The sequence below is a fragment of the Schistocerca piceifrons genome, chromosome 5 (assembly GCF_021461385.2).
Source record: "Schistocerca piceifrons isolate TAMUIC-IGC-003096 chromosome 5, iqSchPice1.1, whole genome shotgun sequence".
Classification (NCBI taxonomy): Eukaryota; Metazoa; Arthropoda; class Insecta; order Orthoptera; family Acrididae; genus Schistocerca; species Schistocerca piceifrons.
Window position 1 is genome coordinate 505,127,707 of NC_060142.1, and position 132,732 is coordinate 505,260,438.

General features: G+C 40.0%; 1 protein-coding gene across 1 annotated transcript; it reads left to right on the forward strand.

The window, feature by feature from the left end:
- The first annotated feature begins 18,897 nt into the window (after positions 1-18,897).
- Positions 18,898-106,501, forward strand: LOC124798366 (SPRY domain-containing SOCS box protein 3). The gene is made up of 4 exons (XM_047261735.1): positions 18,898-19,004; positions 69,295-69,430; positions 90,054-90,323; positions 105,619-106,501. The coding sequence occupies exons 2-4, from the start codon at positions 69,332-69,334 to the stop codon at positions 105,973-105,975; spliced, it is 726 nt and encodes a 241-aa protein (XP_047117691.1). The 5' UTR covers positions 18,898-19,004; positions 69,295-69,331; the 3' UTR covers positions 105,976-106,501.
- The last annotated feature ends 26,231 nt before the right edge of the window (positions 106,502-132,732 follow it).

Consider the following 132,732-nt stretch of genomic DNA (forward strand, 5'->3'; position numbering starts at 1 on the left):
CTTAAATTTTACCATTTACAAATTTCGGTTGAGTAGAACCAGAAAGTAATGATTTTTGAAAAATACTATTAATGTCAAATGATTATAAATATGGCTATTTTTTAGAAGTTGATTTACAATTTCCGAAAGAATTGATTTACATAAAGATTTACCATTAGGACGAACAAAATTATTAACAACTTTAAATAATAAAGAAAAATACTTTTTTCATTATAGAAGTGTTGAACAATGTTTTAATCTTGGAATAGAACTGAAGAAAAATCATAGAACCATATCATTTGAACAATCAGATTTTTTGCAGAAATTCATTCATTTTAATACAAAAAGCAGAAAGAAGCCAGTTAAAGATTTTATAAAAGATTTCTACAACTTAATGAATAACTCAGTATTAGTAGAAGCAATGGAAAATATTACAAATAGACCTAATGTTACAATTTCAATAGATCCAAGAAAAGATACAAATTATATTTCAAAATCAAATTATGAATATACTACTGTATTTCCAGAAAATATAGTAGCAATTCATATGAAGAAAATGTCCAAAATCATATCTGAGAGGAAAGCATGCCAGGTTGTCTTGCTGTGGGCGGGGGGGGGGGGGGCGGTTTCGAAACCAGCTGTGTTGGAGTTTTCTCTGCTCAGGGACTATTTATTTATCTCATCTTCATCATCAATTCATCCTCATCCACACACAAGTCGCCGAAGTGGCATCACCTCAAAAGACTTACACCAGGACGAAGCCCTCACCATTCACATGAAGAAAATAAAAATAGCGTCCAGTAAACCAATATGTTTTAAAATAAGTATATTTAGAAAACAAAAATGTATGACTTTTCACAACAATGTTATCAAACCAAAACATGGTGACAACATTAATTTATGTTTTTGGATACTGATTCTTTCACTCATGCTGTATAAACTAAAGTTTTGAAATCGGTGATTGATTACTTTGACACAAGTGATTTTCCCGAAAATAAATATTTATGGAATCATGCAAGAAAATCAGAAATATTTACAAAAAAGGAAATATGAAAATTTTGGAGGAAATATGTTAGAATACATTAGTTTAAGATCGAAAAGGTATGCTTATAAAGTTGGTGATAAACAAGAGAAATAATCTAAAAATTTAAAATCTCTTTTGAAAAGCGAAATTACTTTCGATGATGATAAAAAATATGTAACTGCTAAAATAAAACAATACAGCAAAATAAATTTGAATAAATCATTTAAACATAGATTGTATACACTTGATTGTAATAAAATGTCAGAGTCTTGATGATGGTAATAATGTTGTATTACAAGATGGAATTAATACATTACCATATGGTAATTATAAATGAAATCAAAATAAAATAAAAGATTATAAGAACGACTTCTTATGGGGATTAAACAGGTGAACAGAAGATTAAATAAAATAAGGAATTAATTATTTTTTTAATATTCTTTCATGATATTGTAATTTTTATGTCTTTCCAAATTTAGTTTATGAACAAACATTCAACTTTTAGAGAGTGCCTTTCGTTAGCTTTTGATCAATTAAAGCTATTTACTCATATTTAGAATGATCACAGTTATGAATATATGTAGAAGAATTTTGAATTTTCTCTCAACATTTTTCACAAATATATGTTTTAATATGCCAATTTCAAAGATGTTCTTTTTGTTTCTGTTTTCTACAATCTTCACACATGATTTTGAAGGAATATATTTTTTTATTTTAATTTCTTAAATGAATTTCTATTTCTTGATAGCACAATCGAAAAATCAAATTATTTTCACTTTCCTTTTTTAACTAAAACATTTTTGGAAACAAGCAATATAAAAATATATAAATTTTTATACATAAATGGAATCGCTTGTGGATCAATAGTATAACGAACTTATATATAATGACAATCTAGTTTTAATAATCATTTATGAAAAAATAATCTTCGATTTTATACAAATCAAGTTGCTGATATCTTAGGATATGAAAGAACTAGGAATGTAATTAAAGAACATGTTAAACCAAAATATTGTAACACATACAGAAATTTTAATAGAATTAAATTCATGCTAATTCAAGATATTCATTTTCACACGAAATTTATTTATGGACCTGATTTATGTTCATTAATTACGAAATCCTAAATGCCTTTTATAGAAAATTTTCCAGATTGGATTTATGAGGAAGTTGTACCAGCAATTTGAAAACATGGTGAACATAAAATGAAAGAGAAAAGAACCTCCTTGGAAAATTTAGATGTCAAATTGCAACAGAATGTTATCAGAGAAGGGGAGGGGGAAATGGACGACAGAAGAAAAATTAAAATGGCGCTGTATGTGTCTGAATACGTAAACGAAAACACCTGTTGTGCACACAACCCATTAAGTTGATATAAAGCTCTCCTGCAAGCTCCTGTAAAGTATGGAAGGTAGGAGACGAGTTACTGGCAGAAGTAAAGCAGTCAGGACAGGGCGTGCATCATGCTTCGGTAGCTCAGATGGTAGAGCACTTGCACACGAAAGGCAAAGGTACCGAGTTCGAGTCTCAGACCCGCACACAGTTTTAATGTGCCAGGAAGATTCATTTTTACGTTTTTAATCTTTAACTGGAATAGCTCAAGCAATTTTGAAAGAAATGTTTACAACAATAAGTATTTAATTCCTATACTTATTTTAAAATTTTATCTTAATTTTCCATAATCCATTTCAACAAAATAAGATTACCATAATCATCTGTTCCCAATAAATTACACTTTTTCTATTAAAATGTTTTCTCATTGGTTTATGTAATTCATTAACGATTTTTTGTGGGATATTTAGATGTTTGCCTTTAAAAGTTTCAGTAATTTTTTTGCACTTCAAACTGAAAATGTGATTTTCAGTCTTCATTTAAATAGGATATAAAATAATCGAATTATTACAACAAATACAATTATCTTTGCAACAAGTGGAACAGTTTTAGCAGACACTTTTAATGCTACAGTTAGAAAATTTGATTTGTGCACTATTTTTATTGCAGTGATTTCAGTAGATATTTTGTTAAACATCTGTTATTATTTTCACCACCACTATCAATTTTTTTAAAATATAAAATTGTATTCTTGAAATCGTTCATTTTTTGTTCAGCTCCAGTGATAAAAGTAAATTCAGTTACTTGTCTATCACCTACTTTATAATTAATTTTTTTTGACTCAAGTATGGAATTAAATCTATTTCTGAAATAATTTTTTCAATTTTCTTTTTTGTGATGTACACTCCTGGAAATGGAAAAAAGAACATATTGACACCGGTGTGTCAGACCCACCATACTTGCTCTGGACACTGCGAGAGGGCTGTACAAGCAATGATCACACGCACGGCACAGTGGACACACCAGGAACCGCGGTGTTGGCCGTCGAATGGCGCTAGCTGCGCAGCATTTGTGCACCGCCGCCGTCGGTGTCAGCCAGTTTGCCGTGGCATACGGAGCTCCATCGCAGTCTTTAACACTGGTAGCATGCCGCGACAGCGTGGACGTGAACCGTATGTGCAGTTGACGGACTTTGAGCGAGGGCGTATAGTGAGCATGCGGGAGGCCGGGTGGACGTACCGCCGAATCGCTCAACACGTGGGGCGTGAGGTCTCCACAGTACATCGATGTTGTCGCCAGTGGTCGGCGGAAGGTGCACGTGCCCGTCGACCTGGGACCGGACCGCAGCGACGCACGGATGCACGCCAAGACCGTAGGATCCTACGCAGTGCCGTAGGGGACCGCACCGCCACTTCCCAGCAAATTAGGGACACTGTTGCTCCTGGGGTATCGGCGAGGACCATTCGCAACCGTCTCCATGAAGCTGGGCTACGGTCCCGCACACCGTTAGGCCGTCGTCCGCTCACGCCCCAACATCGTGCAGCCCGCCTCCAGTGGTGTCGCGACAGGCGTGAATGGAGGGACGAATGGAGACGTGTCGTCTTCAGCGATGAGAGTCGCTTCTGCCTTGGTGCCAATGATGGTCGTATGCGTGTTTGGCGCCGAGCAGGTGAGCGCCACAATCAGGACTGCATACGACCGAGGCACACAGGGCCAACACCCGGCATCATGGTGTGGGGAGCGATCTCCTACACTGGCCGTACACCACTGGTGATCGTCGAGGGGACACTGAATAGTGCACGGTACATCCAAACCGTCATCGAACCCATCGTTCTACCATTCCTAGACCGGCAAGGGAACTTGCTGTTCCAACAGGACAATGCACGTCCGCATGTATCCCGTGCCACCCAACGTGCTCTAGAAGGGGTAAGTCAACTACCCTGGCCAGCAAGATCTCCGGATCTGTCCCCCATTGAGCATGTTTGGGACTGGATGAAGCGTCGTCTCACGCGGTCTGCACGTCCAGCACGAACGCTGGTCCAACTGAGGCGCCAGGTGGAAATGGCATGGCAAGCCGTTCCACAGGACTACATCCAGCATCTCTACGATCGTCTCCATGGGAGAATAGCAGCCTGCATTGCTGCGAAAGGTGGATATACACTGTACTAGTGCCGACATTGTGCATGCTCTGTTGCCTGTGTCTATGTGCCTGTGGTTCTGTCAGTGTGATCATGTGATGTATCTGACCCCAGGAATGTGTCAATAAAGTTTCCCCTTCCTGGGACAATGAATTCACGGTGTTCTTATTTCAATTTCCAGGAGTGTATTTACTTAGTTCTTGTATTACAATTATAACAATTCAGCTGTGTTAAAATACTTGTATATTCACGTTTTGTAACAAGATTTGATACCTAATACTGTAAATAACCCTTGTTCACTACATCTTTTGTATCAATTGGATTATTTACATTCATAATTCTACTACATTTGAAACCTATATGACCTCTAGTTACTTAAAAAGTAATATTTGATTCGTTCTGAAATTGTTTAATTATTTTTAACTCTACTTATAATTTGATATTTTTTATTGTAAATTTTTAGGTTTAAATTTTTGATAATCTTTAGGTTCAAATGTTTGAAAATCTTTCATTGTTTCTATATCGTCATTTAGTTTCTTTTCAAAAATTTCCATTTAGTAAAATTGAGATATCGTTTACCTTATAATTGATGCTTAATAGTATTAAAACAAATAAACGAAAATGACTCAAAATTATTTCATCAAAGTTCTGTACTCTTTCAATATTGTACAAAAATGATTTTTTCCTAAATAGTTAATTAATTGTTAACACGTATTTTCTCCACATGAATCAAAAACAGATGTTATGTCTTTACCTTTAGAATAAGAATTCCAATGAGAATCAACATGATCAGAAGTATATAAATTTACTATACCACATCCTAAATTTTTTTGTTTGATTAGGTAAATATCAGCCACAAAACAACAAGAAAATATTTAGTCTTTTATTAGTTTAACTAACTCTCTTATGTTAAAATTAGATAAAGGGTTATTTAATTTTGCGATTATTTTTTAAAAATTTTTTCCACTTCCTTTCTTTTCCATTTCTAAATTGTCTTTTTTTTATTCTTCTTATTCTTTATCACCTTTTTATTTTTTATAACTGCATTTATAATTTCAGCAGAGCTACCAGCAAATGAACCAGTAGTGGCTAAATATGGCAATACAATGGTAATAATAATGGTATAATCACACCTTCATGTTTTGTTCCCTTTCTGTTGTTAAATATTCAATAATCATTGTCACAACAGGAATAGCTAAAGTAACAACAAAATTTCCTCCAGTTTTTTTATATTTCTTTCTTTTTTGAGCATCAGTTAAATGGCTCAATAGCCTAATTTAATTTAATAGATTTTTGTTTAGTTTGACAAGTATAATCAGTTGAAAACATATTCATTTATACAGACTAAAAATTGATAAAAAATTTCTTATAAACCACATACACTTTATTCAACATCTAAACCCTTTCCTAATATTCGTTTTCCATTCATTATTTCGCTAACTGCAGTTGCAGCAATGTTTTCTCCTAATGAAGAATCACATGCATAGTTTCTTTATTTTAGAAGTAATTGAATTTTTTATCTGCTTTATGTCTTTTTCCAAAATCTTAATTATCTCTTTAAGCAATTTCATGTTTATTAGATTCTTCATTTAATAAATTTATTTATCACCTCTAGTAATCTTGTTTCTAATTTTCTTTGGGGACCACGAAATTTATAACCAGGTAAATGGTAATGTCCTAATTAAAGTATTAAGTAATCCTTTTCCATATTTCTCACTTTTGTAAAAATGTGTGTGGTAATTATTCAAAAATCCGTTCTTAAGGGATTCCTTTTGGATGAGTAATAAAAAAAATCGCTAAATTTTTTTAGTTAACATTTGCGTTTTTCCAACTTTTTCATTATGATAATTCATCCAAACCTATTCGATTGGTCTTACTAAATACTTTTTAAGTAAACCTTCACCAACTTTTTCAAGTGAATCACTCAGATTTTTTTTCTGGAAAAATAGGAAAACATTGTTCCAAAGTTAATTTTGTCAAATTAATATTTTGATTTCCTTCAAATGATTTTATTTTATTTTGATAACTTTCATTATATACAGCATTGGAATCGAATAAAATTCTTGCATAATTTTCTAAATGGAGAGACTCACATTCTGTTCCTAAATCAGCCACTGTCAATTGTTTTCCAGTTAAAAGTCTCATTAATCCACCTGTTCCTTCACATTCTTTTTCACCAATTTTTTATTTATCACCATCCAATTCTACTGGCAATTTACAATAATTTTAAATGATCCAAAAGGCTTTTAACCATCAACATTGTCTTCACTATTATTGACAAGTTAAGATTATATTAAGCATACTAAAATTTATTTATTTACTTCTAGGGTGTATTTCACAAATATTTATTATGACTAAATAATAGGATAATCGTCATTTATAATTTTATGTTTAACATTTATGTTTATCATTCATGTTCAACATTTCATGTTTTTATGTTTTTGTTTGAGTTTATGTTCAAAGATTTACTGTTTAATGTTTAAGAAATTCATAATCTTTTTACTATATTTACCTTCATTAATGTTTCTTGTCATATCTATCATAATTAAACCAAGGTTATCACTGTTCCACCATTTAGTCCATATTTATAAAAATTCATTAAACTTTAAATCTCCACCAACAAATTCAAAATAACTATGATTTAAATTTGTATCATTTTGTCTAAACATATTTTAAAAATTAAAATTATCTCTATGTAATTTTTCTAATTTTGATTATGTAACACTTAAATAAAAACAATATACTACCTTATATCAACCTCTACTAAAAACCTTCTCTAACTACATCTTCATTTTTAGTATGAAATCATCAACTGAATTATCGACATTTTCAACTAATAGAATTTTCATCATTATTTTTTTAATAAAAGTGATAATTTTTTCTTTAAGTTTATCTTCAACTTTTTAAATTCTTTATACAAATCGTTGATACTTTGACTAACCTAACTTTTTAGAATAAATATACAAATGATTAGTTTTTCCAATTTAACCATCCTGCAGCTAAAAGAAAAACATCAATCATTAATATTGTTTTTCCACAACCTCTTGGTCTAACATCGCAAATCAGATAGAAAATGGTAAAAGTTTAACATGTTTATTTGTGATTTTTTTCCTGGAATTCTTATTTTTGGTTCCAGGTCTATCATTTGTTTACCTAAAATTCTATTGATATAAATGGGTAGATTACTTCAGTTGATTGCTAATTCGTTTGTTCTGAAAAACGATTAACTGTTCCAATAAGTGAAAGTTATAAAAGTGTTTCACTTCATTTTTTATTCAACTTTTGTATATCCAGATATTACATTGATAAATAGTAAACTTTGTTGTGTGGGAGAAATAATAGAAATTCAAGTTGGTCAGTAGAGTTTAAAAATTTACAAAAAATTTATCCATCGAAAATCTAAATATTCATATTAGGGCAGATAAAATTTTCAACAGAATTGTTATCAAAAGTGATGTTAAATTATTTATAGATACAGAAGACAGTCTTGCTTAAGTTTCATGATATAATAATCAAATTATTGTATCTAAAAATGTTACTGAAGGTGTTCTGAAAATTCCATTTGAATTAATGAATTTAAATTTTGATTTCATTGATGGAGTGTTCATTATGCATATTGATCATTTCCACAGAGAGACTAATATTATTGTTTCATTTAAGTGTATGTCTGAATTTGTTGGTACAATAATTTATGAACCAAATCATCTTATAAAACTTACAGTTTTTCATAACAGTCAGAACTTAGAAATAACTATAACTTATGAAAATGATATTTTGTCTGATTCTAATTGTGCTTATGGAATAGTTGTTTAGAAATGAATAAATCAATTTTGTCCTTAATAAATCATGAAAGAAACTAAAAGTTATCAATTTTACCCATTTCTTGTAAATGAGAAAACTAAAAATAATTTTAATCGTCATAACAAGGGAACAGAAACAAATATTATTAATGGTGATGGTTCGTTTCATCCTAAATGTTCACAACTTCATATGATTTTTGATGTTATTCACACATTGGAACTGATTTTTCTGCACACAATAGTAAATCGTTTATTAAACTAATCGAAGATTATGTTTTAAAATTCTTTGATGTTATTATAATTTAAAAAATTTTAAATGGAAGTTTCTTTTTTTTTCTTCATCAACTCTTATTCGATTTACTGCTTACATATTGAATAAATTAAATATAGAAGGACATATTCTTAACAATGAAAAATTTATAACGAAAAAATTAAGTACTTTATCCTTCAGAATTATTTTGTGGATTTTGAAAAATTACATAGAAATTACGTCTGAAGGAGATTAAACCGTAATTTTTACTTGGAGTTCAAGAAAAGGCGAAGAAGATTGTATTCTTCACTGAACAACCGAAGATGACAGTTCCACACATCAAAAAAGGTAAAATTTTTGTAAAAAGTATGGATATTCGTGTCCCTGTTGTTAAATATGAACCAGCATCTTCACTTGAAGTAGTACAAGAAATACTTAAAAACTCTAAAATTTCAATTACTTTCTTTTTGAACACCAAACATTTGAATTTGCTGTATCACAGAGATAAAGAAGTATTGAATTAGATATTAGGCCTATTAATTATTATAATTCTACTGAATTTGATATCCCTTCTTTATTTTTGTTGATTTCCAAACTAATAGAAAAATAGTCAGTTGAATGATTCTTCTATATTCGAACATGTAAAATTACAAAATATCTATGTCAACAATGGAAGAAAGAAAGTTTTTCCTCAAGAATTATGGAATCGTGACCTACCAAATAACTTCTTGAAACTTATTTTTTTTGCAGGTTTTAAAAGATAAGCTTAATTAAATAATGATCTCAATGTAAGTCAACTCAATTTTATTCAAAATTCCCCTATTTGTGTAATGAATATAAGTAGAAGAATGGATGTTGTAACTACTAAAAAAACAACCATGAAGTTATGTGCATTCTTTAATGAAAATATTCTGAATTGTACAATTGCATATATTATTATATATGGTAATAAGAATTTTCTTTGAAAATATTTTCAGAAACCTAAAGAAGATAAAAACTGAAAACTTTAGGTTTTCAAAAATTAAAATGATCTGCAAACATTTGAAAAAGTTTTAATTTTTGATTCCTTAAATTTTTTGTACACGAATAAACTCAGAACAAAATGAATGTGAATGGTAGCACTGAAAATCCATTAGGTGAACTTAATAATTATAGTAATGGTTGTCTATAAGTGTTCACTAAATTATCAGAACATACAAAACATAAATCTTCTGTCATCTGAAATTTTACCAAGTAAAGATTTATCGAGGTAAAAAACAAAATGCATGTCATACAATACATATTATTGAATTTTAATAAATTTTAATTTTTTTCTATTTTTACATTGAATTAACAATTTCCTTTAAAATAATTTTCTGTTTTTTTTAAATAGTTCAACTTTACAGATCATTTTGAAATGAAAATTTCGTTTTTGTAGGTTTAGATAATTTTTTTGGTTAGAAAATACTGCAAAACGATAATGTTGCTTTATAACCTGAAATTCTTAATCAAAAATGCTCTTTGGACCAGCACTCTCATCAATAAACTACTGAAGTACAGTGTCAAATGCCTACTGGAGGTCTAGAAATAGTGTATCAATTTGTAATCCCTTGTCAGTGGCACTGAATACTTCGTGTGGGTGAAGAGCTAGTTGTACTTCGAAAGAACTATGTTTTCCAAATCTGTGTTGATCGTGTGTCAATAGAACATTCTCTTCAAGGCAGTTCATGATGTTCAGACACAATTTATGGTTCCAAAATCCTGCTGAATAACGACATCAATGATATGGGCCAATAATTTAGCGGATCACTCCTATTGCCTTTCTTGTATACTGGTGTGAGCTGTGCAACTTCCCAGTCTTTGGCTACAGATCTTTTGTCAAGTGTGTGGTTGTATATGACTGTTAGGTATGGAGCTATTACATCAGCATAATCTGAAAGGCACCTAATTGGTATACAGTTTGGACTGGAAGACTTGGTTTTATTAAGTGATTTAAGTTGCTTCACTACTCTGAGAATATCTACTTGTAAGTTACTCATGTTGGCTGCTGTTCTTGATTCGAATTGTGGAGTATTTACTTTGTCTTCTTTGGTGAACGAATTTTGAAAGGCTGTGTTTAGTAACTCTGCTTTAGCAGCACTGTCATTGACAGTATTTCCATTGTCATCGCGCACAGATGGCACTATTGGTGCTTTTCTGCTAGTATACTTTACATATGACCAGAATGCCTTTGGAATTGCTGCCAGGTTTCAAGTCAATTTCGAGCTAATCTTGGGGATTTGGATTCATTTAAATTTGACATGCCTTTTTGTTGCTCTGCAACAGTATACTGACTCGTTTTGTGTACCAAAGGGGATCAGCACCATCATTTGTTAATTTATTTGCTGTAAATCACTCAGTTGCTCTCGATACTATTTGTTTGAATCCAAGCCACATCTGGTCAATACTCACACTGTTAATTTGGAAGGAGTGAAGATGGCATCAAACAAATTTTTACCTGCTTATTTGAATACATATATTTTTCGTTTATTTTTTGAGGATTTGGGAGTTATGGTATTCAGTCTCGCTATGACAACCCTGTGTTCACTAATCCCTGTATCCATTTTGATGTTCGTTATTAGCTAAAGATCATTTTTTTCCTAACAAGTCAAGTCTGCTTTCACAACCATTCACTATTCGAGTGATCTCATGAACTAACTTCTCGAAATAATTTCCAGAGGCTATGTTTAGCACAATTTCGAATCATGTTTTTTTTATATCTCCCGATTTAAAGACGTATTTTCGCCAATGTGTTGTTGTTGTAGTTGTTGTTGTGATGGTCTTCAGTCCGAAGACTAGTTTGATGCAGCTCTCCATGCAACTCTATCCCGTGCAAGCCTCTTCAGCTCCAATTAACTACTGCAACCTACAGCTTTCTGAATCCGCTTAGTGTATTCATCTCTTGATCTCCCTCTGTGATTTTTACCCCCCATGCTTCCCTCCAGTACTATATTGGTGATTCTGTGATGTCTCAGAATTTGTCCTACCAACTGATCCTTTCTTCTAATCAGGTTGTGCCACAAATTTCTTTTCTCCTCAGTTCTATTCAGTACCAGCTCAATAGTTGCATGATCTACCCATCTAACATTCAGCATTCTTCTGTAGCTCCAAATTTCAAAAGCTTCTATTCTTTTTTTATCTAAACTTTTCATCATCCCTATTTCACTTCCATACGTGGCTACATTCCACACAAATACTTTCATAAAGATTTCCTGACACTTAAATCTCTACTGGATGTTAACAAATTTCTCTTCTTCAGAAAAGCTTTTCAAAAATGGTTCAAATGGCTCTGAGCACTATGGCACTTAACTTCTGAGGTCATCAGTCCCCTAGAACTTAGAACTACTTAAACCTAACTAACCTAAGGACATCACACACATCAAGGGCTGAGGCAGGATTCCAACCTGCAACCATAGTGGTCACACAGTTCCAGATTGTAGCGCCTAGAACCACTCGGCCACTCCGGCCAACAAATGTTTTTCTTTCCATCGCTAGTCTACATTTTATATCTTGTCTACTTCTACTGTCATCAGTTATTTTGCTGCCCAAACTCATGACTACTTTAAGTGTCTCATTTCCTAATCTAATTTCCTCAGCATCACCTGATTTAATTTCACTACATACCATTATCCTTGTTTTGCTTTTGTTGATGTTCACCTTATATCCTCCCTTCAGCAAACCTCAAAGTTTTTTATTCCTTCTCCCTGGACTTTAATCCTGACTCCAAATTTTTCTTTTGTTTCCTTTACTGCTTGTTTAGTATAAAGATTGAATAACATCAGGGAGAGACTACAACCCTGTGTCACTCCCTTCCGAACCACTGTCTCCCTTTCATGCCCCTTGACTCTTATAACTGCCATCTGCTTTCTGTACAAGTTGTAAATAGCCTTTCACTCCATGTATTTTACCCTTGCTACCCTCAGATTTTCAAAGAGTGTGTTCCAGTCAACATTGTCAAAAGCTTTATCTAGTTTAGAAATGCTATAAACATAGGTTGCCCTTTCCTTAAGCTATCTTCTATAAGAAGTCAGTAGGGCCTGCATTGCCTCCCACGTTCCTATATTTCTTTGGAATCCAATCTGATCTTTCCCAAGGTCGACTTCAACCAGTTTTTCCATTCTTCTGTAAAGAATTCATGTTAGTATTTTGCAACAGTGACTTATTAAATGGATAGTTCGGTAATTTTTACACCTGTCAGCGCCTGCTTTCTTTGGAATTGGAATTATTATATTCTTCTTGAAGTCTGAGGGTATTTCGCCGGTCTCATACATCTTCCTCACCAAATGGAAGAGTTTTATCATGGCTGCCTGTCTCAAAGCTATCAGTAGTTCTAACGGAATGTTGTGTACTCCTAAGACCTTGTTTCAACTGAGGCCTTACACTGCTCTGCCAAATTCTTCACACAGGATCATCTCTCCCATCTCATCTTCATCTACATCCCCTTCCATTTCCGTAATATTGCCCACAAGTACATGTCTCTTCTATAGACCCTCTATATACTCCTTCCACCTTTCAGCTTTCCCTTCTTTGCTTAAGACTGGTTTTCGATCTGAGCTGTTAATATTCATACAAGTGGTTCTCTTTTCTCCAATGGTCTCTTTAATTTTCCTGTAGGCAGCATCTATCGTGCCCCTAGTGTTATATGCTTATAAATCCCTATATTTGTCCTTTAGGAATTCCTTCTTAACCATTTTGCGCTCCCTGTCAATCTTATTTTTTTACACATTTGTTTTCCCTTTCACCACTTATTTTACTGCATTTTCATATTTTCTCCTTTCATCAATTAAATTCGGTATCTCTAATGTTACCCAAGAATTTCTATTAGCTCTCGTCTTTTTACCTACTTGATCCTCTGCAGCCTTCACTATTTCATCTCTCAAAGCTAACATTCTTCTCCTACTTTATCCTTTTCCCCTGTTCATTCCCTAATGCTCCCTCTGACACTCTCTAAAACCTCTGGTTCTTTCAGTTTATCCAGGTCCCATCTCCTTAAATTTCTACCTTTTTGCAGTCTCTTCAGTTTTAACCTGCAGTTCATAAGCAATAAATTGTGGTCAGAGTTCACATCTGCCCCTGGAAAGAACTTACAATTTAAAATGTGGTTCCAAAATCTCTGTCTTCTCATTATGTAATCAATCTGAAACCATCGAGGTCTCCAGGTCTCTTCCAAGTGTACAACCTTGTTCTGTGATTCTTAAACCAAGTGTTAGCTCTGATTAAATTATGCTGTGTGCAAAATCCTACCAGGCAGCTTTATCTGTCATTCCTCTCCCTCAATCCATATTCACCTAGTATTTTTCCTTTTTTTCTTGCTATCGAATTTCAGTCTCCTATGCCTATTAAATTTTCGTCTCCCTTCACTATCTTAATAATTTCTTTTATCTCATTATACATTTATTCAATCTCTTCATCATCTGCGGGGCTGTTTGTATAAACTTGTACTACTGTGGTGGTGTGGGCTTCATGTGTAATTTGGCTAAAATAATGCATTAACTATGCTGTTCATAGTAGCTTATGCGCATTTCTATTCTGTTACTCATTATTAAGTCTACTCCTGCATTACCCCTATTTCATTTTTTATTTATAACCCTGTATTCATCTGCCCAGAAGTCCTGTTCCTTCTGCCACTGAACTTCACTAAATCCCACTATACCTAACTTTAACATATCCATTTCCCTTTTTAAATTTTCTAACCTAGTGATTAAGGAATCTGACATTCCACACTCCAATCTGTAGAACACCAGTTTCGTTTCTCCTGTTAGCGAGATCCTCGAGAGTAGTTCCCACTCACAGATACGAATGGGGGACTATTTTACCTCCAGAATATTTTAGCCAAGAGGATGCAATCATCATTTAACCATATAGAAGAGCTGCATGCCCTCAGGAAAAATTATGGATGTAGTTTCGTCTTGCTTTCATCTGTTCACAGTATCAGTACAGCAAGGCCATTTTGGTTGATGTTACAAGGCCAGATCATTCAATCATCCAGACTGTTGCCCTTGCAACTATTAAAAAGACCGCAGCCCCTCTTCAGGAACCACACGTTTGTCTGACCTCTCAACAGATACCCCATTGTGGTTGCACCTATGGTACATTTATCGGTATTGCCGAGCGTTGCAAGCCTCCCCACCAATGGCTAAGTCCATGGTTCATGGGGGTTCCGCCTACGGATCGAGGGTAAATTGAAGTTATGACCAACTATATTTGTATAAGTCAGATAAGTGTTTGAAATTAGACTCAAGTTTTCTTTGAAACTTTCAGCAATTGTATCATCTGAGTTGGGGCGTCGGTAAATGGTTCCAGTTATTATTTTACTCTGGTTGCCAAGAATGACCTCTATCTATACTAACTCACAGGAACTATATTTCAATTTCGCTACAAAATAAACTACTTCCAACACCAACAAACCAACCACCGCCAGCTGTGTTTAGCCTATTCTTTCTGAACACCGTTAGGCCCTTCGCAAAAATTTCGGCTGATTGTATCTCTGGCTTCAGCCAGCTTTCAGTGCCTATAACGATTTGAACATCAGTGCTTTCTATTAGCACTTGCAGCTCTGGTACTTTCCCAATGCAGCTATGACAGTTTACAGCTGGTTCCTGGATCTAAATTCTTCCTGTGTTCGACCTGCAAGCATTGAGACTGAAGTTCTTTTTGTGTTTCTCTGATACCCTCTAATCTAGAAAACAGCCCAGTCCACGCCACACAGCCCCTGCTGCCCATGCAGCCTCCTGTGTGTAGTGGACTCCTGACCTATTTAACAGAGCCCGAAACCCCACAACCCTACGGCGCAAATCGAGGAATCTGCAGGCTACACGGTCGCAGAACTGCCTGAGCCTCTGATACAGACCCTCCACTTGGCTCTGTACCAGAGGTCCACAATAGGTCCTGTGATTTATATAGCAAATGGTGCCCTTTGCATTCAGCCGGCAAGCAAGACTGGCAGCCTTTACCACTTCTAATAGCCACTTGAAACCAGAGGGAATCTCTTCTGATCCAAAGCGACACCCATCATTGGTACCAGTGTGAGCCACCACTTCCAGTTGGCTGTATCCTGTGCTCTTCATGGCATCCAGAAGGACCTGTCCCATCTCTGAAATGACTCCAACCATTATGCACATGGAGTGCACATTGGCTTTCTTCCCCTCCTTGGCAGCCATGTTTCTAAGGGGCCCCACAACACGTATAACATTGGCGCTCCCAACTACCTTCAATCACACCCTCTTTGACTGCCCGGATTTTGCAGGCTGAGAGATTTCCTCTGAAATAAGACAAACGACTGGAATTGGCTCAGGGAAAGTGACAGCCACAGACAGCACCTGGAACCTGTTTTTCAGACTAACCAGGGAAGCCTTATGTTCTGCTCCCGGGGAAGTCTTTCGCCACGTGCAAGGCCCCAAGCCGACCTCTCACTCGACCATGAGTGAGAAGTCAACCTCAGTACGAGCAGTAACTTGACTAGGGCTGAGAGTGAAATGTCACCAATTCAGCTCACATCCAGGCACACGGCAATCACAGTCCCTATCCACACTAAACACCGTGGAGAACTACACTAAACAGACAAACAAAGGACTATCGACATGCGATACGGAACTCTACTGTAGACACTGTCGAAAACGCAAAAACTGTGTCTAATAAGTTAGATTAGGAAGCCGAGATTCAGAAATTATACTTCGAAAGCACTCAGGTGGGACTAAATAATTCGCTGCTGATTAGGAGCTTGTAATATATCACAAAATTAATTTTACTTTCCGACCCAAACGAAAACGTGAGAAATGTATGTATTAAATATTAAATTAATACACAGAAATTTAAGAAACTAAACTACCAAAGCACACAGATGGAAATATATAATTCGCTCCTGGTCAGGAACTCGTAAAATGTCACAAAATCTTTTACTTGCCGGTCGCGCGGTTCCGGACTGTAGCGCCTAGAACCGCTCGGCCACCACGGCCGGCCATTGTGACTTAGCTCATTATGTTTTCAAAATCGTTCAAATGGCTCTGAGCATTATGGGACTTAATATCTATGGTCATCAGTCCCCTAGAACTTAGAACTACTTAAACCTAACTAACCTAAGGACAGCACACAACACCCAGTCACCGCGAGGCAGAGAAAATCCCTGACCCCGCCGGGAATCGAACCTGGGAACCCGCATCATGTTTTCCACTTTCACCATGTGCGATATAAATCTTCGATATGATGCCTCTTGAAACATCAAATACTTCTGTTCCCTTGGTAGCAGAAGCACCCACCATAAGAGCACGAACAAACTGACCACGTTCCAATTCATTTAATTTCGACGCACACTGAGGTGACAAAAGTCATGGGATACCTCCTAATATCGTCTCGAAGTCCCTTTTGCCCGGTGAAGTGCAGCAGCTCGACATGGCGTGGACTCAACAAGTCGTTGGAGGCTCCCTGCAGAAATACTGAGCCATGCTGTCTCTATAGCCGACTATAATTGGGAAAGTGTTGCCAATGTAAGATTTTGTGCATGAACAGACCTCTAGATTATGTCCCATAAATGTTCGATGGGATTCATGTTGGGCGATCTGGGCGGCCAAACCATTCGCCCGAATTGTCCAGAATGTTCTTCAAACCAATCGTGAACAATTGTGGCCCGATGATGTGGTACATGTCATCCATAAAAACATGGGAATATGACCTCCAGGAATGCCTGTAAGTGGCCTCCAACCTTCGAACATCCAGAAGATCCAGTCCACTCTGTGTAAACACAGCCCACACCATTATGGAGCCACCACCAGCTTGCATAGTGCTTCTTGACAACTTGAGTCCATGGCTTTATGGGGTCTGCGCCACACTCGAACCCTACCATCAGCTCTTACACACTGAAATCAGGACTCTTGTGACCAGGCCCCGGTTTTCCAGTCGTTTAGGGTCCAACCGATACGGTCACGAGCCTAGGAAAGGCGCTGGAGGCGATGTCGGAATGTTATCAAAGTCAATTGTGTCAGTCGTTTGCTGTCATAGCCCATTAAGGCCAAATTTCACCACACCGTCTTAGTGGATACGTTCATCGTACAGCTTAGACTGGTTTCTGCATTTATTTCACGCCGTGTTGCTTGTCTGTTAGCACTGACAACTTTATGCAAATGCCATAGCTCTCGGTCGTTAACTGAAGGCCGTCGGCCATTGTGTTGTCTGTGGTGAGAGGTAATGCCTGAAATTTGATATTCTTGGCAAGCTCTTGACTCTGTGGATTTCGGAATATTGGATTCCCTAACGATTTTCGAAAGAGAACGTTCCACATGTAGGTAGCTCCAGCTACCTTTCCGCGTTCAAAAGTCGGCCGCTGTGGCCGAGCGGTTGTAGGCGCTTCAGTCCGGAACCGCGCTGCTGCTATGATCGCAGGTTCGAATCCTGCTTCGGGCATGGATGCGTGTGATGTCCTTAGGTTAATTAGGTTTAAGTAGTTCTAAGTTTAGGGGACTGATGGCCTCGGATGTTACCGTAAATCCCGTAGTGCTTAGAGCCATTTGAACCATTTGAATCCGCGTCCAAAGTCTGTTAATTCCCGTCTTGCAGCCTGAATCACATCGGGAATCTTTTCATGCAAATGACCTGAGCACAAAAGACCGCTACTCCAATGCATTGCCGTTTTATACCTTGTGTACGCCATACTACCGCCACCTGTACGTGGGCATATCGCTACTCCGTGTCTTTTGTCAACTAAGTGTAATCCACTCACAGCTACACAGAAGACTATTCTGACGGCGACTGACACTTGCAACGTGTTGCGTAGGTGCAGGAGGAGGAAGAGGAGATTAGTGTTTAACGTTCCGTCGACGTCGAAGTCATTAGCGACGGAGCACAAGCTCGGATTAGGGAAGGATAGGGAAGGAAGTCGGCCGCGCCCTTTCAGAGGAACCATCCCGGCATTTGCCTGGAGAGATTTAGGGAAATCACGGATAACCTAAATGAGGATGACCAGACACGGGTTTGAACAGTTTACATCCCGAGTGCGAGCCTAGTGTGCTAACCACTGCGCCACGTCGCTCGGTCTTAGGTGCCGTTCGTGGTCAAATACAACAGCGCCACAGACAGGCTTAGCTAGCATCTGCATTTATTTTCTAGCATGCATTTCTCGCAGTGTTTCCATATTTTTGTCCATCCTCTGCATGTGTGCGACAGAGCGAGAAAGAGCGCGGGCACAGTGGAGTTAGTAAAGTGGGGCGAGCAGGGGCGCGTTTCCCCTGAGGCCGACAGTGTAGTACGGCAGTAGTACACACGCCCGCGCCCGCGCCCGCCCTGTCGAGAACAGTATCGATCGCGGTCGGCAGGCACCGCGCAGGCCCAGTAGCGACCGCGGCCCAGCTCGCCAGTCGATATTGAGCGTCCAGGCGTGCGGCGGTAGTGATGTGGGCACGCGCTGCACGCGCAAGGTTGCAGCGTTACCGCCGTCGCCACCGCCGAATTCGTCCCGTCAACTGCGCCACAAGGTGAGTAAGCACTGGGCCACCCCGCGCTTCCCTGCTTGTCACTGTCCACTAAGCGTCCGAGACTGCCTAGCTGCCGAAACATAGTAGTACTTGCAGCTAGACCCTGCGCGCCTGGAATACGCCAGCTTTTGTCACTTACATGTAACCCTTATCTTGAGGCGTAGGGCTGACGGTTTGGTGACAGATATGTTCTGCTACTAAGTACAACACACCCTACATATACACTTCGGCAAAGAAGCCCGGCTTCAGCACCTCGGAAAACGAATGGCGTCTTTGTTGTACAAGCAGACGCCCGGTCAAAAAGCTAAAGAAACCGTGTACGGATCCCGCGACAAAATAGACCCAAACTGCAAAGCGGAAAAAGTCAAACAGACTACTCAACGAAAACTTGATAAACCTTACTCAAATGCCAACTGTGTTTGTCAGCGACAATAGTACAGCGTGCAATTTTGTCATATAATGACATGGTTGGATACTGTGACTGTTATTTGAAGACAAATGTTGATGGTGTTGGGACAGCAACCAGCCACAAATATACTTTCAGTTCCTTTATTCAAAGGGAAGTTACCGGTTTCGAATCGTTATGACTCATCTTCAGACGGTTTACATGCTTTCCTTACAACATGTGGTGTGTTTTTTTACAGATTAATGCTGTAAGGATGTAACCCGTCTGAAGATGAATCATACCGATTCGAAGCCGGTAACAGTACCCTTTGAATAAAGGAATTAAAAGTAAATTTTTGGCTGGTTGCTGTCCCAACACCATCAATAATAGTACAGCGTGTTATGACATTGTATAATTATTGAAAGTGCGTGGTTGGTAATAATTCTAGTGGCACGAATGAGGTCTTTGAGGGTTTCCCACTGCTAGAAAGTTTTCGAACTACAGCTTGATCTGTCATCTGTGATACTGAAAGTACTTTCACAGCATTATTACCTTTATTTTCACTATTGAAGGAGCATGGCACAACATAGTACAGTAGGGTTTAAGACTGTTGGTGATTGAAAAGGTGCCGTGATTTCACCGAGACAGTACATTACTTGAATGTCTAATTTTCTCCTCATTTTTGACTTCATGAATAATCTGCCAGTAGCATAAGTATATATACGTGTACACTTCAGAATGAACAATTGGTTGAAATCAGCCAATAAAGGCGAATGAAGCATATTGTTCAAATAATAAACGGCCTTAGAGGAACTATGAATTATCTTAATCATTGTTTGATGGCTGTAGACCTAAGCAGTTGCTCCGATTCGGTCGCAAAAAAATAGCCTATCGCCCTCCATTAATTATGCTACGTCCTGCAGATGTACTCGTTAAACAAATTTATGTGGTCAATAATCCGACTTTCTTTCTTACATTCCATGTGTGTGTGGCACAGCGCGCGCTCTTCCTGGCTCTTGGAACATTAACAATATGAACCACACCGATAAAGAACATCAGTTGCACATTTTACCTAATTTTGTACTGCTTGCGATTTTTTTATATCTTACATATAAGCGAATATTATTTACTAACTCTGCAATAGCGCCATTTTATTCCAGAACTCTCCCGTGTACATGCTGGGAATTAAATTTCTGTTTGGGTTTATTGCCTTGCTTTTGCAGCGATGCCAGTGACGTCATGCCCACGTTAATGGAGTGCAACAGCTGCCAATTTGTCATCATTTTCCTTTCACAAAAACCGTGTGTTGTTCTGCTCGCAAACTTTACATTTAAGTCATCTTCACAGTGTTACGTGCAACTGTTTACATCACAATATCTGTTTGTTTCATAGAAAGAATAATAAATTACGATAGGTTCGTCCATCGTTATAACCATCACGACTCCTTGTCCAAATTACTTGTTTGCTGGATAAAAATATGATATTAGACGTGTTTCTGTGATGAATTACAGGACTGCATTCAGATGTATTTCAAAAAAAATCAGAAGATTTTGTCTTTTGTCTTCAGTGACGTCATGCCCACGTTAGTGGAGTGCAACAGCTGCCAGTTTGTCAGTACTTTCCTTCCACGGAGACCGTGTGTTGTTCTGCTTTCATACTTTACGTCATCTTCACAGTGCTTAGCGCTATTGTCGTCTTCACAATATCTGGTTGTTTCACAGAAAGAATAATTACTATAGATTCGACCATCGTTACAACCATTACGGCACCCTAACCAGATTACTTGTTTGCTGGATAAATATGTGTTGTTAAAGGTTCACTTTTGCAAAAAAAATGGCTCAAATGGCTTTGAGCACTATGGGACTCAACTGCTGAGGTCATTAGTCCCCTATAACTTAGAACTAGTTAAACCTAACTAACCTAAGGACATCACAAACATCCATGCCCGAGGCAGGATTCGAACCTGCGACCGTAGCGGTCTTGCAGTTCCAGACTACAGCGCCTTTAACCGCACGGCCACTCTGGCCGGCTCGCTTTTGCAAAATACAATCATTTGTACTTTTGTTTTAAGCTCCAAATGTGTTTTGATGTATCTGCCTCAACCTCAGTGCGTGCACTTTATTTATTGATTGCCATGTTTAGTGTTTCTGAGGTGAACAGCAGGACTGCCTCCAGATTTATTTGAAAAATTTACAACACATCATCTGCTAACGATCTTTGATGCTGTTTTGCAAGCGAAATAGCATGCTGTCGGTTAATTGTGTGGTCTCCTTCGTGTTCATTGTTTACTGAGTGTGTGTGTGTTGTGGAGTAGAAAAAAGAAAACACAGAAAGGAATCGACGCTTTCTGGCAGAGTAAACCTGTGTGCTGGACCGAGGCTGGAACTAGGGACCTTTACCTTTGACAGGTAAGTGCTATACCGACTGAGCCACCCAAGCACGATTCACGACCCATAGCTGTAATTCTGCCAGTACCGCTTCTACTACCTTCCTAACTTCACAGAAGCTCTCCTGCAGAATTCAGGCTGTAGGGACAGGTCGTGAGTCATGCTTGGATAGCTCAGTCAGTAAAACACTTGCCCACGAAAGGCAATGGTCCAAGTTCGAGTTTCGGTCTAGCACACAGATTTAATGTGCCCAGAAGTTTCATGTCAGCACACATTCCGCTTTCGAGTTAAAATTTCATTCTGGAAACGGTAAAGAATCATTCTCAGACAAAAAACAAAGAACAGTAATATTATTTACGGATTTCTCATTTTCAAATAGACATAGCCAACAAATAACTTTCCCAGGTAGCACACTAGAACCGCAGACAAATTAAACACAGTCACAATGAACTGCGTCAAGTGAGAACTTCAACTGGGGACGAACAGATGTGAAGCAATGTTTGTGGCATAAAGCAGTTCAGATGATTGTGGTATGAAAAGGCGTTTTGGTGCTATGTGAATGGTCTATGACTATACATAGGAACAGAAAACAGTCTATTCAATTCTGACAATGTAGCTTATACTGTATAATCATCAACAATAATACACCATGGGGTTAGTGAGATATGGAACAACTTATGCATATGTACCTGCTAATTTTGATTATTAAGGTGTCAGATTTTTGTTTTACTCTGATACTTTCGTTCATTAATGCCGTATGAAAAAACTTTCAAGGGAAATTCTACAATAGCATGCAAAATATTCGATGCTCCAAAAGGCGTTGTAAGGACTAAAATTGATGTCCATCCTGGTGTCTAGTATATGTAAGGGTTGAAACGGTGCTAGGTATCACTCACCCCACTCCTCCCAGCCATAATTTCACCTGACTCATGTACAAAAAGGAGCAAAGTTATCAGTTACAGAAATATATGACCATCTCCCATATGAATTAAAGGTGTTGTCAGACAAGGAAAACAGTTTAAAAAACTACAATCATTTCTGTTTGACAACTTATATATAATACATGAATTTCTGAATAGATCATATCTATGTGTGGTTAATCTAAATTTATTAAATTGATCATTGAATAAGATAAAAGCTAAATATTGTCTCACTATATTTTCGCAAGAAAGTGTGTATAGTTTGTAAACCTTTTGACACATTCCACATTATAGCCACCAGTTTTTTTTTCAGTTATTTCCAGGCAAGCATCGACCAATAGTTGCTAAACCATGGGACTCATAATGGGGAAGAGCCATTTTTAAATTGTAATATCCTTTAGGGTTTTTTTCCCTTTTTTTACAGCTCTGATGCATTCCATTGCCTATCACAGGCAAGTTCACAGTTTTGGCTTGTGATCATGTCTTCTCTTAAATGAGTTAATTCGTCTTTCTTATCGTCCCAGTTTCCTTAATCTAATTTTCCCAGGCTGCTCAAATTTTAATGTATTAGATTTTTAATACTTTGGCAGTTTAGTTCTCACTTATATTGAGCCATTAATCTTACTTTTATTTCCATTACGTTCATTATCTCTTTGGAATTCCTGTTGTTTATCCCCACATTATCCATCTGATTTTTTTTATCATGATTTCAGTTGAATTTTCTTCATTTTGGTACTTTTTTAAATTTTACTAACTTTACTTTTACATATTTTTGACAGCGATCTATGAACCTTTATCTGTTTATATTTGTTCTTGCATTATGGGATAGCTGTCAACACTTCTTATGAAAGTCTTTCCGTTACCAATTTGGGCGTTACATCTTCCAATAAAATTTTTATGTTTTTCTCTGATATTTCACATAACCTTTTTTCCAATCATTCCCAAAATTTTTGTACTTTCTCTAGTTTGTTCTCGTTATACTGATTACTTAGTGTATGTGTATTAGTTGTATTGCACATCTTACTTCTGTTGCACACTGACAGATATAAACTTTCTGGACACAATGAAAAATTCATTAACTGAGTCTAGTATTGATATGTTAATTGTAAATATAGTTCCTGTGTGTAACAGTTTCTGTCAGTTTCTTTCCTAGTTTCCCTTTGACGATTCTGTAATTATCCTAAAGCAGTATTTATTTATGTGGTAATCTGGCATCTTATAATGAAAAAGTTTTTACTTTATGAATACAGCATCTGTGTTAATTAACTGGGGTTACCATCAGATATCAGTGTTTGTATGTTGTACATTCCAAGACAGAATTTCATTTGGGCTTGGAATTTTTGTTACGGTTTACAACATGCTCTAACTCGCATTAATTATTCGTGATTGCCATCAATTATCACAGTTAGTATATTATTATTTCAAGCCGGAATTTCATTTGGATTTGAATTTTGTGGTAGGGCTTACAAGCTCCCGCCCCCTTCATCCATGCATTTGTATATTGGTATGGACTTCCATCACTTGTTGTGATGATAGATTCGCCTTGCAGTCTATTTGACAACTTGTCCGATTACTTTGAAAAAACACACATCAAAAAAAGGTTTGCATCACTCCAGTTCCCAGAACTGCTGAAGATAGACGTTGACTGTGGACGTTGTATCACAGACACAGTCAGTTTGACTGCTCAGAGATGTCACTAAACCCACCCAAAGATGTAAACAACCATGCATGAGCAGTGCAGCCAACAACCGATCAGTTCCAGTCATTCCACCAGGAAGGACATACACGGCTCGTGTTGTCTGTAGTTCAATCATGCCTAGGCAGTCAATATAGCGGTTCGATCGCGTCTGCATTGTTACTTTGTGCCAGGAAGGGATCTCGACAAGGGAAGTGTCCAGGCGTCTTGGAGTGAACCAAAGCGATGTTGTTTTGACATGGAGGAGATACAGAGACAAAGGAACTGCCGATGACATGCCTCGCTTAGGCCGCCCAAGGACTACTACTGCAGTGGATGACCGCTAAGTATCGAGTATGGCTCGGAGGAGCCCTGACAGCAATACCACCATGATAAATAATGCTTCTCGTGCAGCCACAGGACGTCTTGTTACGACTCAAACTGTAAACAATAGGCTGCATGATCAGTAACTTCACTCCGAACGTCCATGGCGACGTCCATCTTTGCAACCACAACACCATGCAGCGCGGTACAGGTGAACCCAACAACATGCTGAATGGACCGCTCAGGATTGGCATCACGTTCTCTTCACTGATGAGTGTTGCATATACCTTCAACCGGACAATCGTCGGAGACGTGTTCAGAGGCAATGCAATCAGGCTGACCGCCTTAGACACACTGTACAGCGAGTGCAGCAAGGTGGAGACTCTCTGATGTTTTGCGGTGACATTATGTGCTGCCGATGTACGCCGCTGGTGGTCATGGAAGGCGCTGTAATGGATTTATGATACGTGAATTCCATCCTCCGACTGATAGTGCAAACATATTGGCGAGGCATTCGTCTTCATGGACGACAATCGTGCACATCTTGTGAATGACTTCCTTCAGGATAACGACATCGCTCGACTAGAGTGGCCAGCATGTTCTCCAGACATGAACCCCATTGAACATGCCTGGGATTGACTGAAAAGAGGTTTTTATGGACAATGTGACCCACCAACTACTCTGAGGGATCTACGCCGAATCGCAGTTGAGGACAGTCTGGACCAACAGTGCCTTGATGAACTTGTGGATAGTATGCCACGACGAACACATGCATGAATTAATGCAGGAGGACGTGCTAATGGGTATTAGAGGTACCACTGTGTACAGAAATCTGGACCACCACCTCTAAAGGACTCGCTGTATGGTGGTACAACATGCAATGTGTGGTTTCCATGAGAAATAAAAAGGGCTGAAATGATGTTTATGTTGATCTCTATTCCAGTTTTCTGTAGAGGTTCCAGAACACTCGGAATCTAGGTGATGGAAAACTTTTTTTTGGTGTGTGTAGTTTGTTAGGAAACAGTTGAAGCGCCTTATCAGGTTAGAATAAGGTCGTGGTGTCCATGTCTCCACAGCATCAGGTGCCACTTACATCTGACACAGACACCGTTGAACACCACCACTACTGTGTGACACAGACATGACCAACAATTGCCAGTTACTGATCTACACTGGGTATTTTATTTTCTCAGAATATGTTGTATGTGCTGATCATTCCACAGTTCACAACCCAGGGAGGCTCACATTGGGATATGGGCAACTCAACAAGTGTCTATTCTGTGTCATTTATTTAATTTTACCATAGAAGTTCTTTGAGAAACCCGCATTTATAGCATTTATAGATGATGAAGAAGCTTTTGCCAAGACTGACTGAAATACGCTCTTTGAAATTCTAAAGGTATTATGCACAGAATACAGGGAGCTAAACGTTATCTGTAATTTTTTGTGGTAATGTAATTCTATTAGAAATGACAAAGTACTTTGAAGAATAATTGAAGGGAATGGATAGTGTCTTCAAAAGAGGTAATAAGATAAAATAAAAGAAAAACAGGAGAGATGGGTGATACTTAGTGAATTAGATTCGAGAATGATAAGCTGAAAGCAGCAGAAGAGTTTTGCTATTTGCACAGCATAATAACGGATGATGTCAGAAGTAATGACGATGTAAACGTAGTCTGACAATAGGAAGAAACATTTCTCTGAAAAAGAGAAATATGTCAACACTGGGTGGAAGCTTTCTGAATAGGACATTAGAGAAGAATAATGAAGATTTGGTAGGCAGATGGAGGGCTACTTTGATGCAGGGTGGATTGTAGTGAGGTTGCAGGCTGATGGCAGCTCATATAAACAACGTCAAAGTCAAATATTTTGTTAATCTCATACGACTCACAGTATGGTAATGCGGTGGCCATGCCACCTCTCTGCACTTGGTCAGAATGGTGTGTGGTGTATGTTGCCAGCTAGCCGACGGCCATTGGGCTGTACTGTTTGCACGCATGAATGCTGACACCAGGAGCTCGCTTAGCGGCATGTGCTCCAGTGAGGATTAGCAGCCAGCCACGGTGGCCGTGCGGTTCTAGGCGCTACAGTCCGGAACCGCGGGACTGCTACGGTCACAGGTTCGAATCCTGCCTCGGGCATGGATGTGTGTGATGTCCTTAGGTTAGTTAGGTTTAACTAGTTCTAAGTTCTAGGGGACTGATGACCTAAGATGTTAAGTCCCATAGTGCTCAGAGCCATTTGAGGATTAGCATGTCTGCTCACAGATAGTGCCAGCAATACAGAAAACTACCAGAATGCTTGCAGGGGATGACAGCCTCTGGCGCTTGATCTCGCCTCTACCAAGGTATGTGTACCAGTGTGGGAGCATGAGTGGTTGCACTGCCCCAGCCGGCCAAAGTGGCCGAGCGGTTCTAGGCACTTCAGTCTGGAACCGCGCGACCGCTACAGTCGCAGGTTCGAATCCTGCCTCGGGCATTGATGTGTGTGATGTCCTTACGTTAGTTAGGTTTAAGTAGTTCTAAGTTCTAGGGGACTGATGACCTCAGAAGTTAAGTCCCATAGTGCTCAGAGCCATTTGAACCATTTTTTTTGTACTGCCCCAGTGTCAGGCAGGAGTGTGGCTGCTGCTGGAGTGAGAAGATGATGTGGTGGTGGAAGCATTGACTCATGGTAGCTGCTTGCTATTCCGTATTGTTCCAGCACCTGGTGTAGCCCTCTTATCATAGTAGGTGTTGCCAGACTGCTGATGCCTCTACTAGAATTGATGATTATTCAGACTGGCTAGCAGCCCACTTGTTGTCCTGACACGGTGGTTCCAGCTACATTCAGAACAACAAATCCGTGGCCCGATGATGTAGAAACTGCTTGGTTATACCTGCAAGAGGACTGTCTTACTGCTCCATTGTCAGGATTGTGGTCCTTGACCTAGTCTGCCTCATAATGCGTTAACAGCCCAGTTGCTCCAACTGGTATGCCAGCTGCCTATGGATCCTTCAGTTGCTGTGGCTGAGCTGCTAGTATCTCCAGTAATGCCCAAGAAATAGTGGCGTCACTACACATACTAGACTAGCATGGAGAGCTACATCAAACCACTCTTGGAACTAATGGCTACGACTACATCAACAAGAATAAGAACAGCATGATGGTTTTTCCATTTACTTCAATTATAACTAAAATGCAACCATCTAATAGCACCCAAGCTCACATATCAAAGTGTTTTGACACAGTGCTTCAACTGAAAATGCGAAATAGCAATGATGCTCTTTGAAAAAAAGTATTGAAATATGTTACTTGAAACTCTGCATTTTAGGATAGGATTAGTAACACAGGTAGGTAAGCTCAAAGAAGAATACTGCAGTCGTTGTTGATTGTATCAGTAAGCCTGAGAATGTTTCGAAAATGCTTATAAGTTACTACCTCATACATATATCTCCTGAAATAAAAGTGGCCATAAAATTAGACAAAGGAGAGCTAACATGGATGCTTACAGACAGCTGTTATTTTTGCACACCATTCGCCAATTGAAAAGGTAAGCGGGGAAGTAATAAGGGCGCAAAAGATACCTACCTCCACACTTTGTAAAGTGGTGTGGTTCCGGTTTAAACTGATTAACTGATTGAAACTTATCGATAGTGCAGAATACATGACCTGCCATAAATAAATAGTTACACCAATAAAAATAAATTTTTAATGTAACACATTTTAACTCAGACTAAAAACTATAAAATAATTTCTCCTAGCTCCACACAGCTTCATAAACCCATACAGACAATTCTGAAAATTTGTGAGTGTGAATTTTTAATATCTATGAAAATACTTGTAAGATTTATAATGCAAAACGTGAGGTGTATGCAACAGATAGTAGGCAGGATATGAACTGTTTACGTGTCACTTATGCATCGCATGTGTCCAACAGTTTTTTTGTTACAAATCTTATTTGTATTGTCACGCCTATCAAAACTTCACCATTTCAGATTTCCAGAATATAGTGTCACTAATCTGTATGGGGCTGGAAGAAATTATTTATACTTTTTTGCCCAATTTAGAAACTATTATTAAAAAATTATTTTACTTAAATAAATATGTTCTGTTTTTAGACTTGTTTTATTGTGCAAACTATTGTAATCAGAATATGAAAAGGACTGGGAGTGAGAAAAATAAGCAGTAGGGACTGATCCACTGGCCAGGGGCCGTCAACATTGGTCAGCTGAGTATAAACAGGAGAACAGCAGAAAGAGAAAAAAGGACAACAGAAATGGCATGGGAATAACCAAGTTCAAGCAAGTAATCCAAGAGCAAAATCCTAAGGGGTAGGGAAGTCTGAGACCAAACCACTAGTGTGTAATGTGAACGATACGAGAGTGTAGCAAATACACAACTGAAGTCAAAGGCATGTTGCAGCTACCTTTATACGAGTACATAGTGCAGTCTTGAGCATCTATTGGCAAGGTGATCTTGCGGTGCTGCGAGGCCAGTGTTGCAGAGGCGATAGTAGCCCTTGCAGATGTAGCAGTGCCATCTAGCAGCCGTCATCGAGTTGTATGCAAACTGCCTGGAACACAATCTAATACCACCTGCTCAACTCTCTGGTCCTGCACGGCAACCAATATGTCAGGTATTACCAACACTTTTCACACTCTTATGAGAGCTATGTGAATCAGACAGACAAGCGAGCGAGTTAGTACTGCATGTCACCCAATTCTGAGCTATGTTTGAAATTTCTGGTCTCTAGTTCATCAGGAGCTGATTTAAAATCAATTGCAAAATTCGTATCGAGTAGACAGACAGACAAGAAAGTGACCTAATAAAAAATGTTAAAAATAAAGCAATTCCAGACAAACAATTTGTCCGCAGCTCGTGGTCGTGCGGTAGCGTTCTCGCTTCCCACGCCCGGGTTCCCAGGTTCAATTCCCGGCGGGGTCAGGGATTTTCTCTGCCTCGTGATGACTGGGTGTTGTGTGCTGTCCTTAGGTTAGTTAGGTTTAAGTAGTTCTAAGTTCTAGGGGACTGATGACCATAGATGTTAAGTCCCATAGTGCTCAGAGCCTTTTGAACAAACAATTTATTATAATTTTAAATTTAAGCAAAGCTGTCCTCTACAAGAATGTTGATTTGATCTCCACAGCGCTTTACTATTATTGGAGGTGGCAAGCCCTTGCCTTCCTCTCGCCTCTAAACTGACTTCCTCAGTCAGTTATAGGGAGAACTACTGTATAACGTGGACTATCCAGTGCAATTTGGGATTTTTCACGTTTATAAATCCTTTCCAGAGGTGAAGAAGCGATAAGTGACAGAAAAACATGCTTGGGAAATTCTATTGACATAAGCGACTTTGCCAAAGGGCAGATATTTGTTCGCAGCTCGTTGTCTTGCGGTAGCGTTCTCGCTTCCCGTGCACGGGGTCCAGGGTTCGATTCCCAGCGGGGTCACGGGTTCGATTCCTGGCGGGATCAGGGACTTTCTCTGCCTCGAAATGACTGAGTGTTGTTGTGTCGTCTTCTTCATCATCATTCATCCCTATTACGGTCGGAGGAAGGCAATGGAAAACCACCTTCGCTAGGACCTTGCCTAGTCGGCGGTGCGGGTTTCCCGCATCGTCCCCTACGCTCCTCGGAGTATGGGACCTCATCATCAGATATTTATGGCCCAGCGTCTGGGAACGAGTTTTACGGACACCCATGAAGCTGGTTGTTTGTTCGTGTCGTAGTGTCGCGAGCAACCATGGAAAATAGTTGTAGGGCAGTGTTCTACGAGAAGGTGACAAGTTACTGGACACCCACTCCTCATGAAGAAAAGTGAAAGTGGAAGCTTGTCCGCTCTGTAATGTAGAACAGGCGGCGATCCATCGCAGATATGACGACAGAGACAGTGCTGGTGGATGTACTATTTTGGGGAACACCGTTCAGCGTACAGTGTTGAAGATGAGGTTGTACAACAGACACCTCCTGCGTGTTCCCATCATAGCCCAATGAAATCTTCAATTACGTTGGCAGTAAGCACAGGGTCGTCGAGATTTGGTCGTGGATCAATCTAAACATGTGGCCTGTTTGGATGAAACACACTTCTTTTCACATCTGGTCGGTGGTCGTGCCATCATTAAGGCGAATAGTTGCTCGAACCATGCACCTCGCGACTAACGCAGGCCTGTGGGGGCAGTATTATGCTGTTGGGGACTTTCAACTTGGTTTCCGTGAAACCTGTGGTAATAATCGGAGGCACCAAGACACGTGAACAGTATTGCAGATTCATGTTTGATGTCTTCCCCGAAGGCGACTGCGTCGTGTAGCGGGATAACTGTCCGTGTCACAAAGCCATAATCGCGCTACAGTGGTTTGAGTTGCATAATAGTGTCACGTTGACGTCTTGGCTACCAATTCGCTTAATCAACCCCTGGCGGAACACACCTGAGAGCTATCGGGCGCTAGCTCGCTTCAAAACCTGGACGCAATAGAAAAAAGGACATAAAATTCTACAAAACTGTGTTCTTTTTATATTTTTGGGGTCACTGATTACGAATCCGATGTGGGAATTACAAAATTCAAAACGGCGGATCCGAGTTGGCGATTCCAGTAAAACCTCGAGTGCAAAGTGTTTTGCGGTCGCTGATAACGAATTAGAAGTCGAAATTGCCGTATTGAAATGTTTGTATTCCATATTTTACATTTTTCAATCGAAATTGTAGTCACATTCGTTGCTTGCGTCATTATCGCTGTAAGAAGGGTCGCTGTCGGGTTGTTCAAAAATGGCTCTAAGTACTATGGGACTTAACTTCTGAGGTCATCAGTCCCCTAGAACTTAGAAGTACTTAAACCTAACTAACCTAAGGACATCACACACATCCATGCCCGAGGCAGGATTCGAACCTGCGACCGTAGCGGTCGCGCGGTTCCAGACTGTAGCGCCTAGAACCGCTCGGCCACACCGGCGGAAAGGAACCCCTTCCTTTTGAACCTTCGGAAGGCCATATAACCTAGGGGGAACAGCACTATTGGTGTTAAGACCCTTGATAGTGTCTTGCGACAAACTACTTTTCTTCAGGAGGCTGTTGGTCTTTCTCTCAACACTTTTTGTGGGGTCAGCATCGATTCTGCGATAAATCAGATAGTAAACGTTGCATGCTACCTCACCTGCGAATTCGTAGTCTCACTATCGATAGCTCTGACTTTGGTCATCTTTGGTGGCACTAGTGATCAGTGTGTGTGTTATCTTTCTTGCATCAGTCCCAGACCCGAGGTTTCAAATTTGGCGGGTTGTTCACCGGGAGATTGTTCGAAAAGCAGATCTGCTACCTCAGGTGGCATCTGTTAATCTTCTTCAATTGTCATCATAAGTGAGTCCGAAGATGCCAAAGCCTATGGAATACATCATGCATCATTTTCTCAAGGGAATATTTAAATTTTCTCGGAAATGTTGAATATCCTTATTCGGAGCCTCATGCGCATTTTCAGGTAGCCGACCAATCGGCAATGGAGCAGCTGCGATTTTGGCATGTCCTTACATCAAAACAATGGGGATGATATCGGCACCAGACACTATCGCAAAATATTACTCACTAGGTTAGCGCCCGATGCTTGGCTCACGTACACTATATGGCGTGCAGAGATTTTTGTTTGTTTTGCTTTTATTCAATCGAATTTTTATGTTGTTCACGAATTGCAACGCTTTTTAAGCTTTTCACGCTAATTAAGACCATATAAACATGGTCTTTTCCTAATGTACTTCTGACCCAAAAGCGATTCTGATAGCTGGAGTAGAAAGTTTTTGTTAACCATGCCCTTTTGCGTTCTTGTGGAGATACTTCCATAGTAACAAAGTATTACTTTATATCTAACCAAGAAGTGAAACGCCAATTTCCATAAATTTAACTTTAAAATTTTTTAATGTAACGAAATATTTTCTTAAAAAATTTCATCCCCAATTTCACTCCCTTAGTGGTTGAATTTCCAGAAACATTGATACACGTATTTATCTTATTTGTAACCTAGAAGTCAAATACCACTCGTCATAGATGTAGCCTTATAAATCCTTTAATAGCTCTTTAGTAATTACGTATTTTTTTAAAAAATTTAACAACATTGTACCACCTTTGTGGCTGAATTTCCAAAAAAGCTGAAACACGCATTTCTATTGTTTTCAGACTGAGAAACCAAATACCAGTTTTCGTAGTTCTAGCTTCAAAAAGCGTTTAATAGCGACATACTTTCAAAACTCCTTTCATCCCAAATTTCACCCCCTTAGGAGTAGAATTCCTGACAATCCCTTCTTAAACGATGCCTGCAGTATAAGACTGACACCCTCTCCAAGCTTCAGGATTCTATCCTTAGCGGTCTGGGCTCGGCGATGATAACTCAGTGAATCAGTGTGACCCTTCAGCCTTAGAGGCTGAATTTCCAAAAACAGTGAAACACGTATTTTCTTCATCTATAACCGAGAAGCCAAACACCAATTTTCAAAGATTTAGCTTTAAAAATGCCATCACAATGAAATATTTTCATAAAGCGTTCCACCCCCTTAGGGGCTGAATTTCCAAAAACAGTGACATGCGTATGATTTATTTGTAACATTGAAGTCAGACACAAAATTTCATAGATTTAGCTTCAAAAATGCTTGCAAAATGAAATATTTTCATCCCCGTTTCACACCCATATGAGGTTGAATTTCCAAAAACAGTGAAAGACGTATTTTTTATTTCTGTGAAGCTAGATTTAAAATTTTCACAGATTAAGCTTTAAAAATGCTAACATAATAAAATGTTTTTTATAGAAAGTCTCATCGCCTATTTCACCCCCTTAGAAGTTCAGTTTCCAAAAACAATGAAACACGTGTATCTTTATTTGTAACCGAGAAGTCAAATGCCAATTTTAACACACGTAGCTTTAAAAATGCGTTATTAGTTCTTTAATAGCGACATATTTTCAAAAAAGCTTTCGCTCTCTGTTTCATCCCCATAGGGTTAAATTTCTAAAATTGCTGGAACACGTATTTCTTTCTTTATGACCGAGAAACCAAATACCAATTTTCGTTGATGTAAGTTCAGAAGTGCCTTAATCGCGACATTTTTCATAAAAACACTTCATCCCCTATTTTATCTCCTTAGGGCTGGAATTTCGAAAAAATCCTTGTTAAACGATGCCTATGGTATGACGCCAACGATGTAAGATCCACACCTTCTCGAAATTTCAAATTTCTGTCCTTCGTCTTTTGGGCTGGGCGATGATGGGTCAGTCAGCACATTGCCTTTTATATACAGAGACTGTTGCACAATAACTGTACTTCCTTGTCAAAAGTATCCCAAAGTAGCTGATCGGTACGAGTCGCTTACGAACGTCAGTTGTCAGAACTGGAAGACAGACAATAAAAGATCCTGAAGAGGATTGTAGGCAGCAACACGTCTCCCAACAGCATTCATGTCGAAATAAGGAGCTTCCATTTTGCAATTCTACGTCTATATCTACACTGTCCATTGGATGATTGAGGGTTTTCTTTTATCGGTAGCGATTTTATGTCCTATTTCATTCCTGTGTTTAGATAGGGAAATATGAGCTTGTGTATGCCTCTGTATGCACCCTGTTCTCCCTTATCTTGTTCCCATGATCCACGCGTGAGACACATGATAGTGCCACCTGAACTGTCGCAGAGCATTCGCTGATATTCGGTTCTCAAAATGTACCCAACATGGCTTTTTGAGAAAACAATCGCATTTCTTCAAAAGATTCTCATTTAACTTCCACTTACATACGTGCTATGCCGAATTGTTACGACCTTAGCAACGCTTCTCAGAATTCTTTCGATATCTCTTCTCATGCCTACTTAATGAGAAATTCAAACGCTGGAGTGATACTATAGAACATGTCGTACTAGAATCATGTGCGCGATTTCCGCTGCAGATGCACCATACCATCCCAGAATCCTTCCAATAAACCTGAATCTGCCATTCGCCGTCCCAACTACAGATTTTAAGTGTTTGTTTAATAAATTTTTGCTTTTAAGATGATGTGAGTAAATGTTTTAAAGTTTTTTATAAAGAAATTCTTAGTTAAAAAGCTGACAGAACTGAATATGGTATTACTGAACCATGTAACATGGTTGGGAAGTGAATGTCTGAAGCAAATAAGACACTTGCGGAGGCTGATACGCCGGCTGTAATAGGTGTAAGTGCACATATTTCTATTGGTTACCAAGGGCGGTGCACTGAACAGCGTCATTTGCAGACTGATAATTATACCTGTTACGAGTCGAATGTTTTTAGGCTGGTTAGTACCTCGAAGTAGGTGTGGCAAGAGCAAGTCATTAATGCTTATTTTCACTCTGGGCAGCAGATCTAGTGTTGAAGCATGGATGCAAAACGAATAATCTATACTGACAGTTGCAGTCCACTTAGTGGTGCAGTTATGATCATGCAGGAAACATCAGGAGTCGTGTCTGTGGGAAGACTGTTCGATGCAGAGATAAAACACTGATGTGTGACGTATTAAGGTACTAAATAAAAATATATGCACTTATTACACTCAGTATGTGCTGAAGCTGAGTGAGATGACGCAGTCATATGACACTGGAGTCATATTACTGATGACAACAGATCAAATCTACGTTAGGCCATCCAGATTTAGATTTAGCGTCATATCCCTAAATGGCTTCACGCAAATGCCGAAATGGTTCCTTTGAGATGGCATGGCCGATTTCCTTCTGCATCCTTCTCCTACCTGAACCTGTACTACAATGACCTCATCATCGACGGGTTCAAAATGGTTCAAATGGCTCTGAGCACTATGGTACTTAACTGCTGTGGTCATCAGTCCCCCAGAACTTAGAACTACTTAAACCTAACTAACCTAAGGACATCACACACATCCATGCCCGAGGCAGGATTGGAACCTGCGACCGTAGCGGTCACGCGGCTCCAGACTGTAGCGCCTAGAACCGCACGGCCACTCAGGCCGGCCATCGACAGGACGTTAAACCCTACAATTACATCCATACCCTGCAAAAAGCCGTGAAGTGCATGGCAGACGGTACTTCCCGTTATACCAATTATTAGTGTTTCTTCTTATTTACATGTGGAGTGCGGGAAGAATGAGTTTTTAAATGTCTCTGTGCAGCCTGTAATTAATCTAGCCCTCACGATCTCTACGGAAGCGGTATGTACGGGCTTGTAATACATTTCTAGAGTCGCCACTTACTTCTGGTTCTTCAAACTTAGTAAGTAGTCTTTCTCAAGATAGTCTGCTTCTAACTTCCAAGTGTCCTCCAATTCAGTTCTTCAGGATCTCTGTGACACTCTCCCACAGGTCAAACAAACCTGTGGTCATTCGAACTGCCATCCTCTGTGTATATTCAACGTCACTGGTTAGTCCTGTTTGGTTCATGTCTCACGCATTTGAGCATTATTCTAGAACTGGTCGCATGAGTGATTTGTAAGCAATGTCCTTTATAGACTAATTGCATCTCCCAGTGTTCTACCAATAAACCAAAGTCTGCCACCTACTTTACCCACGAGTGAGTCTACGTGATCATTCCATTTTATGTACTTACGAAGTATACCCATATATTCGTATGAGTTGACAGCTTCCAACTGTGACTTGTTAATACTGCAGGCATAGGATACTACGTTTTTTCGTTTTATGAAGTGCACAGTTTTTTCATTTTTGAATATTTAAAGCACAGTCTTTCTTTGCACCACTCGAAATCTTAACGAGATCTGACGTGAATATTTGATCATATTTTTTCAGACAGTAGTTCATTACAGATAACTGCATCGATTGCGAAATGTCTGAGGTTACTATTAATAATGTCTGCAAGCTCATTAACATATAATATGAACAGAAAGGGTCCGTACAACCTCCCTGGGCACAACCGAAGTAGCTTTTGCATTCGTCGATGACTCTCCATCCAGCATAACATGCTACGTCCTCGCTGCCAAAAAATCCTCAATCCAGTGACAAATCTCCCTTCACAAGTTATGCTATCGAATTTTTTATAATAAGCGTAGATGTGGTACTGAGTGAAATCATCCTTCTTTCTTCTATGTGGTTAGTTAAGAGGACGAGCTCTCAATCTCTAAGGCAGTGGTTGTCAAACTTTTTTGTTCAAGAGCCAGTACTTACATTGTGGGACAGCATCTCGGGCCGTATGTGTACCGTTCTTATCTTTAATTGGTAACCCACATAAATCAGCATGTAATGAGCCCCCAATAGAATAGCGATAGTAACGGCGCGAGAAGTTGCTCGCCGGCTCCCGAGTACCGATCGTTAATAATCGGCACCATTCGGAACACTTCGTTTGGGCTATGATCAGCTTCAGATTGTTGCCAACCTCAGCGAACTAACAGTTGTAGCGCTTTGGTTGCGTGGTCAAGTGTTGTTGGTTTTACTATGTGTGCAAATTACTTTGATTATCAGTAGCATTTGTAATTATATGTAAATGCGCCAGTGAATACGGGGCACTATCACAAAAGTTTGATAAGCGATTTAAATTTCATTTGTATTCTACTCATTGCGTTATATTACAACAGACTTCATTAATTTAATGATCCTAACTACAAATAATTCCACGTGTGAAGATGGCTGTCTCTGAAATGCGCATTCACCAATCCACGTTACTTCCGTGTCAAAATTATCCCACAGCAGTTGATCGATACGAGTCGCGTACGACCGTGAGTTGTCAGTACTGGAAGACAGACAATGAGACGTCTCCCCTCTCAAATCCTCTAACCCCGCAGAGTCCGCGTTACTTGCCTCACTGCCACTGACATAAGCGGCCAACTTTACTTACTCCACGGCGAATTCACCAACATTAATTAAAAATGAGAACAACAGAAAATATTACTGTCCATATTCTTGTTTGTTTCCGAGAAGGAAAATTATAATCTTACGAAGCTTGCAAGAACTCTCCACTCTTACTAAACCTCCAGAAATGTCTCAGTTTATATAGTGAGTCCGTAAGTGGTGGTATAAGGGGCGTACAGAATAACTGGCCACGCTTTCCCTCCCGAATTTTGCGATAATTAAGCCAGTCCGTCCTTGAACTGACTTAATGAGCCGCCGCAATGGAATTCTTCCTACCCGTTTCCTGGAGATGCTCTCATAGTTTTATGTTTCCGTATAGAGCCGTTGCAGCGCCGTCGGATTCTGAAAGTGCAATACTACTGTGTATATTTTAGGTAACGAAGCGGGAAGAAGTTTTTTGTGCAAATGATTCTCACACAGGAAGCCGTCATGATGCGTTTATTTAAGAAACACCGTAAAATGAAACTGTTCATGCTGATTACAAGCTAACTATTAACGGTACGAGAGCATGGTTTACCGCATGACTGGATCGAAAGGCATCCAATCGACGGCTGCCGACTATGGCGCACCGTCTAACTTTAGCGTACAGTCGGTATAGTTCGTACAAGATCGTACATCTTCGTTTATGCCGGAGTTATTCATTTATTTGTTACTATCAACGTTTCCTGGCATTGTAAAATTACTGAAAGATAGTATTTATGACCCATAGATGCGTCCTAATGTCTGATTGGCAAAACGTAACTTTTGTTAGCAAATGTTTATTAATAGCAATTACTTAATTCGCGCCACAATAAATATAATTGCCTATGTATCTTTTTGATGACGTCACGAGCGATTTCTGCATCGGTACCTCGTCTCACTGGCTCTGAAAGCTACAGATGGTCAACCGCCTCTGCTAGCGAGCTTGGCAATCTACCTGTCGTTCCTCATTCCACGCATACTGCAGCGGTCATACATCCACTTCACGTACGTGAAACAGCAGAATTGGAAATAAAGTAAAATCGCTCTTCTCTGCAAATAAGGGGTACCTTAGAAGCTCTTAACGTTAGTCGAAGTTTTTGGATTCGGCTGTAAGTACTAGATGCGTATTATTGGAAAATACGGCTTAGAACCGAAGGCCATTCGAATACGTGATTCGAACTGCATACGGCCCACGGGTCCCAGTTTGACGGCCACTGCTCTGACTCGATAACGCTTGGCCTATGTACACTAACCGAGCGAGGTGGCTCAGTGGTTAGCTCGCGTTCCGGAGGACACTATTTCAAATCCCCAACCGGCCACCAAGATTTAGGTTTTCCGTGATTTCCCTCAGTAGGTTCAGGCAAATGCCTGGTCCCTTTGAAAAGTTCACGCCCGATTCCTTCCTTATCCTTCAGTAATCCGAGCTTGTGCTCCGTCTCTAACTACCATGCTATTGACCGGAAGTTAAACTCGTCCCTCCCTTCTGTACATACACGAAATGTTTCAGCACATTGTTTACTAGTAGTGACACTGTACGTTGCAGTATTTTGTATTGAAGTAGCTAGATAAAATTATTTCGTACTATTTCTTATTCCTGTGTATTCAAATCTCAAGATGACCAGTCTGACTGAAACTGCTCACATGTGAAGAGTTGAAAGTAACTGTGTCTAGCAGTAAAATTGTTGAAGCCAAACTCTGTTATCTTCTTCACGTAGACGACGCATGTAGAGTACCTATATGGGCAGCAAGTGGGCTACAGCTCCACTGGATTCCATGTTGCGATTTCGTATATCACTGCTACAGGAACAACACACTCCATGACCTCAGGGTAGGGCAATGTTGCGTAAAGTATAGGGCCACCTGTCCGAGTCTCGCCTTAGGCACGAGTGTGGATTTAAATTGTGACGCTGTCATGTTTCAGTCCTCACTAGCTGCTAAAACGGTAACGGGAATGGTGATATACAGGATGATTTTGCTAAATTGGGACGAACTGCAGCAAACGACATCTGAGAAGATAAGGAGCAAACAAAGTCATATGGACATATGGCCGGGAAAGCTGAAGTTAGAGATCTTTGACGGTGATCACTGTCTGAGCACTGGGCAGATGGCCCACTAGCAGGTGGTAATCCAGACGACCGCGAGGAACATTCTCCGCATCTGCCACTATATGTACCATTTACAACACGCCCGGGCCTTATTACCTATGGGCCTGCCTCCGTGGCGATAATTTTGTGGCTGGTGCTGTGATTTTTGTTGTCCAGCCTATTCACAGATGAATATTCTTTTACGAGGAGCGGTCTCGTCAACGTTTTAATTGTAAAAAATCGCTCGAAAACAGCGGAAGGAATCACTCTTGAGCAGCTCTTCATGAGCCACGCATTTTTGTAATCAATGTTAATCGACGCTCGAAATGGTGTAAAGAGCGATACCTGTGGACTGTGGATCCCTGGAAACAAGTGATTTGGAGTGATGCATTACGCTATACCCTGTGACGATCCGAAGGAAATGTTTTTTTTGGGTTTGGCGAGTGCCTGGAGAATGTTACCTACCACGATGTGTAGTGCGAACAGCGAAGTATGGTGGGTGTGGTGTAACTGCATGAAAGTGTTTTTCGTGGTTAAAGTGTGACCCCTTACTGCACTTAAAAAAAAAAACACTAAATGCAGAGGATGTGAATACATTTTACAGCATTGTGGACTGCGTACAGTAGAGGATCAGTTCGGAAACGATGATTGTTTGTATCAGTCAGTCAGTACACCATGTCATAAATAAACATGTATGAGGAAATGGTTTATGGATCATAAGAATCCCGCCCAGTTCTCGACCTGAACCCTACAGAATACCTTTGAGATGAAGAGACGTCGACTTCGCTCAGAGCCCAGGGTACGACATCAATATCTTCTCTGGTTTCGGGTTTCAAGGAAGAATGGATTGCCATTCCTTCACAGACATTCGGAAACCTCATTGAAAGAGTCCCCAGCAGAGTTCGAGCCGTGATAAACGCGAAGGGTGGGCACTCAATATCCACTAACAGGTGTGCAGATACTTTTCACCAGATAGTGCAGTGACAAGATTACTTCCAAGACACAGAGAATCCGTATGACGGAAACAAGTTGAAGAAAATGTTATAGAAAGACAAGAGGAGCTTTCGAAGATGAAATGGGAGAATTTGACTGGCTTCTGAAAGACTTAAGTCGAAGTAAGGCTGCTGGAGTAGACGACATCCATCAGAATCATGAGAGCCTTAGCAGAGCCAGCCGTTCCAAAACTATTTCACATTCTATGAAAGATATATCAGGCTGGCGAAATATCCTCAGACTTCAAGAAGAATATAGCAGAATGCAATTTGCACTCTAAAGCGGAGCGTATGCTGATATGAAACTTCCTGGCAGATTAAAACTGTGTGCCGAACCGAGGCTCGAACTCGGGACCTTTGCCTTTCGCGGTCAAGTGCTCTACCAGTTTTTTTAATGTTATTTTGTTCGTTATTTTCCGTTGCATTTGTTCGGGGAGGACGTCCCACGAAACCCGGTCAAGATCATCGCCGATCCATACACTCAGTTTTTTTATTACAGTGGGCAGCTGACCCTCTGACCGAACACGCTGAGCTAACCGTGCCGGCATTATACTATATCGAACACCCCAACTCGGTTCCGCAAGAATTACGTCAACCTTCTTCCAAGGATTCCCACTTAAATTTCCCTAGAATTTCTGTTACACTTTCGTACGGGCTACATCGACCAGTTAAAATCCTCGTTGCGTGTCTCTGGATTCCTTGTTATGTCTATTTGACAAGGATTCCACACACTGGAACAGTACCCCAGAATTGGTCACTCTGGTGTCTTCCGGATGTTTCCCTTTACAAATGTACAGCCTTTCCCAGAACCCTTCCAACAAATCTAAGTCTTCCATTTTCCTTCCCTACTTGTGTAATTTCAGAGGTGGAGCAAACGAAATGGAACTTGGCGATTGAGAGGGTATGTGATGCTATTGCTATGATTACAAAATCGAATCAAATTTACAAAGAACTTGGCAGTATGAGCCCACTCATTGGTATGACGTCACATACCCTCTGTCATGGATGCATGCACTGATACAGTATTGAAGGGTGTCATAACCGTTGTTTCTTCTGAGTCCATCTGGCCCACAACTTTTGTAACTGGTCCTTGATATTCTTGATACTGGCACTGTGACGGAGTTGGCATCCGAGATGATCCCACACATTTTCTACTGGCGACAGATTTTGGGATCTTGCTGGCCACGGCAGTATCTCAACATCACGCAGACAGTTCACAGAGACTCGTGCCGGATGTGGAGGAATATTGTCCTGTTGAAAAATGGCACCACAATACTGTGACATGAGAGATAACACATGAGATCAGAAAGTGTTCTTGACGTACCATAATGCCGTCAGAGTTTCTTCAATCCCATCTATAACCTGAAGTCATATCTGATGAATCCGTACTCTATGACACCGTGAGTTACACCGCCGTGCCTGAATGTGACCTCTCACCACGTCGCCGCCATACTCGCCGACAGTGGTCATCCGAGGTAGTGCAGAACTGTAATTCATCATTGAACACAATGCGACGCCATTCATCAATAGCCCATGCCTCCTGGTCATTGCACCACTCCAAATGCAGCCCACACTCGATTCGCATACGGAAGGACGACCGTTCAAACCCGCGTCCGGCCATCCTGATTTAGGTTTTCCGTGATTTCCCTAAATCGCTTCAGGAAAATGCCGGGATGATTCCTTTGAAAGGGCACAGCTAACTTGCTTCCCCACCCTTCCCTAATCCGATGGGACCAACGACCTCGCTGTTTGGTCCACTCCCCCAAACCAACCAACCAAACGGCAGCCGTTTGTATTGTGATGTTAACGACAGTCCACACGTGGGTCGGCAATTGCCTAGGCCAACTGGTGTGGGATGAGACGGAATGTTGCAGTGAGGCATCACTTGTTCTCGGCTGGAAGGCACAAACGTGAAAAGTTTCCGATGTGCTTGGTGCACCATACAGCGATTATCTCTTGTGTTGGTCAGGCGTGGACGACCTGAGGCTTGAGGACGAGTATGCCTGCGTTTACGTTCCCATACAGTCCAACATGGAGCCACTATTACATCTGAATGCCTCACAAATCTGTATGTTGTGCGATTCAAACAGCCGGCCAAATGGGCACCCACCATGGGTCACCAAACTCTCAGGTTTTAATAACGTTTTCTCATACGAGTACACGGTGTATTCGTGTCCTTCACAGTGATCATTCAAAATCTAACGCTATTCATGCCCTTTATATTCCCTACCAGGGCTGGTAGCAACACTAAACACGTACAACATTAATCAGCTCTTGTGGCTCTTTTACCTGTCGCAGAGAACTACAACTCTAATACACTGAAGAGCCAAAGAATCTGGTGCACCTGCCTAATATCGTGCGGGGCCACCGCGACGTGGCATGGACTCGACTAAGTAGTGCTGAAGGGAACAGACACCAAGAACCCTGCAGGGCTGTCCATAAATCCATAAGAGTTCAAGGGGGTGGAGAACTCTCCCGAGCAGCATCCTAGATATTCTCAATAATGTTCATGTCTGGCGAGTTTGGTGGACAGCGGAAGTGTTTAAACTCAGAAGAGTGTTCCTGGAGCCACTCTGTAGCAATTCTGGACGTGTGAGGCGTCGCATTGTCCTGCTGGAATTTCCAAGTCCGTCGGAATGCATAATGGTCATGAATGGATGCCGGTGATCAGACAGGATGCTTACGTACAACAGACCTGTCAGAGTCGTATTTAGACATATCAGGGGTCCCATATCACATGCAGGGTCCATGGATTCATGAGGTTGTCTCCATACCCGTACACGTCCATCCGCTCGATACAATATGAAACGAGACTCGTCCTATCAGACAACATGTTTCCAGTCATCAACTGTCCAATGTCGGTGCTGATGGACCCAGGCGTGAAGCTTTGTGTCATGCAGTCATCAATGGTATACGAGTGGGCCTTCGGCTCTGAAAGCCCTATCGATAATGTTTCGTTGAATGATTCGTACACTGACACTTCTTGATGCCCCAGCATTAAAATCTCCAGCAATTTGCGAAAGGGTTGCACTTCTGTCTCGTTGAACGATTCTCTTCAATCGTCATTGTTCCCGTTCTTGCAGGATCTTTCTCCAGCCGCAGCGATGTCGGAGATTTGATGTTTTACCAGATTCCTGATATTCACGGTACACTCTTGAAATGATCGTATGGGAAAATTGCCACTTCATCGCTACTTCGAATCCGCTGTGTCCCATCGCTCGTGCGCCGACTATAACGCCACGTTCAAACTCACGTAAATCTTGATAACCTACCATTTTAGCAGCAGTAAGCGGTCTAACAACTGCGCCAGACACTTGTCTTATTTAGGCGTTGCCGACAGCAGCACCGTATTTTTCCTGTTAACGTATCTCTGTATTTGAAGATGCATGCATATACCAGTTTCTTTCGCGCTTCAGTGTAGTTTACATACCCACGCACGGTGTGTACATGTACGAAGTTACATTGACATCCGAGCATTACTGAAGCTTACAGTATGAAAGCTGTTAGCATTCAGTGTTCTCGACCCATCAGCCTTTTTGAGCAATGCCGTTTCAGTTTCATTCAGAAATGTTAAGACTATGATTTGTTCTGAGCCTAGTTACGTTATCGTAATGAACAGGGACAGGTTCCAAAGAGCAGCACGTTTTAAAACGCCTCGTCCTGCAGGTGAGTTGCAACAGGAGGGGCCGACCCATGCCCTGCGAAAATACGCGAGCACGTTATTGATTTCTGTCACCGTTGCCATGTTCTCCGCTCGTCGAGCCAGGACATATCATTAATTTCTATATGATGGCTACGCTGTCAGCCCTCCTGCGTATTCCTCAACCTTTGTTGCTTGTTGTTATTGTTGCTGTTGTCGTCCTCAGTCCGAAGATTGGTTCGATGAAGCTCATACGTAAGTCTTTTCAAATCTGTATCTACACTGCACCCTACATTCACTTCTACTTGCTTACTGTAGTCGTTTTACGTCTAAAGTTTTTATCCCCATGCTTCCATCCAGTACCAAATAACTGTTTCTTTATATCTTCATATGTACCCTATCATCTTATCTCTTCATTTAGCCACCATGTGCTATAAGCTCTTTTACCCCTAACTCGATTAAGGACGTCTTTATTATATATCCAATCTAGCTATCTAAGCTTTCGCATTCTTTTGTAGAACCAAATTTTAAAAGCTACACTTAAATTTATTGGCGATGTTAACATGTTACCGTTTTTTCAACACAACCTCTCTTTCAATAGCCACTGTACATTTTATGTTCTTCTTACGTCTGCCATCATCAACTATTTTGACGCCCGAGTAGCAAAAGTCAACTACAAATTTCAGCGTCTCATCTCCTAATCATAATTCATTCAGTACCATGTAATTCGATCACACTCCTTTATCGTTGTTTTACTTTCATAGACGTTTATCTTAGAATCCCTCTTTTAGACACTATCCTTTCCATTCAACCGATCTTCGTTTTTCGTCTTGAGGGAGAGACAGTGTCACTGGCAAACTTGCTAGTTTTTATTTCTTCTTCCCAATCTTTAATTCCATTTTCAGATTCATCCTTAGTTTCCTATACTGCTCGTTCTACGTTCAAATCGAATAACGGGGGTGGAGGTATACTACAACTCTACAAAACCTCACTCCTCTCTCCATTACTGACCCTGTTTTATGTCCGAGTCTCAGAACTGCTGTTTGGTTTCTGAATAAGTTGTAAATAGCCCTTCGCTCTGTTTTATCCTTGCTATCTTTGTGAGTTCAAATTACTGTCAGCAAAGTCAAAGATTTCTCTGAGGTGCTATAAACGTACGTTTGCCTTTCTTCAGCTTTTCTTCCAACATAAGTTGTGGTGTCAGCGTTGCCTCGCATATTCCTACATTTTTCCAGAACGAAGACTGATATTTCTCGAGGTCGGGCTCTACCAGTTTTTATTTTATTTTGCGTGTAATTCGTGTTAGTATTTTGCAACCTTGATTCATTAAACTGATAGTTCGCTAATATTCGCATCTGTCAACACCGCCTTCGTTAGAAACACAATTATTAGATTTTTCTTGTAGTGTGAGGGTATTTCCCCTGCTTCATATATCTTCTATACTGGCTGGAACTTTTTTGTCATCCCTGGTTCTCCCAAGGATCTCAGTAGTTCTTCTCCAAGTGCCTTGTTGCGTCCTAAGTCTTACACAACTCTGTCAAAATTTTGCCCGTTTCATTTGCTACATTTTTATTTTCTCCTTACTAACAATAGTAATGACGGAAAACATGCAGCATAAAAATGTAATTATTTTTTCCTACTCCTAATCGGCAAGAAACTGGGAAACTGTTGGACACGGCCTATCAGTTTTTCAGCGGAATGGTTAAAGGAGACCGCACCACTACTCTCCAAATGAAAGAGACGTTTTAATTTCCAAGGCTTGGGAGCGATCATAATTCCAGTTAAAGAGGATGGAAATCTTTCTACAGTGCAGAAAATTTAGTTATTCATTTGGTTTTAGAAGTATAAATACAATACGGAAAGCTGCCGTCAAATCGAAGGTTGGTCTGAACCATTACAGTGTTTTACTAGGCATGGTGTGTGCCGTCCTCCGACCTTTAAACTGACTTTCGCAGCTTTGGTATTGGGTGATCTGCATCTTAACGTGGACTCCGACCCACACTGCAACTTTGCATGTTTCTCATGAACAAATCATTACCAGAGGTGAAAGAAACAACAAGTGATTAAAAAAAAACATTCTAGGACTGAATGCGAACCTAACAGCGAACCTCGGCATCTGTGTTCTGCCACTGTACCACAAAAGCCACGTATATTATGCATTACAAAGTAAAGAGTTTGGTGGCCAGCGGAAGTGTTTAAACTCAGAAGAGTGTTCCTGGAGCCACTCTGTAGCAATTCTGGACGTGTAGAGTGTCACGTTGTCCTGCTGAAATTGTCCAAGTCTGTCGGAATACATCATGGACATGAACGGATGCAGGTGTGAAACATGGCGTGGGACTTAAGGAAAGGCAGGATTCGGTGTGGACAGGACCGTACTCAGTTACCGTTGGTTTTTTTAAAAAAAAATCATGTACACTTTATTTGGAAACAATTGCAAATAAGGTTGACAAAAAGGAACAATTACCAAATTTGGCTGTTAAGACACAATGTCTAATAAAAAATTCTTAAGACAAATTGCCTTATTGACAAGAAATTCAAATTATTTGTTGGCTGAAGACCCCAATAGTAATAACTCAAAAACAATTTGACGGCTGAAGGCCCGATAGGAAATTCTTAAGAACGATTTAAACTTCTCCAAGAGATACTAAAATATTATAAAAAGGGACAAATATCAAATTCTCGCTATTAACAGACTATATCTAATTAAAAATTCTTAAGACAAATTGCATTCACGGTTGAAGGCCTTACTGACAAGAAGTTTCAATTATTTGTCAGCTGGAGGCCCCAATAGTATTAACTGAAAAAACAATTTGACGGCTGAAGGCCTGGATAGCAAATTCTTGAGAACGAGTTAAACTTCTCCAAGAGATACTAAAATATTATAATAAAGGACAATCATCAACATTTCACTATTAAGAGACAATATCTAATTAAAAAATTTTGAGACCAACTGCATTCACGGCTGAAGGCCTTTATTGACAAGAAATCCAAATTATTTGTCGGCTGAAGGCCCCAATAGTAATAATTCAAAATTAAAATAAAACAAAAGACAGTCATCACAATCTGACGAAATCAAGAGCGAAGTGGGCCTCAGACAGTGCTCCAAAGATCGACCTGGGAAAGTCGCTCAGCTTTGTAAACGAGGAGACAGGCAGCCAAGAGATGTATCCACTTAACCAAATGGTAACTCAAACTAGTGACAGTTTAAATGCAGGCCAACACTCTTGCAAAATCTACCTAACATCTGATAACCAATACAACGATGGAATAACCCAGGCAAGGCGGAACTGGTGGACAGCACTGCATCTTCAGAATCCAGTGTTTAGAACATCCAGAGGTAGAAGGAACCACAACGACCAAAGTAGTCCAAAAGAAACAAATATCCGAACCACAATCAAGTAGGCTGTCGAACTACACGCCTTACCGGACAGCAGCAGCAAGGCGAGGAAAGGTACACTTCCGCGAAAATACGCTAACCTCCAGGGCAAGTAACTGGGGCGTTAGCGGCCACTAGGCAGAAAAATACCGCTGGTTGAACTTCATCAATAAACACAAGGAATTCAATGATTAATAATAAAAGGTGGGGGACAGCTTATTAATTTCGCCAACTCCAAACACTCCACTCGTTGCCCTTCGTCTCAGCAACCCAGCAAGCAGCAACGCGCGAACAAACAGCGTGATCTCAAATAGTGGAGGTTTCACTACTGGGCTGATGTTCACTAAATTCAAACGTTCTGGGTTCAATGGAGAACGAGCTTGTGGCCCTAGCAACTACAGCTCCTCGACCTGGCAGTGCCTGCATGCCGCCAGCGGTCCTGGCATGTTCTTGCGCTGCCGGACCTCACTGCTGCTCTGTCCCAACCAAACTCCACGACACACCCGACCTGGAAAACAATTGACGTCCTTCCAAAGATAGTGCCACGGTACTATAACACTAGCAAACGTAGTGGCGCCAGTAAACACAAGAAGAAAACAAGACGCCACTATCCCTATTACACAATGCCACAACACGGCTCAGTGATCCGACAGGATGCTTACGTACGCGCCACCTGTCAGAGTCGTATCTCGTCGTAATAGGGGTCTCATATTACTCCAACTGTACACGTTCCACACCATTACAGGGCCTCCACCAGCTTGAACAGTCTCCTGCAGACGTGCAGGAGCCTTGGATCCGTGACACGTCCGTCCGCTCGATATAATTTGAAACAAGACTCGTCTGGCCAGTCAACATGTTTCCAGTCATCAACAGTTCAATGTCGGTGTTGACAGGCCCAGGAGAGGCGTAAAGCTTTGTGTCGTGCAGTCAACAAAGGTACACGAGTGGACCTCCGGCTCGGAAATCCCATACCGATGATGTTTCGTTGAATGGTTCACACGCTGACACTTGAAATATCCAGCAATTTGTGGAAGGGTTGTCCGTCTGTCAGGTTCAACGATTCTCTTCAGTCGTCGTTGGTCCCGTTCTTGAGGGATCTTTTTCCGGCCGCGGCGATGTCGGAGATTTGATGTTTTACCGGATTCCTGATATTCAAGGTACGCTCGTGAAATGGTCGTACGGGAGAATCCCCACTTCATTGCTGCCTCGAAGATGCTATGTCCCGTAGTTCGTGCACCGACTGTAATACCATGTTCAGACTCACTTAAATCTTCATAACCTGCCATTGTAGCAGCAGTAACCACCCAATAACAGCGTCAGACACTTGTCTTATATAGGCTTGCCGACCGCAGCGCCATATTCTTCCTGTTTACATCCTATCCATGCTTATACCAGTTTCTTTGGCGCTTCAGTGTATGAGAACGACTGCGTAGTGAAAAACCATTCGAATCCAGAATCCGTGCTTTCTAATTTTGTACGGAAAAAGTGAAACGTTTCCCAGAAAACTACTTCAGCATCATATTCAACTTAGCTTCGTTTCATAAAGAAAATTTTTTCAGCATCGCAACAGATGACTCAGCTTTCAGCTTGCTGCTTTCCTTGAATGAAACGAACACGTTTCTCCCTGTGTCAGGGCGAAAAAGTCTGCCACAAGAGTCAGTGACAAAGAATTGCGACAATGAACCTAAAAAGTGAATCAGTGCGTACCAAGCTTCACAAGACGAGTGCTGCCAAGGATACACATCTAGATCAGGCGCGTTCAGCAGGCGGCATGGCGAGCACGAGCGTCGTGACAAAATGGCACAACGAAAGAGCCATATGTGGCGCAAAATGTGTGCTGGCTTCAGAGGCATGAGCAGATGTTAAATTTGTTGTAGCAAAGATCGCAGGCAACGCCACTCCACACACCGTGACGATAGTGAATATTTTCTCTTGTTATGTTAATGACAATATTGTAACAAAATACGTCTCACCGATTACCTTAAGGATTTTCCTCATCTTAATCTCAAGAAATTCCCTCCTGGTTGGGAATCATCTAGATTCTAGAATGATTCCTCATTCCTCTCTACCGGCCTTGCGGCCGAGCGGTTCTAGGCGCTTCAGTCCGGAACCGCGCTGCTGCTACAGTCGCAGGGTCGATTGCTGCCTCGGGCATGGATGTGTGTGATGTCCTTGGGTTGGTTAGGTTTAAGTAGTTCTAAGTCTAGGGGACTGATGACCTCAGATGTTAAGTCCCGTAGTGCGTAGAGCCATTTGAACCTTGCCTCTCTGCTCCACTTGTTTACTTTCATTGTCGCGTCACGTGAGCGCAAAGCCACCAGGAGGCATTCCATCTAGCGATGGGCAGTGGTCCTAAGATTTTGGGTTATCAGTTTGTGTGTACCACGCTTGGTTCAAATTGCACCTGGGGTTCCAGTGGGTTCCAATGCTATTCTGGACCACGCACACTCATACACACACATATTCATACATAGTACGTCCATCTACACACACACACACACACACACACACACACACACACACACACACACAGACACACACACACAAATAAGAGATGTTTCCCCTAGGAGTCGTTAGCATATTTTCTCCGTTGTTTCGGGAAATATTTGCAATTTCGCTTTTACGGTATATAGATGGGCCCGGAAAAATACTGCTCATCGTGTCTTCCCTGCAACGCCCAGTGTCAACAGAAAGCGTCGGTTTGTTCCCCGTTCTATCGTTTCTTCCTTCGTCGTCGGCGTTATCGTTGTTGCCGTGAGGCACCGTTATACCAAGTGGAAAGGCGCGTCGATCTTAGAGCATGAGATATGGTAAACTTAAGTCATTGACTACACAACGGTCACGGTAGCACCTGATTCCAGAATAGCTGCAGTAGTTAGGTTCTACGAACTAACCCCTCTTGACCAGGTCCCTAAAACTTAACTCGTAACGAGATCCCTTCGAAGCAAATTGTCACAATGATCATCTATAAAGGCTTCGTACAACGATAAGAAATGTTACAGTTTATGGAATGATGACAGATACGACCAAACTGTCTTGTTTCTTGTTTTATTTAACGTAACTTTGTTCACAATTTTATTTCGCATTCACCACTCATTTACACTCTGATGTGGAGTATTTAAAAAAAAAAAAAAAAAAAAAAAAAAAAACCGTCTCAATTCCGCGTCTTGTGAGATGCATATAGATTTATCCCGGAATTGACCGCCCTGTAGGTGTACTCAATTTAATGACCACACTTCGCTATGAGCGATTTTGTGTAACTAATTGTCCTTTTGTTATTCTGATTGTATAACGTAGTTATTTAAAACTCGCCCCTATATTTTTTTCACTACGCACAATTAGCACTTCTTTACTTGTTTATTTCTAAGAGTAAACGAAAAAAATTACGCCGTATCATCGGCTTCGTCGATATAAAGCAAAACATCTCAATATGCCCAATTTTACATATTCTTATAGGATCGGCTACCTTACCCACTAATTTACTACATATTATTTCCAATAACACTAAACAGGTATCGCCGTTATATTTTAATTGTATTCAAAAGCATGTTATTATTATTATGACCGACCAAATCGTAACAAATCGCGCGGCGTGCGTTTTTAATGATAGCTTTACACTCGCCCAGCCTTTATTCATGCAATATTATATATAAATATACAGACAGGACCGAAAGATCGATCTCTCTACCGTAACCAATAGATGCAAATACGCTATTCAAGTTCCGTTACATCTATCTTGACTCGTATTGTTACACCGTTACAAACGGAATGAATCTTAAAGTGGAATTTTGCGTGCCCTTTCGATAGAGCGGTCCCAAATTAGCCTACAGCGATATTCGTTTTGTCGACATGTGTTAACAGGGACAATAAATCAGAAGGAATAACCAGCACACCAGCTACGACTAGTGTGCCGCTCTGGCTAGCGCCGACTGTTGCCGCCGTGCAGGAGATCTGCTCAGTAGCTGCTGGAGTACTGGTTATTCTTCATGTTTTACTGTCCCTGTTAATACATATCGAGAAAACGAATATCGCTGTAGGCTAATTTCGGACTGCTCAATCGAACGGACGCGTAAAATTCCGCTTTAAAAATCATTTCGTTTGTGACGGGGAAACAAACCGGCGCTCTCTGTTGACACAGGGTGTCTCCTGAAAGTCGTGATGAGCATTATTTGTCTGAGTTGACCGCAGCTACTCACTGCAAAAACTAAATTCAAATATCTGCCACAATAGCAAAGAAAATTCGCCTGGCGACCCAAACTGTGTAAAATCAGGTATTTTAACGAATGCCTGGGCAATTTACCTTTCTTATATACTGGAGTCACCTGCGCTTTTTTCCGGTCGCTTGGGACTTTGCGCTGGGCGAGAGATTCACGATAAATGCAAGCTAGATAAGGGGCCATTGCCTTAGAGCACTCTTTGTAAAAACTAACTGGGATTCCATCCGGACCTGGTCATTTATTTGCTTTCAAATTCTTCAGTTGTTTCTCTACGCCAGGTGTGCATATTACTGTGTCATCCATATGGGACTCTGTCCGATGCTCAAATGATGGTATGTTTGTACGACTCTCCTGTGTGAACGATTTCTTGAACTTGAAATTTAAAGCTTCAGCTTTCGTTTTGCTATCTTTAGCTGCCCCTCCAGACTGGTAAAGAAGGGACTGAATGGAAGCCTTAGACCCGCTTAGCGATTTTACATATTCACAGAATTTTCTCGGGTTTTCTGCCAGATCTTTTGCTATGATGTGACGATGGTAGTTGTCGTGTGCTTCGCGCATAGATCTTTTCACAGACACACGAATCTCTACTAACCTTCCCTTGTCGTCATTTACGCGTTCCCTTTTGAACCGAGAGTGCCACAGCCTCTGCTTCCTCAGCATCCGCCGAATTTCGTAATTAAACCATAGTGGGTCTTTTCCATCCTTTATCCACTTACTAGGCACCAAACTCTCCAGACCACGATTTACAATATGCTTAAACTCCAGCCATAATTCCTCTACATCGATCTTATTGGAACCAAGAGATGCAAATTCACTAAGTGAAATGGTAGCAACTGTTTATCTCCACTGTTTAGTAGAAACACTCTCCTAGTCTTCTTACTGATTTATTAACTTTCGTAACCATAGTTGCTATAATGACATCATGATCGCTAATCCTCGTTTCTATGCTGACATTGTCAATAATGTCCAGATTAATTGTAGCTACAAGGTCTAAGATATTTCCATTGCGCCTAGGGTGCTGAGCTAGCTGCTCAAGGAACTTTCCAAAATGGTTCAAACGGCTCTAAGCACTGTGGGACTTAATATCTGAGGTCATCAGTCCCCTAGACTTAGGAGTACTTAAACCTAACTAACCTAAGGACATCACACACATCCATGTCCGAGGCAGGATTCGAACCTGCGACCGTAGCAGCAGCCTTGTTCCGGACTGAAGCGCCTAAAACCGCTCGGCCACAGCAGCCGGCCGAACTTTTCAGAAAACATGTTGAAAAGAATTTCTCATGACTGTCTGTCTGTACACCCCGCAATGAATCCATAGACATTCCAGTCTATATTCTGCAGGTTACAGTCGCCTCTTGCCCTCATCTCGTGGTCGTGCGGTAGCGTTCTCGCTTCCCACGCCCGGGTTCCCGGGTTCGATTCCTGGCGGGGTCAGGGATTTTCTCTGCCTCGTGATGGCTGGGTGTTGTGTGACGTCCTTAGATTAGTTAGGTTTAAGTAGTTCTAAGTTCTAGGGGACTGATGACCATAGATGTTAAGTCCCATAGTGCTCAGCGCCAGCCATACAGTCGCCTCCAACCAGTCTTACATGATCTGGGTATTTACACGGTATTAACGGTAGACTTTCTTTGAATGATTCTAGAACTGTCACAGCAAAATGGAGTGGTCGGTAAAAACATCCAACAATTAACTTCGTTTCACATAGACCTGTTATACGCGACCAGATGGTTGCGCTGTCACACTCAACTTCGACCTCAATAGAGACAATATTTTTGTCAACTGCAGTGAACACTCCCCCTCCTATGGCATCCAATCTGTCTTTCGGATATACATTCCACGACTTGCTAAATATCTCAGAGCTTTCCACTTTGGGTTTCAGCCAGCTCTCGGTCCCAAGAATAATTTGAGCACGAAAACTTTCCAGGAGGGCAGTAAATTCGGGAACTTTATCGCGAATACTTCTACAGTTTACTAATAAAATTGTGACAGTCGAAGTGTCTTTTTTGTGAGAGCCATTTGACTTCCCTTACTGCAAATCGACTGGCGAGTGTTCATCAAAGCACATCAAGCTACTGCTTAGCCTGAAGGGCCTTATGTGCACTCCACAAATAGTCTGCTACCCGAGTAGCTGCTTCCTTTGTGCAGTGCACCCTTGGGACGCAGGTCTAGAAATCTGCAGCCAAAACCATCAAAAAGTCGACGAAGCCTACATTCGGCTCCAAACCAAAGGACCCCGATCAACTCTACTGCAGATTGTGAGCACTGCGTGCACCCTCGCGCGAGGCCTAGTGTCTTCATCACGTCCGCCAGCCGCCAGTACGAACTGAGGATCGCCTCAGAACCCTTGCGACAGGCGTCGCTGGTGCCGACATGGGCCACAACATGCAGACGACTGCACCCTGCACGCTCGATAGCCACAGGCAAGGCCGCCTCCACATCTCGGATAAGGTTCCCCGCCAGACATACCGAGTGGACATTGGCTTTCTTTCCAGTCCTGAAAGCTATCTGTCTAAGGGGCTCCATAACGCGCCTAACATTGGAGCTCCCAATAAAATCCCTACCCCCATGTGACAACCCAGACCCTGGTGAAGGGACGACCACCTGTCCACTCACTGGGTGAATGGGCGAGGTCAGACGACCAGTTTCCACATTGGCCCTCCACCTCCAGCGACGCGAACGCGATACTACCCGCCATTCATCCCGCTGAGAGGGCGGATCCAAAGCGTCGGTTGCACTTGGTGCCTCGGAAGCAGAGTCCATGGGCAAAACAAATAAGACCAAATGTGTCCCACGCGACGCGCCAGATTCTCCGCCACCGCTACACCCCGAGGCAACAGCCTGAAGGTGACCCACCGTAGCCAAAAGCACATTCAGCTATTCGCGCGAACGACGGCCAGTTCCTCCTGCCTCCGTACACAGAATGTGCATATCCTCGTCATCCTAGCAAGACTAACTGAGCAAGTGAACTATAAAAGCAGACAATCCTACATATGCAGTTTGTTACCCTTCTGATGCGTCACCAAAGGACGCTGATGGGATAATGAGCTACGTAGCTGCCTGTTCAGTGAGCGATTATTACGCTACACACTGAATGAATTTACACTTAACAAAAACGCGAGATCAAACCTCTTACATTTCCCCATACATTTCCTAGGAAAAGTATGAAATTAAAATTAAATTAAACACCTTTGCCAAAAAGTTCTAAGCATTCTATAAATTGCCGACACATTCAATACAATGCCTTGATTTGACACTTTGCCAGTAAAATACACGAGGGCGGGCCGAAAAGTAATACCTCAGAATTTTTTTATGTTAAAAATCTCAAAAATTCTTACATAAAACGGAAGTTATTAACATTCTACATCTTTATTGTTCGTGTCTACATATTTATTTCTCAGCAGGGTAACCCTGACGACGAACACATTTCTCACAACGAGAGACCAGTTTGTTGATGCTTTCACTGTAGGAAGTTTGATTTTGTTGATGAAGCCACAACCTCACCACTGCTTGCACTGCTTCATCACTATCAAAGTGAAGTCCTCAAAGGAAAAGATCAAAATCAGATCTGGCCAAGTAGGGACTGCCTCGTTACGGAGTTACAGATTATATAAGTGACCTCGGTCGCTGGCGGCTCGTTACAGAGTTGTTGCATTTTGTTTGGTTTCTTCCCTTATTAGCATTGTGTCAATATCGCACTGAAAATAACGCTCAAGAGAGCAAATGTAGGCAGTATCCGCTGTCTTCTCTCCATTCGCTAACAGTACCTACTGTTGACAACGGTAGTAGCCATTTTACTCTTCATCTTCTAGCTCCCAATCAGTATCGCTCGGTTCTGTCTTCGGCTCGTTTTTCCGGCGATGTTAGTTGCACGTCAACAGTGATGTTGCAGATTTCTTCACCGTTGTGAAGGTATTTTCGCAGAAACAAGGGTGACTGTGGTAACAAACTGAATAAATCATAATTATATTATTACTCTGTAACGAGCCGCCAGAGACCGTGAGTCCCTCATATCAAAAAATTCAGAAAGCAACCCTGAACAACTTTTAAAAGTCTGTCGGTGTAGTTCTAGTTCACCCTGTGTATCAGCATAGGCAAGAGGGAACAAAAGTGGACGTTTGCCCTCCTGTAATCTGGGGTACAGAGATTTTACTCACTACGGAATTCGCGTACACTTCTAGAGGTAATTTTCTGCGATTCCGCTAAACATCTCGTTTAGCTAAGTGTAGCCTTAAGTCGCTGATCGTAGTGCGACAATTCTAAGGCTTCTTGATACAGACCAGCTCATTTGTATAAAAAAGAGCGATTTTAGTCTTACACTCCTAAATAAACTTCTGCAGATACCCATGCACACATGTAAGTTCATTAATATATTCAACTCTTGTCACTTTGGCACTTTCAAAGCTTTCACTTAGGTCTCCTTAGTCAATATTACGTAATTTACCTTTTATGTTAAAGAGTGAACTCCAACGGTGAACATTCTAAATTACAAAAAAAAGAACTATTACTTAGACTTTTTTTAATTTTGCATATTTTAACTCTCAAGGAGTTGCATGACGTATTGATACGCAGACACTTACATCGGGTCTATTTGACCGAAAACTAAAACACAAAAAGCATAATGCTCCATCGTTCAGTGAGATAGTTCTTTACATTATACGTTGCCTGATAAAAAAGTGAAGTACCTAGAAAGGGAAGGGGAAAAGAAATGAAGCTCCATGGATTGAGGGAGTTGTCTGATGTTATTTCACTGATTACAAAATCGAGTCAAATTTACAAATAATTTGCCAGTATGAGCCCACTTGTCAGTATCAAGTAGGGTCCATTCTGTAATTAGGATTCATGCACAGATTCGGTTGGGAAGGGTATCGTAAAGCCGTTGATCCTCGCCCTTAAAAATTACATTCTTTCGAAAAAGTCTGCAATGAGTGGAATAACATGGTAGGTAATGAAGATTTGCATAACAACCGTATGGCAAAACACTCTACTCTTTTTGTAGCTTATCATTTGCCAAAATCTCATTTCGATATCTCAAACCTTTTATGAAATATAAGGAATGTTGCGGATATTTCACTCTGGCATTATCGCTGGCGCACACGACCGTGTACTACATCAGATGGATTTTTTCGAGACTGGAGACAGATAGAGACCTCCATTCAAGTCTAAAGAAACATTCATTGTGTTAGCTAAATATTATATGCAGCAACATATTATTTAATATGCACCAAACGCAAAATCGTAGTGACCCGCAGTTTTCATTTCAAACATTTTCGAATTTTGCCCAGTGTCTTACATACATGGAAATATCACAATAACTATAACCACTAACGAAATGATGGGCACATTATCATGAAGCTGACGTATAAAATTACAAGTAATTCAAAACTATGATTTTTCTTTACCGAACAATCGTTTGAAAAAGTCTACAGCAGGTGGGCCTCGATTCCTCATCGCCGACCGGCCGAAACGGGGCAAATGCTGTCAGCCACCCCTTGCTAACAAAGGAATAAACTCACCCGGCGCGAAAACTGGTCACTGTGCATTGGCTGCCGCGTCCTGTGTGGGCTCTACACGAACTGAAATCTCGCTGAGAACATCTGCCGCCGCTGGGCCACTCTGTACGCTCCCCTAGGACGGGGTGAAATGATTCAGTTGTTAAAATTAAGGAATTGTCAACCAGTTACTCATCTGACATTTACTTTCTACACATTTTAAATTTTGAACAATACTTCGATTGCAGCTGCAAAATGATGATGATGAAACTGGACTGAAGAAGTATATAAATGTTGACTTTCAAGTAAAACGGGATGAAGATATGAAACTACTTGAAAAAATGATGTCAGCTGAATCTTTTCTGAAGGTAATTCCCTACTTGCGTCGACTTTAATGTGCACTCGGTACCACGCTGCTACTTGGTGACTTTTTTCACGTAAAGAAACAAAAATCAGATTTTTATTATATTTGAACACAGAACCTCTTCTCATTGTAGAGGAGTGTTTAACCGACTGGTGGACGATGATATTGCTTGAAGTTTTCCAAAGATATCGACTACAGTTCGTAATGTGAGGTCAATTTTCGCAATGTTGGCAGGTCCACACTTTCAAAGAAAGAAAAGACATCTATAGCTTCCAATATTGCAGTGAATATAGCAATTGAAGATATAATGAGGCGCTCCTGTAATTCGTCTGCAAGAATGGCTACCGCGGCTTAGCATCTGGAACGATCAGAAAGTCTGTCGTCTTCGATACAGTTTGAACACGTCATAATGATGTCACGTCTTTCGGCCGTTGTCAATTTGTGACCTGGAGCCGCCACTACTCGGTCGAGTACCTCCCCAATTGGCATCAGGAAGTTGAGTGGGCCCCATTCCTACCAACCCCCAAGGAAAGATCCCTGGCAGTACCCGGAATCGATAGACTACGCGACCAAGTCAGCCGTACACTGCGGACTCACGGGCGAATCCCAGTGAAATGGGACTGGTCGGACGTAGTCGGTGCAAACGAGCGGTTGTTGCTGTTTGTGTCAGGTTGTGTTGTGTACCTCACTATCGACTATGGATATAGAGAACATTGTCAACAAGAACAGACTACGCCCATCTGCTTGTCAAATTTCGCAGACAACAGTACAGTTTCATAAACGAAACGTTTTATCTATTCTATGTGCAATATACGTAAATACAACAACGGGCTCTAAATTGTTTCACAGATTTCGTAAGTAATTTTGTAATATAATTCAAGGATGTTATTATAAAAATATCATTGTACGTTTTTTTATTCTTTTGAGACAATTAAATATATGTACAACTTGCTTCAATGTTAAAATCAGACGTTGTATTGTTTCCCTGAAATTTGGCTGGTTTGTAATTGAGTGCTGAATAGCTGTAAGGATGTACTGAAACGTTTCCATGTTCATTTTGCAGTATTTGAATATTTTTCCTGTGTATCTCTTCAGTTATCCCGTAAATGGTCTAGGGGTAGTGCCTTTTCCTCGGTCACGGGTTCTAAACCCGCGACCGTTTATTTTTTGAATAATAATTAGCTCTGGCGACCTAAGTCTTCCGGCATAAGAAGCCATCCACATTCTACTAACAGCTTCGTCAAAGAGAGCAAATGAGCGGACAGAGGTTCAGGGCACTCTGTTGTCCTTGGGGCGGGAAACTAGGCACAAGAATCAGTAATGATTGACGGCATGGGGATGCAAAAGGCAATGGAAACCACTGCGTTAAATACACATAACATGTATCCACTGGATATGTGGCCTGTAATTGAAAAAGTGTATGATGATCTCTCCATTGGCAAAAGATTCCGGAATAGTCTCCATTCGGATCTCTGGGAGTGGACTGCCAAGAGGGAGGTGCCCATGAGAAAAAGATTGAATAACCAACGAAAGATGACGTTCTACAAGTAGAAGCTTAAACGTGGTAGGGAAGCTAGAGAATCTGAAAAGGGAAATGCAAAGGCTCAATATAGATATAGTAGGGGTCAGTCAAGTGAAATGGAAAGCCGACAAGGATTTCTGGTCAGATGAGTAGAGGGTAATAGCAACAGCAGCAGAAAATGGTATAAGAGGCGTAGGACTCGTTATGAATACAAAAGTGGGGCAGAGAGTGTGTTACTATAAACAGTTCAATGACAGTGTTGTTCTTATCAGAATCGACAGCAAACCAACACTAACAACGATGGTTCAGGTATAAATGCCGACATCGCAAGCTGAAGATGAAGAGACAGAGAAAGTATGTGAGGATATTGAAATGGTAATACAGTACGTAGAGGGAGATGAAAATCTAATAGTCATGGGACACTGGAATTCAGTTGTAGAGAAGAGTAGAAGAAAAGGTTACGGGGGAATATGGGCTTCGGACGAGGAATGAGCGAGGAGAAAGATTAATTCTGTAATAAATTTCAACTAGTAATAGCAAATGGTTCAAATGCCTCTGAGCACTATGGGACTTAACATCTGAGGTCATCAGTCCCCTAGAACTTAGAACTACTTAAACCTAACTAACCTAAGGACATGACACACATCCATGCACGAGGCAGGATTCGAACCTGCGACCGTAGCGGTCGCGCGGTTCCAGACTGAAGCGCCTAGAACCGCTCGGCCACACCAGCCGGCCAATTGCAAATACAGTACTCTGGTCAAGACTCACAAGAGGCTGCAATGGATGAACTACAGCGGTCGGCTGTAGTCTTAACTACGATGCGGACAATCAGTTTGTGGGACGAATACGATCCCACTGGATGTCGAAACTATATACGAGGGGACCGATGTCGACCGACTTCTGCTGATGCAGAACAAGGGAGCCCTGGTTCAGGACTTTGTGAACAAACAGTACCTATACGCTCCATAAATACCGATTTGACCAGTCTCCTCAGAGTTTTTTAAACACATTTCAGCTACTCAGAAGAATATAATCATTTTCCAAGCTGTTTATGTACTTGACGTTTAAACCCACAAACAAAAGGGAAACTTCTTCCATAATTTTCAAGTAAACATTAATTATAGCCTCTTGAATATGTGTGAATTTTAACTACATCGCCGCCGGCCGCAGTGGCCGAGCGGTTCTAGGCGCTTCAGTCCGGAACCGCGCTGCTGCTACGGTCGCAGGTTCGAATCCTGCCTCGGATATGGATGTGTGTGATGTCTTTAGGTTAGTTAGGTTTAAGTAGTTCTAAGTCTAGGGGACTGATGACCTCAGATGTTAAGTCCCATAGTACTCAGAGCCATTTGAACCATCTTTTAACTCCATCGCCGAGTAGAGAAGAATGCCTGTAGCTCAACAAGACATCTTACTTGCGATAAAAAGTAAGATTTCAATGGCGAATAGACCTCCAATACTTTTTCAGCTACAGGCAAAAGTGCCAGGTTTTCTTGTTTTGCTATATCCCAACATTCTTTTGTATTGTACCTCTATTTCTCCTCAAAAATTTTTTATAGCTTCTACACGCCGTTTGCATTTATAAAAGTACGAATAAATGTTCAACATCTAATGGTAACATATCAGCTGCTTAAATAAACTGCGATTAATGCAATATTTGCTGCACCTCTAACTCCATCTATTTTTCTTGCTAAGCTCTCTTGAAGTTACATCGTCCTGCATGTTGAACTCTGCCAAAATTTGTAACGGCATTGTCTGTACAAATTTCAATCACTTTCACCTTGCCGGCCGAAGTGGCCGTGCGGTTAAAGGCGCTGCAGTCTGGAACCGCAGGACCGCTACGGTCGCAGGTTCGAATCCTGCCTCGGGCATGGATGTTTGTGATGTCCTTAGGTTAGTTAGGTTTAACTAGTTCTAAGTTCTAGGGGACTAATGACCTCAGCAGTTGAGTCCCATAGTGCTCAGAGCCATTTGAACCACTTTCACCTTAAGGTTGTGATTTTCAAGAATTCCCATTAAAGTACCATATATAACTCAAAAGATCTAATATTTTGATGTTAATTCTGGTCGTGGGATGCAAATACCTCATTAGCATTGGAAATATTTTCATGTCCTTATGGTTTGAAACATCTACACTCCTGGAAATGGAAAAAAGAACACATTGACACCGGTGTGTCAGACCCACCATACTTGCTCCGGACACTGCGAGAGGGCTGTACAAGCAATGATCACACGCACGGCACAGCGGACACACCAGGAACCGCGGTGTTGGCCGTCGAATGGCGCTAGCTGCGCAGCATTTGTGCACCGCCGCCGTCAGTGTCAGCCAGTTTGCCGTGGCATACGGAGCTCCATCGCAGTCTTTAACACTGGTAGCATGCCGCGACAGCGTGGACGTGAACCGTATGTGCAGTTGACGGACTTTGAGCGATGGCGTATAGTGGGCATGCGGGAGGCTGGGTGGACGTACCGCCGAATTGCTCAACACGTGGGGCGTGAGGTCTCCACAGTACATCGATGTTGTCGCCAGTGGTCGGCGGAAGGTGCACGTGCCCGTCGACCTGGGACCGGACCGCAGCGACGCACGGATGCACGCCAAGACCGTAGGATCCTACGCAGTGCCGTAGGGGACCGCACCGCCACTTCCCAGCAAATTAGGGACACTGTTGCTCCTGGGGTATCGGCGAGGACCATTCGCAACCGTCTCCATGAAGCTGGGCTACGGTCCCGCACACCGTTAGGCCGTCGTCCGCTCACGCCCCAACATCGTGCAGCCCGCCTCCAGTGGTGTCGCGACAGGCGTGAATGGAGGGACGAATGGAGACGTGTCGTCTTCAGCGATGAGAGTCGCTTCTGCCTTGGTGCCAATGATGGTCGTATGCGTGTTTGGCGCCGTGCAGGTGAGCGCCACAATCAGGACTGCATACGACCGAGGCACACAGGGCCAACACCCGGCATCATGGTGTGGGGAGCGATCTCCTAGACTGGCCGTACACCACTGGTGATCGTCGAGGGGACACTGAATAGTGCACGGTACATCCAAACCGTCATCGAACCCATCGTTCTACCATTCCTAGACCGGCAAGGGAACTTGCTGTTCCAACAGGACAATGCACGTCCGCATGTATCCCGTGCCACCCAACGTGCTCTAGAAGGTGTAAGTCAACTACCCTGGCCAGCAAGATCTCCGGATCTGTCCCCCATTGAGCATGTTTGGGACTGGATGAAGCGTCGTCTCACGCGGTCTGCACGTCCAGCACGAACGCTGGTCCAACTGAGGCGCCAGGTGGAAATGGCATGGCAAGCCGTTCCACAGGACTACATCCAGCATCTCTACGATCGTCTCCATGGGAGAATAGCAGCCTGCATTGCTGCGAAAGGTGGATATACACTGTACTAGTGCCGACATTGTGCATGCTCTGTTGCCTGTGTCTATGTGCCTGTGGGTCTGTCAGTGTGATCATGTGATGTATCTGACCCCAGGAATGTGTCAATAAAGTTTCCCCTTCCTGGGACAATGAATTCACGGTGTTCTTATTTCAATTTCCAGGAGTGTATTAAATATACAGATAAATGATACATCATGTCATGAAAACAAAGCTATCCATAAAATAACATCTGTACCAGTGCCAGGATTCTAAACCAGGTCTGCTCACTTTGCAGACGCACCAACCACTACACTACCCTGGCGCAGTGGCTTTGCACAACTGCACAGACTACCCTAGCATACCTTTCTCCTCAATCCAAAATCCCATTCATGCCTCAGCCCCCATGGTATTCCCCCTAAACTTGAACAGTGAGCTAAGGCATCAATGGAAATTTTATTGTCGTGGGAGGCGAGCTAGGTTAGTCCGAGCAGTTGTAAAAAGCCACTGTGTCAGGGTCGTGTAGTGGTTAGTACATCTGCCAAGCAAGCGGGAGACTTGGGTTCGAATCCTGGCCTCGGTCATTCATCGCTTCAGTCTGCATATACAGGGTGGTCGGAAATTCCCGTTACAGACTTCTAGGACTCATTCATCGCTTCAGTCTGCATATACAGGGTGGTCGGAAATTCCCGTTACAGATTTCTAGGACTTATTCATCGCTTCAGTCTGCATATACAGGGTGGTCGGAAATTCCCGTTACAGACTTCTAGGACTCATTCATCGCTTCAGTCTGCATATACAGGGTGGTCGGAAATTCCCGTTACAGATTTCTAGGACTTATTCATCGCTTCAGTCTGCATATACAGGGTGGTCGGAAATTCCCGTTACAGACTTCTAGGACTTATAGAGGGGAGTGAGTACATCGTATTTTGAATAGGAACCCATGTCCGGAAACGTCATCCAACGAGACTACAGAGTGTCAAAGTTATAGGTGCGGGCGTCTGTAAATGTACGTATACACAGGGTGATTCTGTGATGATGCCACAGACTTTCTAGGATGATGGAGAACGATAAACGTATTAATTTGAAGTAAAGATCCATAAACGAAAACTGTTCTGATACCTCTGACAGTTGAATACATGTACCGGTTCTTGTGTTGGGACGAGTGTAGGGCTGGTAACTTTCAGTGGTGGTAGTGTGGACAAAAACGAGAAAAAATGTCCAATAAACGTGTTCTCTAAAGTGCGTACCTTAGCAGCTATGAACACTTGCTCAGTAGAGGGGATGTGTTTCACATTAACGAAGATGAACGAATGGTCATAGCTCCTCAGGTATGGAATTTAGAGCCCACGTTTATTTGACATTTTTTCTCGTTTTTGTCCACACTATCATCACCGAAAGTTAGCTTGCCCACACTCTTCGCAACACAACTACCGGTACATGTATTCAACTGTCAGAGATATCAGAACGGTTTTCGTTTATAACTTTCGACTCGTTCGTTTCGGGTACAGGGATCCTTATTTCAGATTAATACATTTATCGTTCTCCATCGTCCTAGAAAGTCTGTAACATCATCACGTAATCGCGCCGTGTATACGTACATTTACAGACGCCCGCGCCTATAACTTTGATGCTCTGCAGTCTCGTTGGATGTAGGTTCCTATTCAAAATACGATGTACTCACTCCCCTCTACAAGTCCTAGAAGTCTGTAACGGGAATTTCCGACCATCCTGCATACATCATAGATTTCTCATACTTGAAAATGTCTCTTGAACCACTTAGTGTCATTTCAACAAAATAAAGATTAAGGGGATACAAAAGCACAAAATTCGTTACTATAATAGGAGTGAGTTAGGCGAGAATAGGCTAACTTCTGATCACTGGCATCACTGTCCCTGTCATGACGTGGTTGGCTGCTGATTTACCTGCAAACATACAACGCGCACCCACAACAAGTAGTCGATTTTGACCAGAAAAGTCACTCATGTAAAACAAGCATAAAATTATCCTAAGAATACGGTATAATCACATTCATTACAATAGCCACCAAGGGCGCCCACCCCCCTGGGGCAACAGGGACCCTGCCCCCTTAGCTCTTATTGTAGCTTACCGGTACCATATGGAAGCCCCACAAACCATTTCTTTTTGCAAGCTATGCTTTTCATCGTCATATTTTTCTTAATGGAAGTAAGTGAACAATAATGACAATGTAGCTGTGACGGTCATGCTGTTTTATGCTTTTAAGACGTTAAATGGCTTTACCTTCCATATTTGCTGCTATGAGCAACGGAAAATATTCCTTATATTGTTGCATCATACTTCAAAAAGTTGAACATTTTTTTTAAAAAAGGAAACTCCTTTTGCAAGTCCTCTGTGAATCACAGTCTCTTTCTGGCGGCACTGCTAAATAAACTAAAGAACTGTTGTAGCGCAACTGCGCGAAGCAGACAAATACAAGTTGACAATGCCATGTCACCACATGCACTAATTGAAAGCCAAAACAGTTGCTACTGCTGGTGCATTCTGACTTTGACGAATAGTCTTATTGCATTCACTCATACATGTAGGTGCGTTATGAAGTTGACTTGTACCTCATCCGGCATACGTAAATAGGTAGGACTGGTGCCATAGACTAGGAATTTAACCGTTAAAGGACACATTAGGCGTTTTTTAGGATTAAAAATGGCTCTAAGCACTATGGGACTTAACATCTGAGGTCATCAGTCCCCTAGACTTAGAACTACTTAAACCTAAATAACCTGAGAACATCACACACAGCCATGCCCGAGGCAGGATTCCAACCCGTGACCGCAGCAGCAGCGCGGTTCCGAACTGAAGTGCCTAGAACCATTCGGTCACAGCTTTGTAGGATGTTTTTCTTAATTAGTCCAGTGTGAGATTACAACTACGACTGTGGGATGATTCTGCAGAAACTAGGACATTTAACCACCTTATTTATAATAGGTATCAAATACTAGCAGTGTACTGGGTGGTTATAATTAAAATGCAACTACCCACATAGGTCCAGTGGGAGCTGTAATTATCGTATAGCAGCGAAACTTGGTTGATATGCTTATGTGTTAATGCAGAACCGATTTATGCTGGAAAAAAAATTAGTTCCAGTTTGGTCACCATGTGCAGATCGGGCGCTGTGAATGCAAGAAAACGTATAGAAATGTTTCTGTATTCAATGGCTTAGGAATGGGGCATGGGCAGAAAAGGTCAAACAAGTTAGAAAGGCATAGTGGTGATTTTATTATTAACCATTATGGCTTGTCAAAAGACAGCATGAATGTCATACCTTCATACAAACAGTGCACAACGCCAGAATTGCCCCTGGTGGCCACAATTGGAACGAACTTTTTTCCAATGTAAATCGGCTCCCCACTAACGCATTAGATTAGATTAGATTAGATTTACTTTCATTCCAATTGATCCGTAGTGAGGAGGTCCTCCAGGATGTGGAACATGTCAGAAAAACAACAATACATGACAAATATTTAAACTAAAACAAATAAGCTAATGTGCCATTCCACAGGTCCCAAGTGGAATGATCGTCATTTTTTAATGAACACTAAGAGTCATTTTACAAATACTATTGCACTGAATTTAAAATAAAAAAGTTTTATATTTATTTATAAGGTAAGAAACATGTAATACAACTACTGTAATACTTATTTACAATGAACACATTACTGCACTGAAATGGTGCAGAAGTTAGATTATACTTACACACACACACACACACACACAAATTTTCAGTGAACACATTACTGCACTGAAATTGTGCAGAAGTTATGTTGTACTTATATACAAATCAGTTGGTTTTCCTCAGAAATTCATCAATGGAGTAGAAGGAGTTGGCCACCAATAAATCCTTTAGGCTTCTCTTAAACTGAATTTCATTGGTTGTTAAGCTTTTTATGGCTGCTGGCAAGTTATTGAAAATGTGTGTTCCTGAATAATGCACACCTTTTTGTACAAGACTAAGTGACTTTAAATCCTTGTGAAGATTATTCTTATTTCTAGTATTGATTCCATGAATTGAGCTGTTGGTTTGAAAAAGTGATATATTTTTAATGACAAATTTCATTAAGGAATAAATATATTGGGAAGCTGTAGTTAGTATCCCTAGTTCCCTAAACAGGCTTCTGCAGGATGTTCTTGAGTTCACACCACATATAATTCTTACTGCACGTTTTTGTGCATATCTACAAAGTTTCGCTGCCGTACGATAAATACAGCCGACCTCTGTGAGTAGCTGCCCTGGTACTTCACTGATAGAGAAAGTTTATATGGGGTTAATACTTCGCTCTCAGACAGACAACTTTTAGATACACACGCATATTTCTGATATTCACTGAGTTTGAGACTGGGTCATAACACGATTTAGAAAAATCGCGAAATGGTCAGTCTTCAAATTTATATGTCTGGCTATGGAATGAGGCAGGATGTGAATTTAGTTTTCAATGATCATAATTTTTTTCTGAGGAGCGTTGGGAGGGGGTGAGGGTGGTCAGCTGACCTCTCAGTGTTATATCCTTATTGACAGGTACCTAACTGTGATCATGACAGCGAGTGGACAAACACTTCAAAATAATTGGAGAGAAAGAGTAACCCCATTTAATAAAAGATGCGCTTTGACAAGGACACATCGCAAAGGGCTTCGAAAACGGTGGATAATTAAACCCACTCCAACGCAATGGCTCCCAATATTAAGCCACATCCCGCCGCCACACCTGCGACGTACTGACGCCCTTGTACGTGAATACAAAAACATCATGGGAAATCGAAGCCTGCCAATCCACCAAGACATTGAGGCTGCAAACACTAATAGGCTTCGATCTAGGAACCCGCCAACAAGAACAGCAAGGACCTGTGTACAAGAAGGTTTCAGTATCACAAATGCATGGTCTGAAAAATGGAACGCAAGGCAAAACCATAACATGCCTTGCATCACACAAAAGTCACCTGATTTTGACCTACCACGCAAAACGTGGTCCACTCTAAATAGGATTAGAACTCGCCGTGGCAGATGTGCTTACTCCCTGTATAAATGGGGTAAGATACCATCCCCTCAGTGTGACTGCGGAGAAAGTCAGACCATCAGCCACATTGTTGAAGAGTGTTCCAGAAGAGCCTATAATGGGAGCCCCGACGACTTCCTGCTCGCAACTCCAGTCTATACGAGGTGTGGCTAGAAAAAAACCGGACTAGTACTGGTGAAACAATAAAACGAATGCAATAAGGCTGAAAGTCGCGTGGCCTGTCACGTGACTCTCGCTCCGCCTACTGCTCGAGTTTCATCTGCCTCCTGCACTCAGTCTGCCCGTGGCGTCTGTTTTAAGTCGAGCGTCGGAAAATGTTGAGTGTACAGAAAGAACAGCGTGTTAACATCAAATTTTGTTTCAAACTAGGAAAATCTGCAAGTGAATCGTTTGTGATGTTACAACAAGTGTATGGCGATGATTGTTTATCGCGAACACAAGTGGTTTAAACGATTTAAAGATGGCCGCGAAGACACCAGTGATGACACTCGCACTGGCAGGCCATTGTCAGCAAAAACTGACGCAAACATTGAAAAAATCGGTAAACTTGTTCGACAAGATCGCCGTTTAACAATCAGAGCAGTGTCTGAGTTAACAGGAGTTGACAAGGAAAGTGTTAGGCAGATTCTTCATGAAAGTTTCAACATGAACAAAGTGTGTTCAAAAATGGTTCCAAAGTGTCTCACAATTGAACAGAAGGAACGCCGAAGAATGATTTGTTCTGACATCCTGGAAAACATTGAAAGTGATCCCACCTTCTTACAAAATGTTATTACTTGCGATGAATCGTGGTTTTTTACTTACGATCCCGAAACTAAACGCCAATCGATGCATTGGAAAACTTCTGGTTCTCCACGACAAAAAAAGCACGAATGTCAAAATCGAAATTCAAGGCAATGATGATTGTTTTTTTTTGACATCAAAGGGATTCTGCACATTGATTGGGTACCAGAGGGACAAACAGTGAATCAGCATTACTACATTAGCGTCCTGGCTACCCTACGTGAGCGAGTACGGAGAAAACGGAACGACTTGTGGAGAAAAAAGTCATGGATCCTTCACCAAGACAATGCCCCAGCTCACAGTGCGTTGTCAGTGAAGACGTTTTTGGCAAAACACAACATTCCTATCTTAGATCATCCACCCTACTCACCTGATTTGGCCCCCTGTGACTTTTTTCTTTACCCTTAAGTCAAGTCAGCTTTGAAAGGAACTAGATTTGAGACTGTTGAAGCAGTAAAAGAAAAAGCGACGGAAGTAATGTATGGACTTACCGAAAATAATCTGCAGCATTGCTATGAACAGTGGAAAATTCGTATGGAGCGGTGTAGAGACCGAGGAGGAGAGTACATTGAAGGAGATAACATGAAATTGTAAATAATTGTAAATAAATGTTTTTTCCAGCATCAGTCCGGTTTTTTTCTAGCCGCACCTCGTATATTATATTAATAGACTTGATGTTTGTTTGTAATCCGTAAACTTTGTTATATTAGTAATGATGGTTTGCAATTATTAACGTTTGTTATATTAGTGATTTGTCTGTTTGTTTCTTATGTGTCTGTATTGCCATACGATAAATAAATAAATAATGTGGTATCAGAACTGGAAGGATAGGTTATTGGTGACGTACAAGTGTTGGTCATCAGCACAGAGCCAATAGGTGACTAAGCATGTGTGACCGTCTTTCCTGATGACTGACTGCAGCTGATTCCTGTAGAGCTTGGAGAGTCAGAGCACAAACTGGTGTTGCAGGAGGTCCAATGCGGAATAAGCGGCGCCCTCTGGGGGCATGGGCGAGCCGCCACTGCGCCACGGCTGCGATGACCATTGGTCGTGGGACCGGCGAGACTGCAGCCACGAGGTCCGCCTCTACGGGCCCTTCCTGCAGGTAGGCACGCTTGCTCTGCGCCCTGCATCTCTGCGTTCTTCAATTTTCAAACTTACTATTATTCTCGTAATGCAGCCTCCTCGCACACAGTTACATACTACAGTCAAACACAAAAAGGATGTTATGATAGTTTTTACCAATAATTTGCAGCATTCAATGCATTCTGCATTGCCTAAAATTGTTTCATTTAAGTACCATAGACAGGAGCAATACAATCCCAGATTAGGTACAATATCTGGTATCAAAATCAATAGCTAAAATTGTATCAGTACCTCAGACTGTATCAGATTGGTGCATAATTTCGTCGTGGTCTTTTTTGCATGTTGGTATTGCGGTTGCTATAGGTTTATTTATATATTTCGATTTTTATTTGTAGTTTGCTATTGCTATTTGAATATACATAGTGTCATTTTGTCATTTGGAGATACTGAGTGGGGCTGTGGAGACCGAGCGAGGTGGCGCAGTGGTAGCACACTGGACTCGCATTCGGGAGGACGACGGTTCAATCGCGCGTCTGGCCATCCTGATTTAGGTTTTCCGTGATTTCCCTAAATCGCTCCAGGCAAATGCTGGGATGGTTCCTTTCAAAGGGCACGGCCGCCTTCCTTTCCTAATCCGATGAGACCGATGACCTCGCTGTCTGGTCTCTTCCCCCAAAGCAACCCAACCCAACCCTGGGGCTGTGGACGCTAGAAAATGGAGTGCTAAGTGGAGAAATCGGAACATTTCCGACATATTCTTCTGTTTGAGTTCAGCAGAAGGGCGACAGCAGCGGAGGCAGCCAGAAACATTTGCGCCGTGTATGGGGATAATGCCATCGGACAGAGTACGGCAAGAAAATGGTTTGCTCGTTTTAAGGAGGATCTTTCTGACATATGTAACTCTCCACGTTCAGGAGGACCGTCCAAGTTTGCTGAAGATCGTTTAAACGCATCAATCCACAATGATCCACGTCATTGTACTCGAGACCCGACAAATGTGATGGACTGTGATCATTCCACCATCGTGCGATTTTTGCACGCAATGGGAAAAGTTCAAAAATCAGGTTTATGAGTATGGTCTAAGCAAAGATCATAAAAATCAGCGGGTGGCCATGTGTGCTTCTCTGGTTGTTCGACATCAATTGCCTGGTGAACAACGCTAACCATTGTTATCCATTATCGTTACTGGTGACGAGAAATTGTGTCTTTACGCCAAGGAAAAGAGAGAAATTGTTGAGCCCAGTAAAGCAGCAACTGCCCCTACAAAGACTTGCCTGCATCCACGAAAGATAGTGTTATGCATCTGGTGGAACAGCGGCGGTGTGGTAATCTATGAATTGCTTCCCCCATGTGTAACCATCACTGCTGACATTTATTGTCAACATCTGAGACGTTTTGCAGACGTAATCCACGGTCAATGACCAGAAAGACTGCGTTCAGTGAAGCTACTCCACGATAACGCACGCCAGCATCACGTTAAACTGACAAAGAACCCTGTCCAGAAGCTGAGGTGGGAAGTCACTCCACACCCACCTTATTCACGAGATCTTGACCTCTTTCATCTTTTCCGATCTCTATGGAACAACTTTCAAGGAACTCTCTTCCAGACGAAAATGCGCTCCGAACATGGTTCGACGAGTTCTTCGCATCAAAACCACAAAATTGCTACCGTCGCGGAATCGAAGTTACCCAAGCGTTAGCAGACTGTTGTAAATAGTGAAGGAGACTATATTATTGATGAATTAAGTCTCTGTTATGTTTATCTGCTACTTGTTCATTAAACTTATGGCAAAACACTATGAACTCATGCACCATCCAAATAAATATCGATACTGACAGTGTCGCGAAATATTGGTTACTTTTTTGTGTATATTTAAGCCTTTTTTACACCAAAGATATTATTTAGAATAAAAGAATATGAAAATTATGGTATGTTTGCATACATGGTAATCAATAAATAGTGTATGAGACTGGTCGAGCATGGTATACAGCAGGCCTGTTGATCGATCTGCTCGCGCGCGATGGCTCATGCTGAGCCAGTGAGCAACCGGCCAGCTCCCGAAGAGTGATGGTTTATTGGTTTGGGAAGGGAGGAGAGGAGGAATCGGAACAAGGCAGTTCGGCATGAGAAACTATTCTACGGCCGATAATGTTACTTCTGCGAAGATAAATAGCTGCACGGTGGATAATTGATTTTTTTTTAATTTTCGTTGCAATTTTTTTTTTTTTTAAAAAAAAAAAGATCGCCGATTGATGAAAAATAACAGTGAAATTAAACAACTGACGAGCCGAAGTACAGGGGCCAGATATCTCTGCTGACTGAAAATCAGTTTCCATTAGTATCAACAAGGTATCATCCCAGAGTAAAGATGATTTTTTGGACTGGACATAGTGTTCGATTTCACCCCGGTAGTTCCAGATCACACCAGGTTATGATACAGTCTTCAGCCTCCTACTCTCTCTAACCCCACCCCCTCCTTCCCCTTCGTCTTTGCATCCTGTTGCCCTCACAATAAGTGGATCCTGTTCATCCTGGCAACCGAGTGATATGCTCCATTTCCTAAACTATTCTTTTTCTCTCCTGAGGAAGGAGTTAATAGTTCTAAAAGCTAGGAATAATTTTTCTGCTTTAATGTATGTCTATTACCAAAACTCAAGTTTTGGTTCTTGCAGATAAGTGATAGGTAGCCTTCTCATTACCTTGGAATTTTACGAAATACTTAGAAGTGCATTTTTATTATTTATTTATATTATTAATTCCTTTAACTCCTTATGTGGAACATAGGGCTGCAATGATGGATTGCCATCTTGTTCTGTCTTCTGCTAGTATTTTCACTTCTTCCCACCCTATTCCTATACTTTTTCATTCCTTCAACTGATCGTCTCCACTTCATTTTGGGCCTGCTTTGTCTCTGTCATCCCTGCGGGATCCAATAAGGTGCTTCCTTTGCAATGTGCTCATTTGGTCTTACAAGTGTATGTCCAAACCATCTTTACTTCCTGCTTCTTATTCGTAGCTCAATTGGCTTCTAGCTAGTTCTTTCCCAGAGTGTTTCGTTAGAGATGATATTTGGGCACCGTTTTCCCAGGATGTTCCCCAGACGTATGTTGCTGAATAACTGCAATTTATGGATTAGCTGCTTTGTCACTTTCCAGGTTTCAGATCCATATACATGCACAGATTTTACATTACTTTCAAATATCCGCAATTCGGTCCTCAACGTTATTTCCTTCGATAACCAGATAGAGCGAAGAGTTGCGAAAGCAACTTTGGCTTTGTTGAAGCAGCTGTTAATGTCATCTGTTGTACGACCATTTGGTGTAATCATGCTTCCTGGGTAGCAAAACGTATCCACCCTTTCGATTATCTGACTCCCAAGCTAAAGCTCTGTGGTCTTGTTATCATTTCCCCACATGTCTTTTGTTTTTTGGGCATTAATTTTCGAACCAACTTTCTTCGCCGCAGATTTCAGATCTTCTAGTTTCTCTTCATGTTGTTGAGGCTGTGGGACACAAGGTAAAGTCATCTGCAAAATCTAGGTCTTCTAGATGTGTACCATTGCTCCATTTTATTCCTCTCACTTTATCCATTGCTTGCGCCATTACAAGATTGAGTTCTATGTTAAAAAGTATTGGTGAGAGCCTACAACCTTGCTTAGCTCCTCTTTTCACTGCTGAAAGCAGACCTTGATGTTGAACCTGGCATGTGTAGTTTTCATACATGTGCTCGATGAGCAATTATTTTCTTGGGAATTCTAAAAGTTTGCAGTGAGCTCCATATTTTTGCTCTAATTATACTGTCAAATGCCTTTTCAGAGTCTACAAACAGCACACAAAGTGGTTACTGGTATTCATATGAATGTTCAACTTTTATTCTCAAAGTGTTTATCTGGTCAATGCAAGAGCCACCTTTCCTGAAACCTGCTTGTTCTCTTCTTATTTTCTTGTCTGCATATGCTTTTGTCCTATTTAGCATTATTCATGAGAGGGTCTTGCTTGGGATTGACAGCAGGATGATGCCTGTCCAATTATCACAAACAGATAGGTCGGATTTCTTGGGGAGCTTTATGAGCGAGCCTCTGTTCCAATCATTTGGTACTTTTTCATTCATTCATATGACTGTCAGGAGTGGATGTAAAATTTCTGCTGTTATAGAGGGATCTACTTTAAGTAACTCTGGACTGATGTTCTCCAGGTCTGGAGCTTTTCCATTATTTATTTGTTGGACTGCTTTAGCAATTTCTTCTTTGGATGGCAGTTATAAGCTAATTGGCATATCTTGTGGGAGTCCTTCCCCATCCACATTCAGTTGAATTACACTGTCTGTAGTTTCGTGGTTCAGAACATTCTCAAAATGTCGTTTCCATTCCTGCATTTGGTCTTCTCGATTTGTGAGTGGTTTTCCTTACTGCGTTGGCATATCACACCCAAATTTCTTGTGTGGCCATTTCCTTGTGATGTTATATAATGTCTTGTTATTGCCTCTGTTAGTTGCTGCTTTCACCTTAGCTGTGAGATTATTGGTGAGAGTACTCTCATCTTCTCTGAATCCCTCTTCACCATCCTATTTAATATGCAGAGTTCCTGTTGGATTTCCTCTTTTACTTCCCTTGTCTGTGCACAATTTAGCTGGAGTTTTGCCTTCCTCCTCTGTTGTATTGCATCTCAAGAATCGTCAGAGATCCAGTCTTGTCTGCTGTGGTTCGTTGTTCCAAGAATTTCTTCAGCAGTCTGTGCATAGGTCATTTTCACTGCAGTCCACTGAGCCTCAATGTCATACTCTTTGATTCCTCTGCTAAGCATCTCAAAACGATTTCTCAGTCGGATAAAGAACATTAGAGCTAGAGTATTATGTGTCACCTAACAAAATATGTTCTGTTTGTAATATTATTCATATATTTTCACATGCCATTCTGTTTCAAAAATTTCTGAATTTTATTAGTGTAAAATGCACTTTTATTAGAAGTGCATTTTACACTAATAAAATTCATAAATTTTTGAAACAGAGTGGCATGTGAAAATATCTGAATAATATTACAAACAGAACATATTTTGCTGGATGACTCATAATGCTCTAGCTCTAATGCTGAAAACTGGCTGTGGTTCCGTTAAGAGTCCGTGCAAAAAGTTATACCTTAGACATGCATCTTAAAAGTACTACAGTTCATGTGAGCATACTGTGGCTGCTTCATGCGTATGCCACAACCTATCAAATAATGCAATTTCGTATATGTCTGTATGGTAACATCTCAGTGTTGCTGCAGCTCTATAGACAGTTATTGTTTTCAATCATGTAGATTTGATACTGCCAGGAGCCTTTGTGCTTCATAATTGAAAGCTGGGAATAAAGCTGCAAACTGCAAATGCTCTTCTTGTATGAAGAATGGCAGTATCCAGTGAAGCCAAACAATAAATAGTACTGAGTAGTATTAACACTTAAGTGGACGATGTACAAGTAAATACGCTGTCATGTATTCTTGACGGCATTACATAAATTATAATTAAATATGCAGCCTTTCCAACATATAGAGGAGATGATGAGTCACAGATAGGCGCAACAAAAAAAACGCTATACTTGTAGCTTTCAGCCAGAAGGCCATATTCTGAAGTAGGTAACATGCATACATTCACACAACATGCGTATGATATATAGGATGTACATGTTTGAGGGAATGTAAAACATGTTATTTGGTCTTTTTTTCTTGAGTCAGTCTTCTGACTGGTTTGATGTGGCCTGCCATGAATTCCTCTCCTGTGCGAAACTCTTCATCCCAGTGTAGCACTTGCAACCTACATCTTCAATTATTTGCTGGATTTATTCCAATCTCTGTCTTCCTTTACAATTTTTGCCCTCTACAGCTCCCTCTAGTACTATGGAAGTCATTTCCTGATGTCTTAACAGATATTCTGTCACCCTGTCCCTTCTCATTGTCACTGTTTTCCACATATTCCTTTCCTCTCCGATTCTACACAGAACCTCCTTATGCCTTCCTTTATCAGTCCACCTAACTTTCAACATTCACCTGTTGCACCACATCTCAATTGCTTTGATTGTCTTCTGTTCTGGTTTTCCCACAGTCCATGTTTCACTACCATACAATGCTGTGCTCCAAACGTAAATCCTCAGAAATTCTTTTCCTAAATTAAGGTCTACTAGTGGACTTCTCTTGGCCTGAAATGCCCTTTTTTCCAGTGCTAGTCTGCTTTTGATGTCCTCCTTGTTCCATTCATCATTGGTTATTTTGCTGCCTAGGTAGCAGAATTTCTTAACTTCATCTACTTCATCACCACCAATCCTGATGTTAAGTTTCTTGCTCTTCTCAGTTCTGCTATTTCTCATGACTTTTGTCTTTCTTTTATTTACTCTCAATCCATATTCTGTACTCATCAGCAGATCGTGTAATTCTTCTTCAATTTCACTCAGAATCGCAATTTCATCAGCAAATCATATCATTGGTAACTTTTCACCTTGAATTTTAATCCCATTCCTGAACCTTCTCTTATTTCCATCACTGCTTCTTCAATGTACAGATTGAACAGTAGGGGCAAAAGACATCCATGTCTTACATATTTTTTAATCCGAGCATTTCATTCTTGATCGTCCATTCTTATTATTCCCTCTTGGCTCATGTCCATATTGTATATTACATGTCCCTCCCGGTAGGTTACCCCTATTTTTCTCAGAATTTCACTGTCCCATTACACAGTACCATTTTTCACTGTCAAACGCTTTTTTCAGATTGACAAATCCTATGAACATGTCTCTATTTTTCTTTATTATTGCATCAGTTATCAACCACAACATCAGATTTGCTTCTCTGGTGCCTTGACCTTTCCTAAAGCTAAACTGATCATCATCCAACACATCCTCAATTTTCTTTTCCATTTTTCTGTATATTATTCATGTCAGCAACTTGGATGCATGAGCCGTTAAGCTGATTATGAGGTAATTCTCGCACTTGTAAGCTCTTGCAATCTTCAGAATAGTGTGCATTTGGTCTTAAGTGTGCCAAAGTGCAGTACCACACCTCTTCAAACAGCATTCTTCTATTGCATGTCACTGTATGTTGCTCTGTGGAATTCAAATGTTTATATTTTGTAATGGAAGCCATCAAACCTATATTCAGCACAGTGGAAGTTAAAATGTTCTGTTGTCCTCTGTTGCTCCCAGTCGGCCGGTTCGACATTCTACCCGCCTTAAAAAAACTCACAATTAATACTAGGTGGGATTATTTGTAAATGGGAGAATAAGAAATCTTCAGAAAATCTGCACTCTTTATTGCCTATTAGCTAATAACTTTCTCTTTCATGTGATACAAAATTAAATATAGGAAACACTAAAACAGTAAAGATGAGATAAGCAAGATGGTACACACTTCTTCAATCCACAGGTCCCAGCATTTTTTTTCTCTCTAATCTTGCTACAACTTTCCTTTCTGCAAGAGAATCTATTACCGCATCAAAGTTCGTCAAACGTTTTGCTACATGAAAAATCAAAATGCTGTTGTCTAATACTGAAAAAGCTGCTAAAACAAATAGTATCCAAGACTGGTGTGGCTTCTTGATCTGATTTGTCACTGTCTGATAGATAAAATAAAATAGGCTTTTCTATTATCGCAGCACTTGTAACACACGCCAAACAACTGAGACTGTTTTGGCACACATGATCATTTTTATCTATCTCATTTACACAGATAAAATGCCAGAATATAATTCACAAAGTACCAATATCAAATGCCTATTAGACCTACTACAAGCAAAAAGTTTTATGTTAGGAAATATTTTCAGAGAGGCACTCTGCATCGTGGTGTAGCTTGCTGTCCAGGTTTCGAGAGGGTGCATTTCTGGATGAGGTATCGAATATATTGCTTCCCCCTACGTATACCTCCTGAGGAGATCACGAATGTAAAATTAGAGAGATTTGAGCGCGCATGGAGGCTTTCTGTCACTCGTTCTTCCCACGAACCATACGCGACTGGAACAGGAAAGGGAGGTAATGACAGTGGCACGTAAAGTGCCCTCCGCCACACACCATTGGGTGGCTTGTGGAGTATAAATGTAGATGTAGACATTTCATTCATACACTCCAGTTTCTCAAGCATGAGATCAATAGGTAGCAGTACAATTTTCTTATATAAAATTAGAATTATCATATTCATCCATATAATTTGTGTGATGTCTCCATTTCTTCTCCTTCCTTGTTCTAACAATTGATTTTGTGATTACTAATTCTGTAACTATTCCTGCCATTAATTAAATTTATTACGTGCTTATCTTCACTAACACTGCCAGAACCACCAGTTTAGTCATCCTGCATTTATTCTCCGGTTAGGCATTATTATGTGTGCTGTTCCAAGAATAGAACTTAAAGCAGCTGTTAACCAGGGGCTGTACAACTGGTCCTCAGTAGTGTAGTGATCTAGCAAAAATTTTCTGTCAGAATTTCATTTTCTTGAATACACTGAGGAGATAATATATAATCTTTCTTACCTGTTATTCCTGGTAGTCATTTATTTCCACTCTGGTTGTCTGAATCTATGGATTTTGCATACTCAATCAACCACAAAGACAAACAGCGAGTGGCATTCACCCGTTCAGCTTTACTCAGCTTAGCTATTATAGCTCTGTCCCCTTTTGTCTGCGTGATTTTTTTTTTTTTTTTTTTTTTTTTTTTTTAATTTTATTTCTAGGAGCATTGGGGAGTCCCATGCAGAGACAATATGTACACTATGCACGCCCTCGAAAATCAACTTATGGTTCATTCAGAAAGCAACTTAGGATGTGTTCAAAAATGTTTAAAAACCGACTGAGATGCATCTCAATTTCATATGAATAATCAATAGACCAATGTGCACTTGATGCTGGGCGCTTTGCAAAACAAGGGTTTTTCTTCAAGAATATGAATTTGGCACCCCCTGAAACTGCCATCTGGGGCTGATAGCCCGGTTTGCCTCCACCCCCTAGAACTGGGCCTGTGTGTGAGTTATACTCATACAAATATGTGTGTGTTGTTTTCTACTTCAGAAGAAGGCCTTGTGGCTAAAAGCTAAAATGAACAGCAATGTTTTTGTTGTGCCTGCCTGCATCTCAACATCCACTCTGTACGGTGAGTAGCAATCTATCCTTCTCATAATACTGTTGTTCTTCGATCCTGGACTTTCTATTTCCTCACTTTAAAATTGTAGATATTTGAGATCTTGAGAAGTAAACAATAGCTTGTGGCACACATAATTGATGCAAACACTCATCAGACAGACTGAACAAAACAGATGCACTTCTGCTCAGTCCTGGCTCTGTCTTGTACCTCAGTGTACAAGAATTTTGAATTGCTGGGACTTCCCTGGAGCTGAATTGCAGTATGATTGCCAGTTGAGAAGGGATATTTGTGAGCTGCTGCACATACAAAGAGGGTTCCCAGTCCTTAGTACCTCACAGGAGGACAGATTCTTGCACGTCTAATACACATCTTCTTACAAAATTAAACTCTTATTAGGTACTTAACGCTTTCCTTTACCTAGATTTGAAAACACAAACCAATTTTCAAGATAGTGGATACACGCTTAACATTACTGTTATATGTTGCTGAAATCTAATGAGTTGGTTATGAACTGTACACAGCATGTAGTGTTTATATACTCCCAACACAGTGTTGGTGGAACAACGATCAATCCAATAAAAAAAAATTATTTGTTTTCATTTACAGTCACACACTTATTCTGCGTACAGGTTATCAGTTTTGGTACCAAGTGTCACCATCAGACCATCCCATTGTGCGCAGTCATCAAGCTGGTTTTCCTAGTAGGTCTGTCATATATTGAGCTTCCGTTCACAAACCTACCTGGGCAACAAGCAAGTGTGACTATAGACTAAAATAAATAATTTTTATCTTATGTGCCTTTTACTTCACAATCTTGATAAATACACAGATTCTAAATAAATTTTAATTCTCATTAATTAGTGCTGAAATATTATTTTCTTCCGTAGTGATCAATACTTGTGATACTGATATTCCGATATTTCTTACAATACTATTTCATTGTGAATGCTTGGTGTGGTAGTGATACCATGGATATCAAAACAGAAGTGTTAATACTTACTATCGTAACAACCCTAGCCATGGAATTACTTGCTGAGCTTTGGAGTGCATGTTTCATAGTTTAGTCTTTGTCATACTTGCATTTGATAGTTTTAGGATTGATGTAGCCAATCCCACAAGACTGATTTTCGACCAGATTGCTTCTGCCCTCATTCTGTTCAGATGTTTCTGCATGATACAAGTTTATTTACATCCAGGTGCTAAGTTTCATTGCTGTCATTTGCTTCCAGATGTTGTCAATTTTGGATTAATGCAACTCTACTGCCACCATTTTAGGCAATCCAGTTAATTCCTGTAACATTCCCAGCAAGCTTTCCTAGACTCTAGGATCATAACTGGGTGTAAATGTCCATGCAGAAAGGGTGTACCTGAACATTGTGAGCCAACAATTCAGCAGCCATTGGATGATCCCTTGGTAATGGCATTGTGCCAGTCCAAGTTCTCACGCCAGAAAGAAACACCAGAATACCCATCCACCCTTTTTTGAATCACAGTACACTATACAGTCACCTCTGTTAACATAGAAGGTATGTCTCATCCAGAAAGGATCTGGTACAGGACCTATGTAGTGTTCATTCATACTTTCACACACTGTGTTACGTAAATCCTATAATGAAAGAAAGCTTATTGAAGCCTGAAATTGATAACAGGAAGATTTTTGGAGAAAATTTGAGTTTATACTGAAAGGAAAGCCTAATGGGAAATGGAGGTGGTGTATTTGTCATTGTATACAAGAAACCCAGATCCACTGAGATAGAAATGGAAGCTGCATGTGAGACTCTTTGGGCAAGATTCAGTATCAGGGGTGGGCATAAAATGATAACTGGATCCTTCTATTGCCCACCAGACTCAACTCCTGATGTAACCGAAAACTTTATAGAAAACTTCAGTTTACTCATACGTAAGTTCCCCAGTCATACTTTAATCACTGGTGGAGACTTTAATCATCTAACAGTTACTTGAGGAAAATACAGTTTTGCTAGTCGTGGGTGTGTTAAGATGTTCTGTGAAACATTACTAAATACCTTCGCTAAAAAGTACCTAGAACAGATAGTTAGGAACCCCCACTAATGATGGAAGTATATTGGATTTAATGGAAACAAGTAGACCTGACCTCCTTGTGCACATCCACATTGAAATTGTTACCAGTGGCCAACACACAATTGTGGCAACAACAATTACCAAAGTTACAAAGAACAAGTAAAATAAGTGTGTGTGTGTGTGTGTGTGTGTGTGTGTGTGTGTGTGTGTGTGTGTGTTTTCAGTGAAGTACTAGATAAAAAATCAGTAGTGTCATATCTAGACGTGGAACTTGAAACTTACAGCGTGGGGCAGAAGCATGTAGGTGAGCTATGGCTCAGGATTAAAAAAATAGTTGACCATGCACTGGATAGATATGTATCCAATATAACAGTTCACAATGGGAGGGAACCTCCATGGTAACTTCTAAAGAAACAGAGATTACTGCATAATACACTGAAGAGCCAAAGAAACTGGTACACCTACCTCATATTGCACAGGGCTCCTGTGAGCACACAGAAGTGCCACAACACAATGTGGAATGGACTCAAATAATGTCTGAAATAGTGTTGGAGGGAACTGACACCATGAATACTGCAGGGCTGTTCATAAGTAAGAGTAAGAGGGGGTGGAGATTTCTTCTGAACAGCACATAGTAAGGCATCCCAGATATTCTCAATAATATTCATGTCTGGAGGGTTTGGTAGCCAGAAGAAATGTTTAAACTCAGAAGAGTGTTTTTGGAGCCACTCGGTAGCAACTCTGGACATGTGGGATGTTGCATTGTCCTGCTGGAATTTCCCAGGTCTGTCAGAATGCACAATGGACATGAATGGATGCAGGTGATCAGACAGGATGCTTATGTATGTGTCAACTGTCAGAGTTGCATCTAGACATACCAGGTGTTCCATATCACTCCAGCTGCACACGTCCCACACCATTACAGAGCCTCCACCAGCTTGAACAGTACCCTGCTGACATGCTGGGTCCATGGAATCGTGAGGTTGTCTCCATACCCGTACATGTTCATCCACTTGATACAATTTGAAACGAAACACGTCCGACCAAGCAACATATTTCCAGTCATCAACAGTCCAATATGGGTGTTGATGGGCCCAGGTGAAGCATAAAACTTTGTGTTGTGCGATCATCAAGGGTACACAAGTGGACCTTCAGCTCTGAAATCCCATATTGATGGTGTTTTGTTGAATGGTCCACATGATGACACTTTTTGATGGCCCAGCATTGAAATCTGCAGCAATTTGTGGAACGGTTGCACATCTTTCACGTTGAACAATTCTCTTCAGTCACTGTTGGTCCCATTCTTATAGGATCTTTTTCTGGCTGCATTGATGTCAGAGATTTGATGTTTTACCGGATTCCTGATATTCATATACACTCATGAAATGGTCATGTGGAAAAATCCCCACTTCATCACTACCTCGGAGATCCTGTGTCCCATAGCTCGTGCGCCAACTATAATACCACGTTCAAACTCACTTATATCTTGATAACCTGCCATTGTAGCAGCAGTAACAGATCTAACAACTGTGTCAGACACTTGATGTTTTATATAGGCATTCCCGACTGCAGCGTCATATTCTGCCTGTTTACATATCTCTGTATTTGAGTATGCATGCCTATACCAGATTCTTTAGCACTTCAGTGTTGGTGTAAAATAGGCATAGGACTATAGATAGAGAGATGCTGAATGAAATGTATTTGACTGTCAAGAGAGCAACATGTGTTACCTTCAGTGGCTAACATAGCAGAATATTGCCAAATGATCCTCAGAGAACCCAAAGAAATTCTGGTCATATGTAAAGGGTGTTAATGGTACTGATGTTAGTATCCAGCCCTTAACGAATGAGACAGGAGGGTAGCAAATCAAAAGCTTTACTAAGGAAAGCTAAGGAGAATTGCCACAATTTAATCCTTTTATCACTGAAAATATGAGTGAAATAAGTAATAGTGTCATTGGTGTTGCAAAACTGCTGAGATCATTAAAACTTAAGAAAGCTTCAGGGCACGATGGAATCCCTATCAGATTCTGTACTGAAATTGCCACAGAGTTAGTCCCTCTTCTATCTATAATCTATCATAGACTCCTCAAACAAAAAACTGTGCCCAATTCTTAGAAAAAAGCATAGATCACACCTATCTACAAGAAGGGTAGTACAAGTGATCCACATAACTACTGTCCAATATCCATGACATCGATTTGTTGCAGAATCTTATAACATATTCTGAGCTCAAACATAATGAGGTATCTTGAACAGAATTACCTTCTCAATGCCAGTCAGCATGGATTCCAAAAACATTGATTATGTAAAGCCCAACTCCCACTTTTCTCCCACAGCATAGTGAAAGCTTTGGATCAAGAGAATCAGGTACCTGCAGTATTTCTTGATTTCCAAAAAGCATTTGAATTAGTACCAAACCTAAGCTTATTGCCAAAAGTATGATCATATGGAGTACCAAGTAAAATTTGTGACTGGATTGAGAACTTTTTGGTAGGGAGGACACAGCATGTTGTCTTGAATGGAGAGTCATCATCAGATGTAGAAGTAACTTTGTGTGTACCCCAGGGACCCTTGCTGTTCATATTGTATATTAATGATCTTGCAGACAATATTAAAAGTAACATCAGGTTTTTTCAGATGATACAGTAACCTATAATGAAATACTCTCTGAAATAAGCTGCACATATATTCAGTCAGATGTTGATAAGACTTCAAAGTGGTGCAAAGATTGGCAACTTGCTATAATGTTCAGAAATGTAAAATTGTGCACTTCACAAAATGAAAAAATATAGTGGTCCATGACTATAATATCAGTGACTCACTGCTGGAATCAGCCAAATCATACAAATACTTGGGTTAACACTTTGTGGGGATATGAAATGGAATGATCACGTAGGTTTGGTCAGGGGTAAGGCAGGTGGTAAACTTTGGTTTATTGGTAGAATACTAGGGAAGTGCAATCAGTCTACAAAGGCGATTGCTTACAAATCACTCATGTGCCTGGTTCTAGAATATTCCTCAAATGTGTGGGATCAGTACCAAATAGGTCTAACAGAGGTCAGAGGCCTAACAGAGTTTTAACGTATACAGAGAACGGCATCAGAAATGGTCACAGTGTTGTTTTTTTTTTTTTTTTTTTTTTTTTTTTTTTTTTTTTTTTTTTTTTTTTTTTTTTAAAAAAATCTGATGGAACTGAAGTGGAAAAGTGGAAAACTCTTGAAGACAGATATAAACTCTGCTGAGAAAGTCTGTTAGCAAAGTTTAAGGAACCAACTATAAATGATGTCTCTAAGAATATACACATAGAGATCATGAGGATAAGATTAATAACTGTTACAATGGGACGTACCCTCTGCCATGCATCTCATGTTGTTTTGTGGAGTATAGCCCTAGATGTAGATGCGGGTGTACAAGGAAAGCCTTCAAGAGTGTGTAATGTGTCAAATAATACATTAACTGGCAGAAGCAGCCATTGCAGGATGTTTCCGCAGTGTATGCTAACAATGTGTATCACACATTTTTGAATGTCTGGGGATTTCAGAAGTCCTGCCTGATGTCTCTCCATTCTGAACCCATTCTGATATGGCTCCATTCTAGTCTTACTTTTACGTCTGCTATTGTGGTTGTGAATATCATAGTTAATTCTAAATTCACTCTTTATTGTTGATCACAGTTACCATTAAGGAGTAAATGTATTTGCAATAACTGTAAGCATCTAAGATCCTGAAGGGCCTTTTGCAATATGTTTGCTTGCCAACTTCATATAGTATTCTTACTGCAAATTTCTGTTGAATAAGTGCTTCTTTGACATTATGTATATTGCCACAGAAGATTATGTGATACAACATTACTGAGTGCAAAGTCTGATAGTAGTCCCATCTGAAAGTCAACAGTACAAGAGACATTTTCAAAGGGCAAAGCAGTTAGAACTGAGACAACATAATAAATGTCACAATCTATGTGTTCTGGAAGCACTTAGAAGCAGCAAAATACATCACACAAATTCAATGGAGCACTCTCAGCAATTTTAAAAGTAATCTTACACACATCAAATACAAATATCAGTCAAACAGCAACCCTCAACCAATAGTAACTGAGTATTAGTAGGAATTAAGGATCATGGACTCATCATGCCAAAAATCTCGCAAGAGACTAAAACATAGTACTTCATTGTTCTTGTATAGGATGGCGACAATTTTCCATGAATGGATGTTGTAAAGCTAACCCCCCTCCCCCCCCCCCCCTTTCCAAGATTTGACCTGTAGAGGAATTTTACCACTGCACATTGGAGTAAAGTTATGCCATAGTAATCATCCACACCAAGTGAAATAAGACAACAGTAAAACACTGAACTCACATGTGGAAGGACAATGGTTCAAATCCCTTTCTGCCCATGTAGGTTTAGGTTTCTCATAGTTTTCCAGTATCACTTAAGGTAAATGCCAAAATGATAAACCTTGAAAAGGATGCAGGAATTTCTTTCCTTATCCTTTCTCTGATCTAAGCTTTTGTTCCATCTCTACAATATCATCATTAACCGGACATTTTATTAGATCCTCAGTAGATGTATTGGCTAAATGGTGAAAGACCAACTCTTCTAACTTCAAAACTTAATTTCTCCATTGCTGAGCTACAATGGATTATGCATTATTTGTTTGTGGGACTTAGTAATTTGCCAAGAACAGTATACTTGGTAGGAAGGGAACACTTGTTAGATCTGGCTATATTGGTTTTCATATGCTAAGGAATGTTGTCATAAAACCTGTAATAAGTCATGAAAATTTAAAAGTAATTGACACAAACATCACCACAGTAGAGTTACACAAAACTACCACACACAAAACAGCACCCTTGAAATCCACTTACCGTCATCTGTATGTTGTTGACAACTGCGCATTTAAGAGTACAGCAGCAGTTGGTGCTGTGATTGTGAGAGAATATAGCAGCCATAGCAGTCTGGTTAAATGGTACCAAGTCATCAACTGGCACACAGTTTCTACCCATGGTGATTGCATCTGGAATATTCTGCCAATGATGTAATTGTTTGGTGGGTCACCAATGTTTAATACCTGCTTTCCTACACCTAAATGAATAGGAACATGACTGCAGCCATATTTGATCTATCCCTGCAGCAAGCCCAAATCATCTAGAGTAGTACATAGGAAGAAACACAAAAGATGTTTGTATGTAAAATAATTATTTATGTGAATAACAATCTGTACTCACTCTAGCAGGGAACATTTTGCAGCAATCATGCCAGTGTGTATACACTGTGCAATAGATCAGTGGAGTACCGGTATTGTTCTTTTCACAGACAAGTCCTAGTTTAGCTCTAAAAGTAACAATAAATATGTTTTGACTTTGCAAGAATCCAGAATACATTATCATCCAGTTAACATCAATGGAAAAAAAAGCATTGAGAAGAGGTATGACCTCTGTAGAGGCCTCCTGTGAGACCTGTGACCCTGCTCAAGTTAAATTTCTTCACATCAGACTTCACTGCAACATGTGATATTCAATATTTTTGTTTTGCAGCCTCATAATTTAATTTCCCATTATTAATAATTTCATTTGTGAAGTTGGCACATCAAAAATTTTAATAAAATTCTTAAAAGTTCCTTTGTGCCTTCTCTAGAGTTCAGGTTGGAGTTAAACACTCTTGTGCAATGGTACTCAACAAATCCACACCTAGTGTTAAGCAAGAAACTGGGAAACCATACCAATTAAAAAATAAAAGAAACTACTTCATTAGTAGCTCCTATGTATTGCCCAAGTATCTAGACTCATGGATTGGAAGATCTTGATCTACTTCACGGTAAGTTGAAGTGTTTGATGTAGAGCTGACAAGTAGTAGCATATTGTAAACATGCCTCTTCATTTACTTACATAGGCAACTATTTTCTATGATAAATTCCAGTGTAATAAAGTAAATATTAAGCTACCAGTATGAGATAAAAAGGAGCTATATAACCTAACTGAGAATGCAGCAACTTTCTTCAAAGTAGTAACTTTACTTCTAATTTCCTAGAATAAATATCGCAGGTATAAGAACAAAAAGTTTTAATCTGTAAAGCGATAGTTTATTGTTAATACAGTGCACATAATCAGTTTCTATGATTTGTTCATACTTTGTTAATGTACACCTTGGCTCATTCCACATTCTTGAATTTTCTTCTTTTTGGGATTATGGAACATAAGTTACTGAAAGAGGAAAAATAAGTACCTGGCCACTTATGCTTCTGGAGACTGAAATAAAATGACATATTATACAACAAAATATCCATTCTCATATAAGACTATTAACAGTAAAATTACAGACCTTGTGATAATCCCACTAGGCAACACTTTACTTGTTCAAATTTCAGGATAAAAGTAAGACAGTTATTCTTTCATAATTCTTAGTTATAGCCACAAACCACAATATTTTTCTAACTGCACAGGTCTATAGAGATGAAATTTTTAATGCTCACTTAATCTTTATATGAACCCCTATCCTGCAAGATAAATTTATGTCTACATCTACATCTATACTCGGCAAGCCACTTTGAAATGCATGGCAAAGAGTACGTCCCATTTTACCAGTTATTAAAGGTTTTTCCCATTCCATTCATGTATGGAGTGCAAGAAGAACCATTTAAATGCCCTCCATGGACGTTGTAATTAACCTAACCCCTACAGAAGTGATACATAGGCGACTATACACTGAAGTGCCAAAGAAACTGGTATAGGCATGCATATTCAAATACAGAGATATGTAAACAGGCAGAATATGGCACTACGGTCGGCACTGCCTATATAAGACAATAAGTGTCTGGCACAGTTGTTAGATTGGTTGCTGCTGCTACAAGGGCAGGTTATCAAGATTTAAGAGAGTTTGAATGTGGTGTTATAGTCATCCATAAGCAATAAGACACTGCATCTCTGAGGTAGTGATGAAGTGGGGATTTTCCCATACGACCCTTTCACGAGTGTACCGTGAATATCAGGATCAGGTAAAACAACAAATCTCTGACATCTCTGCGGCCAGAAAAAGATCCTATAAGAATGGGACCAACAATGAATGAAGAGAATCATTCAACGTGACAGAACTGAAATCCTTCTGCCAATTGCTGCAAACTTCAATGCTTGGCGATCAAGAAATGTCAGTATGCAACCCATTTAACAAAACATCACCAATATGGGCTTTCAGAGCCGAGGCCCACTCGTGTAATGTTGATGACAGCACAACACAAAGCCTTACACGTTGCCTGGGCCCGCCAACACCGACATTGGACTGTTGATGACTCGAAACATGTTGCCTGGTCGGACGTGTTTTGTTTCAAATTGTATAAGTGGATGGACATGAACGGGTATGGAGGCAACCTCATAAATCCATGGACCCAGCATGTCAGCAGGGAACAGTTCAAGCTGGTGGAGGCTCTGTAATGGTGTGGGACGTGTGCAGGTGGAGTGGTATGGAACACCTGATATGTCTAGATGCAACTCTGACAGGTGACACATACATAAGCATCCTGTCTGATGACCTGCATCCATTCATGTCCATTGTGCATTCCGACAGATTTGGGAAAGTCCAGCAGGACACTGCAACATCCCACATGTCTAGAATTACTACAGAGTGACTCCAGGAACACTATTTTGAGTTTAAACACTTCTTCTGGCCACCAAACTCCCCAGACATGAACATTATTGAGCATATCTGGGATGCCTTACTATGTGCTGTTCAGAAGAGAACCCCACCCCCTCATACTCTTATGGATTTGTGGACAGCTCTGCACGATTTATGGTATCAATTCCCTCCAGCACTACCCCAGAAATTAGTCAATTCCATGCCACATCATGTTGCAGTACTTCTCCACCACTCAGGGGCCCTACACGATATGAGGCGGGTGTACCTGTTTCATTGGTCTCTTCAGTGTAGTATACTGCTTGACAGTGGTACAAATTTCACCACATAGTAAAGCAGGATAACAAACATAATTAACAGTCATGTTTGACACAGGTCATACTCCTAACAGAAAGGTTGATATTAGACTCTCAATAAGGAATATGCCCTCCTCAGGCAGTAATGCACATTTTGCACCCTTTTATTCATGCTTACCAAACTGCTGACGAGTCCTTGTTGGGGGAATATTGTCCCATTCCTCTGTCAAAGCAATTTTCAGTTCTAGCAGGGTTGGGGTGGGAGTGTTTGTTGAGATACATGTCTGCCAAGAGCATCCCAGGCATGCTGTATTGGGTTTAGGTCCAGGCAGACCATTCATTCAGTATCTTCATTTTACAGTGTGTCTGACACCTCAGTGATCCTGTGTGGGTGGGCATTGTCATCCATAAACATAAAGTCAGAACCTGCTGCACCCATAACCAGATGGATATGATAAAGAATGTTCTCCATGCAGTATCACTGTGCTGTAACAATACATCATGCAAAGATATGCAGCTGTGTTCAGCCATTGTGTTCAGTGCCTGCTCATGTCATAACACCTCAGCCATATGGATGATGTTAATGAGTATTCTGTGGTGTATAACATGTTCCCCTCTCTCTCCACATCAACTAGTGGCCAGAATCACTTTGTACAGTGAAGCAGGATTCATCAGAAAACATCAGTCTGGATGATTGTTCCAGACCCCAAGCAACATGCTCCCTACACCAACAAACTCTTTCTCAACAAAGGTGTAGTTCCACTAGGATGCATTTAACAGGTTTCCAAGCATATAAACCAGCCTGATTTAATCACCATGAAATGGTTATGGCGGAGACACATGTGCCAGTAGCAACTACAAAGTCTACAGCGATCTGCCTAGGAGTGAGATATCTGTTCCCTTTCACCGCTAAGGCTACATATCGACCTTCTTGCGGTGTGGTGGTCCATCAGCAACCACTGGCATGCTTTTGCATAGCATTTCCACCTTTAGCAGCCTTTTTCAATCTCAACACACCTATTACTGGGGCTGCAGCAGTAACACTGTGACCGGCTTCAAGTCATCCAACTGCTCATCCATGTCATAACCACTCAGATGATGTCTTGCAGACATGTTGCCTCACCACATGGAATATCATGTTAATAGGTTCCACAACCACCTTCATCAAGCACAGTACTGCATGAACTGTCGAAAGCATACAGAGTCTTTGTGCACAGGCTTCACTGCAGTTAACATGTCCTTCCCTCTACATTTCCTTTTACTATCATTAGTCATGTGTTCCACAGCAATTGTCACTCATTCCTCAGCAATTGTTGGTTGTTCCATAGCAAGTGTCAGTTATTTCTTAATAACTGACAAGCAGTGTGTATTCTCCCAGGGTCAAACAAACCTGTGACCATTTGTGCTGTTGTTATTCCTACACGGTAAGGGTCCCAAACAGTTGAGCAATACTCTGTGTTAGCTTGCACAAGTGATTTGAAAGCAATCCCCTTTGTGGACAGATAGCAGCATTCAATAACATAAATTAGTGTGACGACGTAGAAATACATTAACAACCATATGTTTTTGTGTCTTGCTGGCAGGTGGCACACTTCCATCCTAACTGGAGCAGTGGAACAGCTGGGGTGCGAGGAACACGGGTGCTCAATCATGGCCGCTACTACTGGGAACTGCGAGTGTCACACCGTGTCTTCGGCACCAGCATGATGTTCGGCGTGGGTACACGGCGTGCTCGTTTACATGTTGACGCTTTCAAGAATCTGCTTGGAGAGGATGAAAATGGATGGGGGCTCTCGCACAAAGGCCTGCTGTGGCATGGTGGCCGCTGGACACACTACACACGCCCCTTTCAGGTTAGGCTATCACTATCTACTGATAGAGCTGATAGTGCACCAAAGTGTTTTTTCTACTTGTGATGTACCAGTCTAGTAATGTTTAAAGTTCTCTGTTCAAGTACTACTGGAATTTCATTATTTCAATAACATTTTTGCAGTTAATGGTGAAGGTCATCACAAATAAAACAATTCAGTGTTAAATAATCTTTGCCTTTCACTGGTATTTATTCAATAACAAGCACATAGGTGGGTCACTGCCCAAAACTTTACACACTGTCAGTTTGGTGCCTTGCAGTTCTTATGCAAAATTCTCATTGGAGACACTACATCACTTTTACAAAGCCTTAGAAAATTATGGTTGTATATGTGTTATCCATACACTTTGTGCCAAGTATGTGCCGACTACTACTAACAATTCAATATAACAACTCCCATTGTGCTTTGTTTTCCAGTTCTATACATATTTTAAATTTGAATGTATTTATACCAGTACTTTATAAAAGTTATTTAAATAAGTTTATTTACAGTTTAACATAATGTAATTTTAGTTACTAATGTAACACAATTTACATGCATATCCTTGTATTGCTCAGAAATTTGTGTAGCCTTTTAGAGATTAACTAACCAGACTCTACTTTTCTAGAATGGGATTGAAGTATAATTAATTGATATGTATAAACAATATTCTTTTAAAAAAATTAATGTATTTTCTGAGTTATTGTATATGGTAAAATCAAATGAAGAGTGAAAATGCAAAACATTGTAAGTGCTACTTTTTTCAAAAACATGTTTCCAGTGATATTGTGTTCTCAGTACTGTTACAACTTTTTACATTTCTACACCTACATCGACATCTACAGTTGTCAGTCTGCAAACATCTGTGAAGAGAATGGCAGAGGGTACATCCCACTATACCAGTTATTAGGATTTCTTGCCATTTCAAACACATATGGACTATGGGAAGAATGATAGTTTAAATGTCTCTGTGCAAGCTGCAATTAATCTAATCTTGTCCTCACAATCCGTAGGTGAATGATACATAGGGCATAGTAATGTATTCCTGAAGTCATAATTTAAAACTGATTCTAGAAACTTTGTAAGTATGATTTCTCGGGATAGTTTTTGCCTACCTTCAAGAGTCTGCAAGATCAGTTTCTTTAGCATATCTGTGATGCTCTCTCATGGACCATTCATGCTGACATTCTCTGTATACATTCAATATCCCTAGTTTGTCCTGTTTGGTGCAGGTCCCACACTTGAGCAATAATTTAGAATGGTTTGCACAAGTGATTTGCAAGCATTCTATTTGTAGACTGATTACATTTCCCAGTATTCTACTGATAAACTGAAGCCTACCACCTGCTTTACCCATGACTAAGCCTGTCTGATCATTCCATTCCATATACTTACAAAGTGCTACACTCAGGTAACTATACTTCAGCTGATTCCAGCTGAAACTCATTGATATTACAGTAACAGGATACTACTTTTTTGTGCTGTGAAGTGCACAACTTTAAACTTTTGAACATTTAAAGCAAGTTTCCAGTCTATGCTCCACTTTGAAATCTTATCAAGATCTAACTGAATATTTATGCAACTTATTTCTGAGAGTATTTCATTATAGATAACTGCATAATCTGCAAAAAATCTGAGGTTATCATTAATATTGTCCATGAGGTCATTGATGTACAACACAAACAGCAAGATTCCCAACACTCTTCCTGGCAACACAACCAAAGTTATGTCTACATCTGACAATGACTGTCTGTCCAAGATAACATGCTGCATCCTCCCTTTCAAAAAATCCCTAACGCAGTCACAGATTTTGCTTGATACCACATATGATTATACTTTTGACAATGAGTGTAGATGTGGTACTGAGTTAAATGCTTTTTTGAAATCAAGAAATGCTGCATCTACCTGCGAAATACTGTATCTGCCCGATTCCCTTGATCCAAGTTTTCAGTATGTCATGTGAGAAAAGTGTGAGATGGGTTTTGCATGATTGATGTTTTCAGAATCTATGCTGGTTGGCATGGAGGTGGTCATTCTGTTTGATATACTTCATTGCGTTTGAGCTGAGAATATGTTCTAAGATTTCAACACCATGATGTCAAGGATATTGGATGGTAGTTTTGTGGATCACTTCTACTACCCGTCTTGTAAACAGGTGTGACCCGTTCTTGCTTCCGTTTACTTGGCACCTTTTTATGTCTGCCCTCAGACATAAAAAGGTGCCAAGTAAACAGAAGCAAGAACAGGTCACACCTGTTTACAAGACGGGTAGTAGAAGTGATCCACAAAACTACCATCCAATATCCTTGACATCATGGTGTTGAAATCTTAGAACATATTCTCAGCTCAAACGCAATGAAGTATATCAAACAGAATGACCACCTCCATGCCAACCAGCATAGATTCTGAAAACATTGATCATGCAAAACCCATCTCACACTTTTCTCACATGACATACTGAAAACTTGTATCAAGGGAATCGGGCAGCTCAGCCAAAAATTCAATATCAAATATGATAGGGATCCCATCGAGCCCTGGAGCTTTCTTCAATTTTAACAGTTTTAGCTGTTCTTGTCACCACTGACACTAATACTTATTTCATTCATCTTTTCAGTGGTATAAGGATTAAATTGAGGCAATTATCCTGGGTTTTCCTTTGAAAAGGAACATAAGCATTTCAGCTTTTGCTTTACCACCCTCAGTTTCAGTTTGTGTCTCTTTCTCTAGGGACTGGGCACTAACTTTGGTGCCACTAACAGCCTTTACATACAACCAGAATTTCTAGTGGTTTTGTGAAAGATCGTTTGGCAATATTCTGTTACAGTAGCCATTGAAGGTATCACGCATTGTGCTCTTGACAGCCAAATGCATTTCATTCAACATCTATAATCCTATGCCTTGTTTTACACCCACTGTGCAGTAATCTCTGTTTCTCTAGAAGTTTCTTTACAGTGAATGTATACTGTGGAGGTTCCCTCCCATTATGAACTGTTCTACTGGGTACATATCTACCCAGTGCATGGTCAACTATTATTTTAAACCTGAGCCATAGTTGATCTACATGCTCCACTCCTGTGTTGAAAGTTCCAAGCTCCTCATTGAGACATGACACTACTGCTTTTTTACCTACTTTACTGAGCACATATATCCTGCTGCTTACTGCAGTTGTCATTTGTTCTTTGGTAATCATTGTTATCACAACAGAGCCATGGTCACTGATAATAGTTTTGATTTGGACATCCTCAAATAGGTCAGGTTTAATTGTCGCCATTAGACCCAATATATTTCCATCATGAATGGATTTTTACCTACTTTACTGAGCACATATATTCTGCTACTTATTGTATTTGTCATTTGTACTTTGGTAATCATTGTTATCACAACAGCACCATGGTCATTGACACCAGTTTTGATTTGGATATCCTCAAATAGGTCAGGTTTAATTGTTGCCATTAGATCCAATATATTTCCATCATTAATGGGGTTCCAAACTATCTGTTCTAGGCAGTTTTCAGAGAATGATTTAGTAATGTTTCATAGAATGTCTTGTCACACCTACCACTAACATAACTGTAATTTTCCTAATTTATTGTTTGTTGGTTAAAGTCTCTACTGATGATTAAAGTATGACTGGACAACTTACATACAAGCTCACTGAGTTTTTCTCTTAATTTTTGGTTATATCAGTAGGTGAGTCTGGTGGATGTCAGAAGGATCCAATTACTATTTTAAGCCACCCCCTGATACTGAATCTTTCCCAAACAATCTTGCTTGCAGTTTCAATTTCTAACTCAGTGGATTTGAGTTTCTTGTCTACTGTGACAAAATACATGACCTCCATTTCCCATTAGCCTCTCCTTTTAAAATACACTTCAGTTTCAGCTTTCAACTGGATTTCTGTACCTACTATTATGTGAGCTTCACTGCATTTCAGGAGCGCTTCAAACTCTGGCACTCTGTTGTACATGCTTTGACAGTTAACTACTAGGACTTTCATACTCTCACCCGTGGGAAGGAGAGGGGGAATTCTTTTGGATCTTACACTTATAGTTTTGGGACTCTTACAGCTATTGTTATCTGGACTTGATGGAGAGTTGCCTAATCTAAAAAAAAAACTTGTGAGCATTCCACGCACCATTCAACATCTATAACCCTATGCTTTATGATATGTTGTGCACATCTCAACCATTTATGGGGACACTACCGTCCTCAACCCTCTGGTGCATATCCAGAAAATTGCAGTCGAGCTTGTTATAGAAACTTCAAAGTCTCTGGTTCAGTTCTTCCACTCATCTCAGAATGATGGGGCCACAATCAGTTCTGGAGAGAATGTTGCAAATTGTGAGTGTCATTGAAACCCCATGCACAAGGCTGATCTTCTAAACCTTCTCTGCCATTCACAGAGTCAAAGTATGACCTCATAGCCCAGATGACAGGCAGTATTTGTTCCAGCATTCTGCAGCTGGTTGCGACCAGTTCCCACAGTGGCTGCCAGAATAACCTCTTCAGCATGTTGCATGAAGCCCCCAAGCATACATACTGTATGCACCTGATGTTCTTTTGTGTCTGTTGCTATCATTTCCATAATGGGTACCATTATTCACCATACGTTTGAAATGTGAATGATTAATAGACCCCCTACACTTTTGTGTTTGCCTCTTCTTGACACAGGGCAAAAAGTTTTCCCCTAAATAGGCAAAGTGGATCCCACTGGCCAAGTTTCAGTTTCAGTGAAAGACTTATTCCAAGTGTCAAATCACAAAAAAATATTTCAAACATTCATTACAAGAAGGTGCATGGTCTTTGTTTAAAGCAACGCTTCCCTGCAGAACCTCTGTCAGCTAAAACTATGAACCCATTCCATGTAATTCCAATGCATATAACCGACATATTTGATTTGAAAGATGCTGCTGAAGCATTTTTTCAATACAGTTGTGTAAGATAGCCAACTTCAGTATGATCAAAGTATCTCATAGTCATTCACCTCAAATGGTTATTAAAAATCCTTACTCTGAAACATAAGAATGGAAAAATATCAGTGCATTCTAAGGAGGAAAGATCACAACAAATTTAGGCCATGCCATACTTAATCTGAAAGACCAGCAATGTTTATCAGCTGGAAAACAGAAACAGCTGTTGACAATGATGCCAGTTCTTTCCCAACAGTACACAAAATTTTACTAAACTTTGCAACATTTGATCCTGAGAAATAGAACCCAAAACAGCGATTTTTTTTTTTTCACGAATTAATTTTGATAAAAGAAATGAGAAATGTTTTTTGACTACAGTTCTACTAGTTAAAATAGTACTGCTGCATTTCTGTGCTTGCATTATCAAAAATAAAAAATAGAGCCTCTGTATTAATGGCACTTGGAACAAAAACTTTCTTATTAAAAATTTCTTATTGGTGTCAGAACCACTCTGTTTCCTGGTATGGCACTTAAGAAACTTCTTAGTAAATTATTTATTTTCTAATTTGTATTATTGTTTTTTGTGGTGACAAGGTGTGCAGCGTAATTATTTGAAATCTGAATACCTGTTCATTTTTTGGACACAAATAAGTTATGTACAAAAAGAGATACATTGTTTTTATTTATTTCTCTTGCTGTAACATGAACTGGTTTATTGTTACATGAAACACATAATACTAACAAGTTTACATTTTTGCCAGAATATAAGTACAGTCATGACACACATTAATATAGTACATCTCCCCCTTTTTTCTGAAATCCTCACATTTTCTCATTGCTATCACTTGACACGCAATTGTCTGGCATAGCTTTTTGGTGATCTTCCATTTGGAGACAGTGGTCTGACAGCTCAAATCTCTGTTCTGAGTTACTTCTGCTCCATTGGACTTCTTCATGAAGTTCTTCATCAAGTTCCACCTTGATGAATGCTTCTGTTGGTCAAACACGTTGAGTGTTATATATGTATAGCTTTCTATCCCATATTTTTAACCACTGGCAACCTTGAAGCATTTGCTGATCTTATAACTTCTCTTCCTTTCCAGTTTCTATGAACAAACAGTATTATAACTTTGTCAGTTCCCTGTGGAGTATTTGCAGATTTTCTATGTCTATTTACATAGCTATTTTACTGGCATGTCAAGTTTCTCAGTTTTTGGCTAACTTATTGTGGTTTTACAGCCTGTGGACAGAGAGCTTCTAGTGCAGGGGTAGCAGGGTTCTTCTTTTGCTTGAAAATGTTCTCTGATTAGTTAACCCCAACTCTGTGGTGTGTTTCAGTAATTGAATAGTGCTAAATATATGTTTGTTTTATTCACTGGGCACTTTGAGAGTAAGCTTTTGGCTGTTTGTACATAATGTTCAGCAAAGCTAGAGTAAACTTTTGGCTGTTTGTACATAATGTTCAGCAAAGCTATTGCTTCTAGGAAATCCAGATCTCAAAGTCTGACGGTTACTGGTATAAATACTTAGCTGATCCATAAATTTCCTGGAGTTGAAGGGTGGTCCATTACCAGTGTCGAGCAATACAGATATTCCAAATAATTTTTTTAAAACTTCTTTGGTGGTATTGTTTGGCATCTCATAAAATTCAAAAAATCCACAATAACGGTCCACTATGAGCAAATATTCTTGTTTTCCAAAATAAAATAAATCTGCAGCAATTATTTGTTATTGTTAACTAGATGCTGATTTCACTATATTGGGTTCATGTATCTCAGTCCTTGAGTGCTGTTCACATGTGTTACAACTTGATATGTAATTCTTGATGTTTTATGTCACACATATTCTCTAGCTCTCTTGCAACAACTTTCTACATCAAAGTGTCCTTCATGGATTGATTCCAGTATCCTTTCAATCAATTGTGCAGGTATAATTATCTTTTGCCCTTTGAGGAAAATTCTGTCAGCATAATTAATGATTTCTTTAGCGGTCCAAAAAGTGATAATTCTTTAGGCATTTCCTTAATTATATCTTGAAATCCATGCATTGCATATGGTACAAGTAATTGTGATTCTTTATCATAAATATAGCTTCCAGTTGAGCCAGGAATTCTTCACTGACAAGTAAAACTAACAATACTTTTAGTTCTTCCATTTCCACTTTATATTCTTGTTCCTTTCCGACTCTACTTAGAACATCAGGTATTGGTATATTTGACCCTTCATTATAAATTATTTTAGGAGAATATGGCAAAATTTCAAAAAATGTGTGTTTTAGTCTTGGAGGTACACCTTCAATGATTTTTTTAAAAATATTTCCTGTAGTTTATGGTCATTTTCAGTTATGAACTTTTTCCCATAAATATATTTGTGAAATTTTTTGACTGTAACTTTAATTGCCATGACCTCTTTTTCTATGTGTGGATGTAACTATTGTGCTGGTGGCAGTGACTTTACAACATTTGCAACTGTTTGTTCATCTTGCAATAGCACAGCAGGCAATAACTAACAACTTTACATCTTGGCTTACATCATCATAACGAAGCACTGGAGCTGTTGTGAGACATTTTTTTTATTTTGGTAAGTGCTTGCTGATGTGCCAAATTCCATTTCCATTCAGCTTCTTTCTTTAGCAACTCCCATAACGGGACCATAAGTTCAGAAAGATGTGGTATACACTTAAATAACTATTTCACCTCCCCTAATCTATGTTGGAGCTGCTTTTTATATTGAGGAGCACTTATTTTAACAGGATCAAGTTGAAGTCCATCCTCTGCTGAAAAGTGTCCTAAGAAGTTTGTTTCCTTCACACAAAATTCACATTTGTCTTTATGCAGTTTAATGCCCGCATTTTTCAATCCCTGTGTAATTTGCTTCATTGCTTAATTAAGTTCTTTTTTATTGTTTTTGTATAAATGAAAATATCATCTATAAAATTTCTACATTCTTAATTACATTTAGGAGTTTACATGTGACTTGTTGAAAAACTTCTGGGGCTGAGGATGAGCCAAATGGTGATCTTGGCCAAAATATTAAATTTTTAGAAGTTTTTTCTGACATTGATTTGCCAAACTCCTTTTCCACAGTCTAAACAAGTGAAATATTTTACTCCTCTCACCATTATACTACTTTCTTCCAGTGTCCTCATTTGATAGTAATGTTGAAAAATGTTTTTATTAATTTCACTTGGATCCAAGCAAATTCGAAGTTTCCTTTTCTTGTGTATGACTATCATAGGGGACACGGCAGGTGTAGCTACTTCTGCTGGCTTGCTTAACCCATTTCAATCATTTTCTCCATTTCATCTCATATTTGGTTTCTCAATTTGTGTGGGTCCCTTGTCGGCTATCTTGAAGTCAGCCCCTTCTTTGTTACTGTGTCATGCTTAAAATCTTTAAGACATCTCAAGCTGAAATAATGTTCTCATCTGAAATTTTGACTCCTGGCATGTTTCTTTTTTTATCAGCTCTGCTCTTTTTATCAGATTCAGTTCTGAACATGTTTCTCGTCCTGAGACTACCTGAAATCCAGCTCCACCAGTAAAAACTTCCCATTTGCTAGCCTTTCCCAGCCTTGCAGAAGAATGTGGTTTCTCTCAGAACATCTATTGTACTTGTGTTACAGGTAAGTAGCTTTTTCATCACAGAATCTGGTATTGTGGCATATGCTTTGTTTGCTGTTTTTCTGTTTATGATGTTACATTGCACACTTGTGTCAAGTTTGGCTTTTACTCTTACATCATTTTTAAAAATGACAGTTTTGCACCAGTCCTTATCAAAATTACAATTGTTTTGCAGAGCATTTATAAACATTTCTTTCTCCTCATTGGAAGATTGGAATCCATCCTTGGCAACATTTTTTAGCCATTTTTCTTTTAGTTTTACATTCGTTTGCAAAATGGCTCATTATGTGACAATTATGACACTTGCTTTTAAAACCTGGACATTTCTTAACATTATGGCTACCAGTGCAACTTGTACAATCTTTTATTATATTTATCTTTACATTAGCATATTGTCTTCCTTTGTTCCAGACTCAACAGGACTGTGAATACCTACGACAATTTTGTCTCACAAAATTGTACTCAATAAGTTGCCATAGTGACAAGCTTTGCTTTTATTAACAATAGTGTAAAATTTGTCAAACATTTCACCAGGTTTTTGTTGTAAGGAGTTCAATCCATACCTTTCAGTTGTTACATTTACCTTTGGGACAAAGTAATCATCGAACATTTTCAATATCATTTGAAGGTTTGGTTCTTCACTGGCACCAAATTCAAACATATTGTTTATAACCAAGGCATCAATACCAGTCATGGACATAACTGTTGCTAGTTGCATATTTCATGGTTTGGTATTTATTTGTGTTGCCATTGTGTAGAACTCAATGTGTTGCTTCCACAGTTTCAGACACTCACCATGTTTTCTGTATTCAGCACCAATGGTTTCAACTTGTGTAAGCCCACTTCCCATCATTGTATTTGTACTGTTGACAGACATTGTAGATATAAACTTTTTTTAAAATTCTGAGACCATGGAACATGAACTGGTATATTGATGTAAGCAATACACAAAACTAGCAAAGCGCATATATCTCATTGATCAGAATATAAGTACAATGATGGCACATATTATATATCACACTAGCAACATACCAAAGAATTGTTTCATGATGTTAATCCTGGATGAGAAAACTATTTGCAAAATCCCTTTATGTGCAGTATCTAGGCAATGCACAGCACTATACAGAATTGTGGCTTGATGTAGTCATACAATCGAGTTGTATATGTCTGCAGTCCTACCCAGCAGCCAAACTTGCTGCAGTATACTTATCTAAGTATTGCCATTTAATGTGAATTATTAAGTCAAACATGTTGCAATAAAATTGAATAATAATAACTGATGAAAGGGGTTTCATTCTAATGAATAATTTATGTACACAACACCAAATGGTTTAAATTGAATTAACTGATTTATTCAGACAGTCAAACGTGGAAATCATTAAAAATGGTGGCCATACAACAAATTATTAAAATATGAAATAAAATGATCATAGTTTTCAGATGCAGTTAAGCTTATGTATATGTGTACCTAGAATGACAGCAGACTCCTCAAATGCTATGCAGATATACTGGGATGCAAAAAAAATAGAGTCCCATTCCATTAACTAAATATGACTTGTTTGCCAAATCATAAATATTTAAAGTGCACTCATGACAATGAACATACTAACACACGTGAATTCACAAGAAGATTCTCGTACTCTATCCAGTATGAATTCCAAAAGAGTGACTGAAATAAATTATAGTTCAATCTTGCACATCCTCTAATACTCAAAAAATGTTGAAGTTCCAGTCAGTTCTCAGAGTTTAAGTCCCACTTGACTAAGAAATTTTGTAAACACAAATGAATGCCACTTGCCATCCAGAAATCAACACTACCAGATCCATGATGTAGAATGTTCTGCACCAAACTTGGCTTTCAAACACAAAGTGTTTCCCAACTCAGCTTCACAATACCTTCCTTGCTCCCAAGAGCCACTCAGAACACTAGAGTGTGTATCCGCTATTGCCAATGAGAACTTGTTTTTCCTCACTGTACCTGCACATAAAATAAAGAAAATGGACCACCATTTGCATAAGAGTAATGTTACAACTTAGATATATGGCTTAAATGCAAGATCATTTTCTCCCAGTTCCACTGTAGAGATCAGACACAATATTCTTCACATAAAAGTTTAGTATAAATAATTAAACATGTATCTAGCACATATGTGCTTATAACACTCTAGGTAACCCAGAAATGCTTCACAGTTGTTTAATATGTATAGGAGTTGGATGTATGTCCTAATCTCCTTTTTCTCCTTCTCTCTGTCCACCTCCTCCCCCCTCTCTCTGCCCTTCTCCTCCTCTCTGCCCATCCCGTACTTCACCATCTCTCTGACAGTTGCCTTCCCCTGTCTCTGTTTGTCTCCTCTTCCTGCTTCTCTCCAACTTTGAGCCTTGTTTATTGTAATTGCCAACTAATCCTTGATTGTGGCTGAAATCGGTTAAAATGAATGAGTGAATCAGTTGGAATCATTGATACACAGTATGTGAGAGATCTCTCCTACTGCTGCACCTGTGAGTATAGTAGCTTCATTGACAGTGTTTCACATAGTCTTAATCCATAAACGATTAGGATTACACATTTTTAGATGATTCAGATTCCATAGTAATATTCTAAATACAACTTCCCTGTTTTCCTTTAAAACTGACTGAGAGGAAGAAAACAAAAATGACACATAGTTGTGAATACATTTTTTGTCCAAAATTATATACAGGGTGAGTCGTTTAAGACATAACACCCCCATTCTTCTGGGGGCGATTGCACGTATTGACAAGCAGTGTTTGGCGAATCATAGCCAACTATGGGGCACATACTTTGGTACAAGCACAATAATCACAACATTTATATTAACAAAGATAATGAGGCAAGTACATGTTTTTTAAATGGGATGCTATACTTTTTTACCATCATTCAAACACTCTGGAAAAGAAGTGTATAGTGATGTAACACATGTTGCTATTGTGATTCAAACTTTGCTTAAAAGACGCTGGGAAATATTGTACAATTGAAGGTTGAGGTCGTCAGAAGAGGCTGCAGACTGTAAACACGCCTCGTGTGACCCGAAGGCCAAGTTGCCATGCCCTATGCAGCATGCACGGCCTACGCTACATAGATAAATCCTCATCCGCCCTCTTCAAGATACACCATAGGTACAAGGGTGGCAAGCTGAGTTTCATATTTAACTGTGGCACATGCTAGCTAATTGCATATCAAAAGGGGATTATGAGAACTATGCCAAATGCATGGACATTTCCAAGCTGAATTGAATAGTTATTGTGTGAACATAGCAACCACTTTATCACGCAGTTTCTCATTTAAGCTTTGCCCCCTTCCTGCTTGTATGTCACACCCGATGCACAGTAAGCTGCTGATAATGTTATTGATGGATGCGTCATAGAAAGTCTTCACTAGGTGACGCCTGAGTGTGTCTGTGGGGTAACAAAGCATCTGCTGTGAAACTATTGTTTCCACAGATAGTATTGGACATTACAATTAGAGAGAATACACATTTGATAAGATAATCATTTTATTCACTTTCATATGCTGACCACCACCCATCAAACAACACGACAGAAGGACAACCTACGTGGTATACATTGTTCACACACGTTACATTTATACTTCAAGGATGTTACTGGTCATTGACACATATCATTTAATAATACATTGGTACCTATTAATAACCTTCACAATTCTTAGTGTTCTTAACAAAACACGGCGTTGTATTTAACTTAAGCATGTACTCAAATGGTTTACCCTCGAATGCAAGACACATCTGTAATCGACATTCAAGAGAATGGGTAACAGATGAAAGGTCAGTAGATGATATGGCAGAACAAGCTGCGATGATTCAGCAGCGCATGTCATCTGGCATTGTTGAGGCTTCGCGGTAGACCGCGTCTTTCAGTGTTCCCCACAAAAATAAATCAAGTGGAGTCAAATTGGAGGACCTGACAGGCCACTGTACTGCAGCATTCCGTCCAATCTAGCGGTCAGGAAATGTCTCGTTCAATATCTGACTTGCAACACGTGAGGAGTGAGCTGGGCAGTCGTCATGTTGGAACCACATACACAGGTGCTCATTGAGTGGTATCTCCTCTAGCAGAATGAGTAGAATGTTCCTAAGAAAGTCTCCATACTTATTTCCATTTAATACTCCTGTAATGAAATAAGGTCCTATGATGTAATTTCCTACAATGCCGCACCACACGTTGACGCGCCATGGCCTTTGGTGCTGTACCTGACGCAGCCAATATGGGTTTTCAGCTGCCCAGTAGTGCATGTTACATAAATTTACATTCCCGTGATTAGTGAATGTTGCTTTGTTGGTGAAGAGCACACATTTGAAGTATGTATTATCAGCTCACAGGCGTTCCAGAGCAAACCAACAAAATTCCATACGATGTTCGAAATTGTGTCCTTCAAGTGCCTGATGGAGTGAAAGGTGATATGGGTGGAACTTATGCCAGTGCAGAATGCGCATGACACTCATCTGGCTGTCCCCACATTCCGCGGCAATACGTCTTGTGCCACAGTGAGGATCGATAAATGTCATGGCCAGAACAGCCTCTTCATGGTCTCTGTCGGTCACAGTCTTCTTCCTCATCCTTTGTTTGCTGTTAAAGCTGCCTGTTCGCACTAGTGTAGTAATCATTCTTGCAATGGCCTGGCGAGTAGGACATCAACGATCAGGATACATATCCCTGTACCACCATACGGTTTCGACAGCATTCCTATGGCATTTGCCATACAGAAGTAACATGTCTAACTTCTCCTGATTTGTGTACATATCTGGACATAAAGTTCCAGCAGCAACTATGTCTGGATAGGAGATACACATCCTACTGGTTCAACGTCGCATGACCTTCTAGTTGTACGATGCGGCCTGCTTTCTGGGTGTTTAAAGTCTGCAGCTGCTTACGACCATCAATCGTGCAATATTTCCCAGCGTCTTTTAAGCAAAGTTTGAATCACAATATCGACATGTGTTACATCACTATATGCATCTTTTAAAGTGCGTTCGAATGATGGAAAAGAAGTATAGAGTCCCATTTAAAAAACATGTATTTGCCTCATTATCTCAGTCAATATAAATGTTGTGATTATTGTGCATGTACCAATGTATGTGCCCCATAGTCCACTATGATTTGTCGAAAACCGCTTGCCGATACATGCAATTGCCCCTGGAATAAAGGGGGTGTTACGTCTTACATGACTCACCCTGTATAAGGAGAAAGAACATACATGGGAGAATCAGTTTGTCTAATGGTACCAAATGTTCTGCTATCATAGTTAAAACCAGGAGAAAGAAAACAAAACCATACATTTACACAGCACAGCATTTTCTTTCTGGCACTTGTTTTAACAGAAAACGAAAACATGTACATTGTTGTTTAAAGACATATATAGCCTATGTCCTTACGAATATTTATTAGAGTATTGTATAAAATTTGAAGTAAATTGGTCAAGAACTTTTCAAGATTTTTGGTAACAACATTACTTTGGGAACAGCCGTAAACGATGACTTCTCATAATATAGCAGTATACAGAACATATAATAAAGAATACATACTAAAACATATGAAAATATAAACTTGGCTTGCTTAACTGATGCATCTTTTCATGCTAAGTCTAGTGATGGTATTAAATCTTATGAATAATTTACTGTTTTCAAGTTGCATATTTTTTAATATTGGCCAACTTAACTTTTAGTTCAATAAATCTAAAACCGTTAATAATTTAGGTAAATGTAACATGGTAAAGTATGGGGAGACCTGAGAATTGCCATACTGCTTTTTTCTGTGTAACTGTGGTGAATCTGATGATCTACTGCAGTTAAATAATACAAAAGATATAAAAAAATTTAATAACTCCACAAATAAAATGTGTACAAATATATGGCATTCAGGAATGATAGCTGGAGTCCTAAGCTATTATCCAATATCTTGTTTATAAAGATCGCTTGCAGTGATCAGCATTTATTAAAATTCAATGATTGTTGTCAGAATAACTTATTTTTGTGATATTTATAATATTATTGTCTCATATGCACCTCAGAGCCATTGATTACCAACTTGCACTACAATGAAACATCAAATTATTGCAGAATAAAGAAGTATATAAATATCATCATCTTCAAACATGTAGAAAAAGCTGCCATTGTACCAGATATACACCTCTAACCGCTGGATGCTTCCTATTTCTTAGGAAAAACCAGCCTATCATCTGTTTTTGACAGCTCCCTGGTCGGTGCTCTGCCCACCATCAAAGCACCAGCCATCATGTCTCACCTCAGCCAAAACAATTAAATTCCACATGTCAAAACATTAATTTGGCTGATTTCTTGTCAGCATATAGATTTCATTACATCCTGACTAATGTGATATTTGGCACTTAGAACATTTTCCACTTCCACTCTTCAGATAAGATTATGTAATTACTTTCTTTCATCAAAAATCACTGTGGATCATCTTTAGCAAGTTTATTGAAGAACCATAATGAGACAGTGTTTCTAAAAACAGAATAAAATCTTCCCAAATAAATAGCCACACTTCAATCTGATCAACCAACCTGTATATGTATACCAACAGAATAAGTATATTCATTTTATCAAGTGACTCAGATCCTGTTTATGGTGGATACTTCACAAACATCATAAAGAATAGTGTGAGCAAAGACTCCACCATACAGTGGAGTTCTTAGCAATGAATATGTACATAACTTTAAGAAGACGTAACAAATTAATACTCTGTTTCACCTTAACCTTTCATTATTTTTACAGGAGAATGAATCTACAACTATTGGAATCTTATTTGATGGGATAGCAGGAACAATTACATACTACAAGGATGGGGCTTGCCTTGGTGTTGCTTTCAGAGGCCTTAATGAGGTGCGTGAGCCCCTGTATCCCATTGTTTGTTCAACTGCAGCAAAGACTGAAATGACATTAATAACAACAAAACGTGATTTTGTAAACCTGCAAGATCGTTGCCGAGCTATCATTCTGAAGTATGTGCGCACACGGAGTGACCTACAGCTTCTTAAACTACCACAAAGTATCAAGGAATATTTGTCTGAGACTCTAACAGACACTGTTCAAATATTCAAGCCATGCAATGAATATGTGCATATAGTGTGATATTAATGAATTACTCAGGTATTTGTATGAGAAGTACATAGTTTGTTTTATTTATTGATTTGTTTTTAATTTTGTGTGGACATGCAAAATTGTTGTTATAGGTGTGATTACAGCACACGTTTTAATGCTCATCTGGATGATACAGTGATGTAAACTGGCAAACAGGTAAAATAAGGGAAAGGCTGCTACTCACCTATAATGGATAACAGAAAACAGTATTCACACTAGCTTTTGAGCAATGGTTCTTTTTCCAGCAATAGCACACATACACACACAGCCACACAGACATCCAAACGCATGCTTGCTGTAGTGATGGGAGTGTGCATTTGGGTTTCTGTGTCAATGTGTGTGTAAATGTGTGTACTGCTGCTAGAGAAAGAGCTATTGCTCAAAAGCTAGTGTGAATGTTCTTTTCTGTTGTGTGTTTATATACTCCATGCATTGATCTGCTACAGGTGAGTGGTTGCCTTTCCTTTATTTTACATTTTGCTCCAGCCAGGAATTTCCATTATTGTTAACTGGCAAACAGTTGGATATTGTAGCTTGATACTTCTTATTAAATTCTGACTGTGAACAATATCCTCAGAAGTTTCTTACCTGAAACAATACTCATTGTAAAGGTCAACAACTGGTGATAATCATTAAAAAAATAATGTTTGGTGTAATGATTGTAAATTGATAAAAATGCTGACCAGCTATATACTTACTGAAAAATACTGCAAAAGTCTGCATTTTATGCATACAAAATTTTAAAATGTGCATACCTTTACAAATATATTGCATTAAATTGTATACTTAGATATTTGTTCTAAGGGACTTAAGAACTCTTACCTACAGTTAATTAGATGGGAAAAGTAAGAAAACTCAAGTCCATTGCTGTTGTTATGTTTCAGAAACTTTATTCTGCATGTGAGAATGTAGTTAATGTTTCCAGTGTATAATGTTTATATAAAGCTAATAGTTGACAATATAAGCAAATGTGAACTATTAAGAATGAATTAACTAATATATTCACCAATGCGAGGCAGATGTGCCACAGAAGAAGTATTTGTGTAACCAAACACCAAATCTAGGGCATCTTGGACTGCTGTTTCTTATGCAACTAGAAAGTACAACAACAGAAACCAATAAAGTACTGTAATAGTAGCAAAATAGCAGGCATATGGGATAAGAATGACAGAAGGATGACTTGATTAGCAGTTAGCTAATGAAATATAAACATAAATTGGGGTAGTTAAGTACAAACAATGTTACTCAGTGAGAAATTAAAGAAAACAAAAAGGAAGAATGGATAATATAAGAGAAATATGAGGGAAAGGAAAGAGCTAAGAAGAGAGGGCATCTGTAAAGTTGAAATGGTATAAGAGAGCAAAGGGAGGAGGGTGAGAGATCAGAAACTGAAAGTTAGGTAGCTAGGTAGAAAAGTGGGACAGAAGACTGAAAATAGTGGTGTCCAAATGTCAAACTGCATCCAATATAATCTCAGAAGACACCTTCAATATGGAGGTGATGGCATATAAGCCTACTTCCTTAAACAAGTTTCTGTGTAGTAAGGCCATTTCCAGGGGCACTGCAGGGCTATGAATTTGGGGTAACAACACTATAGTGAGCCACAAGCATACAGAATTAATTTCAGCTGATTTCAGATATTGACTGTAGGGTTATTTAGGTGAAATTGAAAGCAGGTACCTTCTACGAAATACAGCTCACACTGAAGTGATTATACACCACTTTTTGCCCATCTACATCAATGTGCTGCAAACCATTCCAAAATGCATGGCAGAGACTGCTTTCAGTTGTATCAGAAAGTACAGCTTCTTCCCATTCCATTCACATATGAGCATGGGAAGAAGGACTGTTTAAACATCTCTGTGCACATTGTAATTAATCTAATATTATTCTTGCAAAACCTATGGGAGTGAAATGTAGTGTTTTGTAGTATATGCCTAGATTCATCATTTAAAACTGGTTCTTCAAACTTTGTGAGCAGCCTTTCTCAAGACAGCCTATGCCTATCTTCAAGTGTTTGCCAATTCAATTTCTTCAGCCTCTCCATGACACTAGCCACAGGTCAAGCAACCCTGAGACCATTTGTGCTGCTCTTCTCAGTATACATTCAATATCCTCCCCTCAGTCCTAATTAGTTGGGGATTCTACCCATTTGAGGAGTATTCTAGTGCAGGTTGCATGAGTTTTGTAAGCAGTCTTCTGTGTAGAATGACTGCAGTTACCTAGTATTCTACCAATGAACTGATGCCTGCCACCTACTTTACATATGACAGAATTTACATGATAGTTCCATTTCATGTCCCTTTAAATTGTTACAGTCAGGTATTTGTGAGTTGACCAATTCCAGTTGTGGGTCATTGATATAGCAGTCGTAGGATACTACATTTTTTGTTTTGTGAAGTGCACAGTTTTTAGTGTGAAGATAAAGTGATGATATTTCAGGAACTCACAGTTATGTATTACACACATGAAACTCTGTTCATTATACTCTCATTTTATATCAGTTGATTGCCACTTTGCAAGATTTTTATCATCATTGGTCCCCTTTATTGATATGAAAAATAAACTTCGCCCTTCCACTGCCTAGAACATATATTTATGCTCTATAATCTCTTACACATATGGCATCTCTTGCACTGAACATTTCCTTTGCTAAATCTGACAGCACGCTCTTCTCCATTTTTGACATCTAAAACCTCAAAGCAATCCACTTGGAGAGTGGCTTTGTTAAATTGCAACTCTGTAGTTTTCTTTTTTATGTGGCTAATTCAGTGATTATACCTTATTGAACATTATTTCTATATTTCTTCATGTATCTTCTCAAGAATATGAGACTTTGGCCATTTGGCTTTATGTGGCATCAACCTCTCTGGAAGCTAGATTTGTGGTCCTCTAGTTGCCCATGATATAAAGAGGGGATAATGTATTCAGACTGACATTTTCACCCAGTCATATAAAATGAAGTCATATTTCTCTGGGAAGCTCATCTATTACTCAGAAAATATGGCAGACAGATTGATGTTATTACACTTGGCAATAAATCATGACTGCTGTGTGAAGTGAGCAATGAGTCTCCTGCATTCATATCATTAATTTTTACAAAATATTCTTCCTGCATGACCAGTAGCAGTCTTTCAGTAACACCTGAACAATATCACCAAATAATTGGGAGTTATAGAAGCAGTTGAAGGTTTCTTCATTCTGTAATTCATACAATGCAATAATCCCAATGCCAAGCTCACCTTTTGTTCCTATAACCTATTCCACTATTGCCTTCAGGATTGTTGTGAGATGGGAAGCATTAACAGCATTTAGTATATGCTATCAAATCTCTTCTTACATCAGCATGGTAAGTATTAGTTGATGCAGGAAAACAGCATGGTATTTAATGCTGTCCACTGAATACTAGTACTATCAGACACTACTAATGCTCTCTCTTTCACTAATCTTTTCATCCCCTTTCCCCCTTCTTCTCCTTAATTAAAAAATATATATTTTTCAATCTCTAGTGTTCCTTACTGTTCTCATCTATTGCCTACTTAACCCTTGAAACACTCTCATATGATAACAAATTTTTTTGCATGCCTTCCCTCATGTGTGCTCTATTGGTGAAAGAAGGCATAGTTGTGAGGGCTTGTATTGATTTCACAGAGCGCTTTTTATCCATTCCAGAATTTTTATTTTTCTGGTAAGACTAACTACTTCAAAATTAGATTTTTTAGTATTTCTTTCAGACTTTTTTTTCGTTTGCTATTTTTTTCATTTTTCAGCTCTGTGCAACAAACATTTAAGATTCCATAATGTGCATCAATGTATTTGAAACACTTTCAAGTATGAAGTCACTGAAATAACATAATTGTACAGTTGCAAAAATATACCTGAAGGTAAATTTCATTCAGTGTCTGCTTTGGGGTGAATAATTCAGATCACTGTATTAGACATTTCAGGACATATCACTATATGTTCCCACTATAATATTATTTACACTTACTCCAAGTTACAAAATTGTTGGTGACAATTATCATAATTCATAAAAGCATAATTTGCATGTCAACATTTTGGGATATTATCTGGGATATGATTGTTATCAGTAACTAGGAATGAAGTGTGAAGTAGTTAACTATTCTGCATACTATTACACAGTAAATTTTTTTACATGTCCAAAAATTTCACACTAAATCTCATGTTAATAATACATGTTGTAATAGGTGGGTGGAAAAAGGCATTTTTGTCAACTGAGACATCTCCTGACATGTAGGAAATGTGCAAGTCATAGGTGAAGGACCCTCAAGTACTGCAGTGTCAAGACAGAGTACGCATTCTCTGCTGAGGCGAATCTGCCAACATATTTGGAATCAGTGCAGCACCAAAAAATGTCTGCAAGACCGTAGTGAATATTCTTACAGTTGCTTTTCTCAAATAAACTGCCTTTGAAATTATGGTACACTTGCTTAAATCCTAAATTTAGTTTACTGCAGAAATAAGACTTCACCAGAACAACCATAAGCCAGTTACTCAGTTGATATACTTATCAGTTAATGCAGATACAGAACAAGACCATCACCATGTGTATTTTGTCTCTACAGAGAATACAAAATGGAATGTAAAGGTGGACAGGGCTGCTAATGCATATGTACCACACAAAAACAAATGTATGTAGAGTGCAAACAAGAAGCAGTATCCATGAAAGCATTAATGCAGTCAACAGAAAAAATAGATAACTAACATGAAATAGCTTATTGTATGAATGTTTATGAGCTGTTAAAAAACTATGTTGGACTTGTTACATTTTGAAAACAGTATTCTTTGAAATGGGTAATCGGAAAGCATCTTGTGGACTGAAGTCCATTATCTTTCAGTTCAAGCTTACAGTCCATCTGTTAAGCATGATCAGGTAACTCAACTCTGTGCAAAAGATAAGCAATTAGATTTGGGTCTCAATGTGGCAGAACAATTTTAACTACTCGTAACTGATCATTGTGGCAAATGCTCTGAATAAAAACAGAAACTGCATCTCAGCCTTTTGTAATGATCAATATTCTTTTACTGTCTGATGACAAGAATTATACATCTTACCTGAGTTTTCAATGTTATGAGCTCTCTTTAATAAAATCCACATTTTTCAGTTTGTAAAGATTATGTTAAAACATAGACACTTACAGAAGAATATTAGGCTGGTATCTTTCATATGGCATAATGAGATGTTTAACAAATTGCCATTTTCGTTCAGACACTGAAATAATCTTGTAAACTCATATGCTGCAGGAAACTGTACTAAAATTAATTAAATATAGTGATTTATTGATAAACTGTGTGTCTCAGTTATTAGTTGAACAATAAGGAAATGACAGTTTAAAAGTTAATGTTTCTGTCATTGAGGACAGTGCACTCAAATGTATTATGTGACATGAGATAATACTTGGCAGGAAGATACTGCAGAAGTTCATAAATTAAAACAATTAAGAGAAGTAAAATGTGGCCACATGCCATCCATAGATAACTATTTTTGTATGCAGTTCAAATATTTGTAAACAGTAGTTCTTAATAATGCTGGGTGTTCATAAAAAAGGACAGTTTTGAAAAATAACTTTTGTACTTTAATATCAATTGGTTTTAAATAATTACTTAATGTCTGTAACTGATCTGCATACAGCAGACAACTACTTGATAATATAGTTAACCATATAAGTAATTCAAAACTGTATAAAGATCACAATTTTATATGAATTACACCTATCACTAGCTGCAGTCTAATTAAACTGCAAAATATAGACCGTGGATATCTTCAGCTCGTGCCATATTAAAACAGGTGCAATATGTTTAAAACCATTGCTGATTTAATGATGTGTGTGGATGACAATTGTTACACAATGGCTTGTGTACGAGTTCATCGGAGAAATGTGCAATTTATAATTTGTAATTCGTTGTTTTCATTAAATGTGTCCATGTAAAATCTCGTTTTTATTATTCAGCAGTGTTCATGATCTCAAAGAAACATGTGGTAAATGTTTTCCACAGGATTGCAGAATGTTTCACATTGAACTTCATGGTTATCAGAGCCCTTCTTGAATTATTTTGTTGCAAATACAGGTAATATTTAACTAACATTATCTCTATGCAATTCCTAAACTTAAACTGAAAAACAAACGTATTTCATATGCAGCAGAGCAGTACAGAACCCAAGTCTGGTAGCAATTTGTACAGGCCTATTACTGAGCACTGAAGTGAACTAACTGCACATGACAGACATAAGTCAAATAATATCTTTTTAAACTCAAAAAAGTCAAGTATGGTCTTATGTTCTACCTCCAACATTAGAAACTCAGGAATTAGATAAAATTAATGTCTTGCTGCAATTCTGAGAGAGAATCAAATTAATGGTGATCTTTGGATAACTAAAGTTATCTCACCAACTTCTTGGTGGGATATCCAAGATGCAATACTTTTTCACGTAAGTCATAGCTTGTTGCATTTACTCACTTCCAATAGAACATGGGGTAAAGTTTATCATGCTTCATTTAAAATGGTAATCTATACACATTCCTCCAAAAATGACTTATTCAATTCTCCCGTCTACACTTTTGCAGATCACTATAAAGTATAGCAGAGGGTACTTTTTGTTGTACCAGGAATTGATACTTCTTACTATTCCGTTCATGGATTGAGTGTGGGAGTAATGACTGCTTGTTTGCCTCTACACAAGTTGATTGCCTAATTTTAAATCCACAGTCTCAGTATGGTGCTCAGGGGACAGAAGACCATTCATAATTTCTCCCCAGAAAGACTTTTCCTAAATTTTTCCAAGCAGTATCTTGGCATTTGTAGAGCATCTCTCTTCAAGTGTGCCCATTCAGATATTTCAGCATTTGTGTTACAGTCAGTTGCCAGTCAAACAAGTCTATGACCATTTGCATTGCTTTTCTCAGTATGTCTCCTGTTAGTCCTACAGGGAATGGACCCCAAACATACTAGGTATACTGAAGAATCAGTTGGACAAGCATTCTGTAAGCAGTCTCCTTTAAAGATGCACTACACTTTCCCAGAGCTCTCCCAGTAAACCAGTCATCCTCTCACCTATATTCACAAATGGCAGTTGTGCTCATTGTCATTTTGTAGCATTACATCCAGGTGTTTAATCAATGTGACTGACAGAAGTAGAATACTATTAACACTGTATATGAACATAAGAGGATTGTTTCTTCTGCCTGTTCCCTTTAAGTTACATCAATCTACATTTAAAGCATGCCAAATACAAAATTGTTTCCAGACCCCCCTTGTCCAGTGTCCCCAGCCTTTCTGAGACCATTGGCTTGAATGCAATTGGATAGTACCTACCATCCCCCCCCCCCCCCCTCCCCTCAAGCCACCATCACCATCAACAACATTTAGCACCCAACTGGTCTTGAGAATGTAGAATGGAAAATAATTTTCCTTGCACACTTATTTTTAAAATCACAAAAGAAATGATATTTAGTTTTCATTATTGTTTTATTAAACTATGAATTAATGAGTAAATGAGACAATTAATTGCTACTGCTTATCTCTACTTACCTTTTTTGTACATACAATGGAAAGTCCTGGTTGGAATATCAACAGTTATGGAAAAGGTGATTACTACTCACCGTAAAGATGACATGTTGAGTTGCAGACTAGCTACAGTAGCAGTATCTCGGGGAGGGACCAGAGGTAGTTCTGGGATGTATGTTCCATGGGATGTGTTTTTGCAGTACCAGGTAGGTGGGGAGGGGGGGTCAGTGACAGATGGAATCTGAATAAGTGAAGATCATTGTGAAAGGAGTGGTGGGATCTTTTTGTCGTGCCTGGTTGCAACTTAAGCAATTTTGGGTGCATTGTGAGTGCTATCTGCATACAACTCCTCCTCAGAAAAGAAAGCTAACTATCCACACTGAGACAGGACACCTTCTACAAATCACGCTCCCACTGCACCCATCCTCTCACTAATGACTCTTGCTTCATCCATGCCTTGCATCCCCATATAAAACCAACCAAGTTTAAATGTGTGCAGTATATGTATTATTAGTAAATCACTTTATTGCTGGACTCCCACTTCCAAACTTGCAGAAATTTTAAGACTTCGGACTGTTAAGATTTTGTGTCTGACCACTGCAGCTCAGAACAATAATAAAACTGCTGTACAGCCCCTACAACAATGCAGTAGTCACATAAGCTCACCAGACAAAAAATTAGTCACCTCAGAGTGCACAAACAGACAAATCCTTAAGCCTTTACAGATGGTGCAGCAACTTAGTCATTTCCTCAACCATGCACATACTTCCTGTATGTGAGCTTAAGGCAGTCACGATCAGCGAAACATTTATGTTTCAAAAAGACATTGTACATAAACACAGGTAAACGAGAGGATGTGACTGAGTGGCAAAAAGAAGCAGTCATGTGTAGCTGTGCCTGTGTGGTGTGTGAAGTTGCTGGTTTTGTTGGTGTTTCATAGTAGACTGTTCAACATGTCTACAAGCAGTGGTGTAACACATGTATCCACAAAATACATCAGAATTATGACAGAAAAATATCCTGACAGAGGTACTGGCTTGTGAATCAAAATCACTTCCAACCCCAACAATAATTACTGCAATCAGTGAACAAAGGTCCATTCCAACCTTTTAGCAAGAGAACATTGCAACAGGAACTGCATGCAATATACATTTGAAACATGTCACTTTGCTGACATAAACACACAAAGATGACAACAGCAAAAGTGACCAGGCTAGAAGAGTCTGTGACTGGTTTTCTGAACACTCACCCACGCTATTACATTTTGATTGGCCTGCAAAATCACCTGACTTGAACCACATAGAAAATCTGTGGAACATGTTGGAACAAAGGGTAAAATGCCAAGATCAGCATTCTTGCAATTTGGCAGAACTGCTTGATCAAATCCTCAGTGAGTGGCTTAATCTAGATGCGATGTACCTGCACAATCTTGTGGACTAACTTCCTAATCAAATCCAGGTGCTTATAAAGCCCAGAGGCAGAATTACATGATATTAGATGACATCTGTAATGATTTCTAGCTGTGACTAATTTTCTTACTTACTGTTGAGGTTTGCTACCAATTAGTTCATTTATCTGTTGTGCAGTGAATGATGAATCAATTTCTGGTCCATTGTAGAAACTACCTAAAACTCGAGGGAAGCGTTTTCATGATATGTTAAGACTATGTTTCAATTTTACTGTCAGAAATGCACTGTACAAAGTATGGGTGTCATGGGTGGACTAAGTGAGGAAGGTGATGATCATTCATTCATTTCGCAAGCTGTAAACTACACCACACTGTGTCATGCTTTAATGCTGATATGTGAAAAAAAATGTGATTATTTGTAATTTATGTAATCAATATTACAGTATTATGAAATAGTGATAATACCTAGTAAAAAAATTAAAAATAAGTTTTGTTTCGTGACTGAACACAACTGAACCCTTTTCTTTTTACCCCTCAGAAACTTTAATTTTATCCCTCAGGGGATAATTAGCCACAGTTTGGGAACCACTGCCCTCGTCACTCAACAACAACACTTTCTACATACACAACAGTCATCAGCAAACAGGCTAAGATTGCTACATGGAAAAGTAGTGCTACATGATTCCCTGGAGCTCTCCTCCCCCCCCCCTCCGCCCCCCCCCCCCTCTCTCTCTCTCTCTCTCTCTCTCTCTCTCTCTCTCTCTCTCTCTCTCTCTCTCTCTGACAAAAACTGTCTACCCTGGCTAATACACTGGGTTCCATTAATCAAAATGTTTTTGAACTTCACATACTCAGATTTTTGGTAAAGCAGTGTAATTAAGTGCTCAATGTTTTTCAGAAATCTAGGAATATAAAATTTGCCTGTTCCCCTCCTTCCTCAGTCTGTAATATATCTTGTGTAGAAAAATTTTTGAATGAGTGATGCTTTCTAAATCCATGCTGATAACAGGCATTAAGTTTCTGTTTCTTGGAAACTCATGATTGATGACAATATCAATGCTGTTAGTTGCTTTCTTTGTAAGAAAAGGGAGATAGGGTTTAATGTCTCATTGATGACAAGTTTATTAGATACAAAGCACAAGCCTGAATTGGAAAAGGTTAGAAAAAGTAATTACCTGTTACCTTTTTAAAGAAATCATTTCGGTGTTAAGTGATTTTGGGAAACCAAGGACCTGCATGACAATCAACACAAGAAAGATAATGTTCCCATAATCAGCTGCTATTTGTGCAGTAGCATACATAGCACTAAGCAACAATTAAGAAGTGGACATGCAGGTCTAACTTACAGTTGCTTTCAAGAACTTAAAGACTGCTTGTGAAGCTTCACTTCATTGAGGAATGTGGAGACCATATTATGAGTGGCAAAGACAATTGTATGGACTGAGTGAGGAATGAATACAGAACAGGTCACCCAAATAAAAAATTTGATTACTTGTTCAGCTAAGAATTCACAGAAATTGATTAGCAAATCTTGAAATCCATTTAATAATTAAAATTCAACTATTCATATTGTTATGATCATGAAGGGTTGGAGAATTATCTTCCCAGTTTCTGGAAATTATCATCCCATATTCTATTATTTAAGAAATTATCTACGGTGGCAGACAAGTGATTTCAAATGTTTTGTCCCCCTTGGGCTGCCCGAAATGGACACTGTGCAGAAAGATCTCCTGGATGTTTCCATTAAAGAAATGAACTGAAGCATTCAAATGAATAAGTCTCCACTGTCAATTGGTTTATCTTTTTGGTGCTAGCCAATATAAGAAAACAGACTCACCCCTACTGTACCTATAAAGAAACAGAGTACCCTCTGTTACAGCTCGGCAGTTCTACTGACTGTGGGAAGAAGACAACTCCTTGCACTTTATGGATAGTCATTTGCTTTTTCTGAGAATGGTTTCAATTGCTCAGTGTGTGCACAGAATCCACCATAAGTAAAATCTCAGTTCAAAAGGAATGTGCTATATGATCCATGCAACTATTCAGTAGCCTAATTAATTTCTAAATACACTATGATGTCTAAATTGGAGGACATACCTAAACTGTGTTTTTCTAACGTAAGTTGTACTCTCGGCAGAAGTAAAACAACTCTATTGAAATTTCAGACATACATGCATATTACAGCATGTTCATAAGAAGAAGCATAAATTCTGGAAGGGGGAGGAAGCAAGCTCTGCCCACTGATTCGCAGCACACAGGCTGCTGAGGGGACAGGGACAGTGGCTGGAGAGGTAGGAGGGGGTGGGGGACAAGCCATGCTAATGTCAAGCAGTGCTGGCAACACACTTGCGTTCACTCACATACAGTCTGTGCTTCAAGTGGTGCTGCCAGTGCCACCTATTAGCTGCCACCAAAACAGCTGTTAGCTACTACATCTTGTACATCTACAAAAGTAAGAACTGAGACAGGGAATCATAAAAGTTTACAAGATTCACCAAATCGAAATTGATAGTTTAATGATGAATGATGGTGTTTGTTGTTACTAATTCCATATCAGTTCTCACAGACAATTTGAAATTAGAAAGAACCTGTAGTAAACCTTACATTGTGGCAATAACAAAAGAATGAGTAAAATTTTTGAATGTTTACTCACATATGTAACCCTTATTGCACGAGGGCTTTCTGAAAAGTAAAGCCACCAAATTTTGTATGTGAAAATCCTTAAAGCTTTTTAAATAAAACTTTATTAACATTCTCCATCTCTTTCTTCTCATCTATATATTAATTTCCCAACATAGTCACCCTGGTGACGAACACATTTCTCCCAACAAAGGACCAATTTGTTGATATTGACACTGTGGAATGACTGACTTTGTTGATAGAGCCACAACCTCATCTCTGCTTGCACTACTTCATCAGTATGAAAGTGAAGTCCTTAAAGGTGTTTTTAAGTTTTGAAAATGTGAAAATTGGATAGGGCAAGCTGTGAATGGATGGAGGATAACTGATGGCTGTGAGCCCAAGGCATTGGATTGTTGCAGATGTCATAGCACTCGTCTGTGGTCCGACATCGCCATGCAGAAGGAGAGGGCACTCCATGCATGGACGGACTTTGAATTCAAAGCTCAATTACAGCACACCGCTTCTCATGCATCAACAGTTATGTTACACACCACCACGTTATATGGTATATTTCAGAGATCTCTAATGGCAGAGGGCTGCAAAAATGTAGACATGAGGAATAAAGATATAGAATATTAATAATGTTGGTTTTATTTAAAAAGCTTAAGAATTTTCACATAAAAATTTCAGAGGCATTACTTTTCAGCACACCCTCATATCAACCACTCACAATCAGTCTCATTAAGTTCCTCACCTGTGCATAATGCAATATTGTTGCTACTGTCTAAGTCAGCAGTATTAGTAATGATTTCATCTATCATGAGTCCAATGACACTGTCATGCCTTCAGTAATCTTCTTCCAGTTATCTGATCTTCTAGAAGTACAGTTCCCAGTCAACAATTACTGACAGAAGGGATTTACTTGCAATCTTAAACAGAATGTGTTTGGACATGTCCTCTGAAATGTTGCACTCCCTAAACAACTATTTTACTTCTGTCCTTGCCAGTTCAACTACACTCAAACCACAATTACATGGTGGCAAGGAGACAACCTCGTGTCCTTTCTCTTTTGCCATTTTGTCAAGACAAGAAATTTTTAGCAGGTCTATGTTCTTGAATTAAAGCAACAGAGCCTGCTTCCTCATGCTTTCATTATAAGCAACACATCCCTTGTGCAGCCACTCCAACATCCTCACTTTGGTATCATACGATGTGGGCATTTTGTCCACCTGTCTGTTTTGATATGAAGTGTTGCCCATGACTGACTTTGGAGAAAGATTTGCAAGAACCATGTTTTCAAATCACCTTTCAAAGTCTCCAGAATTCATTTAACCACAGTAAACATCTTTTGTTGATGTAGCCCAGTATTTTAGTTGGGCTTCCCTTACAAAAAACCCTTCCTCTCCTTAACACTTCCAATAACAAGTCTTTTAGAGGAGGTTCCCATGCCATTACAGCTACTTCATAATCCTTCCACCAAAATTTACCAAACATCATATTACTCTCTATCCAAGTATCATCTCTTATTATGCATACCTCTTATTATGCACTTTTTTCCATATGAATCCCACAGACAACGAAATATTCTTGAGGGATCTAATACCTCAAATTCAGCCAGATTCCTTGAATATTGCTCGTAGCAATCTTCTGCACCATGCAGAAGTCTTCGATTGTTTGTCTCAAGATACCCCTGTCACAGTTATCCCAGATGTTGCATTAAGTGGAAAAAAGTGGGGGTCAGAACATACAAATCCATTTTATGCAGAATGTTTACTTCGAGTAGCAAGGAGAGGTCCCCAGGTGAAGGATCAACTTTTTGAAATCACTTATACTGGTTGTGGCCTCAGGTATCACATGGTGCAGCCACAATTCATTGCACAAAAATTATGATGGCAATAATTGCTATGATGGCATAAAAAGAAGAAGTGGAGGAGGGGGACATGTGACAGGACTCATGCCAACTACCTTCTGCGCTCCAGCGAAGTATCTTAACCACCACTCTACATGGTGCTTTTTGAATAACTAACTACGTTATTGTTATTGCATCTTCAGTCACCTATTGAATGACAAATTCTTTTACACACACACACACACACACACACAAACAAAATTATTACTTTAAAGTATGAGTAATTCAGCAAAAGTGTTTCAAAGTGCTGTCAAATTGAAATTTACCTCTTCTGCTGGGAGTTTCTGGTGATTTTCTAGGATTTTGTAAAGATAATCTATGTATTCTTTTCACAGAGCTGAAGTTTGCCACTGATTATGTCATTTTTCATCTTGTCAGCTGAGAGAGAGAGCACCTCTATTTTTGCTCTCCTGCTTACAACATTATTAATAATTTTCCTTGCTCCAGTCCATAATGTACTACCCCTTACCCTTCTCCAAGGAGTAGTAGTAGTATCTGGCATTGCCTGCAATTGGCCAGGAACCACTTTCATGACTCATCAAGCTCTGTATTACCTGTCTATGGAACACAACATAGCACAACACTCACCTCAAAATGGCTACATAGGCCAAGTTCTGTGGATAAAGTGGAGAACGCGCCAGCCAAGTCCCTAGCTTTTCTTCCCTCCATTGGAAATATCTCGTTCAAGAGAGCGAGGATTCTTAATAATTTTCACGTGAAAGTGGTTTTTCGTCCACCTTCTAAGATTTCAGATTTGCTGGGATCTGTGAAGGATGATTTGTGACTGAGGAAGGTGGGAATTTACAAAATACCGTGTCAATGTGGTATGGCCTATATAGGACAGTCAATGCGTACAGTGGAAGAGCGTTGTACAGAACATCAATGTTGCATGTGCCTACTGCAACCCAGTAAGTTTGTAATTGTGGAACATTGTATTTCTAACAGACATTCAATGGAGTATGACAAAATTTTGATTTTGGCCACAGCAACAACTTTTTGGGACTCCATTATCAAAGAATCCATTGAAATATGCATTGCAGGAAATCTAATGAACCGTGACAGTGGTTACCAATTAAATAACGCACGGCATCCCGTCATCTCCGAAATTTGCTAGAGACGAAGTTGCCAGAAGACTTCAATAGCAGCGGCCAGTGACAATACCGACAGCAGCTGAGTACTGCAGCTCCACCAGCAAGGGTGCTGTTGCTGGGCAGTGTGGCCCTTCTGTCTCCGCAACTGCAATGCATGCGCGGCAGTACTATCAGCGCACTATATAAGATGGAATGGAGAACGTCTTCGTCAGTCCTCACTCGGCTCACCTGAAGATGGCTGGCAGTTGTCCAGCTGAAATATCATGCAATGAAGTTTATGATGACCAGCTGCAAGCCCGAAATCTTTTTGAACAATTGATTCGCCGGGAAAATTTGAAATTTTACAAATCTACATCCACACCCCCCTCACTCCTCCCAAAATAACACCTTAACTTAAGATCAATTCAAATACGATAAAGCTAGTTTACTCACTCTCACACTAGGGATACGCAATCTTACAAAACTGTGCATAAACACGTTGAATTAGTGACATCTGAATATTAATTGATCAATTCTGCTATTAATGCTGAGAAACCTAACTGTTGTTGTCTACCAATTTTGTAGGCAGTAAGCAAATATGTAACATCTGAATGCAAATCCACTTACAAGCCTTTTTTTTCATATGCCTTAAGGGATTCCGTATTTAAACACTTACTGTTGGCTCCTTGGAGACCCACCCAGATATTAATCATAGTGATCCACCATTCCCATAAACATTATGAGAACTGCACATCCCATCTAGGCAGATCTGGCTCCATATATCTAGGAAGTGCTAATACAAATAAGGTGTGCAGGTGTCTTAGAGGCTGCCTGCTGCTAACTGTTGTATTTCAACAGCCATCCCCATCAATGGTACATCCCTCACATGGAAGTTGTTAAGTGATGATCCCAACTCAATGTGCTACATAATGGTCCACTGGCAAGCCAAAGATTGTGGTAAAATGTGACAGAACACTGACCAGATTCTCAGTACAAAAAGCTGGATTTGCCAAACCTGAATCAAACAGTCACCAAACATGTTCCCCATGGCAGAACCAGTAGCCTACAAATGCTATGTATCACATACTATTACAGAAACATACTGCACACTGGCCACTGACCTACAAAATGATGAGACAGGCATTCTTCAGCACTTTAGAGTCTGTGAAGTTCTGGGTGGATTATTAATAATGGTAGTAGCAAAGGCCACAACTCACTATATAGTTGACACATTCTTTATCAACAGGCATATAAACAAGACTGAAAGAGCTGCTAAGCTTTTGTACTATGTCCTACTTCCAACAGTACACACATTCTCTGTCTCTATAATTTAGTGATAGCTGACTTAACAGAACAAAAGTATTAACAAAAGTAACACTCAATCTATGCTAGCCCTAAAGCTTCCATTTCAGTGCTGCTCAGTTCTGTATCAGGTTTGTATCTCTGGCAGTGTTATTTGTACGTTAACAATTATACACAGCAGCATGGATACCTTTACTTACGAAGAGCTGGCTGCTGTGCACCGTGTGGTGGGCTTCCCTTAATGCAGTGGAAGAGTGGTCCAAGCACACTATGCCAAGCTGTCCCCACAGTGATGGCAACCATTTCACAGTACTTTTGCATCTGAGGGTTGGTGCATTACTGTGTGTTTTGTACTGCACATCTTGATAATTGCATATTACAGCTTTTTCACTATTATGAAGCTATTTTCACAAAAAGACAAACTAGGTAACAAACTGAATAAACCATTATTGCATTATTATTCTAACATCCTACAGAGAATTAAGGGTCCCTGATACCAAAATACATATAAAATATCCCTGGAAAAATTCCAAAATTTTATTGGTGGAGTGTGGGTTCACTCTGTAGAAATGAACAAGATATACAAAAAAAGAGTGAGCTTTCTTCACTTTAATAGTACTCATCAGAGCTGCAGTCTAATTTAGTTGAATGCCACAGAAACACAATATGTGATCAAAAGTATTCGAACACCTGGCTGAAAATGACTTACAAGCTTGTGGCGCCCTCCATTGGTAATGTTGGAATTCAATATGGTGTTGGCCCACCCTTAGCCTTGATGACAGCTTCCACTCTCGCAGGCATACATTCAATCAGGTGCTGGAAGGTTTCTTGGGGAATGGCAGCCCCTTCTTCACGGAGTGCTGCACTGAGGAGAGGAACCGATGTCAGTAGGTGAAGCCTGGCACAAAGTCGGTTTTCCAAAACATCCCAAAGGTATTCTATACGATTCAGGTCAGAACAGTGAGCAGGCCAGTCCATTACAGGGATGTTATTGTCATGTAAGCACTCCGCCACAGGCCGTACACTATGAACAGGTGCTCGATTGTGTAGAAAAATACAATCGCCATCCCCGAATTGCTCATCATCAGTGGGAAGCAAGAAGGTGCCTAAAACATCAATGTAGGCCTGTGGTGTGATACTGCCATGCAAAACAAGAGGTGCAAGCCCCCTCCATGAAAAAACATGACTACACCATAACACCACCACCTCTGAATTTTACTGTTAGCACTACACACACTGGCAGATGACGTTCACCGGGCTTTCACCATACTCACACCCTGCCATCGGATCGGCACTCCACACAACGTTTTTCCACTGTTCAATTGTCCAATGTTTATGCTCCTTACACCAAGCGAGGCATCGTTTGGCATTTACCGACGTGGTATGTTGCTTATGACGAGCCGCTCAACCATGAAATCCAAGTTTTCTCCCCTCCTGCCTAACTGTCATAGGACTTGCAGTGGATCCTGATGCAGTTTGGAATTCATGTGTGATGGTCTGGATAGATGTCTGCCTGTCACACAGTATGGTTCTCTTCAACCGTCAGCAGTTTCTGTCAGGCAACAGACAAGGTCAGCCTGTACGCTTCTGTGTTGTACATGTCCTTTCACGTTTTCCACTTCACTATCACATCGGAAACAAGTAGACCTACGGATGTTTAGGAGTGTGGAAATCTCACATACAGACATATGATACAAGTGACCATGTTTGAAGTCTGAGTTCCATGGAGTGCCCCATTCTGCTCTCAATATGTCTAATGACTACTAAGGTAGCCAATATGGAGTACCTGGCAGTAGGTGGCAGCATAATGCACCTAATATGAGAAATGTATGTTTTTGGGGGTGTCTGGATACTTTTGATCACATAGCGTAGCTTTGTGCCTTGACTATACAACTGGCATATACAACAGAAGACAAATAACTAACTAGTCTGCACCTCTCTTTTTAATACATACACAGAAACGGTTTCTTTCTTTTTATCTTGCAGGTTATGTTACAGATATTCTAATTTTTTTCCATTTATGGACTAAGAGTGGAAAAATCTGCAACCATTTGGAAACAAGCGATAGGATATTTTACAGAAATTTACAGCCACATCCCTTATCTCACCTGAAATTTGAAACCGTAAATGGCACTGACACACCTGAATGTCTTCACTTTGATGACATATTTCATTAAACTTTTATTCTGAAACCCTCAGAAATTCTCATAGTATTTTGACGTAATTGAATCAGTTCACATATTAAGATTCCAGATACTTTGTCCATTCCATCCTTTTTAAGATTTTTCTCATGTGTTTTTACGTATTTTGCAAGTTTTTTCCATGTTTTTCTGCTCTACTATAGATCCTTGCTCCTTCAAATGTTCAAATGTGTGTGAATTCCTAAGTGACCAAACATCTGAGGTCATTGGTCCCTAGACTTTGTAAAGGTACTTGAATTACGTAACCATTATGGTACCTCACCTGAACCTCTCGATACCAGTAATATTCTACTGTGTTTCTGTTAACTACTTAAAAACAAAGATGAGGTGACTTACCGAACTTACCGAACGAAAGTGCTGGCAGGTCGATAGACACACAAACATACACACAAAATTCAAGCTTTCGCAACAAACTGTTGCCTCATCAGGAAAGAGGGAAGGAGAGGGGAAGACGAAAGGAAGTGGGTTTTAAGGGAGAGGGTAAGGAGTCATTCCAATCCCGGGAGTGGAAAGACTTACCTTGGGGGGAAAAAAGGACAGGTATACACTCGCACACACGCACATATCCATCCACACATACAGACACAAGCAGACATATTTAAATATGGTCTTTAAATATGTCTGCTTGTGTCTGTATGTGTGGATGGATATGTGCGTGTGTGCGAGTGTATACCTGTCATTTTTTCCCCCCAAGGTAAGTCTTTCCGCTCCCAGGATTGGAATGACTCCTTACCCTCTCCCTTAAAACCCACTTCCTTTCGTCTTCCCCTCTCCTTCCCTCTTTCCTGATGAGGCAACAGTTTGTTGCGAAAGCTTGAATTTTGTGTGTATGTATGTGTGTCTATCGACCTGCCAGCGCTTTCGTTCGGTAAGTCACCTCATCTTTGTTTTTATATATAATTTTTCCCACGTGGAATGTTTCCTTCTATTATATTGTTAACTACTTAACATATTTCTGAGACAACATTCAGATTTGATTTCATTTTTGATACATCGATATGTTTATATTGCAATGATATTAGTCTTATGTTTTCTTTCTTTTGTCACTATGATCTTTGACGTACTTGTAACTCTGATTTTTGGGCGAATAAGCGATAGTTAGTTAGTTGTTAACTTGTTAGAGAGTCGGACCTTGAAGATGGCAAGTCTTGGACGTCATGTTGGAAAGACGCTTAATGTAGTCAGCTTTTAAAATGTGAACTTTAACAGTGACTGTGAGGAAAATGTTTTCAACAAAAGTGTAATCATCAAGAATGGTTTGTGAAGCGCATCTACATAACTTTTGAATATAGCAGAATCAAACCTAGGCCTCTTTGCATCCGAGCTTGGAATCATAACCACCTAGATTTTCAACGATTCAGCCACGATTTTACGACGAGACCAGCGTGGGAAACACAAAAAGATGAGTGCCTAGTTTTTTTATTATTACATGAAATGACTTTATTAACTGTGCTCTAATAACACCTGCCACATAACTATGTTATTGCCCGAAAATGCAGTACTTAGCAGCGTGAGCAACACCACAATCATTATTAAAGTTTGACCTCTGTTGTGGTAGGGTTGTTAGAACTTACACACTACTTCGACTAACTTATGCTAAGAACAACACACACACCCATGCCCAAGGGAGGACTTGAACCTCCGATGGGAGGGGCTGCGCAATTTGTGACATGGCACCTCAAACCACATGGCCCTTGCTCCTTCCATCTGCATCAATACAGAAAAGTTTCCTTATCCCTAGCCAGAACCTATTCTCTTATACTGTTCCTGCATTGTTCTTTGGCTCAAGGAATCCCCCAAATGGCATCACCATCAAATTACTCATCCCCAGCTGCCACCCTTCCTTCCACAATGACCTGGATGTGTTTGGATCTTGCCAGTCCTTAATCCTAACCAACATAGCCCTGCAAAAGCAAGTAACCGAGGCCCAAATCGTCTTGAAATATCTCTTTTTCCATCCATAAAATTCTGCTCTGCAATCCCAAATTCCTGTATCGCACTTCTCGCATCAAAACTCTTGCCCTCCAGGAACTACAGCAACATGCACAACAGCAGCTCAAAACCTCTCCCACCTGTTCACCTCCTACTCCCACCTTCGACACTATTATCCATGACCTCTATGACAGCCTCCATCCCTTCCCCAGATCTGCTGATACAGTGGCTGACGAACCCTGCCTCACAGACCTGCTACATTCCCCCCCCCCCCCCCCCCCCCCCCCCCCCCGGAACTCACTCCCAACACCATACAGAATCTAGAACCTAAACAAATCCGAAACATAGGCATGAAACTTTCCTCAAAAAGCCTTAGTTCTACAGATGATGTCTCCAGAGGTCTTACTTTTTGCCCAACTCCCAAATTCAATCATCTTGGACTTGTTAAAGATCTTGTCCCCTTCTCCTGCTCCCTACAGAGAAAACGCTTTTCACCACCAACCCTGCCAATCAAACTCAACCCACTACCAATGTCAAACCCTCCATCCAATTGTGATCCACATCTATTGCCCCTAAATCACATCTTGTTAATATTCCAGAATTTCTTAACGTTAAATTTTGCCTCACCATCAATCCCCCAAACCCCTCTCAACACAGAAGCTAACTTTACATACACAGAAAGAACCATAAACCACCACCTAAACGCTTGTCCTGGCCTTGTAATTCTACTTGCCAAGAAAGGTACAACCACTGTGATTTTGAACTGCAGGGATTATCTGGTAGAAGGACTTCGCCACCTGTCAGATTCATCCACCCTGTAGGTGACCCTATTCCAGAACTTCAACAGGATCTCCATCTCTCCTCAAATCCTTAGCTTATCCCAGAACCTCACCCCTAAATATATCTCTATCCTCACCGCTACCACTCTTCATACTGCTGCTTTCTACAATATTCTTAAAATCCATAAACTCAACCACATAGGACACTCCACTGTGGCGGGTTACTTTGACCCCACTGACAATTTCTGTATTGTAGACCAACACCTTTGGCCTATTACCAGAAACCTGCTCTCCTATATAAAAGACCATTTACTTCACAGACTCCACTATTCCTGTTCCTTTAACCATACAGTGCCCTGCTTGTCACTACTGATGCCACCTCCCTTTACACTAACATCCCTAATGCCCACGGCCTTCACACTATCTTTCTGAGCGACCGACTTAAGGTCAGTTCACACTGTCCATCAAGGTGTATTCACAGTATCCGTCATGTCAAGTCAATTTAAGTCATGTGATCTCAACTCTTATTGCTGTCAACTGTTTTTATGCGCAAAGTGTACATACACACCACAGTAGATTTATGTGTGGACGCTGGAGTCCACATTGGTTCCAAAATGACATTTATCAGACTCAAATGTTTTGCAGCTTGCAGTGATAGCTTGTATTTTAGAGAAGGAAGACAGAAGTACAAAACAACACAAAGAAAGTGTGTGGGTCAAAAGAATAAAATTATGTATGAGGGTAATCCCGAATCCCCTATTTTTTTATAAGTACATAAACATGTTTATTTCTACAATGGTTTACATCAGTTTACAGCTTGAACATTTAGCTATTTTTCAACATAATCATCATTCCTGTCGATGTCATGCCAGCTCGCCACCATGGTGTTCAGAAAGTTAGGAACTTCTTCTTTCACCTCGTCGTCAGAGCTGAACCGCTTTCCGGCCAAATGTTCTTTTGACCTAGGGAACAGGTGATAGTCACTGGCCGCCAAGTCAGGACTATAGGGTGGGTGGGTCGGTGGGTGGGTGATTATGTTCCACTGAAACTGTTGCAGGAGAGCAATGGTTTGCTGAGCAATGTGCGGGCGAGCGTTGTCATGGAGAATGTGTACGCCCTTGCTCAACATTCCTCTTCTCTGGTTCTGAATTGCCCGTTTGAGTTTTTTCAGAGTCTCACAGTACTTGTCAGTGTTAATTGTGTTCCCAGTGGGTATAAAGTCAACCAACCATACCCCTTTCCGATCCCAAAAGACAGCTGTCATGACTTTATTGGCAGACTGAGTTTGAATTTCCATGGCTTTGGCGAAGAAGGATGCCGCCACTGGCATGATTGTTGCTTGGTCTCAGGTGAAAAGTGGTATGCCCAGGTTTCGTCATCCTTGACAATTGAGTCCAACAAGTTGTCCTGTTCACTTGCAAGGTGGTGAAGAAATGTGCGGGAAGCATCAACTCATTGCCGCATGTTGCCCTCAGGAAGCATGCGTGGCACCCATCTTGCACACACCTTCCGGTAGTTTAATGTTACTGTTAAAATTCTGTGAGTGGTGCTTCGGGAAACCTCAGGAACCAATATGCAGAGATCATCCAGAGTGATCTGCCGATCTTCATGCATGCTTTGTTCAACCTTCAACACTATCTCCTCAGAAACTGACGGTCTCCTGCTCCTTTGTTCGTCATGAATTTCAGTCCAACCAGCTGCAAACACTCTACACCACTTACGAACGTTTTTGACATCCACACACGACTCACCATACACTTTTGTCAATTGGCGATGGATTTCAATCAGCGCAGTGCCCTTTGCGTTCAAAAACTGAATAACTGTGCGCAATTCACACTTGGCGGTAACATCCAACAGGAGCACCATTCTCAATGGCTGCCGAGCCAAGACTGAGCGCCTCAGCAAGGCATGCGCATGTTTACACACAGCGCGTGAAGCACTCTTAATAACAGTGTGACCAACCGCCACACAAACAGAGTTCCGTACCTATAAAAAAATAGGTGACCTTACTTTTGGGATTACCCTCATAGTACAGGAGAGAAATTCCACACACCAAGCAAGGGGCTTTAGGAAGAGGAATCTGCATCTTATATTTCAAAAAGTCAAAGTGTCATTTTTTCATTTTTTACGTCAAACTGCAGCCAGAATTACTAAAAGAAACAGTGTTACGAGCTGCCATCACATCCCATGAAAAACTGGTTTGTTTGAGGTTAAGTTTGGTTGAAAGTCCAGTGCAAATTTTTGTGCTTAAGTCATAGCGCCAATACCTTTCCCTTCAAGATTTAACGATTTCCTTTACATCTTGTATTTGGCTTTTAACAGTTCAAGTGCCTTATTTGTTCTAGAATTACTGGTGAAACCACGTAAATACTGAACACTAATGCTTGCAAAACTGTTTCACACACAATACAGAGAACTACTTAACAATAAATAAGCCTACCACAAACACATATTTAAACAAATAATTTGCAGTGTCTCAATGTTTCAGACAATTTCTTTAGCTAACACTACAAATGTCTGACATTAAAACAAATTCTGCCTACTAATCAATCTGATTCTACCCTCAGCATAGTGCAATCTATTTCATTGTAAAATGTTAAATACAGTACCGGTATCAATAAAAATCCTCTCCATAAATGTAGTAGAGGGCCAGTAATTTAGTATGTTTATGTTGTATAATTCAGACTGCAACCCACTTCAAAAAAACGAAATGAAACAATTTATATCAAATAATGAACAACAACTGATACCAGCCACGGAAATCAGGACGAAATGAACTAGGGAGATCTGTGTGTGGTCAGTACTAGGTGGAAATGAGCTTGTGGGTCACGTGACAACAATGGATGGATGATGTCAACTGTAAGAACTTTCTTCCCGAGAAACCTTGACAGTGATGTGATGTGAAAGGATGGGATTGACAGTATGGATGCTGCCATTTGAAATGTATTCCAGAATGTTTTGATGGGACAGGATGTGACACAACATGAAGGCCTGTGTGAACTGGCCTTTAAGCTCATACTCTTACCAATCACAGTTAATAGAATAGAATAGTCTGGATACTCTAAGAAAGATAGGCAAAACTTCCCCCAAGTAGTATCATGTGTTGTGGTTATATAACTGGAAGTGGCACATATATACCACAAATTAATTTACGTAATCAAACATATTGATACATTAAGGCCAATTCACACTGTCAGTCACGGCACAGCAAGTCAATTCATCACGTGATCTCAGCATGCATTGCTGTCCTCAACTGTTCTTTTCGTGGGAATTGCGATCTTTGCAAGACAATTTTCCACTGTTTCTATGCGCAAAGTGCACATATACAATGCGGAGGTCCACATTTGTACAAAAATGACATTTACTGGACTCAAGTGGTTTACAGTTTTCAGGGATAGTTTGTATATTAGAGAAGGAAGATAGAAGTGCTAAACAACACAAAGAAAGTGTGCGAGTCCGAAGAAGTGACATTTCACACATTATTACATCAAATTGTACCTAGAATTACTAAAAGGAATACAGTGTTAAGAGCTGCCATCACAATCCGTGAAAATTCCGTTTAATATAATAGAGGGAAAAATTCCATGTGGGAAAAATATATATAAAAAACAAAGATGCTGTGACTTACCAAACAGGAAAGGGCTGGTAGATAGACACAATAAAAAAACAAACACACACACAAATTTCAAGCTTTTGCAACCCAAGGTTGCTTCATCAGGAAAGAGGGAAGGAGAGGGAAAGAGTAAGGTAAGTCTTTCCGCTCCCGGGATTGGAATGACTCCTTACTCTCTCCCTTAAAACCCACATCCTTTCGTCTTTCCCTCTCCTTCCCTCTTTCCTGATGAAGCAACCTTGGGTTGCAAAAGCTTGAAATTTGTGTGTGTGTGTGTGTGTGTGTGTGTGTGTGTGTGTGTGTTATTGTGTCTATCTACCAGCACTTCCCCGTTTGCTAAGTCACAGCATCTTTGTTTTTTATAAAATTCCGTTTAAGATTAACTTTGGTTGCTAGTTCAGTGCAAATTTTTGGGCATTAGCCATATCTCCCTCAATATCTTTCGCTTTGAGATATACAGGTTTTCTTTACATGTTGCATTTGGCTTTTAGTAGTTCAAGTACCTTATTTGTACTGGGGTTAGCTAGTGAAACCACATAAATATTGACCACTAATGATTGCGTAACACACACACACACACACACACACACACACACACACACACACACACACACTAAATAAGCCTGCCACGACCACATATCTGAACAAATAATTTGCAGAGTCTGAAGGTTTCAAGGAATTTCTTTATGTAACACTGAAAACACCTAACATACAAACACCTACTAATCAATCTGATTCCACCCACAGTACTTATTTCACTTCAAGCTGCAGCCATGTTGCAATCCATTTCATTGTAAAATATTGAATACAGTACTGGTATCTATAAAAACCCACTTTATAAATGTAGCAGAGAGCAAGTAATTCAGTATAATGATGTCATACAATGTACACTGCAGTCTCGCTGTTTCAATTAATTTGTTGTCATTTATTATAAATTTTAATAAAAGAAATAATGAAACTAAACAATTTATAGCAAGTAACAAACAACTGATATCAATCACGAAAACCACACTGAATCTAAATGTGGAGATCTGTTCCTGGTTGTGTATCACGAGGAAGTGAGCTTCTGGGTCACATGACCAGCAACAGATGGATGATGCCAGCCATCAAAATTTTGCTCCAGAGAAATCTTGATGGTACCATGGTGGGATGGGACAGCCAATATGGATGCAGCCATTTGAAATATATTGCAGAATGATTTGATAAGACGTGATGGCCAGTGTGAATTGGCCTTTATTCCAAACCTACTAACTATTCTGTGGTTATCATGACCAATTATATACTCGACCACAATTATTTCACCTTTGAAGGCATCACCTACAAACCAATCTGTGGTACAGCAATGGGCACCATCCTATGCCAACCTCTTCATGAGCTATCTAGAGAAATACTCCCTACCACCCAGTATCCCAAATCCCTTACTTGGTTAAGATTCATTGATGACACCTTCATGATCTGGATTCAGGGTGAGAATACCCTATTCACATTCCTCCAGAATCTCAACACCTTTCCCATTCGTTTCACCTGGTCTTCCTCAACCCACAAAGCCACCTCCGTCAATGCTTACCTCTACCTCAAAATGGCTACATCAGTACCTCTGTCCATGTAAACTCCACCACCCACCAGCAACACCTCCACTTTGACAGATGCCACCCATTCCATACCAAGAAGTTATTTCCATACAGCCTAGCCACACGTGGCTGTCGCATCTACAGTGACAAGCAGTCCCTCTCCAAATATATCAAGTGGCACTGAGGCCTTCAGACTGAAATTACCCTCCCTGCCTTGTACATAAACAAATCTCCCGCACCTTATCTCTCCAGTCATCTACCACCTCATAGAGTAACACTGCCTAGCCACAAAGGAGCATTCTCCTAAAGACTCGGTACCACCCAGGACTGGAACAACTGAGTCACATTCTCCACCATAGTTTCGACTACTACTTGTCCCACAGCGGTATTCCAGTGCCCACCAAACCTAAGCAATATCCTCGTCCACACCTACCCCACCCTTGCTACCAACCCCCTGCCTTGTAGATCGTAACACTGTAATAAACCTAGATGGAAGACCTGTATCATGCATCATCTTGCTGCCGTCACCACCACCACCACCACCACCACCACCACCACCACCTTCCCATAACCTCCTTAGCCTCAACCTTCATTGGTCCCTGTTGTTTATTCACCTATCCCTTCCCTACCCACTCTAGCACAACACAGCCTGCTGCTCTATGAAGCACCCACAGTCTTGTTCCCCTCTTCTACTTCTCTCCTTGTCGTCCCCCCCCCCCCCCCCCCCCCCCACCTGTATCTAACATCCCAACTGCAGCTATATGCCCTAACAAGTCCCCATCACAACTCTGTATACTTCAACAAGCAGCACATT

Coding starts and splice junctions, on each gene's coding strand:
- LOC124798366 (XM_047261735.1), top strand. CDS start 69,332: ATGGGCGAGCCGCCACTGCGCCACGGCTGCGATGACCATTGGTCGTGG. Junction 69,431..90,053: donor TCTACGGGCCCTTCCTGCAG/GTAGGCACGCTT, acceptor TCTTGCTGGCAG/GTGGCACACTTCCATCCTAA. Junction 90,324..105,618: donor ACTACACACGCCCCTTTCAG/GTTAGGCTATCA, acceptor TTATTTTTACAG/GAGAATGAATCTACAACTAT.